The sequence below is a fragment of the Alosa pseudoharengus genome, unplaced genomic scaffold, assembly GCF_046254945.1.
Source record: "Alosa pseudoharengus isolate Yale_2024_CS ecotype anadromous, Long Island Sound unplaced genomic scaffold, YU_APseudo_1.1 YU_APseudo_1.1_scf_4, whole genome shotgun sequence".
Classification (NCBI taxonomy): domain Eukaryota; kingdom Metazoa; phylum Chordata; class Actinopteri; order Clupeiformes; family Clupeidae; genus Alosa; species Alosa pseudoharengus.
In genome coordinates, this window is record NW_027468774.1 from 41,653,075 (window position 1) to 41,775,952 (window position 122,878).

The window sequence follows — 122,878 nt, forward strand, 5'->3', positions numbered from 1 at the left end:
GTAAGTGATTATGATCCTAAATATTCAAATAGGCTTGGGCTACTGCTCCACTCCATATGAACACAAGTCTCAGAATGACGCTGTGCAGTAGTTAGATGTGGGAAACACAGTCACTGTAAAGCTTCTGCCTGTACACATGTGGAGATGCTGGTGATGGGTAATGTAGTTTGGCACATCAGGACCGCCATCTCCCCAGGCCATACGACGCTCCGTGACCAACATACTGTACCTGTCTTACAGCCCCGTCGCCACCAGAGGGAGATGTCCGCCATAATTAGGTCCATCAGGCATTTGCACCAGCCAGGGTCTCTCTGAAAAGGCGGTGTCCAAGCGTTTATGATTCAGCCAAGCTTTCCATTGTCCAAATGTAGTGCTGGCCAGATTTGATTTACAAAGGCTGCAGAGAAAATTGGTCATCATTTCAGAGTCTAAAGAACAAAAATATTTGCAAGTGTGACCACAGACAAGTGATTTAGAAAACAATTGTGTGTGGATGAGAAATTTAAGGCATGTCTAATATATAATTGTTTAATTTATTCCAAAACAAGACATGTTTGCCAGAATGTTCAATGTTTCATTAACAAAAAATCACCATTTTATTGGAGACTATTATAATAAATATATAAGTATATATCAATTTGGGATTTGAATTTGTATTTATGCATATGCAGTGCAGTAGCATGTCCTTTGTTAAGAAAGGGAGATTTTGCTCTTGCTCAAACCCCATCTGCAAGGCCAGGAAATGCATGCCCCTTTATGGTAAGTAACCTTCACTCCTCCTTTCTCCTTGCTTCCATTTCCTCCCTCTCCCTCCCTCCCTACTTCTGTCAGTGAAGTATGACCACACTGTGCTGCTTCCCCCACCCAACCCCACCTCTTCCCCACCCAACCCTAGTGCACAGGTCCTTTAATCTAGCACCAAGGAGAGCTGCAGCAGGTATGCTGCCGTACAGTGCACGCCATCACACACGTACACACAGCCAGCGTGTGTGTGTGTGTGTGTGTGAAAGAGAGAGATAGAGATAGAAAGAGTGTCTGTTTGTGTATGGGGACAAGGGCCTCCCCTATCCCATTCTCTTCTCTCCTCTCTTCTCAGAGGAGAGACAGCCCAGGGAGTTTTTCAGGTTTAGGTGGTGGGTGGGGGAGACTCTGGGTGACAATGACCGTGGAGTAGGGCTGGGGCTCTCTGCGCTGGCGGCTGAAGAGCGAGCGAGTGAGCAGACGTCCATCTTTACGGACGCATGTGGATCATACAGAGTGTGTCTCACACAGAGACTTTGGGCGTGGGGTAGGGACCGAGGGTAATGAAGACAAATGAGTCTCCCGTTCTCTCCCTTTTTCCCCCCTCTTTCACCCGTGCATGTCCCAATCTATTTATAAAGCCAAAATTCCAGCCACGTTCAGCAGTGTTTAAGCTCCTTTCTTTGACCACATGACTCTACCCTGCAATTAGCGTATTGAGTGTATACAGTGGTCATTACGATGATTGATACACGTGCTAGTTTCGAAGGCACAGGTGTATTAGTTATCCCAATCTGACACGTATATTAGTTATCGTGACTAATGAAAGATGGCCCTCTCTCCTTCGGTGTGAGGGGACCAATCTTCAGAGTTAATGAGCCATATTCCTGCAATTACATTAAGAGTATGGACCCTCCGCAATGCGTCAGAGTTGTGCACCGTTTCTTTGAGAAATGTTCGGTAATACCGTAAAGCAAAACACGAGCACATACCTAAAGCACATACCATGGTAGTATTTTGATACAGAACAGGATATTAGTGTCAGATTTGTCACATTAGATATGATTTGTAAAGCATTCAAAATGCATAATATGTAGCACTGTATTATGTTTAAATCAGCAGCATCCATGCAAAATCCATCTGTACCCCACCCACCCCCTTGCCACCTCATGTTTTCCTCTACTCCTCTCCTTTCCTCTCTCCCTCTCTCTTTCTGTGCTGAAGGCTTTCGATTCCTCGACCGGCACTATTGTTGGAGTGCCCCTCCCCCAGCATATGAGTGAGAGCGCACCCCACCCCACCACACCACACCACACACACACACACACACACACACACACTAGCAACATCCCCACCCCCACCCCACCTCGCTCTGTCCCTGCTGCATTACCAAAGAACAAAAGCGAGAGTGTCAGACACCACCCTCCAGATCTCTTTCACACCCCAGCCCCCTCCCCGCCTCCAGATGGGGGAGGTTTTTTTTCAGGGGCTCTCCGAACCCCAAGAGTCCTTGAAAATGGATGCCCCCCCCCTCCACCCCTTTCCCCTCTTCACCATCTCTCCACTTACCACCACTACCTCTTGCATCCCCAACCCCCACCCCCATCACCCGCCCCGTCGCCCCACTCCTCAGCTGCCCGTCATCCACCTGCTCAGCTGCCACGCGTCCATGCCCAGGGCACGCCCCCATCCTCCGCCACCCCACCCTGCCGGGAGAGAGTGGCACCACCATTAAAATCATTAACCACTTGCTTGCTTGCTTCCAGTGGACTGGATCCAGGACAGTACTTTAGCGGCCGTAAACACTTTTAACGACATGAACTCCTCTGAGCACATAAAAACAACACACACGCACACACAAACACACACACACACACACACACAACACACACACACACACGTTCAAAGTTGATTTCCATTTGCATAAGAAGCATCCCGTAATGAAAGAACAGACCACCAAGAAGAAGATAATGTAAACAAATACAGTAAACACTATAAAGGAAGTCAGAGCAGCTTTACCCAGAGAGACTACCCTGTGCCCTGGGATTCAAACAAAGACTTTGAAGCAAACCTTTGAGATGATGCAAAAACCTGACATGTAGACCTGTTTCCCCTTTTTACATTGTTGCTAACCATATTTATTTACCACATTTGCAAAACAGATGAAAGAGAGTGACAATAAATAAAACAACAACCACAACAGCAAAACAAGGGAGCAAAAGAGCAACAGATAACCACTTCTTGTGCATAGGCTGTTGTCTAGCAGATGCTCACTTGCCTCTTTCTTTTGAGGCCATCAACACATTGCATCTTCAGGAGATTGTTTGCTGTTAACCCCCCAACCCCAGGACAAAGCTGGGCCTTAGGGGAATAGGGGAGAGGTGTAGCACTGGGCCGCATCTGTCACCGGACAGCTGTTAGCCCGTTAATGGAATTTGTCCTGCCTTTGATGGACGTGGGGGGTGAGAGAGGGAGATCTAATGACTTCTAAATCAGTAAAAATCTGCTTAATTACACTAGAATACAGAGATCCATAGCCTGCTGGAGCTGTCCTCATCCTTTAAACACCAAATAAAGTCAAAGTGATCCTGTAATGGGTTAAACACACACACACACACACACACACACACACCATGCAGACAAGGACCATACATGTGGCACATAAAACATACACGCTTCTCTACAAACTACACGTCAGTTATGTTGAGAGAGAAGTAGGACTAGAAAAAAATCATATATGAGCTAACGGATGTATAGTTCACAAAGTATAGTATTCAATGATATGGCCTATGAATGAAAGCACATCAGTTCAACATACATTTGTTAGTAATATACATAGGGCACACTGATGTAGTTTTATTCATTTTAGATCTCCAACTGTACTGAGCAGAAATCAGTGAACTGAGATTTTTTTTTTCTCACTCTGCAGAAAATGACTAGCCAACCACCCTCCACCTCACTCAACCGTCTACCCAACCTCTCAACAACTCCCATCGAGCCTCCTAAAGTCCCTAAGGGTTCAAACACCCAAATCAATGGAAAGAAAGACAAGTGGGTTGAGGTCCTCCCTCTACATCTGCCAAGGAGACCCAGGGGGAGGGGGGGGCTCCCTCACGACAGGGGAAGGGAACAATATCGCTCCATCTGTCACAGACGGCCCAATCTCTGCTGAGATTAAATGTACCCCCTAGACGCATCACACCGTATATTACGTTGGTGCTTGTGCTTGTTATCGATGGGATGCCTGAGTCATAGAATACATCAAAGCTAACCACACCTTTTCTTTGCTTACTATGAAAACCCCACTCCCCCTAATCTCGACCATATTAAAGTGCTTCCTAATCCTCTAAAAGGCATACATCGCATCAATAATACCGCAACATCACTCATAAGTTGTATGTTACAGCAACAGTTTTAAAGACATAGCAGGTTTATGTAGCAGCTGTCTTAGGTGAAACAGTTGTATAGACATGATCATTTGGAGACCAGCAAAAGCAAGACATTGTCATCTGTTGAGCCCATCCAAAAAAAATACTTTCTTTTCTCACTCTCTTTTTCAGGGTAATTATCTGGCGAACAAACATTGCTAAATCTAATACAGTAGTCCACTGCCATACACTCTGTGCACCTATTGCTACCTACTTGAATTTCCCCTTGGGGATCAATAAAGTATCTATCTATCTATCTATCTATCTATCTATCTATATTTGTATGAGAGTGGGAATCTAGTGGTCTCTGAGCTGCTCTCGGCCTGTATATTTCAGATCCACTGTTCCAATCTCCACACAAAGCCCACTGCCACACACAACAGGCTGGGGGACCAGCACAATGGGCTGGGCTGCAGCTCGAGTGGAACAAACCAGACACCCCCCCCCTCCCCCCCGGGTCTCCATACAGCTCTGTCTTTAGTGGCAGGTAGCTGCAATCTCAGTCATTCATTTTTAATTCCTCCAGAGTTTCCGGCCAGACTAATGTGCTATTGATTGTGGGTCTCCTGTTACTGGTGTGGGGGTGAGGGGAGCAGGGGAAGGAAAGGAAGATGGAGAGAGGGAGAGAAGGAGAGAAAGAGAGAGAGGGAGAGAGAAAGAAAGAGAGAAAGTACAAGAAAGAAGGTGAGCCGAGATGCTGGAAAAGGAGGCAAAATATAAAAATGATCCGGAGAAATCCAGGAAAATATGCCCAGGCTAAGAAGCCAATTAGATGAGCCATGTTTTTAAAAAAGGGTCAGTTTCCGCTGGTTTTATTTGTGGATGCAGTTTAACCACTACATTTGGCCTTCAAATTTCAACCAAATTTCCAAAACACACACACACACACACACGTACATTAAGCAGGTCATGCATAACACATAAAAGCCTGCAAGTACATCTAAGTGTAATTAAAGATGGGAAAACTGAGTGCACGCAAAGTGCTCCACTCAAAAGCACACACTCCACACACTTATAGTCCATGTGTGGAGCGCATGGGCCTCAAGGCCCCACATGGCTGCATGGGCAAATGCAAGATGGCTGGGCGCAGGAGGGAAGGACAGAAGAGCAGGGGAGAGGAGATGAGGGGAGAGGGGAGGAGAGGAAAGGAGGGGAGAGGAGAGGAGGGGGAGGAGAGGAAAGGAGAGGAGGGGTAAGGAGATGAGAGGAGGGGAGAGGAGAGGAGGGGAGAGGGGAGGAGAGGAAAGGAGGGGAGAGGAGATGAGAGAAGGGGAGAGGAGAGGAGGGGAGAGGAGATGAGAGGAGAGAACAGGAGATGAGGAGAGAGGAGAGGAGAAAGGAGAGGAGATAAGGGGAGAGAAGAGGAGATGAAGAGAAAGGAGAGAGGAGAGGAGAAAGGAGAGGAGAAGAGATGAGATGAGAGGAGAGAAGAGGACAGGAGGAGAGGAGGCCAGGTCAGGGCGTCCCATTGTATTGTGTATTTAAGGTTTTCTCCCTGGATACCGACGCAGACGGATGTGGATGAAAGATTCATAAGCATGTCTCTATATTTAACTAGGTTGGGTGTAGAACATGTTCTTCACCAGGCCTGGTGGTCTCGCACCCTTATTTACGCTGGCATAGAATATGTATGAATGCAGACATATGGTGTTGGTAATGACGACATGCCTCACTGTCTGTCTCTGTCCATTACGTCTCACACTAGCACACACACACACACACACACACACACACACACACACACACACACACACACACACACACACAACAACAACAACAACAACAACAACAACAACAACAACAACAACACAAGCATGCACACAGAAGCCCAAATACTGAATTACTCCCAACCTCTGGCAAAAGCTTCGAAAGCAACATGAAATCAATAGTCAGAAAGGGAATAAGAAGCATGGAGTTGAGTCTTCCTCCCACAAAGCTGTCTATTTCACTAATAGCCCCAAGACAGCACAGAGACAGTGGCGAAGAGGCAAGCAACATGAGCCACAAAGAAATGCTGAAAAACATACTGTATGTATACACACACACACACACACACACACACACACACACAGATAACACACACACACAAACACAGAAGCACACAAACACAGAAAGCGCACACACACACACACACACACACGCTGAATCAGCCCAGGATCCATTACATCCATAACATCCTCTAAAAAGGGTAATCTAATTCTGGCACAGTCCTTAAAGTTGTACCCAATTTTCTGGTCTATGCTCCAGGCTTTGACACACGGCTCTGAGATTTTTCAACAAGGGACTGTGTGTCAATTACACAGTGCCTCTAAACTACACCCCAAATGATTAAATCACGTCTCCTATGTCTTCTAATAGTAAACATGCTGTTTACTGACCCACGCCCTCCACTCTCTCTGCAGAGCCACATCTCCATGCAGTCATGTCACCATCTCAGTACTGCACACATGTGCGTTCAGCATGCTGTATGACTTCTGTTCCATTGCCACAGCTGTGTTGTTAATTTGTTGCCACCATAAAGCAAAACCCAAAGAAATATACCTCATGATTTCCTCTTTTGTCTGTATTTTGAAGTGTGTTTTCTGATATAATGTGGGCCACTTTTAACCAGACACTTTTATGGTAGTGGGTTTTTCATGCCAGTCCACTAATAGCAGCGAGCAACATTTATCAGGAGGGTGCTAATGTGGCAGTGCATATTTTATCAGCCCCCACGAGCGGCAGAAAGCTTTTAGGAAAGTGAGGTGAGATTTTCCAGCGAAAAAGCCTCCATCTTGGCTTGCAAGAAGAACATTGTCTTCTCCCGTGTCTTCGGGTTGAGGCATGATATTTATGATTTCATCCTGCTGTTGTATAACAGCTGTGTATTACTGGGTCAATGACGAGTCTCAGGTCTCAGCGTTTGATATAGAGAAACCTCTCCACAGCGAGAGAGAGAGAGAGAGAGAGAGAGGCTTTCAGATGCAAGGACACAGGGGAAAATGGTGTGTTATAGCCTGAAAATCTGACTTGTTCACTCCAAAAAAAAAGTATGTACCCACGCAAGCTATGGCTGCCTGACAAATACATTTATGAACACTCACAGGAGGAAAAGCTGCGACAGTGGCAGACAGCAGAGCACAATTCCTCCTTGTCTCTAATACCTTAATGTGCCCTAGAACAAAAGCAACAGGGCGCTTAATCGTCCTCTTTGGAGGAGCTCCTAAAAATGTGAAATAATCACTGAAACGACGGAAAAAAGTCGGGGGCTTGAAGCGACAGCCATGCTTGATTCTCTGAATTAAACATGCTCAATGGGTGCTTCAGATGCCCTCTCTGCCATAGGCAGGATTCAGCTGCCCACTGCCATTGAGGGCCTCTAATGAGAGGGGCACAATTAAGGGCACAATTAGGCTTGTTTATTCACGCTAAGTGTGAACCGGGAGGCTGTCGTCCGCTAACAGACCTGGGCCTCTTTGTGCAATAAGTGCTGCTTTTATTTGACAGACAAAGCAGAAAACAACACCCGCACCTAATGGCTAAATTTGTCTCTCTCTCTCTCTCTCTCTCTCTCTCTCTCTCTCTCTCTCTCTCTCTCTCTCTCACACACACACACACATACATACATACATACATACATACATACAAACACACACACACACACACACGCACACACACACACACACACACGCACACACACACGCACACACACACTATCCTGTTTTACACTCACGCTCTTACTCTTTCTATCTCACAGACACACACACACAGAAACATAATCAACTCCTACAGGCTCATACAGTTTTCCTGTTTTTATCTGTTTTTCTCACATATAAAAACACAAACAAACTCTAAGATAGACACACATAGACGGAAAAACCCACTCTCATAGCCTACACTGTCTGACAGAGCGTCAATGCTTCACAGTAGCAAATGGGGGCGGGTTTAAGACAGATTGACAGCAGGGGCCCCCATCTCTATCCTCTTATTAACGCTTAACGAGTGCTTTCCTCATGCAATATTCATCCCCACTAATATCAGCCCTGCTCCGAGCTGAGCTGGCTACTTATGTAAGGCAATTATGTAAAATATCAGACAGGGCCCACATTCACAAAGTGACTCGGGGAGAAAGCTCCAGGACAGGACCAGGGAGAAGGAGGGAGAAGAGAGGAGAGGAGAGGAGAGGAGAGGAGAGGAGAGGGGGACAGTCGAGAGAGGCAGACCTGAGTGAGGACGAAAACAGTGAGACCGCTAACGAGAGAGATGAAGGGAGGGGCTAAGGAAGAGAGGGAAATGCTGTGTGTTTTTGGAGGAGATTAGCATCTATGACACTTTGCTGGAGCAGTAAATATGAGTTTTGCGCTCGCTCACCCCCAGTGTGGATCGCCTCGGCTCTCTTCCCACCAGCATCCTCACTTCACCTCAGTCTTCACCCGCTGGGGCAGAATGGCCTCACAGCACAGGGCAGCATGCAACATTACATACATTCATGCATACATAGTATGACAAAATATGAATATGTATCAAGTGTATGTGTATATGCATACTGACACTTACACTGTACACTCTTTACATTGTATATGTAAAATGTATACTCACTCAACAAAATAACAGCTGTGTAACGTGATCTATATAAATGTGTATAAGATGCCCTTTACATTTGACATTTTCAACTCTTCCTGTATTTGCTTATTATAAACTCGTGGTCGGACAGAGTTACTGAGGAACTGGCCTCACAAATGGCCTCACAAGTCCTTAGATGTCAATCAGATGGCTTTCCTCTATGCTACAATAGTACCATCAACCTTTACAGGAGAACAACAGAATTGTAGTAACATAAGAAATCTCTTGCATGCACCCTAGTGCCAAAACTCTGTAATCAATCTTTACAAGAGAAATAATAATATAATATAAGGCCAAACCAAATATATACTTTTGTATAAGGTCATGACCCAAATATAAATCTTTGTATAAGGTCATGACCCAAATATATATCTTTGTATAAGGTAATGACCCAAGGGCAGTGGTCCACTCCTGAAACTGGCAGATAGCAAAAGTCTTCAGTATCAAATAGATCAGTCATCTCCTCCTCCAATTTGAATAGAGTCAACGTACAGAAGTGAGGAAACAACTCTGGAGAGAGTCAATGGAGTTTAAAATAGTTTTTTCGGAGACACATCATCTCAGACTTGAAAAGCCTGCATTAAAGCAGTGATGTTGTCGTGCATTCTGAAAAGTCATGTGCTTAATAGGGTGGTGTATTGTTTAAAACATTGATTCAATTGTTGATATAAACAGGGGCATTTTCAATAATTGAGAAATGTATAAATATGCTGATGAAGGCCTTGAATTATTCAAAATTGTGTTGACTGTGCATTGTACAAACTGAATAAGCCGCACTCACATTGACACAGTTATGAAAAACCTATAAAATTCGACCAGGGAGTTTCACACCACTGAAGTTTAAATACTTAAATAAGCAGAATTTGGTGCTGTTTGCTTCCCTTTAAGAAAAGTGAAATTAATGAGACACAGCAGAAACACAGAACATTGGCATGATATTAAAGGTTGTATCAGCGATAGCGGGCATACGTCACTTCTGTTGATGTTCAAACGAAACAGAGAGCTTGCTCGCTACTCCGCCCCCCATCCCTCCCGTGCAATTAAAACTCTCCTAAACGTGCACCAGAAATATTTGTTGCTATTGATGTTGCTGTTGTTGTTGTTGTTGTGATTAAAATGGCTGCAATCATTCCAGTTTGGTTGGCATTACATAATTAGTACAAGTCACTGTATCCATTTTTATTATTTTATTTGATAGGGAGAGATACAGACACACAGAAAACAGCTATCTTGATGCTAGTATAGTGGTGTTTATAGCTAATGGTAATTTAGATCACTTGTCCACACTTATTTTGTTGTGGTTCACCTTTAAATCTTTGCAAAGACTATCACTTAATTCCTATGTATAGTAGTATTCTTAGATGTAAAATCAGACACCATGTTGCATCAACACTATGTTGCAAAACATTAAACGCAGACTAAGCTGTGGAATCAGAGAAACGCCTGTAATCTGCCTCATGCGTCTCGCGTCCTCGCTTAGCCATTCAGCATGCTAAAGTTTCATGAGAACTATATACCCTTTCAATCTGATCCTAGAGGGTTTCCGGTTGAAACATTCATAGCTAACGCAGATACGCAAATGAAAATGAATCGAACTTAAGCTTAATGTTCTTTAAAATGTACAATTTAAAACAAGTTATTTTTATTATTATTTTTTTAATATTTATTATTATTATTTTTGTTTGTCCCCAAGTTACCATTAGCTCAATGTTGTTTTCTGTGCCACTGGAAATGCCTTGGGAACACACACATGTTTATGCCGTGGAAAGGGTTTATACTGCAAAATATCCATTCTTCTTCATACGTTGGCAACAACAAATTAACATAGCAAAACCAATAAGCTACACGAGCAGACACACACACAAGCATTTGTCTTTAGGCAGGCTGGCTATGCATATGCACCAGGGCACAAGAGTTTTCGTGGTACATCTCTTCCCCTGACAAGCACAAGCACCCACCCCACACACACACACACACACACACACACTCCCCCGCTGAGGCCAGCTACCTGTGCCACGTTTATGAGCAATCATAATAATCACCGCCGTAATCACCGCAAACACACCGCCACCGCGGACTCCTCAAGGTCAGCCCGGGGCAGTGCTGCAGAGAGTTTGCCGAGAGACTAATACGCCCCACGCTCACCTATCTGCTAAGCACAGACACATACACTCGCTCACACACATGTACATACATACACACTACACTACAAAACTCACACATACTCTCTCACACACACACACACACACACTGACAAACAGTAACACAAACAGGCAAATACATAATCACACACTCCTTCACACACACTCCTTCACACACATACACGCACACACACACACACTCATTCACTCACTCACTCACTCACACTCTGATACACACATAAAATACATGAAACACACAAACATTATCCTGTTACTGTTCACTCACACGACCTAAGACACCCCCCCCCCCTCTCTACGTACACACTCACCCACTGCCATAAATATACCCAGTGCCCAACCACCCACCAACACCCCGCCCCCCGTCTCTACATACAAACTCACCCACTAGCATAAATATACACACAGTGCCCATAGTGCCCAACCACCCACCAACATCCTCTCTCTCTCCCTCTCACTCTCTACATACACACGCATGCACATGCACACAGGCAACATGCACATGTAAATGAGGGATGTGCCCACAAACACACACACACACACATAAACACACACACACACCCCCAGGTCAAGGCCCTGTGGGGGTCTGTGCAGAAATAGGTCATTTGTCACACATCATGTCCTGGGGCCTGAGATGCATTATAGATGAGACCAAACAGCCTGTCTCAGTGAGCACTCGCCACACTCAGAGCAGGAGTGAGAGAAGGAGCAGGGGAAGAGATGGAGGGGTGGAGGGATGGAGGGGTGGAGGGGATGACTGTAATCAGAGGATGAATGCATAATATGGCCACAGTAGTATCGCCTTAGTAAGGCCTTCATTTCCACTCGGCATCAGTGAGCTATTGTGTTTTCTCCTCTCAGCATTATTACAAACATTGTTCTCCTTCTTTTAAGCGGCTCACTGAATCTTTCTGTGTGTAACTTAGTTATATCCACCATGTGTTTCTTATACTATTACAATAGTAAAGACATTCCAGTAAACACATGATGGTGTAATCACTTATTCAAACATTGAGGACTTGTATGTTTTTTATGTATCTTTTTAGTAGAAGAGCACACTCGAGCTCTAAACAGAGAGTTGATAAAAAATTGGCTGTGTAATGAGATGCTTAACTACAGCACATTTCTGTTTCCATCATTTGCATAATAAAAGGACTGGTGGCTGGTTATCATTATGTGATTTGGTTCTGGGAAATTGCTTTTCTGAATTCCACCTAAAGAGGAAGAACTTTAGCAGCATAACATGGATGACGTTCAGTTTGAAATTTACTACAAATGTCAACATTTATTTATTTTATGACCTTTCATATTCCCTGTTTATTACTATATTGTATTGATATATAAAAATTATCTTTATAGCCGGTTATATTATGGGATGCAACAACACATTTTCATTGATGAGGAGCTAAGGTAGCCAGCTCATGAAATAAAAACCAGGTTTCACAAACTGAAAGTGCAATGATTACAACCCCAAAACCCTTCTGCAAAACAGTGGAAAGGGCATCCTCATTCATCAAATGATTCTGCCTGACATGCTCCCTTCCAGGAGGAACCCACTCTCAGTTCCTGATTTATTTGTTTATCTGACCGACGATTGGCTCCTTATCGTGGTAATATTCCTTCCTTAGCTAGGGGCTGGAGGACGGAAGTGCCAAATCAGAAACTGGCAGGAGGGCGTACACAACACACACAGTAAAGCGGATGACAAAAATGCAGCGAGAAAATACGAGAGACGGTGGTAAAGAAAAGGCAGAGAGTAGAGAGAAACAGGCAGAAAAGAGAAGGCTCCTGTCTTCTACCGCATCCATCTGTTCTGATGATGCAGGTGGAGCTCTATTCAGTCTGCCCTGCATGAGTGTGTGAGGGTGCGCGTGTGTGTGTGTGTGTGCGTGTGTGTGTATAAGGGTGTGGGGGGCAGGAAGAAAGGGAGGGGAGAGGGAAGGAGGGAGTGGAGAGATGGATGGGAGAGAATGTGTGTGTGTGTGTGTGTGTGAGAGGGGAGGAGGGGTGGTTGGGGGGGGGCTCATGGTGATCTTTTCCTGAAGGGGATAATGGTTGAGGAGCGCATAGCAATGGCTGCCATGTTTTACCCTCCCTGCACAATTAGCCAATCAGAGGCAAGCTCTGCCAGCCAGAAGGACACATAAAAGAAGAACATTGCAGCAGAGGCACAGAAGGAGACTGCGAGGAGCTAGGACATACATACACACACACACACACAGACGCAAACACACGCAGCAGCAGCAGCAGCCAAAGCAGAACCCCCTCCCTTGGACACACCCTACTGGGGATCACTGCTTCTCTTTTTTCTGTGCTATCGCCCACGCCGCTCGGAGAGAAATCACTCGCACATCATCATCATCCTGAAGAAAACCCCCTTTCTCCTCATTCTCCGTCGGCAGAGGAAACCTACAATCTCAAGGGCTGAGAATCCCTGGCGAAGATTTGTCCTTTTTTCCTTTTTTCTTTTTTTTTCTTTTCCTTTGGAAATTTGAGGCTGTCTTTTTTACCCAAAACGCCCCATCCAAAAGGCCACACTGTATTAATACTCAAAACGAATAATAATTGAAGCCTCCATCTCAAGACCTGCCAATCGAAGGACGTAGATCACTATCATCTTTGTGCATCAAGAATGGTTACTGTACGTACACCTCCTTCTTTTATTCTCTTGTGATAGAAGCTTTTGTGGCAGAATACTGGGTACAACTGTAAGCACACTGCAGTAGGGATGGAGAAATGTCTGCCAAAATGTGCTATGTGCTGTTTATTGTCTACATTGTCTATTGTTGTCATTCAAAGTCACAGATACGCACACACATCCACACACACAAACTCAGACATACATACACATACACACTCTCACTAGCTCTCTCTCTTTCTGACAGTAGAGATAAACATCATGTTTGTTTGTAATGACATTTGGAGAGATGCGATTCTCCCTTAGTGCTTGACTCTTGCATAGCTGACTGTGAGGAGTCAAGACGCCACTTTCTTCTGCCATTTTACAGTCAGATGGAAGACATTTGTATTGCTCCTACTTCTGTTTCATATCGTTTCTCTCATTCCAAAGCGCGGCTGATTCTCTGAGACATTTGTGTAAAATTGTGGCGCACAGGGTCGAGGAATTCCGTGGGAATAACGCCGGGTGCTGAAAAGACAGCGAGGGCGACAGGGGCAAAAGCTTACCGAGGCCGCGTGCTGCTTTAGCAGTGATGGGGGCGTACTGCCTTTCTCTGCTTGGCGCAGCAAATGATGCTCGAGACGGATTTCTGAGACAAAACATGATGCCTCGGAGGCTAAGAGCCCATCGAGAGCTAGGCAAAGAAAAGGGTCGAGTCACTCAGAGAGGGGGAGGGGAGCGGAGAGATATTACGCATCTATTGGTTTGGATTGAATCAGGCAAGTCGAAATTCCTAAGGGTTCTCGTTGCGATGCAACAGACCAAGTGAGCTGTAAATTTCAGGCCACGCGAGAGAGGATGGAGAGAGAGCGATGTCTTGATGAAAACTGTTTTAAACGCTCTTTTAAGCGTTCGTCGTATGAGTGTGTGTGGTAGATAAAGCTTTTCTAAATAGAAAAATGTCTTGGTGTAGAAACACACCCTGTTCATAGAAATGCACCACATAACAAATAGAGCCAAACGGACAAACGAATTGGGCGTGTCAACTGGTTCCGAAGACAAGGCGTTGGCATTCGCTAGCAACTTATCCTAGTCAAAACCTAGCACGAGGTATTTGTTAAACACCCGAGTAATTGTATTACACATTTAAAGGATGTGTTTTTAAAATTCGTTGCCTGAAAATTATATCCGATTAACAATTGACAATTTAAGGCATACAGGCCTCAACAGCAACTTAAACACTTAATATCCATAGGCCTACTGTTGAGTGAGTCAGTCATGAACATTGTGAAATGCATGTTTCTAGATTTCATGGCCAAAATGGCCAGAGGCTCATTGTCTATGACAAATAAAGGGGGAATAGTTTACAGAAATGAATGCACACATTAGCAGCAAGCGGCGAAACACAAAATCAAGCACCCATGCACGTGGCCTTTAACTGATGAGGTTGTTTCCAGTTCAGGCTTCTGGTATGCTGCTGTGTTATGTTGAAAAGCTATGTCAATATATTTCCCCATCTCCCGCGTAGTCATTATGTTTTCTATACTAAATTCTAAGCATTCTGTGCGTAAAATGTTAATGAACAATAAATGGAAACAAAGAAAACACCATCTGGTCGAAAAGCTAGGCCTGCTGCACAGCTGAACACATGAACTCAAAGGATACGTTCGGCCAATTATTGGCACTCTTGATTCATAACCGTTTGTGATTGAGCCAGGCTCCGAGAGAGGGCCTCTGGGCGTCATGCACAAAGCTATCTCCCCACCACATGTTCCGCAGTCCTCCGTGAGCGTGCTTGTACCGCAGTGCCAAGCGAATAAAACCGTTGAGTCAGATAACCTTCTCGAGGCGCTTACACAATTCAAGGACAAGGACATCACGAACAACGAACAAACTGAACACGTTGAGTAAATCGGTTAAACAAAAATAATATTAATGATGCATGGTCGTATGTATAGAAAAACATGTCAGATCAATAATTTTTCATGGAAGTGCTTCGTAAGCAAAGCAGGCCGCTGCTTTCTGGAAGGGTATGCATAGGTTCCGGTATGAAAAAACGCATCGTTGGTTGGCTGTAGCTTATACCTTGTCCATTGCCTTCATGTTTGTAGCCACATAGCCACGATATGGCCCATGCTGTATGCGAATGAGACCTCCATTTTTGGTTGGTTACGTAAGTAAATGTGTAGTTCATGAAGCCAACTAGATATCAACAAATTAAGTTAAGCTCAAAATAATATCGAACTATTTCCAATATTTTCGAAATAGAGATGTTTTTCCTTACCAAATATACAATTTGTTTGAAAATAAAGCCATATTATTATTATTATTATTATTATTATTATTATTATTATTATTATTATTATTCGCACAGAACAGTTTAGATCGTTATAATGTTCATTGTTCCCAGAGTCGCGAAGCCTCTGGCCTCTACACAAAGCGCCACTGTTTACATTAATATTCATGGTGCTGCCATAGTCTCTGCGCGAGAGAAGAGGAGGAACGGGTGGCTCTTTTGTTTGCTTGTGTCAATACGTTTATTCAGCAAAAAGGCGCAGGGATTTATGAATGCCTGCGGAGCACACATGTCCATGCTGGTTTGAAAAGGAGCATGGCTAAATAAAGCACTGAATTCGAGTAGATGACAGACCAAAAAGTAGATACAGTTAACAAAAATGTATTTTGAGGAACCAGAGCTCTGTAGTATGTTTGTGTGCCGTATTTTAAATGGTAAAAGGCGCAAGACCGATAGCTCTTAGCAGTTGCTAATGCTATCGTTCTCAGATGGAATTCCTGGTAGCCACTCCCTATTTCAGCACTCTGGATAGCGACCAAGCATGGTCTCACCCGGTTACTGCACAGCAGGCATGTCGCCACGATTGTTTAATATGGCGAAAGAGAGAATAATGTAAACTAATAATGAAATATAGGCTAGTATATGTCGTAGTGAAATCCTTGCCAAATTCACAAAAGTGCAGGCTACTGTCCATAGTAGTGTCCATCTGCAAACCATTCTGATAGTAATAACACTATTAAGACATGGACGATAAGGACATGGACTCATCCCCAAGGCTTGAGCTCTGACTTGTGTCCTGTTGTTTTACAGCTGCTACTATGATCCCTTAAGCTCCAGCAAGAGTATGGCTGAAGCCTTTTGTTTTGGATAATCCGGTAATCCGGTGTCAGTGAGAGGGCCTATTGGCAACCCCAGCTCTGTTCACATTTGATCTGGGATGGGCAGAAAAGTGCAACACTGAATTCTACAGTGTAAACAGGGAGAGAAGAGTGGAGATGAATGGCAATTAGACCCAGACCCATTCCCTTCCTTATTCGCTGTCATGTCACCGTCATCATTTCTATTCATAAGGGTAGGCTTGAAACAGATGAGATCTCATTTCCTTGTTAAGTTTATATTATCATCCAACTCTGTGTGTGTGTGTGTGTGTGTGTGTGTGTGTGTACATATAGGTGTGTGACATCATGTGTGCAAACTGTACATTCTTTAAAAAAAATATCCCATTCCACATGTGGTTGCGATGTGACCTGAACATGTTGCCTCAGCCGTAAAAGGAAGTGACCTCATAGGTGCCTAACAGGAAGCAAGAGCGTTGTCACGTGCTTAGCGATGAGATCATCACAAACTCTTTGTTCAGGAGGCTGCCAGACTGACTGATCAATGGGCGGTCTGCTTTTGAGCCCCCTGCAGTAAAGGTTGATTACATTTTATCGATATGGAGCAAAATTCAACATATCAGACAATTTTAGAAAAATTATCATTTAATCATTTAATCAGCCTCATACACTACAGTTGTGGGTACGGCTATAAGATATAGGATTTAATTAATTTCATTTATTTGGAAATGAAGGACGGTACTGAGCCTAATACTTCTTTGATGAACTCTCATATTTGACAATATACACACTACAGATGTTGCAATTTAAATGATCCATCATAATGTCTGACTACTTTTGATTACGTGCAAACTGCCGGTCGTTGGGTTCATCACATGCGGTGGGGCTGTGGTCTCCGGCTGTCGGAGCAGGCCTCTTGTTTGCGTGCGAGTCTAGGTCTATGTGTAGGCGATGATGATGCAGTGCATTAAATATTGAGGGAGATTTCTCTCCGGTCCCAGAAATAGAAGAGTACAGGCTGGGACACGAGGGCCCAGCCCATCCTCAACCTCATAGATCTGCTGGAGAGAGTCTTGCGCTCGCAGCACTAACACAAGCAGGAAGCCAGTCCCATGTTTGTCATTTTTGCAAGACGATTTAATTAATTCCTTGGCCCAGGGCTCATTTACAAGGAAGCATCCCCCATTGTCAGATTACTCTATTAATAACAGGATTTATGTGAAACGGGCAAGCGAGCCATCCATTTTTTCAGTCCCTACACGTTTATTTTATTCAGTGGCATAAAAAGAAAACAGTGCTCTGCTTTGAACGTATTGTTGGACATGCCAAAGCGATAAAAGCTTGGGACAGGCAAGGTTTTCTGCGCTTGTCAGTCGGTCTCAGAGGCCATCCAGGGCCCTTTCTGCCCATGACTTATATAATGCTTTACACTTGTCACTGTGGATGGGTGGCCTGCCATGGGCTGGTTCGTTTCAGTTGGCAGATCCTATCTTGTCACTTGGTGGAAGGGCTGATTTTTCTCTCTGAAATACAATTCAAGCAAATTTGTTGTCTATATCTTTAAATGTGCTTATTTTCTATTTGTGGGTGCAGATTGTTGCATTTAATTTATTTATATAAATTACAATTTGTTTATTTCGTATATTTGTAGAGATCTATTTGAACTTCTTTATCCTTGTATTATGTAATACACATCATAGGATCAAAACATATTTTCATATTTTTCATATAATATCATTTCTTTTATTATTGTCATCATAATGTCTATGCCAGATCAGGCTCTTCAAATTCCCCATGGATCACATTGTGAGCAGCACTGTTCTGACAGTACCTAGATAGAAACTCTGTGTTCCTTACGTCTGATTTTCTGTCCCTTGTCTTATATTCCTGTTTCCTCTAGTGTACACATTCTATAGCCTTCCTCTCAATCTCTATATCATTTGTTTTGTTTTACCTCCAAGACTCATGGCGATGACACTGTAGGAGAGAGAAAAAAAGAGCTTAAGAGTATACTAATAGATTTGGAGATGTTTTCCCTCTCGACACCTCTCACTTGCACACAAACACAGACTCTGTTAAAAGTCAAGAAGCCAGCTAATAGCAACAGTCGTCAAGCCACTGTTACCTGGGCAACCTGGTTGGAGGTAATGCCGAGGACGATAATAAGACACAGTACCACAGGAGGAGAAATCACATAGGCAAGAAAGACAAGAGAGAAGAAGACAGGCATAGAGGCGTCTGGATGGAAGAACACAGTTGGGAGCATTTGTCAGAAATATAGACTGCTGCTGTGGTACCTGCCCTATCTTGGGTTCAGCCATACATACTAGGATATTGGTTATAAAATCCCTGTAGGCCTATTTAAAATGTGATGTCAGATATGGTTTTGGAGTAATGGGGAACAAGTGCCAAGATGTAGGAAAATAGTCAGCGAACAGTTTCCTACATAAAAGGGCTGAGCAATTAAGCCCCCCTTACCCTGGGGTTTGTCTTTGGCTAGAGTCCTCACAGTCGTGCTTCTGAAGCCCACTAACCTTCTGATACAAATCAAACACTCAAGTCAATATGTGACTTAAAGGGAATAAGCACTCTTAAATGTAGACACCCGATACTTGTTAAGGGCAGAAATGATAGAAGGTGGAAAACATAAATAGATTTTGAATCTTAAATATCCTGAAGACACTGAAGTGTAGCGCTGGAAAATCAACATCGGCAGCGGCGGCTGGAAAAGAGCTTATGAGAGCCGGAGATGGTGAGCACGCCCTGCTAATGACAGAAAATGAGCTTTCGAGGCACATAAAGATTTGATGAGTAGAGGGCGGAAAGAGGAAAGAAAGGGAGAGACAGAGCGAGTGAGTGAGAGAGAGAGAAAGAAGGAAGGAGGATAAGAAGAGAGAATGAGAATGGAAGAAGTTTTATCGCTGACCTGCACACATCTGTTCCCAGAATATACCCCAAAGGCCAAATTAAGCAACACTGTGTAGTCCAGAGCAACACGGAAGAACCTGAATAAAAACAACACACGCACACATGTACACACACACATACACACACATACACACACAAGCACACATACACACACACACATACACACACTGTGTCACAAAAACACTAGGGTCACAAACAAGTGTCTTGACCATTTCACATTTGCCTCTTTTTTTAATCCTATATTCTTTGTCCGACACATATGGAGTGTCCTTGAGTGCAGCGAGCAGGACTGAGAGCCCCGTCCAGTCAGGATGTCACTTTATCTTTGTCTGTCCACCACCCCCTCAACCACCATCAGGGCTGTGCTGGCGTTGTGATGTAACAGGCGCTTGACCCTGGATAGAAACAGGGGGAGGGGAGGAGAGAGGCCCGTGACATCTGCATAGCCATGGGCACACAGAGGCAGCGCGACGGAGAGGGGGAGAGAGGGGGAGAGGCAGGAATGGAGAGAAGGGGTGATAGTGACAGTGACAGGAGGAAGAAAAGAGGATGGTGGTGGTGGTTGAAGCTTTCTTATATGTCTATGGTCGTAGCATTGTGTGTTCCAATCTCTTGACTGTTCACCGCCAAAAGGAGACAGAGGAGGGGAGTGAATGTGGATAGGGTTGGGTTCTTTTTAAGGACTGCGTTATTTCATAAAAAACACACACACACACACACACACACACACAGCTCTTCCCCCTTCCTACACACACACACAGGAGGACACACAAACAGGATATTAAACAAAATGGAACAAACACAAACAAATATACACACACACACACACACAAGGACTCTCACAGACATTCTCACTAAGTTATTTTTCTGATTGGCCCCAGCAGATAATCAGCACCATGGAAACTCAGGTGTCCAATGGTCCAAGTGGAACCAGCCTACCGAACGGCCCAGTCATCAGCACCAATGGTGCCACAGATGACAGCAAGACCAACCTGATCGTCAACTACCTGCCCCAGAACATGACGCAGGAGGAGTTCAAGAGCCTGTTCGGCAGCATCGGAGAGATTGAGTCCTGCAAACTAGTCCGAGACAAGATCACAGGTAAACCTAACACACCAAACAAATATATGAATGTTAAAATCAGCTAAGAATGACAGTTTGAAATAAAGCCTAGTTTAGTTTAGTTTATCAACAGGGGTGCCATATTTCTATATCTACTAATATGAATGTCTAAATTTGAAATGGGTGAGCAGAAATGCTTATCCTCTTCTTGGAGGATGGTGATGGTGATGATGGTGTTCTGTAATCACAGGCCAGAGTTTGGGTTATGGATTTGTGAACTATGCAGATCCCAACGACGCAGACAAAGCCATCAACACGCTCAACGGCCTCAAACTCCAGACAAAAACTATCAAGGTGAGGCCACCTCAACCGTCTGCGCCCCAAACACCCCTCTCTCAATAGAGAGGAAGTGGGGGAGAAAAGACCAGAAGAGAAAGAGAGAAAGAGAAAGAGAGAGGGAGAAAGAGAAACAGAGGGAGGTGTGGACAGCCCCAGACGTGACAGAGGGGGTGAAGGAGGGGGGGCGGGACCGAGAGGCGGTGGGTGGAGGGGGGGGGGAAAGGAGGGGTCGCCAGGAACAAAGGGAGCAAAGGATGGTGAGAGGGAGAGAGAGGGAGCGGAGGTCAGAAAGCAAGGGGGCCGTGTGTGGCGGCGATTGTGATGGAAATGTAATTAGGGAGGCGCACTGTGGGCCAGTGGGGTCAGAGCAGGCAGCCCCATCTGCCTCCAATCTTGGCTAATTAGGGGTCCCTTTGTCCCAAAGTCAGATGGAGGGATGGAGAAAGAAGAAGAGGGAGAGGGAGAGGGAGGGAGGAAGGCTTCAGTTGGGTATTAAAAAAAGGAGAGAAAAGGAGAGAGTAAAAGATTAAACACTGCCCAGACGGCTCCCACCCCATCCCATCAAAGCAGATCAAAGATTGGGACAAATTGCAGGCTGAGATAGATATGCTCAGCAAAGGCAATGTGGGCAGCCAAACAGGCCAAATCTGTCACTCACATCTGCTCATAGGAACAAAGACTCAATATAAACAGCAAACTAACAGTAAACAGTAAAAGGTAAAAGTACAATAAAGATACCGTAATTTCCGTATCGTTCCGTGATTATTGTGACATTTTTGTTCAACATGGTGTTAATGTGTCACATAACCTAAATGCTTACCATTTGGGTATTACTTAAATATGTCATAGTTTTAGATGAGCCTATGGTTAGCGCTCTAGATAAGCCTACCAAAACCATCGTTTATCCAACATTACTTTATATTTATTTTGAAAAAAAAAAATCCCATGTGTAGGTCACACCCTAGTATTTAATTGCAGGACAGCAAGAAGCTTACAAAATCAATGTATAAACCCTGAGAAATAGTATGGTATGATTTATATTATTGTATTCATGAAATAGCATAATCCAGAGATTTTTAAAAAAATAAATTGTTCAAATAAAGTCTTTTTATGATATACAGTAGTAGTTTATTAGACTTTCAAATTCATACTAGGTTTGTTTAAAACTGAAATCATTGGGAGGCACTGCATTGCATTCTGTATGCACCACTACCCATTTCTGGTTTTAGGCTTAGCAAATGTCATATCATCCGAGTCAGTACAGGCATTGTGAGAGAGCAGAAGACATGGCCAGGATGGGGGGTGTATGTGTGTGTGTGTGTACGTGTATGTATGTATGTGTGTGTGTGTGTGTGTTTGGGGGGGGGGGGGGTTGTCAGGAGCTAAGGAAGAAGGGGGTAGCATGGGGAGCAGAATGCCAATGACAGGATTAGAGGCCATATGGGCTGTAGGCACCATCTGTAGTGCGGGAGCGATAGGGAGAGGGTTAATTATAGGGCAGACTCCAGTCCCTCAGCACCCCCTCCCCAGCCCACAAAAGCACTGGCCAATCTCTGCCACGCACCCACACGCTCTACAATAATACCCTGCCTCAGCCCAGAACAATGCACCCCAGGCAGATGTATAGAATCAATACAGCTTGTGGAGATTGAGAGTGAGATATGGCCTCTATCTTTATTTGTGTCTTTTTATTCCAGTATGGTGGCCTACTGGCAGTACAAAGATGTCCTGTCAGTCTTTGTTGGAGGCCATTCAGTTTTGTGTAATTTTGTGTTCTGGGTCGGAAATCTTGCAAAAATGTTAGGGCAGCTTTTACTACCCAATGTCTAGCTATCCAGCTGTGGTGTTTGAAAAGCAAGTCTGTCATCTTTTCCCATGGTAGCTCTATAGTTGTAGACACAAACAATGTAGTTCATTTATGTGATATATAAGCATTGTATGTATTCAATACATACATACATATATTCATTATATTTGAGATGTTTTAAATATATGATATACACATATTGTATGTTTTGAGTGTCCAGGTTGCAGATTTGTGTGGGCGTTTTAGATGAAATCTGAAGTGTTTGTCAGTTGTCAGGGCAGCTAGATGTCTTGAGATCTGTTTATAAGGTTTGCTGGTTGCCAGAGAAGCCATTTCCCCCAGAGGAAGAAGACAAAGGGAGATGGAGGGAGGAATGGAGGGAGGCAGGGAGGGGAGGGGAGGAGTGATCTTTCTATCTCTGACAACATCCGCACTCTCCCCCTCCTCTCCCTTTCTCACTCACTCTCTATCTCTAGCTTTCTGTATTTATTTCCCTTTCTCTTTCACATAGACACACAATCAATAAAACTGATATTCCAAATCCATCACTTTAATTGCCATCCAGATAAACATTAAAGCTCAATCCCTAGAAACATTGGGGAGATTGTATACAGTTTATTTAATACTCATCTGTCTCGCGATACAAATATCGAAAAGGAATGCTCATACCTCACAAAAAGACTATAAAAAATATAATATATTGCTTCACTGACATTTATTTTTAAAACGTGGATAAAAGCAAATGGCATTGAATGGCATTGAATGGCCTTTAAAAAGAAACGGTTGCCTTGGATATTGGATTTTCCTTACAGTCTCATGCAAACCTGTGCCTTCGTGGAATATTTTCTCTCCAAGAGATTTGCTGCATGTTGTAGTTTGCATACATGGGGGCCGGGGAGGTGGTGTGTGTGTGTGTGGAAGAGCAGGTGTGCTCTTGTGGAGACAGGAGAGAGAGAATGCTGATGAGTGGACACTTGAGTGGCTAATAAGGGCACCAAGTGGGAAAGAGCAAGATGAAGTAGGGGAAAAGTGCGGTATTTGAAGACAAAACACACACACACTCACACAGGGAAGAATAGCACGGAGGAAGTGAGTGCATCTGGGGTGCATCCTCCTTTTTTTGCTAGTGTGAGAGTTTACAAGGCTGAGATGTTTAGTTGTTGATTGGTCATTTCTCACATGGTTTGGCACCACTCTCTTTCGCAGGTGTCATACGCAAGGCCTAGCTCGGCCTCCATTCGCGATGCCAACCTGTACGTGAGCGGCCTCCCCAAGACCATGAGCCAGAAAGACATGGAGCAGCTCTTCTCCCAGTACGGACGCATCATCACCTCACGCATCCTGGTAGACCAAGTCACAGGTAAAGACAGTTTGCCTCACCTTCACACAACAGACACCTTCCTGACACATCTTCCTATGGCAGCTCTATGCTGCTGATGCTATAGCTAACTCTTGTTAGCTCAGGTGCTAACTGTCATGCTGCCACATCTTCCTATGGCAGCTCTATGTTAGCTCAGGTGATAACTGACATCCTGCCACATATTCCTATGGCGGCTCTATGTTAGCTCAGGTGATAACTGACATCCTGCCACATATTCCTATGGCGGCTCTATGTTAGCTCAGGTGATAACTGACATCCTGCCACATCTTCCTATGGCAGCTCAATGCAGCTGATGCTATAGCTAACTCTTGTTAGCTCAGGTGCTAACTGTTATGTTGCCACATCTTCCTATGGCGGCTCTATATAGCTGATGCTATAGCTAACTCTTGTTAGCTCAGGTGGTAACTGTTATCCTGCCACATCTTCCTGTGGCAGCTCTAGGTAGCTGATACAAGTATAGCTTGCTCTTGTTAGCTCAGATGTTAACTGTTATCTTGCCACATCTTCCTATAGCAGCTCTAGCTGATGCTCTAGCTAGCGCAGGTGCTAACTGTTCTCCTGCTTGGTGCCCTTCCCTCCCCTGGAGCAGGCATCTCGCGAGGAGTGGGCTTCATCCGTTTTGACAAGCGGAACGAGGCCGAGGAAGCCATCAAGGGACTGAACGGCCAGAAGCCGCTGGGCGCCTCTGAGCCCATCACCGTCAAGTTCGCCAACAACCCCAGCCAGAAGACGGGCCAGGCGCTGCTCACCCAGCTCTACCAGACCGCCGCGCGCCGCTATACTGGACCCTTGCACCACCAGACCCAGCGCTTCAGGTACCGCCACCGCCTCCCTCCTCCTCCACCTCCTCCCGTATTCCTCCATCCCTCTCCTCCTCTCCAGCATCACTCTCTCGTGTCTTCTGCTCTCTATCTCTCCCTCTCTCTGTGTGAGCCTTCCTTTGTGAAGGCAGCAGCGCAGCCACTTAGCAGTGGGAAAACAGGAACTGGGAAACCAAATCCACCAAAAATAGCGTAGCGTGAAAACGAGAGCGGGCGATGAGGGAAAGGGATGAGGGAGGGAGGGAGGGAGGGGACAAAACAACTCAAGCAGAAGGCAGAGGCACATTAGATGGGCCTTCCACCATTTAACAAGGGATGGTTAAGCAACTGCGGAGATCGTGTGTGTGAATGAGAAAGCACAATGGCAGGCGCACACACACTCGCACGCATGCAGACCGTATATAGAGTACACCCATCATGTCGCCTGAGGGCCACGCGAGCACTGAACCACTGTGGTCGCTCAAGCCCCGCTCTCTGATTGGTGGATGCCAAGGAGCCATGGTCGAGCTGCAGTGCAGAGCGCCCTCTGCAGGAGGCTGTAGGAACTGCATGTCTAAAAAGCGCAGCCAAAAAGAACCGCCTCTCTCTCTTTCTCTTTTCTTTTCTTCTGTTTGGTCCGATCTCGCCACTAACGTCTCCACCTCCCTCATTTTCCCCTTTTGCATTGCAGACTCGACAATTTACTAAACGCCACCTACGGAGTCAAGAGGTAAATGCCAAAGGTGTCCTTTCCAACAAAGCATCCATGCCTAAACAACCTCAAACAAAGTGCCCGGAATACCACCTGCTGACTCAAACCTTAAGTTAGAGACAGAAATCAAAGTCAAATCCCCATAGATTTCACTGTTAGCGTGAAATAGTGGCAGTCCATAAATAGACCTTTATTTATGGATGCGAATTTGAGATTGAACAGCAGGACATTCTGGCATGGCTTTGTTTAACTGTTTTGTCTCTTTTTTTCCTTTGGTTTGGATTACTTGATTGAACTGATTTGTATGTATTTCTTTATGAAACTAACATTTTTATTTCAGTTTTCCGTTGCTTTAATGTCCTTTTTTTCCACCAGCATGGACATACCAGATTCCGTTTGCGTCTTCTTCTGTTTGCTCCAACTTTTCCTTTGATTTGTTTCTGATTTGCTTTCATTCCTCTCTAGGTTGTGTGTTTTTTGCTAAATATTGTGACTTTTCTTTCTGTTGGACATTGTGATTTCTGTGTCCTACTTCTGCAGAGCTTTCGGTCAACAGGGAATGTGATTAAAATACTGTGCAGGGGAATGTGGGTGATTGAGTTCTAAAGGAAAGGCTCGCTCCTTTATTTGTTTTGTTTTAGACGGAAACCCATAGTCTGTATGTATGTTTGTGCGTGTGTGTGTGTGTGTGTGTGTGTGTGTGTGTTGCCTGCAAATCCTCAGCGTCTACTTGTAGCAGAGATGATGGAGATGAGGTCCCTGTTCTTCCATACCCCAACCTCAAAAGCCACAGGCAATACAAAGCAAACAAAAAACAAACAAACAAACACATCAATCCAAAAGCTGCAGGAACCCGCATGTGCCCTGTCAGGCGGTGGTAAAGTGCAGCGAGCCGCCCCGAACTTCATTCTGACACCCATGGTAGTTCTCCTTCTCTCCTCCCCAGGTTCTCCCCGATCACCATCGACAGCATGACCAGCCTGGCGGGCGTCAACCTCACCGGGCCCACCGGAGCCGGCTGGTGCATCTTCGTCTACAACCTGTCGCCGGAGGCCGACGAGAGTGTGCTGTGGCAGCTGTTCGGACCGTTCGGTGCAGTCACCAACGTCAAGGTCATCCGCGACTTCACCACCAACAAATGCAAGGGCTTCGGCTTCGTCACCATGACCAACTACGACGAGGCGGCCATGGCCATCGCCAGTCTTAATGGCTACCGCCTGGGCGACCGCGTGCTGCAGGTCTCCTTCAAGACCAGCAAGCAGCATAAGGCCTAAAGGAGGGGAAGGAGGAGGAGGAGGAGGGTGTTAGGGGCCTCTCGACGCTCCGAAGCCTGGGGGGGGAGAGCTGTTGAGCTCCCCAAAAACGCTCATTCTACATGGGTCTGGACTGAGTCGCTCTCTCTTTCTCTGTTTCTCTCTCTGACACAAACACACTCACACATACATAGATTTACACAGACGTCCATACATAAAACTTCTGTACACTCATGTACATACATACACACACACACACAGATACACACACACCACAGACACATTTAGTCAGAGTTCTGAACAAAACCACAGGTAGAGTTTTTCTTTTGTCTTTACACAACATGCTAGTCCCTCCCTACTTTTGCCTGGATTGAATTAGCGGTGGTGCATAGGTGGTCTGGGAGGGGGATTGGGGGGTTTAGGGGGGGGGGGGATAGGATATGGGGGGAGGACGGTCAGGAGTCAGAAGAGGACAGTCTAATGAATGTGACAGAGAATGTGTGCTGAGTGCTTCGATTGAGTTCAGGCAAAGAACAAGACCTGATAGATGAAAAGACATACCGATCAAAAAAATGCTAAATGAACTAGAAAATATGTGCAATTTTACCCAAAACATCTTGCCCCACTAACTCTCCCAGGGCGCTGGAGAGAATGTAGTCACTTTTTTTACACTCGGGCATTTTGAATCAGCGATTTTTTTAGATCAAAGAAAAATAATTAAAAACAGTGTTCTCTTATATATATTATGATATAACTATATATTCAATATTTAAGGTGGTTATTATAGCCGAGTATGTAAGCATTTTCTAGAACTTTGATACGGTTTCCGGGCTCTGTTTTAGGTTGCAATCTAGCTTTAGGGCAGTTTCCCAACATGCTTGAGGTAAGACCTTATAGAGAAATGAACAAACCTAGACATCCTGGTCACAGAGATTTAAAAGATAAAAAGCCACGTCACACCAACGGAACAAAAGAACCTCACACGAGGTCTGACAGCCGACAGCCTCACCTTTCCACAGTAGTCATTGAAACACCTTTACACACACAAACACACACGTACGTACACAAAGTGCGTCCTCAGTCTAGGAGGGCAGTGAGAGTGAGAGTAGCGTATCATATCACTGGTCAATGCAAGTCCCCTGTATTTTTCTCCACTGCGGCTTTGTTTATCTCTAGCACATAGAAAGGATACCACTGCACACAGCTGCATGGCGACAGTGTTCCCATGATGATGATGGTGTTTGTGGGTAATTCTGTGAGAGGGCCAGGGATGAGGTGAGAGAGCAAAAGCCACGTCAGCCCATCTCCATGGGAACTGGCAGCAAAGCTAAATCTAAAAACTTTTTTTTTTTAATTCTAAATTGCCATGAGAACAAGGCTCCAAGTCTGCATGGTTCACGGGCAGGTTTTGTTTACAAGCACATGGTTACTGAAAACCATATGCTGAAAATAAAAACCAACAGCACCAGAGAATGGCTCCAGCTTTGAGTACTTCTGTAGCAGGAAAAAAGTTGACCATTCCCGCCCTTCCCTTCACTTTGCATGTTGACCCCCCTCCAGAATCACCAAACCCTGCTCACCACAAAAGTCTCCACTCCAGTTCATTCCAAATTCTCTCCCATTCATCCAATCTGGAAGTGCACCTCAAATGATTCGTTCTCCCGAGGAAAACCTCTAGCACGTACAAAACGTACATATGCCCCGCCCCTGCTCTCTGGCAGCAGTGTCACAGACCCACACCGTAGTTCAGTTCTCTTTTTGATCCGCACAGTACCACCACCACTTAATCGACGTATCAGATTTTATCATGAGTTCGCCAACCCCTCTTTGTGTATTGTCCAAAGTAATCATAACTGAAACGACCCTTGTAACTGAAATCACACATATGTTCCATAGGGAGAGACACTGTTGTGCAACTGAAAGACAAGCTCATACCATCAATTAAGGATTTTAAAAAATGGTGTTCAAATCAAAAACATTGTGTTGCTTTTCTAAATAACGCTGTGTTTAGCCAAAGAGGACAATGATCTCTTTGAAAGGATTAAGTTAGAGAATAATATATTTTTATACCTACAAAAGAAGAAGAAAAAAAACATAAGACCTTGTGCAGCATTTTTACAGATTCTTATACGTGGTCGTCCCCGGAGACACCGCGTGGCTTTATTTTCAGAGTTTTCCACTTTGAGGAGAGAGGGCCTGACCGTGCGGTGTAGGGGTGGGGGGTGGGGTGGGGTTGTAGAATGGGTGGGGGACTAAGTCATATATCTTGCGCATATCTAACAGTGCAACCATTACAATATCTTTTTAAAAAAACATGGAACAGAAGAGAAAAAGAGTCACAGCAATTGTAATTGAATCCATAGCTATGCCAGATGTATGCATTATGATAAAAAAAAAGACGAAAAAATAACAGGCTTGAAAAAAAAAAATCCTTTCCTCTGACGTTGCATAGAGTGTTGCTTTACAGGCGGTGCAGTGGACCTCGTCGATTGGGGTCCCACGTGAAAGGATAGCTTAGGATGGGGTGGGGTGGGATGAGATGACACAATGCGGAAGGACAGACTGTAAAGCTTGCTATCCTTCGTGTGTGAGGCCATCTCAGATAAAAGACTGCAGTGAGAGGGTGAGGCTTTCACCAGTTCCGAATCATCTCATCTCTGTTTCCGTTACTCCTTCAAGAAGGAATTTGTCAATGTAACCTTGTGCTTCTGCATCGTTGATGCACCAAAGAATCTGTTTTTAAAGTGACTGGCATAACACTATATCATGGCTGTGCTAAGCAGTGCAAATCCAACCAAACACTGTACATTTCACCCTCACACTTCATGCATCTTCTTCTTTAGTACACCGGATAGGGACTGTGGCACTATTGTCATTTCATTATCAAAACACTCTGTAGCCTTCGCCTGCTTTTGGATGCACCTGAATAGCCTAGTTTTTAAAGCCCATGTCAGACTGTATGCATATGTTTAATTGCCTGGACTGCCTACCACAATAGGACGATACTGTTTTTCACCACAGACATTCTTTCTGCTCCTTTGCACATTAGTACTCCCCAACAATTTCATGTTGAGGATCAAAGCTGGGTCTACAGTTAAGTCAGAGGTCCTAGCTTGTCCCACAGCAAAGAATGGTATCATAGCTCTGTGTGAGAACATGCATAATGACACCCTGCACATATCCAAGTCTCTCATCATTCAGAGTATAAAGTCATATCCTCCGAGCATATTACTAGTTCCTGCTTTATGAGATGTATTGCCGATAAATATTCAGCCGGCCTTTCCAGTCTTCATCAAGCTTAGGCATTCATACACATTTAAATACATATCCATCCGTTCAATCATATCCCTGTCCAAAATTCACAGCTAAAGTCGCTCAACCTCTGTCCAGTTTGTTCACTGGTGGTGTTCCGAAGACAAGATCAAATTGTAGTCAAAAGTCAAGCCCTTTTTTTTCCCCCTTACTTACTAAGATCAGGCCTCATGCAACTAACCGTAGGTGACAAGGGGAGGGATTAGAGCAGAGGTAAGGCAAGAGTGGGCCCAGTGTTAACCTAGTCATGAACAATAGAGAACCAACTGATCCTCGAGATACACACACAAGACAACACACCTACCATAGAGAGCCCAGGACAATGGCTGGAGACAAACATACTGCACCGCTAGAGCAACCATAATCATTTAAAAGACAAAAAAACTTTCCTATGGAACAGTAAGTGCAATGTGCTTCATTTTTATATTGACTGAGAACAAAAGATATATATATTTTTTAAAAAAGAAAATTAAACGTCACACAGAAATGGTTTGCGGAATAGTGAAAGGATCAAACAACGACAAGCAGATTAAAAAAATATATGTGTCAAACTAACCGATTCATTAAAGGAATCAAACAAGCACTGAGAGCTCTGGTCTCTGAAAAAGTCCATTATCCCTTCCTCAGCCCTCGATTTCTGCTCTGACCATGCAAGCTAAAAACAACCACAAACAGCTTCTTATGGTGAAGAAAAGAGCAATCATAAAAAAAGACCGTGAAAGGGATACTGTCTAATATATCATCACTTTTAGCCCATGTCAATTTCAAACTATCATTTTTCCTGTAATTTATTGATTTACTTTACATATCGGATTCACGTGTTAACTTAGCGTATCTTTGTGTTGTTGACGTTGCCATAGAGTACACATATGGGTCGAAGATTTTATTTGGTCGCTTTTATTGGGTACGATTCTTCTATTTTTTCCATTATTTAAACTTAGTTGCTGTTCTGACAGTGTATGCAGGTTTTAGAATTAGTTAGCTTTTTATTTCAATCAATATGTGTTCGATTGTGTTTGTAAAAGTCTGTGGTAGCTTTTGTTGCAACCTAAATAATTTAAACTGAAAAAAATTCAATATAGCGCCAACAAACTTGTATTATTTGGGCGACTTTAAGCTTGTAGTTTTAACTTATTGTTAACTTAAAAACTATTTATTATTATTGATTATTATTATTGCCTCGTATAAAGTATGTTTTGTGTATATTTATGGTTTTTTTCATTATATTTGCAAGTTTGAACGAATTTAATTTTGCCAAAATGTGGTTACACCTTTTTTTAATTTTCTTTCTTTTAAAAGGGAACAAATAGATTAAAAAACAGCTTTAGAATTACAATTTGGAAAAGTTCTCCATAGGCAAAGAATGCACTGCTATATAAAACTAAATGAGGTGTATAAACATAAATGCTGTGTGCTAGATGTTATGCCTTTACTGCCTGTGTTCTGTTTGTCTTGTTAAATGAAAACCTTTTGATTATTTACTCTAAATCACAGTCTTGTTTTTTCTGCCACTTTCTGAAGCCCGCTGTGAGTCGGAACCTGGGGTGAGGCCTAGGGCAAGGGTAGAGCCGGGGCCTGTGTCCACTTCTAGAACATTCTGGAGCAGTGACAAAGGCCCACAGGCTCCAAGTGCTCCCACAATGGCTTTCTTCCCACTGCACTCAGCACCCCGACATGGCCAACACATCGGCTTGTGAAAAACAAATAATGGCAGCCACCCCAAGAGCGGGGCGCTATTTATCATCAGAGGTCGGATAGCAGAAGGGCAGATGGAAGAGATGCATTGTGGGAGATGGAGTCACGGAGCTAGGAACGGGGTCAGCGGTTCCTGTTTCTCAACCAACTGTATTTGTGTCTATTTATTTAGAGGGGACACAGAGTTACTTAGAAATGTTCTTCTGACAACAATATCCAGGAATGGTACAATTATTAAGAAAACAAAATACTAGATCAAAACAAACTGATGTTAATGTCGGTGGGTTGAAGAAAATATCTAAATCTCATACTTCCAAACACGACCAAACGAACAAACGACAAAAAAATGTAACCAAGGGGAAAAAAAATAAACCTTTCAGTTTAGTTTAGGATATTTATTACTGGGATTTCAGCTGAAGATGCTTGAGGACTTTTTCATGGAATTGTTTAATTATTTGTACTTTACATGCCAGAAAAAAAATAAAAACTTAAAAGTTACAAATCTCGCTGGTCGGAGTTGTTTTTTCCCTTCCTGTTTCCCCCGCTGCCTGCAATTATGTGGGCAGTTCCCATCAGCCACCCAGACGATCTGACTCACAAGACTCTGACAATTAGGCCAGCCATTGACTGCACGGTGCTAGAACATGATGAAGCATTAGCTCCTGTGGTAGAGGTAGCTCCACGCACACACTCACTGACCCTACTTGTGGCAAGCCCTGCCACCACCAATGATGCTAAAGTAGCCACAGCTTATGCATGGAGTCCACAAATGGATTCCAGTCCACTGTGGCTGCGTGTTAGCTACCGCCAGTCAAACCATCTGATTTAAAACAGTAGTGGATTGGGAGGGAAGGGGTTGGAATAAAGAGAATGGCACAATTTGGGGCACATTAAAATGGACTTTTATTAGTTGATTCTAGCAGAAATGGAATGTAAAAAGCAGTGCGACAGTGATTGTGATTGTGGGCTGAACCGGAGGACAGAGTTGTGTAGAGGTGTAGAGTGGTGGAACACCTGAGTCCTGGAGCTCACGGGTGACAGCCCGGAGGGACAGGGAGGTCATGGAGATCTTGGATGAGTGCCTAAGTCCCCAATACATCAGTAACCTGAGGGGTGGGAGTAGGAAAGTCAGAGGGAGACTCAGACCACAGTCCAGAGACTACAAACGTAGGCCTCTATCATAATTTAAGATATAGTCATGAAGAAGCATACTATGTCAATAACCAATACATATGCTGTACACAGTCATAACAACATTCATACCAGAAATCCCAGCCAATGCAAGTAAACCTTACACACTGTCCTAATAAATAGCATTACATGTATATGAACAGAATGCAATCACACACACCTCACATTGAAAATGAGTAGTGTAACAATATTTAGGAATGTATGGTGTATGCCAAAAGAAATAGCACCAACAATCGTATGACTATGGAAGACATACAGTGCCGTTGGCTTAAGATGTCTTATTTCAATAGGACTGGAGGGTGTACTAGTGGAGCTGACCTCTAGGGGGAGTTGTGCGCTCTAGAGCTCTGTATGGGAACCAACGTCAGGGTTGACTGGCTCTGGCTCGTGGCACACGGCTGGGGTGGTGAACTCCATCTGGTACTCACAGCGACTGGGCTCAGAGGTGGAGATCACCACTGTCTCCTTCCCACAGATCAGCTTCACCTGAGACATACACACACACACACACACACACAAACACCACACACACACTTAATGAGTTGTGGCAAAATGCTGGCATATTAAATTAAATACATTATAATATCTTATGCTTTGCTTCAGTGGCTCCACCATGAAAACTTCAAACTTGGTAAATTAAAGCTTTTTTAGACATTCTCTCCCTCACACTTTGGTCCAGCACCTGGCTTCCTTACAACAGCAGAGTCAAATGACCATCAACAATGAAATTCGTTTTAGCCTGTTTAAAGGCACACTGTGCAGGTTTTTTAGCTTAATGATTTTGTTCGGCCTCTTTTTTTATCAAAGTTAATAAATTCCGAAAATAAATTCCTTCAGGGTCTGAATTTTGGTCTCATTTTCAGAGCACCCAAACACCAATTTGACTTGTCTTATGCAAATCTTTCTTTTTTATTTTCCACCCTGAATATGGGCAAAATGCACCATTGAGATCAATATGTTTTATATAGAGTTACCACAGTGCCACCTGTGGTTGTATAGAGTAACCTGTGGTAACTCTATACAAAACATATTGATCTCAATGGTGCATTTTGCCCATGTTCAGGGTTTTTGAGACTTAAGTGCGTGGGCCCTGGTTGAATTGACGTGGAACGACCCTAGAGGGTTCCCGGTTGAAACATTCAAAACCAACGCAGATACTTTGAAATAATGAATCAGACTTTAGAGTAATGCTCTAGAAAACGTTGACTATGTATATACACACACATATACATACATATACACACCGGTACATGTGGTCTTTCTATATGAGTGTTTGTAGTGAGTGACTCACAGTAGTGGAGCGGTTGGGCCCCTGCCAGCAGCCTGTTCCGTGTTCGTACTTCATCACCATGTACTTACTGTCCTCTGGACCGGCCCAGGAGCCCCACGACCTACAGGCAGAGGGAGCGAGGGAGGGAGAGACGACGAAAGATCAGAAACAGGATGCACTAAAGTCGTGAAGAATGAGTAGGACTTCATGCAAAACAAGCAAGTATGGATGCACCGATTCTGGGCCGATACCGATGTACGGACACACAAACACACACACACACACACACACACACACACACACACATCAACCCCCCCCCCCACCCACCATCCATCTACCTTTGAGCATAAGAAATTCCATTACTGACAAAATCCTTTTAGGAGTACATGACAAACTTGAACTTAAAAGGCAAATAGGAACTAGTTGAGTCTGCATAGACATTACAGACGTAGAGGTGATTGAGCTCTAGTCTTACCCAAGGTTGGTCTCAGATCCCCCGTATTTGGGTTTCTGTGAAACTCGGTTGAAGGGGCAGAGTCTGTAGATATATCTGAGAGAGAGAAGACAGCATATATATATATATATATATATATTGATTAGTCTTTCTTTCTTTTCTCCCTTATTGAATTGAGCTACCTCTTTTACCGCCAACATTGTTGTGTGGCAATAAAATATATTTTATCTTATCTTAAACCTCCAAGCAATGAACATGAGGGTGTGTGTGTGTATGGAGAAAACTTACTCGCTAGTGGTCAAATCGTAGCACTGACTGTAGAGGTAAGTGAACTCCCCAGAGGTACCAAAATCAAAGGACAGCTCCTTTTCGATGGACCTGTGAACACACACACACACACACACACACACACACTTCATGAATCTAGTGCCCTTGTACCTCAACTAATACTAACAACCACCAGGTGGGTCATGGGATCCATACAGATGACGATGCACGGCGTATCTGCACAGTGTGTTTTGGATGACCATTTCAAAGCTGAATGAAGAAGCGTTCAGTTTAATGAAGACATTTTGCCTTAGTGTACTTGCTTTACACAGAGAGAAAGGGCTGTGATTTTTGTGAAGAAAATGAAGCTAGAATAACCTTTAGAGGGGAGTGCTTTGGCACTTACTTGATTTGATCGTCCACTTCTCGTAGAGCCCTTTCGGCCTCATCAAAGTCGTCGCGGGTTTTCTGAGCAGCTGCACAACAGGGGAGAGAGCAAAGGCTGAGAGCTGACCTCAGAGAGACACACAAGGCATGCTAATGGCCATACCTACACACACAAACCCCAAACCCAGAGACACGCACACACACAAAGACCCAGAGACACGCACACACGCACAGACCCAGAGACACACACACACACAGACAGACCCAGAAAAGCGCACACACACACACACACACACACACACACACTATGAGCCAGCCATTATGGCACAGACAGATGACCTCAGTCTCTCTCACCATCGATGAGGGTTTGGGTCTCTGCGTCGTAGGGCGGCATGGCCTCCTCATCCTGCTCACTCTTCTCCGGGGTGTGCACAGAGGGTATGGGCTGCGAGAGAGGAAACACACACACACACAAAAAACACACGCACACACACAAACAAACACACACACGCACACACACACACACACACGCACGCACAAACACACACACGCACAAACACACACAAACACAAACACACACACACGCAGAAACACACACACACAAAGACACACACGCACAAACACACACACGCACAAACACACACACGCACAAACACACAAACACACACACAATTTACCTCGTCAGTTTATGTGTAATTTACATGCTGGAGAGATGCATTTATTTACATCACGTATCTACATAACTATGGCCTGTGAGGAAAGACCATGAACAGCAGATCACAAATGATATCACAAAAGAGAGGGAACCGTTGCTGCACCTTGTCACTATCCTCTTCAGGGTAATCATCATCCTCATCGTCATCTTCGTTCTCCTCGTCCTCGTCAACAGGCTCTTCGTCGTGGTACGGCTCATTGTCTGGGACAGGCGGACGGTTGTCCTCTACGGGGGGATCTACCGCAGCCGAGTCGGCCTGGGACTGAGATAGAGCCCGCAGAGGAGTGCGTCAGAGCAGGAGACTGGCCGCACACAACACACACACCCCAACACACTCCCACACAACACACACACCCCAACACACTCCCACACAACACACCCCCTACAACCCACACCAGCAGTAACAGTGGCAGAGGTGGTCAATTTCACCTCCATTATTTATTTATTTTTCAATTGTTTATTTATTAAGATTTTCTCAGTAACAGTTCACCTCCATTATTACAGCACAGGGTCCGTTTCCTACTAACACCTGTACTGCCAATGTGATCGACTCCTGTTTATTACTACTAACACCTGTACTGCCAATGTAATCGCCTCCTGACTCCTGTTTATTACTACTCACACCTGACTTGGAACCAGAGCATCTTGCAATGAAAATGAATTGTACTGACTGACGAGACAGAAGTATAACTGACTTTAACTACTCATGGAGAGGGAGTATGCAAAAACAATGCCTGGGATAAAGACGAGAGAGAGAGAGAGAGAGAGAGAGAGAGAGAGAGAGAGAGAGAGAGAGAGAGAGAGACAGAGAAAGAGAGAGACTTACCTCAGATATGTATTTGTCTTTTATGTTGTTCCATGCAGACTCAAATGATGAGGTGTCCACTTTGCCTGCCCCACCTAGTAGGCCCTGATGACACAAACCCACATCACAAACATATCACAAGAGCACTGACAAACTATAACCTCTGACTACAAATGCATGAGTGGGTCACTTATCCAGGCCCTAAAAAGATCACAAAGCAGAAGAGACAGAAAAAAGACAGACAGAAGAAAGAAAGAAAGAAAAAAGGAAAGAAAGAATACCTGTGCTTCAGCTTCTGTCAGAGCTCCATCAGAGTCTGGGTCGAGCTCAGTGTGGGACTGCAACTCTACTACAGACACACTACAACAAAGACACACACACACACACACACACACACACACACACACACACACACACACACACACACACACACACACACACACACACAAAACCGCATTAATCACTGGCCAAGACACACAAAGCAATCTGTCACACACACACTTACACACAGTTAGACTTACTAGCCATCTGCATCATCATCCAGTTCCAAAAATGCTTCCGCCATCTTGGTTTTGTCCTTCTCTGCACGAATGATAGCCTTTTGGTCTGGATTGAAGAGATGGCGATTTTCACAAGGTCAATTCCATTTCCATTATACTTCTTATTTAAGAGATCACAACAACTAAAGCTTAGCCTAACTCTCAACATCTATAACTACTAGATATGTATAATTTTATGTTTCTTTCCAGTGAAATATGCCTTGATCACATGGTATAATTTATATTTCATTTCAAATAATATCTTGTAACCACATAGATGAAACTTTACACCACTCACACAATAACATTAGGCAGACGCAAGACATCAAACGTGCTAAGCCTACAAAACACTGTGGCCCATTCGGTTAACTACAAGGCTGCACTTACCTTCCCAGGCCTTGAGGTGGCGCTCTTTGGCTTCCTTCTCAGGCTGCTCCGCCACTTCCTTCACTGTTCTCAACGCCTCCACTTTCTCCTCCATGGTCCTCCGGTTGGTCTGCATCTCTGTCATCTTGCCCTGTGCAGAGAAGAGCAGAGGACACATGTCAGCCTCCTATTTGCTGAGATACAGCCATCGGGCAGAGGATGAAACTGACATTCTTTCATGGATGGATCGATCTCACTCGGATTTCATGGATTTCACTTCACACTAATGACATTTTCTCTGTTATCTCTCTTGCTTTTATTTTGATACATTATAACACTTCACTAAAAAGATGACTAAAATGTTATCCCAAGAAATGTAATGGTATCTAAAGAACTCCTCTTAATAACAATAGTCCACAATGAGCTTGCATGATGACCAATATTTTGCACTAGATGCTCGTGGATGTTATATTTGTAGGTAATTGTAATTGTTATTAGCCTCTTGCTTTTGGTGTGTAGACATATCATAACATTGTTCAATTTTGAAAAAACTGCACACAACAGTTTGTACTGTTTCCGGGGCATTTGTCGAAAGGACAACAATATTCCAAGTAATGCATATCATTACACCAACAACACAATGTCAATGTCATGAACTTGTGCAATTCAGTGCCTAAGAAGTTTGATGTAATTGTATAAAAAATCTACTGTTTGAAAATGCACTTGAAAATGCATTTTATGTTTCCCATTCCAGTAAAATCAAGTGAGGGTATGTGGCAAAAATAAAACCCAACAGCATACCCTTACGGTCTGTTCATGCACACAGTGTCTACCCAGTGAGTGACCACACCCTCCCTCTGCTGGATGCAGGCACTTCCTCACCTGTTTCTCCTCACGCTGTTTCTTGGCCTCGTTGATTAGCTGTTGTTTGAGAAGGAAGCCCTCTTTGGCGATCTCGGCCTGCTTCTGGAGAGTCTCCCTCTCCTGACGGCCCAGCTCTCTACAGGCAAACAGCACAAACCCTTAGGCTTCACACATATGACGTTGAGTGCTTAGTGTGTGTGTGTGTTGGGGTGCTCAAACAGGCTTAGTGTTTAGAGTTCATTTGCAGTCAAACTGGTCTTTGGTCTTTGATCTCCTTGAGGGTTCCATGGGGGGCACCATGATGACCCAGAGTTTGAGGGCTGGTGCATCACCTAGGTTACCACAGTCACCCACCTCCCAGTCCTCCAAAAACGCTACAGGTGACTAGACAGCTGAGTCAGCTGGGCGCCAGAAGGCTTGACCAGGATTTGAACCCAGGCCATTGTGAGCTGGCAGCCTCTGGGCTAATGACGCAAGCCACTCAGCACCTCCCCACTACATTTACATTGCAAATCACTAGAGGAGTTGCATGACAGATCGTAATTACAGCTGAAGATCATGAGTCCGTCACACATCTGTATGTAATTGTAAATCCTACTCTACTCAAACTCTACTCCAGAGCTGTCATTGTTCATACTAGAAATAAAGCCTCTAGCTTAATACATCTAGGTATTTAAAATATTGTTTGAAGGTCCAGAACTCAAACAGCATATTTAATCAACTAAAGTTGAGTATCTATTCACTCAAATGTATTGAAATGGAAGCTTATCCTGTCTGCTTGCCTGTTTCTCTTCTGACCAAAATGTAGTGTTGCATACGTGGTGGTAGCTTTCTCTATGCCCAGGTAAAAAAGAATATTCCAACATCGCACAGATGACCTTGTAAGATTGTACAGTTTACCCTGTCTAAGAGCATCACATGCTACTTTATGTCCCACAAGGTGATCTTATCAACACAACGGTCCATGCTATGGCCTCACTTGGGGCCAGGAAGGAACCGAGGTGTGAGAACACTAACATTTGGGGAAACTGATATATCTGATAACCATCCCAGTCAAGGTGTTATCTACTCATTAACATTTAGAGTGTAAGAGGGACTTTTGAAACAGAATATATCCCAAGAGTTTGAGATACTCAATAGTTAGTTTTTACTCTTCAAGACTCATCAAGGGTCACTCTACAACATTGGTGCCCAGAAGTACGTCACATGTACTTCTGTGATTGCTTTTTATTGGAATAAAGATTGAAGCTGCATTAACCAAAGAAACATCCTTTTTTTCCCTTTGAACACCTTGTGTTTTTCTTACAACCTGAACACTGAGTCAACTAGCTCAAATCAAATAATCTAGTCAGAAACACTCACTCAGATGTAATGAATTAAAGCGCTTACTTGCAGGTGTTCTGACATGAGGCGCCACTGTTGTATTCGTCAGTTGTGTCACAGCAGTCTGTGGAAAAACACACATTTTAAGAAAGACTAAGGCAGAGGTTCCCAACCTTTTTTGGCCAGTGACCCTATTTTGATGTCACAAACGTAATCCCAATCATTCACATGTTGTGAGAGATAGCTCAACTCATCTCTAGTGTAACATCTAGAGGAGAGCGGTATTTTGATTTGCCCCAAATGGCCTGGTTGTTTTGCTACATTGTTTCGAACATTGATCTAGCATAATTCCGTCAATTAAACATCTCATGCGGGCTGTCTAAGTTTACTTAGCTATATTGTAATGAATGATCCATTACCTTGGATATCATGGGGGAATTTTTGTTTGTTTGTTTGATTTATGTATATTTTTATGTAATGTACTATTCAATTGTGAGAGACCCAGTATCTCAGCCAACCCCATTTGAATTTCAGGCGACCCCACATAAGGTCCTGACCCCAAGGTTGGGAAACGATGGATTAAGGTGACATACATATATGCATTTGCATCAGGTGAATACATAAATGTATCAAATAAACAGTCAAAACAAACAGGGTTTTTCATGGGGACAAGTATAAAAACCTTATTTTATCTACACTTCAATATTTCATGCGTGTCAGGATCAGAGTTTGGGACAAGTGCAACAACATCTCCTTACCACATATGCCATCATTAATACGAGATGATGGGATAAAAGTGGGTTTGTATCCTGCATTGGTGCAATGAAAACTACCATTGGGACAGGCAGCCGTGCCTATGGGAACAAACACACATATTTATTGAATTGAATTGATATTGAATCAGTGATAGTGGGCTCATGGTGTAAGCCTATGGTATGAAATATATTCTTCTGTTCTGTGCATTCCTATTTGTGTGCCACATACCTGGTTCATCCGATCCATCCTTGCAGTCACAGTAGTCGTCATTTACACGGTCGAATGGAATGGTTCGAGACCCATCCAGACAGGTGAATGGCTTGTTCTCCTCATAGAACTGCCGCTCTGTTAGAGGTAAGACCAAGACAGAAAAATACATGGAGGATACATGGGTGAACGTTGCTAGGTATTTATTTCGCTTGGTATTCTATAAATTCAACAGGAGGTCCAGTGAGTCACCATTAACTTACTAGACAGAGGAACTCCACGAGGCCGCTGAACTTCAACAGCATTAGCAAAGCTAACACAGAGACTTATGGCCAACAGTAGATACGCACAGAACATGATGCAGAGGGGATGCGAGACAAGACACTTAGGTTATTCACACCTAAAATGAAAAAATATTGATGTCAGGACGAACATCGAGCTGGCAATCATATCAGGAATTGTAATCATGAATAGCTGAGGGTAGCTCACAACAACAGTTTGCTAAATTGCATATTCCCATCAACCCTACGTTTTCTACGCTAGGTTTTAAAACGTTTTATGACTGTTTCAGGCCCCTAAACTAAAGGAAACTTCTAAACGGAAGTTTGAGTATTGCCTTATTTAATGCAGCGATCAACCAATGCTAGTTAACGTTACTTCAGCGATATAAGAAAGGTCTTTTTTAGCTTTCTGGCTAAAGCCATATCAGACAGCAAGGTTAACTTAGACCTGTTTACTGTCTAGCACTATGGGTTAAACAACCACGAGCTAACGCATGCTAATTCGAACAATCTCTTTATTAAACGAGATGGCATCAATGTGATTCCACAGTCGGGTTAACTTTCTGAAAAACATTTATCTCACCGTTTGTAGTAGTACGTTTGCGTATCTTACAATATAGCCCACAAAACCGTGCATTCAAGGAAACTGACATATAATTTAACCAGTTCTAGTAAATCAGCTAATTCTTCATTTACCTACTTCCGTAGCCGTTGCAGGGGAGGCGTCCAGCGTTTACAGACGCATAGTGTTGTTCTGATTTGATTGGTTTACAGCGAGGCCATTTTCTTCAATGCCTTGTGGGAAATGGTGGCTGGCACACCTGTTGGAAAATAATGAACACTAGGTAGACACTAGACTCTCTTGCACTAGACACCAGACCCCGTAATTTTGATCAATCGGTAACATTCAAGGAGAATAAGTCTCATAGTATTTTTTGACATACCACCCTAGAATGAGAAAATATGCGATAGCACTGCATTTGGGTTAGCTTTTTGTGTTTTTATCAGCCTGTTTATGTCCATTGTATGTCTACGGAGGGATGTCTTACAGGTGAATAGGCTAATAGCCCCACAGAACTTCCACAGCTGATCTACATTAAGTCAATAATTTCTTGTATTGCTTTTATCTGAAATTGTATGTATAGGACTAAATATGTAAATGAGCCATTTTCTACTGAAATGCAATACTTTGCATACATTTTAAGTAGGCCTAGGCTACAGAAACCTTAAGTCAGGTTAAAAAAAATATCTTTTTATTTTGGACAGCCATTAAAAAACATCTTTTCACAAACACATTTTCTCAAATCTCAACCAGAAATCTCTACTTCAATTACAAACACTAACGTTTCCAGTTATTCCGTTTCAGTTATTACTCCTATATATCGATTTCTATGCAACTTCACGAAAACATGCGTGCGCAACTAAGAGGCAGAAAGCAGCATAGAACAGTATAGAGCAATGTTCTCCATTAAAAGAATAAAATGAGTTTTTGTGCTGAAAACTGCACCAATTCGAAATCACGAAGGTTAGAGAATGTTAGGGGTGATATCAGGTAAAATGTAAGCCTGTTTGAGTTGTGATTCACTCGGATCTTTCACCCGTATCTTTAAATTAACCCATGAGTCGCGAGTCTCTAGTATCATTAACTCGGATCAGTTGAGTCCTACTACAATTCAATCTAAAACGATAAACAGCGCCACACACAAACCTCTTGCAACATTAGCTAGCCTCCTAGCCCTAGCCATTGTAGCTGCCAAAAATGTAACAATTTCGTAGGCAACCACAACTCCACAAATCAACTCAAGCGACTGAGTGAGCAGGCAGTCCGAGATAACTGGTTAACTTCCCGCAGAGCCGGAAACATTGCAGACTCACAGACCATGGGACTCAGATTGGAGCGGCTGAGTAGCAATCCGGGTTAGTCGGATCAGCCGGCCGGTTAGGCTACGTTGAGTACGAGTCAGTCGAATCAGCCGGCTACGTTGTCATGAGTGGATCTGCAAGAGCGAGTAGCTCCTCCTCGAGGTGAAAAGCAATTCCACAACAAAAGCCATTTCTTTCACTTCTGAAATAACACTCAATGTTCTGCATGTAGCCTAGACATAATTAGATTTGGTGTATAGATGTAGCATATTAAAATGCAATTAGGTCGTGCAGACAGTCCGAACTGCACGCTCATGGAGCTGCTTGAGTAGCCTATCTACCCGGGTCAGTCGAGTCAGCCGGGCGGGCCGGTTAGGTTGTTATGAGTGCGAGTCAGCCGAATCAGCCGGCTACGTTGTCATGAGTGGATCTTTAGAGTAACTCCTCGTCAAGGTGAAAAACAAATCCACAACAAAAGCCATGATTTCACTTCTGAAATAACATATGTTCTGCACGCATAGCCTACTTTAAAATGCAATTAGGTCGCGAAGACAGTCCGAAACATTGCAAGCTCTGGAGAGTAGCCAGTCGGATCAGCCAAGCGGGCCGGTTACGTTGTTGTTATGAGTGCGAGTCAGCCGAATCAGCCGGCTACGTTGTCATGAGTGGATCTTTAGAGGAGCGAGTAACTCCTCGTCAAGGTTAAAAGAAAATCCACAACAAAAGCCATGCTTTCACTTCTGAAATAACATATATTCTGCACGCATAGCCTACTTTAAAATGCAATTAGGTCGCGAAGACAGTCTGAAACATTGCAAGCTCTGTATGGAGAGTAGGCTAGTCGGATCAGCCAAGCGGGCCGGTTACGTTGTTGTTATGAGTGCGAGTCAGCCGAATCAGCCGGCTACGTTGTCATGAGTGGATCTTTAGAGGAGCGAGTACTCCTCGTCAAGGTTAAAAGAAAATCCACAACAAAAGCTATGCTTTCACTTCTGAAATAACATATATTCTGCACGTATAGCCTTCTTTAAAATGCAATTAGGTCGCGAAGAGAGTCCGAAACATTGCAAGCTCTGTATGGAGTTGCTTGAGTAGGCTAGCCTACCTGGGTCATTTGGATCAGTCGGGCGGACCGGTTACATTATGTTGTTATGAGTGCGAGTCAGTCGAATCAGCCGGCTACATTGTCATGAGTGGATCTGTAGACAGCAAGTAGCCTAGTTTCTATTCGTGTCAAGGTGATAATAATAATAGGCCTAATGAGAATAGTAGTGTAGTAGTAATAATAATAATAATAACAATAATAATAATTTATTCACTGCAGGGCATTTCTACTTCTATGTCTACATTGAAAGTCAATTGCAAAGGCTAGGTTAAGACAATAAATAAACAGTCTGGCTCAAACTGCTTTCTTTCCCGTGAGTGGGTGGAGGTTTTGATGCTATTATATTAGGCTATTTTATATTATATTATATTATATTATATTAGGCTACCTAACATGATATATATATATATATATATATATAGCTATGATTAATAGGCTAATAATATTAGTTGCCTAGTAATACCTATTAGAATAGATTCCTAGTAGCCTACTATTAGTATAGTAGTGGTAATAAACATTGTAGCAGAGTAGCATTAGACCTAGGCAAATTTTCTATTGTTAACAAAACAACAACAAATAATTAATTATTATATAGGCTACCCTCTCTGTCAATAAGATCAAAGTTTCTGAACATGAGCACCAAAAAGATGAACAATGTGTGGATGCACTTTGACCAGGAGAGCAAAACTCTTAGGCTAAATGCAAGTACTGCAAAAACCTGGTTTCAAATCATGGAGGATCCACATCCAACATGAGAAGGCACTTAACGAAATGAAGCACCCCACTGCACTGCTTGAACGTAGGACTGAATTTTTTTGCAATTTAGCAATACTGACTCAAGTGACTCAAGTGACTCGTTCAACCCGGATCAGTTTAGTGAGTGACTCAGAATAACCCGGATCCTTAAAAGGAATCGAGTTTGACAGGCCTAGTAAAATGGGCCATCAGCTAAAATGGGCCATTTAAGGTTTGGGAGTCCCAGCCCCTTTTGGAATTTAGAGCCAATGACTGCAAAGGATTTCAGACTGTTGTCATAACTGTGCTTGACAAGTAACAGGTGATTTGATTGGGTTATGGTTGCTATGGTGGGCGGGGCAATAGTTCAAATCAAGACTGCACCAGAAAGCTGCATGGTAAGTAGCCTGGCATATCAAATCTAACTAAACTATTATAAGGATGATAAATCTATAAAAAACAAACATGCACATAAAAAAAACTGTGCATAATATCTGTCTTGATGGCATCCACCAGAAATAATGCTGTTAGTTTGGTATATGAACTTATTTTTTGTAAAAGTGATGTTTTTCTTAGCGGCCCAATTTACCTTAACCCACTGAGGTAAAATGGGCCACATGGTTTCAGCTAAAATGGGCCATCCTCTGTGTCACTCACAAACACACATACACATGTGTGTGAGGGTGTGTGTGTGTGTGTGTGTGTGCACATACGCATTCACCCACACACTCGCACACCAACCAACGCGCACACATGCACGGACACAAACACACGTACGCCCCCCCCCCCAGTAATAATGGTGGTTGATATTTTATTTACAGTGAGTATAGCAAATGCGAATGAAGTGAGAGGAGAGGAGAGAGGGAGAAGGAAAGAGAGAGGAAATGAGAGGAGGAAGGATGAGAGAGGAGACAAGCAGAGAGGAGAATAATGATATCAATGTTTTAATTTTTAATATATCAGTTACCAGTTTTGTATGAATTTTTGTAATTTGCGCATTTCGTTCAAAATGTGTTGTTCACACACACACACAAACACTGATCTGTCACTGATCTATTCACTGATCTGTGCTGTTCCAAAATGGTCTTTTTTAATTGCAATATGTGAGTTTGCACCCAAAATGTGTTTTTTTTAATGGCACATATAAATATTGTGTTTTGAAATTAAAATTGATGATAAATTACCATTCCCTTTGCATTTTGACTGGCCGAATGCTTATCTGAAACAGCTGGCCCATTTTACCTTAGATGCTGGCCCATTTTACCTGAAACTGCTTATGCAAAAAAAGTTGGCACAGTTGATGTTTCAAGAACTGTAGGGCCTAAATAATTATATTTTATGACATAATTTCAACACAAAATGATCAAAAACAGTCATTAGTAATTATAAAAACACTTGGAAAAGGCATATATAGTATTATATTATTTTCCCAACTGATTTACCAAAAAGTGGCCCAATTTAGCTGATATCATATGAGGAATTGCATTTCACTCTAATATGTCACCAAAATGAAAAAGAAAAAGAAGAATTTGAACCTGACTTTGATCTAGTGTTAAGATTTCTGTACTTGAAATGTATGCAAATTAGCTCATTAGACTAGAAAATGACTCATTTGCATATTCACACATCATATTTCAGAAAACTTCCAATTGGGCCTACAAAAAAAATATCCCCAAGCATAGGCCTAGCCTCTCTCTCTCTCTCACTCACACACACACGCACAACCTGCTGCTTTGCACTGTTCAGGATACCAAATTGAACCACATTTATTTCAATTAGCCCATTTAATAGCCTATTTTAGAAAGAACCCTTGTTTAAAGATGATAACAGAGCTGCCTTAAACCTTACACAAGGTAGGCCTAAGTTCAATAGTTGCAGGCTATTTTACATCATGTAAGAATGACAATTTAAATTGCTATTATAAACTGTCTTGAGATTTAGTCACACTGTAAATATGTGCATCAGCCCTATTGCCAAAAAAACAAAACAGGAAATGACATATCCTACTTGCTATCCAGTTCCATGAAGAAAAACTGTGCCCTCATGTGTTTCAAAAACAAATGTTCAGAAACCATTATTGGCACAATTGTTGCCCCATGGAAAAAGCAGCCATCATTCCGAAAACCAGCTAACATGCAAAATGCAAAATTGGCTTGACAGATAGGTCCTGATAATTATCTAGCAAGTTGCTTCATTAAACTGTGAGAAAGCTAATATTGTCTCATGTCATGTCCTACTCCTTCATTAAACAATCATGCATCACAAACATTTTGTTGTCCTCATTCAAAAGTAATCTGTAGCTCTCAAAAATGTACAAATAACGGCAATATAATACACTTTGTGTGAGCTTTTTTATTCAAAAAATCCTCCTTTATTTGTAGGTTTGACACACTTTACAGTACTGAACAGTAAAATAAAAGAAAAATATACTGATGTGTATATATATATATATATATATATATATATATATATATATATATATATATATATATATATATATATATATATATATATATATATATATAGCAGTTTGCTTATTAAATGCATTTTATTCACAAAATGACACCTCAGTTCTCTCAAAAGAAAACCTCTCATAAAAATAATATAATATAAAATAACTTGAACACATTTACACATTACAGCAATATTTTTTTACAAATATTACAATCATTTTATGGTCTTTTCCATTTTTATTATTTTCATAATGTGTGAACAAGAAACACATCGGTTTAAGCCCAGAGAATTGTTCTAAAAAGGAATAAAGTGTAAAGAAAATCTAACCCAACAAAAAAGGGGGAAAACACACCTTGAATCCCTCCTATTTATGCGTACTCTAATCTGTCTTGAAACACAATCTTACGGGAGACATCACAATCATACATTTCTTCCCCACATCAAAGTAGTCATCTATTCCTCCCAGAGTAAGGGTGCAATGTACAGATTTGAAACCAGGCTCTGTGGTTCCTGCTAACACGCTCAGTTTCTCCCTTGTGCAATAGTGATGCTTACACACACACACACACACATACACGCTCTCTCTCTTATATATGCACATGCACGCATGGACGAATGCACTCACACAAACCCCAATCAAACTTTCCCCACAAAGTCTACCGCACGACCAATTAAAAATTAAAGTGCGCATACAGAAATATTTGTTATTTAAACAATTTAGACCATCTCAATTCATACAATTCAAATATATAGTACATAAATAAAGATAGCAAGAACTTCAGTAGAGTACTAGGAGAGAGAGAGAGAGAGAGAAAGAGAGATAGAGAGAGTGAGGATGAGGAGGATGATTTTGTAATTTGGAACTACATCTCAGTACAACTAAAATGAGGCTGATTGGTTCCTCAGGAGATTTCAAATTTACAATCCAACATTACAATATATACAAAACAAGCAGTGATAATGCTAATATTTATATTATACTGTATGTTGTTATAATTATTCAATTTCAAAACCATCAACCAGAATCATACAAAAATAAAAACTGTACACAAACTGTTCAAAGAAAACACTTGTGGTATTTAGTGTGTTTATATTCAAAAAAGAATGGCAGCAAGTTAATTAATTGAATAATTTCTTATTAAGAAACGATTGCTACAGTATCGTGTTAAAATGGCAAATAGCATATTTCTTTGCTTTTAAGAGCACACAACAAGAACAAAAAGCCACACGACAAAGAAACCGTCTCTAAGGTATGACACGCATATGACAATGTCCCTTATCGACACAAGCAGTGACCTCTAGCGCTCGTGTAACAGCACAGTTGCCATTGAGACCCTCTGATTTTAAACAGCACCTCAAACTGATGGCTTCCTGGCACTTCTGTTCCTCATTTCAAAGTCAGATCTCATGTTTCTCATGCCAAATGATGTGGGACTCTTTGTGTCTTAGATTGCTTTGAAGACGTGCAAGCTTTGTCCACACTGAGACGTCCAGTCACGGTGAAGGTAAGACACCTCCCAACGCACACGTGCCTCTCGCCCATTTCTTTAAGTGCTTTCTCACAGTTTTTATCAACGGGTATGCTCGCACAAGACAAAACAGCTAGAACCCTGGGCCTCAAACATCCAATTGCACATCAACAGTTATTCTAATTCCATTGTCAGTCCACAAGTTTAAGAGATTTTTAGGCAACACTATTCAACTCAACACAGGCCATTTATGCAGATTTTACCTCAGCTACGTCACTGTACCAGAGAGATCAAACTCCAACCACATCTGCAAACACTTCCATATGCAATGTAAACAGACACTTATAGACAGTGAGGCATACAGACGTGACCTACAGTAAGTATACTGGGATAGAGTATCTTAGAAATCTACATAGTGGCAGGCAGGAACCCTGCTATTGACATTAAGGCAAAATAAGCATCGAACGGAACAATGGTGGTGAGTGGCTTCCCTATATATCCCTCATAACTTATTCAAATTGTCTCTATACTCAGTCAGCTCTCTCTCTCTTTCTCTATTTCTCTCTTTTGTTGTCTTTCGCTGACCATATGGAAAGCTCCTCTGCTTGATCTGGCTTCCAACCAGTCCGTTTGGCAAGACATGACTGAGAATGTTTGGGCAAGACCGAGCGTTACATACAGTAAGTGATGGGTGGGTTGTGGGTGAGAGGCGGGGTGCGAAACTGTGCTGCTCTTGACATTACTCTGTTGCTTCCGCATTATTTGGCAGGACTACAATATTGTAAGTAGAATTTAGGCGAAACATATGTTAAAAAGCATCACATGGCTTATCCTCAGAAAGTGACTATCATTTTTTATATGACACACACACACACACACAACAAAATTAAATTCTCCTTGATGGTAATGAGGAACACAAAAGCAGTAAAAGGAAGACTTACAACATTCAAAAAATGCCAATGTCGATGTTTGACAAACAAAAATCTGAGATCAGTTAATATTGTATTATTATTATTTTCTTCCTTTAAAGCAAGTGACAATCAAAAAATGAAGACAAAAGCTGACACTCCTGTCCCACGATGCATTGCTTCGTGACAGCTCCAGTTTGGGGAGCTGCTGGTTCAGAAAGGCACGCAGCCATCTTGCTCCGGTAGCACTCCTGGTAAAGGGTAGACAGGAAGGGAATGGCAGTCCAGTCTCTGAGACCGAGATCCCCCCTGACGACAACGGCGACAACAACAACAACATCCTGTCCTCGTCGCCTTGCGCGACCTGCTAGCTCGCTCACAGGAACCAGCGTCCTGACGGATTCTTTCCGACAGAAATGGAAAAATAAGTCCCTCAGGGTCGTTTATCATAGGTAGTTCTGAGGAGGACAGAGTTCTACTGTAAAATGTTCACAAACACAGACTTGATACTCACCATTTAGTTATTCCATATAGAGATGGCTTATTCCAGAAAGATACACCTTCAGTCTAAATCCCCATCACAGCACATCACACACACATACATATATGCGTGCATATATTCTTATGCATGTTGTGATATTTGATATTTATCTTACTAGGTGTCTGCCTGTGTGTGTGTGTGTGTGTGTGTGTGTGTGTGTGTGTGTGTGTGTGTGTGTGTGATGGATCCAGGGTGCTACACTATCTCCAATAGCCCTACAACAAATGGCTCCCTTAGTTCCTCTCTCTCCACTCTAAATCTCAAACCCATATTTGACAACACTCCCAGTTTTCCCCTTCAGTTCTACAGTGGCTGTGTTATTTACGCATCAATCTGTATTGTTTGTGTTCCCTTTTTCAAAAAATAACATTGAATGTCTTATTGAGTTGTTACGTAAGTCCTACTTGTCTCTGGCTCGGCCACACATTGCCAGCAGGTGCCTCAGGAATGGGGGGGGGGGTGGGGGGTACTGAACAAGAATATTCCCATAGGATGTCCGATATCCCACAATCCCCGGCGGCGGCGCGCTGGGGACTGGGCGGAACTCATGTGTCGTCGGCGGGCGAGGACGACTCTTCTGCCGCCTCGTCATCCTCGGGCGGCTCCACGGGGCTGCCCTCATCCTCCTCCACCACCACCGACTGGACCTGCAGCCGTCGCCGGCCAGGCTGGCCGACGCGCTCCCCCCGTGCACCCTCCTCTTCCTCCTCCTCTTCCTCACCCTCCTCCATCTTCTCCTCCTCCTCCACACCCTTTCTCCCTCCTTTCTCCTCTCCTTCCTCCTCCTCCTCTTCCTCCCTGTAGCAGCAGGCCTCTCTGCGGTCCACGTGGTTCTGGCTGGGCTCGTCTCCCTGCTCCGCCTCCTGCTCACCTGCCTCCATCCCACCTCCACCGCCGCCCTCGCTGGACTCCTCCAGCGTCAGCTCGAACTGGAACTTGTCCACGCAGGCGTCCAGCTGGTTATGCGGGTGGTCGGCCGGCGGTGACGGGCTCTGGGGGATGGTGCTCTGGTACCAGTCCCTGTTGTCCTCCAGTGTGTCCAACATGTCCTGGGCATCTGGGTGCACCAGGTCACCCCACGTCTCCCACAGGGGGTGGACGATGTAGTCGATGAAGCCCACCTGCAGAGATTAGATATGTTACAAATAACATTGGGAGTGTGTGTGTGTGTGTGTGTGTGTGTGTGTGTGTGAGAGAGAATGCGCATCTATGAGGACATCTAAGTGTTAATGTGTGTCTGTGTGAAAGTTTCTGTGATTCTGTGTGTGTGTGTGTATGTGTGTGTGTGTGTGTGTGTGTGAGTGTACCTGACTCTTCTCCACTGAGGCGGTGTGTTTGTCACACATTGGGCTGATCTCCATGCCCCTCTCTCGCTCCTTGTCCCCCTGCCTGAAGAACTCCTCCATGATGCGCTCTGTCCACTGGCGGTACACAGCCAGAGGCTTGGTGGGGTTACTCAGGTCAGCGCAGTGCACCATGTTCCTCAACACCTAAGAATGTACACACATTAAGACAAACAGACCACACACATACATACACACACGTTGACCTTGATATTCTGTATGAGAAATTACTCAGGTAATTTTGTAAACAACAGCTAACTTCAGTTACTTTTGTTGTCAAAAAATTACAAATGCTTGAAATGATCAAGGAAACATGTAATGTGAAAAGCAGCATGAAGTATAAAGAGTGTTTCCTTGTAGGGTATTTCCACAATATTTACTCTTCTTTTTTTCCTGTTTTAGCCCAGGTGTATTTGTTTATATATTTCAAATTTCAAAGCATTTCAAATGATTTCATTTGTTTATATTTCACATCAAAGGGTGCCTTAGATGCCTGTGCCTACCTGGATGCGATCAGTGTAGTGGTCCAGCAGCAGCACTCCAGAGCTTGTCACTTTCTTTGTCTCCACCATCGTCTTCAAGTCGGCCAACAAGCTCATGTGTTTGGACATGTCCGTCGCCAACACCTTCACAAAAAAAGATAACGTAACGTTACCTCAGACGACCGTTCCCTCACATTAGGCAGCTTATACTAGTAACAACAACTGTTGGTAAGCAAAGTCTTATGCTAGTGTTTAATACATGGGAGAAATGAGAGGGGTTCCTGTAGCTGAATCAGTAGAGCAAGGTGTGAACAACACCAAGGTCACAGGGTCAGTAACCAGGAAATCCACACATACTGATGGTGGACAATGTACAGTATAGCTCTTTTGGATATTGGACATATTTGGACATTGATTTGGACACTGTACTATCTGGAAGAAGGGTAAAAAATGCCCTTAATAATAGTAATATCTGGGTGTAATACAATGTTCGAGGGTGTTGAGGGTCTCACCATGTCAATGACAAGCTTGCGGAGGCTCTGCCGTTGCCTCTTGCTCAGACTCTGGAAGATGTCGCAGTTCTCCTCGTGTAGGAGCTTGAAGCCCACGGCCAGGTGATGGTTCTCCAGGACTGACTCATCGTTGTACATCAGCGCCAGCTCTGAGTCTGGAACAGAGCGGAACCAGGTCAGAAACGCAGAACTAATGTTAACATGTGTGGGTCTCAAGCGGTGATTGTTACTACTGCATGGCTACTATCATTAACACAGTTTTGATGGTAATCATCATCATGTGTTTTTGTTAAAGCAACACCAAAGAGTTTTTTGTACCTTAAAATAATGTTTCCAAAATTGTTTCCGTGGTTCATCAACTCGTAACAGGGTGAACGGCACTTCTGCATTCGCTTCGCGGCCCTCTATCGGCTATAACCGCACTATGTAAGTTTGCCAGATCGGGTAGCGGGCTTGTAGTTCGATGGAATGAGACATAAGAAACTACACATTTGACTTACATGATGTCGCAATACATAATACTTTCATAAAATCATGCAACATATTCTACCTTGTCTATGGACATCGTTATTTGCAAAGCCGTTGCTGGATAAACAAATAGCGTGCGTGCAACAGAAGAAAAGTTCTTTGGTGTTGCTTTAAACTGTTTAACCAGAGTACAAAGTACGAGTGTCAGCCTTAGTGGTATTAACGAGAAACTGGTTGTGTGTGTGCAGGTCTTTGTGTGGGTGTCTTGGGCGTGGAGGGGAAATGTGTGCAAGAACAATACTTACAATACTTACCTGGTTGTGTGTTGGTGTCTTGGGCCTGGGGGGGGGGGGGGATGTGTAAGAACGACACTTACTAGTATTAATGAGGAACTGGTTGGAGACTCCAGGATGGTCCACATCATGAATGGCAGCAGCGAACAACGCTGCCAGAATTTCAAGGTCAGTGAACACAGCCTAATGGAAGAGTCAACATTCAGTTGTTTTCATAGAGTGACGGGTATACAGTATCTCACAAAATTGAGTACACCCCTCACATTTTTGTAAATATTTTGTTATATCAGTTTAACAGGACAGGTTCCACTCAGAACAGGCCTCGCCATGGTCAACCAAAGTTGAGTGCACATGCTCAACCTCATATCCAGAGGTTGTCTTTGCCAAATAGGCGTATCAGTGCTGCTGGCATTGCTGCAGAGGTTGAAGGGGTGGGGGGTGGATCAGCCTGTGAACAAATCTTGAACAAATCCCGCTCCTTTAGCACAACCAACAAGAACAAGGTCAGTGGTCCGGTCCCACTTTGTACCTAATGCTTAAATGACAGATATGTTATATAGGAAGGTCAGGTAAAGGGCCATGTGCTATAATGGGCCAGACAAGGTTGGAGATATTGGAATTTTCATGCCAAATTTATCTGACTTCACTCAGAGGTAATTTATTTACTGATTTACAAACCAAGTTTGGGACATCTGACCTGTTACAGGTTTAGGTATTACCTAGATTTTCAGGACCCTGGTCAGCAACCTTACCAAATATCCTGCCCATACTCTGCCCATACCAGATAGTACAGAAGGAAGCCTCTTCTAAAGATGATGCACAAGAAAGCCCACAAACAGTTTGCTGAAGACAATCAGACTAAGGACATGGATTACTGGAACCATGTCCTGTGGTCTGATTAGACCAAAATAAACGTATATGGTGTCAAGCGTATGTGGCAGCAACCAGCTGAGGAGTACAAAGACAAGTGTGTCTTGCCTACAGTCAAGCATGGTGTTGGGAGTGTCATGGTCTGGGGCTGCATGACTGCTGCTGGCACTTGGGAGCTACAGTTCATTGAGGGAACCATGAATGCCAACATGTACTGTGACATACTGAAGCAGAGCATGATGCCCTCTCCTTGTAAACTGGGCCGCAGGGCAGTATACCAACATGATAACAACCCCAAACACACCTCCAAGACGACCACTGCCTTGCTAAAGAAGATGATGGACTGGCTAAATGTCTCCAGACCTAAAGCCTATTGTGCATCTGTGGGGCATCCTCAAACGGAAGGTGGAGGAACGCAAGGTCTCGAACATCCACCAGCTCCGTGATGTCATCATGGAGGAGTGGAAGAGGATTCCAGTGGCAACCTGTGAAGCTCTGGTGAACTCCTTGCCCAAGAGGGTTAAGGCAGTGCTGGAAAATAATGGGGGCCACACAAAATATTGACACTTTGGGCCCAATTTGGACATTTTCACTTAGGTGTGTACTCACTTTTGTTGCCATTATACATTAATGGCTGTGTGTCGAGTTATTTTGAGGGGACAGCAAATTTACATTGTTATACAAGCTGTACACTCACTACTTTACATTGTATCAAAGTGTCATTTCTTCAGTGTTGTCCCGTGAAATGATATAATAAAATATTTGCAGAAATGTGAGGGGTGTACTCACTTTTGTGAGATACTGTATATTCAATAATCAGTTGAAACCTGCATTGTGTTCATAAGATGCAGGACTGCTGTGTACACCCTGTGTGAGACTCCGTCTGACTAGTTTTGCATAGTCAGACATATAAAGACATAAAGATATGTACATCTGCAGAGAACCGTGGTGAAATGTGGCCTAAATACACTACTCACAAAAAGTTAGGGATATCTGGCTTTTGGATGAAATTTAATGTTTCAGTACAGAAAGTACTGAAACATTGAACTGTTTTACATGCGCATTCAACATTTTAGAGGTCGTCACATTAAGGAGCTGGGCTAGCATGTAGTAGCCTGAAAAGTTGTGGGTTCAATTCCCGACTTCCACCGTTGTGCCCTTGTGCAAGGCACTTAACCCCGAGTTGTTCTAGGGACAGTGGCCCTTGTAATATAAATGACATATGTAAGTCGCTTTGGATAGAAGCATCTGCTCAATGTAAATGTAAATGATTTACCTCTAAGGTCCATCCCTATCTGCCTGCTGTGTAGTTTTAGCCTCCTTGCCCTCTTTTGATTCCTCCATTCAGGAGTGGGTTGGATTGGTTTAGAAGGTTCAAATGTCATTAACACTGTAAACATTTACATTCATACACTACCCACAAAAAGTTAGGGATATTCGGCTTTCGGGTGAAATTTCAGGATGAGCCTAAAATCCACTATAACCTTTACAGGTGAACTTAACCACTACTACCACCAACCCAAATCCATGGGTATAGGCTTGTATGCATTTGTATTCTATATCTTTCAAGGTCACTATTTCAGTGGGATGCCTCCAGATTCTAAGCAATCATCACAAACATCCAAACATGTGGACTTGCTGAGAGAGATCCTGGGAGGCGAGACTCACGTCCAGGGCAGGGGTGGAGAGCAGCACATGTGTGGACTGCGTGACATCGGCGGCATGCAGGCTGTTGTGGTAGGCCACGTTGGCATGGTAGTGGTCCTCCAGGGTCATCACGTAGGTCACAAACGTGTCCATGGGGATCCGAAACGTCTTGAACAAATCCCGCTCCTTTAGCACAACCAACAAGAACAAGGTCAGTGGTCCGGTCCTACTTTGTACCTATTGCTTAAATGACAGATATGCACATGTTATATAGGAAGGTCAGGTAAAGGGCCATCTGCTATAATGGGCCAGACAAGGTTGGAGATATTGGAATTTTCATGCCAAAAAGTGGCCCAATTTATCTGACTTCACTCATTACTCAACATGAGAGGTCAATTATTTACTGATTTACAAACCAAGTTTGGGACATCTGACCTGTTACAGGTTTAGGTATTACCTAGATTTTCAGGACCCTGGTCAGCAACCTTACCAAATATCCTGCCCATACTCTATATAAATCATAAAGGAAGGCATGCTCACGAAAATATGTGTACTGTAATAAGTCCTGTGAACACTGGAAGGTGCCAACTAAACATGACAAAGTCTCACACAAATAATGCATATGTTTGGTTATTGGAAGGATGAAAAAGGGCATTCTATGGTGAAATGAAAACGACTATGACATACTGCTGCCTCTGCTGCCTCCTTCACTTTGTGTTGCATAGACAATCAGACCAGATGTGTGTTCCGATAGGCATGACACTAAACGTGAACCATGAAAGTGCATTAGGTTAGAGATGGGCGCCTGGTACACACCTGGAAAATGGCGTACAGGATGCAGCTGAGTGGTCTGTTGTTGGAGTACTCCGCCACATGGAAGATATTAAGGCCCCACTTGTTCAAGTCATCCAGCTCCTGTGTAGCACAGCACACATGCATTATTCAAACTGCAAAACATGCTCTTGGCTACTGTACTTTCACCCATGCCAGCTCAGCTTGTATGCATTTACGCATGCACACATTTAATTGTGATCTGTGTAGGTACATGGACGTGTGTGTGTGTGGTGTGTTTTATAAAAAGCTTTTGTGTTTTCTTGTACAGGTACATATCTGTGTGTGCAGGGGTGTGTGAGTGTGCAGGTAAGTGTGTGTGTGTGTGTGTGTGTGTGTATGTGTGTGTGGGTGTGTGTGTGTGTGTTTTATCAAAAGCTTTTGTGTTTTCTTGTACAGGCACATATCTGTGTGTGCAGGGGTGTGTGAGTGTGCAGGTAAGTGCCTGTGTGTGTGTGTGTGTGTGTGTGTGTGTGTGTGTGTGTGTGTGTGTGTGTGTGTGTGTGTGTGTGTGTGTGTGTGTGTGTGTGTGTGTGTGTGTGTGTGTACCCTGGCCAGTGACTCCTCGTGCTCAGTCTTGACTCCGAAGCGGGGCATGGTGGCGTCGGTCAGGCTGGAGCTGGTCAGGCTGGTGCTGTGTGTGAGCTTCTTCACACCACTGATGCGGCACATGGGCTTCTCCCGCTCCGACAAGGTGGGCGATGGGATCTCCACATCATTCTGTTTGTCTGTGGGGTCACACACACACACACACACACACACACACACACACGCAGATGCACAAACCAACACATACGTACACACAGAGGCACAGAAAAACACACACAAATGCACACAAACAGACACACACACACACACAGGCACAGGAGCCAAGGTCAACAGAGACATGAGGAGACAGCTGTGGCTATGTGACGGTGTCTGAGTGACCGCTGATGTCCTGCCGTGCAGATGGAGGTCAGGGGAGTGGACTCACCCAGGAAAGTGGTGGAGATGTACTCAGACACCTGGTTCCCAGAGCGACTCATCTCCGACAGGTGGGAGAGCTCCCTGTTTAACATCCTCTTAAACTGGGCAGGAGACACACAAGAGAGAGACACACAGACAGACAGACACAGAGACATGTGCATCGTGTTACTATGGATGGTCTTCAGGCTTTTGTATCTTTTGTGTTGAATGACATCATAAAATGTCCCTTACATACTCTGTAGACATTGTATAGCTTGAACTAATCATGAGGTTTATTTCACTGGTTGTGTAGTATTTTGTTATATTGCTGTGAAGCCGTGCATGTGGCTGCAGATAAATCATTACAATGCAAGACAGAAACGGAAGAATAATTTGAAAGAAATTATCATCCCTGTCTGCTAATAGATATTCAGATTTCCCTCCACACACACACACACACACACACACACACACACACACACACACACACACACACACACACACACACACACACACACACACACACACACACACACACACACACACACACACACACACACACAATTTCAATGAACTGTGGTACCTACATCAAAACACAAGCATCAACACACACACACTCTTCCAAAAACACATGCAGACACAGGCAGTATACACTCAGAGCATTCTGGCCAATTCATCTGTCCTACTGACTGATCCTTCACACATTATCATCTCCATGGTAACAGTGAGGTTTCCCTAGCAACTGCCTCCTCCCAGTCCTCCCTGCAGCATGACGGGAGAGAGGTGACTGGCTGGGTGACACTCAGCCCGGAGTAAGCAGGTGTCTGCCATCGACCTTTCCCAAGGTCAACCCTCTCTCAGTCCATCCATCCATCCTTCTTTCCCTTGTCTCTGTCCCTTCTCTCTCTCTCTCTCTCTCTCTCTCTCTCTCTCTCTCTCTCTCTCTCGTCATTTCATCTGTAATCCATCTCTGTCTTGTGTCCGTCCTCCCTTCTCGTCTTTCTTTCTCTCCTTGTTTCTGTCTCTGTCTCTCTCTCTTTCTCTCTCACCCTCTCCACATCCTTTTTTTACCCCCCCCCCTCCCCCTATAATTCCTTGGCCTCCTAAATAATCTGTCATTTCCCCCCTTCGTTGTTCTCTCCTCCTCTCGGAAGCACGACCATGCATACAGTAAGTTGCACAATCAAGCATGAAGCCACGATTTGTTGGCAGAACTGGTGACAAAGTCAGGGCCATCAGGACATTCATATTTCATCTGCACGCCCCTAAATATAGAGGACAGCATGGCGGTTGCCTGGAAACATGGCGTCCAAGTAAACACGGAGCAGGACCATGCCAATTGTTGGTCCACAACTAATGTGAGCAACAGTCAGACGGTAGTGGCAATACGGTGACTCACACAATCTGTCTAACAGAGAGAGACAGCATGTGAAGATGGAGCAGAAACACGGAGGAGTCCAAAGCCATCTTCAAAACTCACTACACTCACTGAGCACTGACTGACTTTTGGAATGGAGTGGAATTGTGTTATATGGAATTATTTGACTTTTATCAATAAAATAAATCTACCAAACAACAAATAGAGAAATAACTGTTTGACTATATAATCTGAACAAGTAACCCAAGAACAGCACCAGGTTCAAAGACTCTAGACTAGGCTAGACACAGATACAGTATGTTTATGACACAGTTAAGACTGCAATCAGTGTTTCCCATACATTAACTTATTTGTGGCAGCCCACCACAATATCAACATTGACCACCACACAATGATTTTCCAGGTTGTACTAAATTGTGCTTAAATTTGGTTAGCATCATAACCACGCTGTGCTAATTTGTTAAAAACTGTTGTATTCAAGTTAATTCTGCAAACCAACCACCACAAATGGAATTCAATTCTGTGGGAAACACTGTGCAATGGTCACCATGGTCAAATGCAGCCAACTCCTGTGCCACATTATCAGATATATCACCTATCACCTATCACCTACATGCATCTGTGCAACATCTGTCTGAATAAATCATACATCCACAAAATGCACTTCTGCACACATCTGCTGATGTAGCTGTATGATATGACAAAGCCATTCATGGCTGTGTCATAATTGCGAACTCTCTGACAATGGCAAGTCACAAACACTGACACTGGTCATATCACACTCTCTTTTACAAATGCACAAAAAAGGCCCGTGTCCACTGTCAGGCTGCAGCTACTGTATAGAGTGTGACCTGCTTCTCATTGGGATTGCCATGTCTCTGTACAAGACTTGTATCCTCAGCCCAACTTCATGTTATGCCCAACATAGTGTGTTTTCAGCTGGAGGTTGCTTCAACTTCGCTGTGACAAGGACCATTATATTCCTGTTATAGACATTCCTGCCCGCTGCCATAACTATTTACAATAATTGTGCCGTAAGAGGAGAATCTTATGCTGAGAGACAATGCACAGTTTACAACCACTTTCTCAGAGACTCTATCTATCTAAAATGTATCTGTGGTGATGCTCTAATATGGTGGGTGAAGTCAGCTGAACATCAGTGACGTGGTGAATGTTGGCCTTGGTAGAGTACAGTTGTGCATGGTACCAGTGACGTGGTAAATGTTGTCCTTGGTAGAGTACAGGTGTGCATGGTACAAAACACGACATCCTCTATAATGTTAGGCCCTCTAGGAACTGATGGTTATTCTCTAGCATATGATTAGAGAATAACAACACAAGCAGGCTCATAAATAAATGTTTAAGGAGTTGTCTGGTGGTTGTCTGCACATTTCCCTGTCTGCTCTAGACAAGATACATATGAGATAAAAATGGCTCATGTCGGAGGGAGCTGCTCTGCTCTGTATTATCTGCAGAACAGTGGCCTGCTGCTCTCTCTCTCCCTTTTCCTCTCTTTCCCTCATTCTCTCTCTCATTCCCCCTCCTACTCTGTATCTTTTGTTTTTTCTCTCCCTGTCAGTTTCTCTTTCTGCCTTTACCTCCTCTCTGTCTCTTTTTCTCTCTTCCCACCTTGTCTCTCACCTTCATTATTGTTCTCCCCCTCTCCCTCCTTCCCTCCCTCTTTATTCTCTTTCTTTTTCTCGCCATGTCTCTCTCCTTCATTCTTCCTCCTCACTCTCTGCTCCTCTCCTCTGCAATTCTCTCTCTCTCCCTTTCTCTCTCTTTCTCCCTATCTCTCTCTCTCTCTCTCTTTCTCACTCTACCTCTCTGCCTCTACCTCAATCTCTCCCTCTCTCTGTCTCTCTCTCTCTCCCTTTCTCTCTATTTCTCTCCTATCTCTTTCTCGCTCTACCTCTCTCCCTCTGCCTCTATCTCTGTCTCTCTCTCTCTCTCTTTCTCTCTCTGTCTGTCTCTCTCTCCTGCCCTAGATCAGAGACAGCACCAGGGCTTGTCCTTCACTGCGTCTGGGCAGGGCCAGCTGGAGCCTGTATCCGGGCCAGCCTGGGCCAGGGGGGACGGAGGGAGCAGGTGTGGAGGAGACACACACACACACACACACACAGACAGACAGAGACTGACAACAGCCCACCACCAGGAGAGACTGAACACTCTGCAACTAGCTCCTGTCTCCTTTCCTCTCTCTTTCACACACACACACACACACACACACACTATATGTGCAAATCCATCCTGCTGTTGTTTTAGTTTCTTTCCCTTTTTTGTCTTGTTTACCTGTTTTACCTTATTTCCTCTTTAGAAAACTAATGTAAAAATGTCCCTTCTTTATCTCTTCCCATCCCCTTCTCTATACACCTCTCCCTAGAACTCCCTCTTTCCACCTTCCCCTGCTCTCTTCCTCTCTATCCTTCTTTCTTTTTCTTTCTCTCTCTTTCCCTCTTTCTTTCTCTTTCCATCTCTCCCTGTTGTCCTCCCTCCTTCCTCCTCTCTCGAGTTGGCTACCGCTCCGCTCAAAGGCCACCTGTCACTGTGGACTTCAGCAGCTGGCCAGGCTGTCAACAGGGGGAGAGCCGCAGGAGCCACTGAGCCAGCTCTGTCCAGACAGCCCCCCAGCCGCCATGCTGATCTCCCAACCCCACCATACGACAACACCTTTACACAGCCGTGTAGAATCAACCAGCCGCCAGTCGTCCGTCGCTCAGGAAACAGATCAAGTGCAAAAAAAGCATCAGGTTTTCAAACAGGCATCTCCCTGGGCAGCATGATGGAGTCCCTGCCTAGCTAACCTGCGGCATCTCGTTTGCTTTAATTAAGTTTATGTTAGCAGGTCTGGCTCGAACACACAGAGACCTTCATGGTCTTCATATTCATACTGGCAAGGAGGCACGTAAACAGTCCCAGACATATGCATCTGACTGGAGACGCATAATTGTAAACAATCAGACATTGATTTCTATGACAGATTGACCTGTCAGTATGCGGCTTCAGAAACAAGCAGCTAACAGCCAAACGTGCACATAAACAACCACACACACTCAATCTGCACAATCTTCAGAAAACGGCATCAAACTGGACACAGATACACTCAGCACCTCCGGAAAGCACCTGCCGCAGGTAATGCGCCTGCCGCATGGGCACATTCACATCCACATTCACATCCACCTTCACATGTATTCATTTAGCAGATACTTTCATCCAAAGCTCCTTACTTTGCACATATACATTTTCATCCGCAGCCTACGCATGCGCACTGGGAGTTGACCCCATGATTGACCCCTGCTGTTTACAACCCCACTCGCTCGGCAAGTTGCTTTACCAGTGGAGCAAACAGGAGCCTGCCAGCCCTACCTGGTCCCACCATCCGATGAGCCAAGGTTTGGAGCAGGTCTCGCAGAACAGGTCCACGAAGGGGGAGCGGCGCTCGGCGCCCGAGCCTCCCCCGTCCAGCATATCATCGGTGGCCGCCTCCAGCTCCAGCTTGGCGGCCGCCCTGCTCTGCAGGGAGCTGAGGCTGACGGAGGGGGGCAGCGCACCGCACCAGCCCGAGGTGGGCGAGGGGCAGGGCGAGGACGAGAGCGAGGGCTCCACGGCCTCCACCACCCCCATGCTGCTGAGCGAGGAGGACGCGGAGACGGGCTGGCAGAGGCCCGACGGCCGGCGGTTGCGGTGGTGGTAGTGGTGGTGGTGGTGCAGCGGGCACGGCGATGCTGCACGGGCGCTCCAGCGGCACGCGGGGGTACTCAGGGTCTGGGTGGAAAGGCCGCAGCCCGGCAAGCCAGGGCACTCCAGAGCGACGGGTGCCAGCAGCCGCCCTGCCTCGGCGAAAGGGGGTTGGGGGACCGCGGGTGGACCGACCAATAGATGGACAGACAGGCGGACGTCGGGGGGGGGTTAGGGGGGTGGGGGACTCACAGAGAGCCCCCCCGAAGGGCGACGGCCCCCGGACCGGACCGTCCGGCGGACATCAGAGCGGGCCGGCGGCCATCCACGAACGAGGGTCACCACCCCCTCCGGTCCCGCGCCAAGCTGACCAGGAGCCCCCCCTGGAAGCGGAGGCCGTGGGGACTACATCTCACCCCGCTGCCGAACGCGGCTGACCCAGATCGGGAAGGACGAGGGGGGGAGGAGGGCGACAGAGCCAAGATGGAGACAAACAAGCAAAAAAAATAAAACACAGAGAGAGAGAGAGAGCGAGGGAGGAAGAGAGACAGCGAGAGAGAGAGAGAGAGAGAGAGAGACTGACAGAGACAGGGGGAGATTCTGAAGGACACCACTTCAGCCAGTGGCCAGGAAGAAGGAAAAAAGGAAACAGCAGAGGAAAAGATGGAGGTGTGAGGTGCAGAGAGTGAGTGACAGACAGACGACGGAAGGAGGGAGCACAGGGAGAGAGGACAGACGGGAAGAGAGAGGGAGAGAAGGACAGATGGATGAAAGATAGAAAGGAGCTGGAAAGAGAGGAGAGGTTGCTAAGACACGGGGTGCAATGGAGGGATGGGGAGAGAGAGAAGAGAAAGGGGTAAACACAGAGGACAACGGACGGATGGATGGATAGAGCAGGACAGATGGACAGCAAGCAACAGACAGAGAGGAAGAGAGAGAGAAACAGATAGAAAGAGAAACAGGCAGTGACAGTGCAACAGACTCACAGATAAGAAGGAAAAGAAAGCCCCCCCCCGTCTTGTAGATGGTCAGATTACAGAACCACGGTACATATGGCAGTGGTCACAGGGGGGGGGGAGAAAAAACAAGGCTCTCTCCCTCTCTCTCTCCCTCCTCTCCTCGTCCCTGCACTCGCTCCCCTCGGCGCCCCTCCCCCCACAGCGCAGTTCCAGGAGCCGGGGCCCAAACTGCCCAAGAGCTCAGCCCGATTCCCAGCTGCCTGGTCCGGCCACGCGATCCAGGTCCCGGAGCCCCCGTCGGTCCAGGTCCAAGTCCAGTTGCTGCGTTCCTTTACGTCTTCTCTCCCGTACTCCCAGCTCAGTTCTCTCTCTCAGTACTCTCTCTCTCTCTCTCTCTCTCTCTCCGGTGTGAGCGGTGCAGGATGCTGGGGGGATGCAGAGTCACTGCTAGCTCTTGAGCCGCTGCTCTGCTCTGCTCTGCTCCGGCTGCCTCTGTGCTCCGTCTCCCTGGGTGCTGAGGACAGCTTGCGCAAGCTAATCAGGCACTGTGGCAGCATGCGCGTGCCTGGATGCTGTGTGTGTCTCTCTCTCCGTGTGTGTGTGTGTGTGTGTGTGTGTGTGTGTAAGTGCACACGCCTGCGCACTGAGCATGTGCGCATGTGCTTCAAATACCATGCAAGTGTGCACCAAAAGAGTGTGTGTGTGTATGTGTGTATGTGTGTGTAGCCGCAAGATGGAGCCTGACATCTGACGTGTGTAACATGTCTGTTGCTGCTTGACTAATTTTGTTTGTGTGTACAGTATGTCTGAAAGTGTGTGTGTGTGTGTGTGTGTGTGTGTGTGTGTGTGTGTGTGTGTGTGTGTATTTGCAGCCTGTCATATAGCACACATATTATCTTTCTCATCTCGCTCTTTCCATGTAACCACAAAACAGTCCGTCTGTTTATTCTTGTTCCTCTCCAAATTCACTCACTTGTGCATGTCACACACACACACACACACACACACACACACATGCACCAAATCATTGTTAACTGTACATGTGCGCACATATAACACAAACAACTAATGATGTCATAATAGTAAGAATTTACACCAAAATGTGATGCATTCACCCTCAGCAAAACAACAAAATTAAACAAATGACGCTGTCGCTTTAAGGGACCAATCTATTGAAAAGAGTATTGTTTTTTCATTGGACGTTGCCTCAACCACATGCCTTGTGGTCAGACGGGGCAGCCAATGGCAGTGGAGGAAGGGCAGACCTCGCTGCAGTTAGATAGCAACCAAGGTTACAGCAGAGACATCAGCCAACAGCCCTCCTTCCCATGTTGCCTTCTTGTCCTCCCCACCCACCCACAGACCATCTCTCTCTCTCTCTCTCTCTCTCTCTCTCTCTCTCTCTCTCTCTCTCTCTCTCTCTCTCTCTCTCTCTCTCTTTCTCTTTCTCTCTCTCTGTATCTTTCTCTGCCTTCCAAAACTGGAGCAATACCTCTGCCTAAGGAACAAATGGCCACAAAAAAAGCTGACTACATCCACTGACTCAAAATGAATTCCAGATATGCTTCTGATCTGACATGCAATATTTATCCACAATGAAAAAAACAGTATCCCTACAGAGTACCCATCACACACATACATCGATTGCGTAATAAAACACAGACCCGTCTTGGTCTGATGCTCTGAAGTAGTTAAGAGATGAATTCAACTATTATCCACAAATCCTCCTTGTATAAAATCATAACACCCAACCACATGTTAAAGATGCTTGCAAGGCACCATAATAACAAAGGTGGCAGTATATCCTTCCTCACAGGAAAAACAAACACTGGCAGAGGCCATAGTGGATGGAGGCAGAGTAGAGGGATCTTGCTGTTGGGGGTTAGGAGAGCACCATGTGATAAGGACATGGTGGACGGTCAGTGTGGGTGTAGCTGAGTTAGTGAAGGGTGGAGGAGGCACCTTGTTGGAGGCCATCTCGCTGACGGAGCGGTGCGTCTGAATGGTCTCCAGCTGGTCCAGACACCAGTCCAGCTCCTCCAGGGTCTCTCGGGCCATCTGCTGGTACGTCTCATCTGCACAGAGGAGCAGAGAGCACACAAGACACGCCAGGGTCAGTCATCGCATCTCACGTTGTTATCACATTTTAGATGCCAAGCTGGCAACCCCCAATGTAACATTAAACTGGGGTGCATACTTTATATACTATAACTAATCACTAACACAACATTGCCAAAGCCCCTGAGCATATTACTTGTTGATGCTCATGTTGTGATTACAAACATAGAATAACATTACATTATAGATGCTCATGTGGCCACCACCAACATAACATGACATAATGTGCTTCTCCTTGTGTCACATGGTCTCTCTGCGTGTGACTTGTAACCAGGGAAGAGGATTTCTCTGATGATGGCTCTTGGAATCATGAATAATGCAATAGCTCCACTTTGCATAAAGAACATCATACATCTCGTCCTAAATAATAGATAATAGATGCTGTTTGTGTTTTAACGAGTGAAAGCAATCAGAAATTCTAAGCAGAGTAAGCACAGTAACGTGTGAGGTCAAGTTCCCTTTTCTTGAATACTCTATACTTTTCTTTTCTTTAATTCACTTTTCTTGAATACTCTATATGGTTGGCCTAAACATGTCAAAATCCTTCAATCACTACCCATTACTCACATTATAACTTGAATACTCTATATGATCGGCATAAACATGTCAAAATCCTTCACTCACTCACTACCCATTACTCATACCACGTTCTATTATAACTTGTCATGACAGTGAGTGCTTGGTTGTATTGGCACAGTACAATGTTGCCATAATGCCATAATAATGGCATATTTTTTTGACGCTATGGCTGTTGTAATGAGTATGGTATGTTATGTGTCATGTCAATAATGGCAACAACACGCTGCTATATCATTGAACACCCTAATTAATTCCTATTAACCCTCTTAATTCAAAACTGGATACGATAACTGACTGTCATAACATATGGAAGTCTATAGTAAAGTGTTACCAATTTGTTTGTCATAATCGCCAACCATAGACAAAGAGTGAAGTCTATGACTCTGTAGTGTCTCTTTCATCCTACGGAGGATGCTTAAAAACACATTCCAAACAGAAAGTAACTAGCAGGCCTCGGAGGCCCAAGTCGGTGGTCAGCTGGCTTTTTGATCATTCTATTCTGCTCCGCTGCGCGTCGGGGTCCGGTTCGCCCTGTTGGGACTTATTTTCCCAATAATGACCGGCGTTCTATACATTATCCCTTACGTATTCTATATTCTATTCTATTCTGTTCTTAGGTGGTCAGCAAGCTGAGGGTGGCTGTTTTGTTGCACTTTTTTCCATGCATAAATTATTCACTGATAGAACCATATTAATTTATTCTGTTATAAAATCTAGTGACAGGGTACATGAAAACAATTGTAGCAGATAATGAGCAAAAAGCCAGCACCACCAACCGTCGTTGACATCAGCGGACTGCACTACAACAGGAAGGCATCCTAATGCTATCTGAGATGCTGGCGTCATCTCACATGACTAAGAATGAGTGACATATTAAGGCCTATAACAAATATTTTCTAATAATGCTCTGTCTTTACACTTGTCTAATCATGCTCTGTCATTAATACTTCTGCCTTTAGTATGGCCATTTACTGAAATTGATCTGCAATAGGCTATGTCAGTCGACCACACTTTCTGACACACATAGCCATAGGCTCATTCCATAGGCTCTTGCTATTTTGCAATTATAACTTTAAAAGGGTTGATTGGGGTGTTGTTTTGGCTTAATCTATGTCCCATAACCCAGCAGGGAAATGCTCAGAGAGCACTGGTGCCATGGGTTCAGAGGCCAGGGTGCACAGATTCATGAGGAATCTCTGAGGCCTATCCTGTACAGTAAGTCACTTTGGAGATGATGAATCTCTGAGGCCTATCCTGTACAGTAAGTCACTTTGGAGATGAGGAATCTCCATCTGTATTCTGCACAGTAAGTCACGTGGAGAAAAGTGTACTGTTTGACAATACAATGCAAAATGCAGAATGAGCAGTGAAGAGTCCGAGAGAGGATGACCTGGGATATCTCATTACTCATGGAATGCCTCTCGTCCAATCAGATAATAGCAAATCATTATACTAGACTAAACTGTTGTAAAATACTATTGTGTCACATACTCAGTATCTCCGACTCAACTGGTTAAGTGGGTAGGGTATTTGTCCTTTCTACCAACCAGAAATAGCTATAATCTTGTGTTTACAGCTCGCTTGTTGTATGCCAACTACTTTTGGAGTATGGCTATGGCTCCAGCCTCTAAATAGGCCTTCTACATGCAGTAGAATCCAAGGAATTTCAGAATGCATAGAATGAATCTAAAAAATTTAGAAAATAGGTTTGTCCTCCTGACCACAAATAAGACATTCAATAAATCTTACAGGATTAAAATGCTCATAGACCTATAATAATTAAGGGCCTACAGTAGTCATATGCAATCCTGCACTAGCCTTACTGTCAGTGATTCACTACACCAATAAGTGAACCACATGACGATGCCCTTCAACTGTAAAAAAAAGAGGTGTTAATATGCTGGCAAAGTGAGGCTGCATTCAGAACTGAAAGAGGATGTGTGAGACATTGTGTGGGAGAGTGCTAGTGTGGGATAACGTTCAAAAGTGACGAAGTAACAGCACACTAAACATACCAGAGAGCGTTGCCTTGGGAACAGTGGGTTGGCTTGTCACTGGTGACCTCCTGTGGATGAAAGAGGAAGTGCATGAAACGGAAGTGTGTGAGAGCGCCCTCTTCTGGCTCAAAATGCCAACAACTCCACTCAGTGAAAGGAGAGATTGTTTATTCCTCAGATAATAATTACATTGCACTGGTAGTGAGTGTGTGTGTGTGTGGGGGGGGGGGATTGTGGGTGGGGGAGGGGTCTGCAATTTACGAATGAAAATTCAAGAGCTGCTTGTCATAGAAATGTTTCCTCAAGTGCTCATTAAGACAACATGGAAATGAAATTTTGCTGTCACACAATAAACACGAACGCCATTAGCCATGCACGACCCCCCAGACACACAGACAACCAACCCTCCCCTCGTTCTGAGGAACCACTCAGTGTGCCACGTTTGACTCCGGCTGGACACGAACTCACCCAGGAGAGGTGTCACAGCCGGACGGGTTTCTGACAGGCTCCACGCTTGACGGGTCAGCATAACACACGCCGACGCATAGGGGCCTCTTCCTCAGAACGAGGGCTTGGTCAGACATGTACAGGCACTTCCCACATTTAGAGAGAGAGAGAGAGAGAGAGTGCAGAATGGGGGGTGTTGTGTGTTTTCACAGCCTGAGTGTACTCTCAGGGTGCCACAGAGGAGTGCAGAGGGAAGCACACTGATAGCAGCAGTAGTTCAGAACACAGACAGTAAGGTGCTGCAGGAAGGGAAGATGCGTAGCCTATTCGAAAGGGAAACTGACCCAAGAACAGACTCTGCCCTCATCAAGCTAATCCAGGCCAGATCAAATAGATGGATAGAGAGAGAGAGAGATAGAGAGAGAGAGAATAGATGAGAGACGATAGATAGATAAGGTAGGGTATTTTATTAAGGCTCAAAGGCAAAAAAGACATAAACTGGAGCTATTGGAATAAGCTCCCTCTTGCACAACATCATTTGGTATTGTCCAGGGGCCAAATCTGTCCCAAAATCAGCTACTTCTCAGAATAACATATCAGGGAAGATATCAGGCATGTTGCTAGAGTGAGGGCAGGCCAGGCATGTGTAGGCAATGGCTCAGAGCGAGAGAGAGTAAAGCGAGAGTGTGCGAGCAAGCTGTCTCAATACTGTCTCAGGACAAAGAATGAAAATGCATTCCATACGCGGTTATTGTAGAGAGGAATCTGGGGAGGATGGGCAGCCATGCAATCCCTCCCAGAGAGAAGCTGACCCTGAGACAGAGCCGGCGCGAATCTGGTGCAGGACTGGCACGGATCTGACGCTGAAGTGGAACAGTCTGGCACAGATCCTGACATTGGCACCAGATCAAGACCGGATCCGTAGCAGAGTCGGATACTCCAGGGGGGAGACATGAGGCGACCATCACACAGCACAGATGACACACTTATTCATGGTAACAGAAAAGACATACACAGCCAGCCACATACACACACATAAACACACACACACACACACACACACACACACACACACACACACACACACAAAAGGTGGCGCCGTCAGCACCATTGGTGGTGAGTTGCGGTGGGGAGAGAGGGAGACAGGGGTGAGGGACATGTTGGCTGCTGGCATACTGACTTGTTAGTAGTAGGTGAGGTGGTGACATTGGCGAGAATGGTGAAGTTGCTTCTTACAGTTCGGAGGCTGGCCAACACCTGGAAAATGAGAAACATGAACAAAGGTGGGCATGCTGTGCCCAAAGGGCCATAACACACATAGACACACACACACAGATGATACACACACACACACACACACGCTCACTCACTCACACACACACACACATACACACCTGTTGAGGAGAGAAAGGACTGTGTGGCTTACCTGAGCAAAAGGAGTAACTATGAGGTCCTCAGCATGGCTGGTGTGGGGGGTGAGAATTGAAGTGGGTCAGAGACAGTGAGTGAAAAGGGTAAAAAAGAGAGTGAGATAAAGAAGGAGAGAGATAGAGGGAAGAAAGGACACAGATGGAAGAGAGAGAGACCATTAGTGTCAAGCACCATTGCATCATGGGCATCTCATGAGAGTGCAACCCTCCTGACCAACAAGTTTACTACTGCCTCAGCAGTCTCCGTCCAACAAATTAGGAAAGCAGTGATGTAAGACACACACGGCCCGAGCACTTCTCCAGCGCCAGCATCTCCCACAGGTCATTATGTCTTCAGTTCAAACACTTCAGCACGATGGTGGTGGGCGCTAACGCTAACGCTAGCACTACTGCTACTGCCTGCTATACTGCTGGCCTGGGACAAGCCTTGGCAGCTGTTTGATGGGAGCTGCGTGGACAAAGGAAGACAGCCCACAGATGGCCTGGCCAGTGCTCACCACTCGCTGTTGATGGAGGAGTTGCGGGACATGGTCTTGGGCGACATGTCGTAGTCCGAGTCGGAGCGGTACAGGAAGGACTCCCGCCGCTGGCTCTGCGGGAAGGACGGGTGGAGCACCAGGCCTGGACTCGCCTGCGAATCCATGGGACTGCGGCCAGGAGATGGCCCATTCTCCCCATCGAAACTGGAGAGGGAGAGAGAGAGAGAGAACGAGGGATAAATGAGGGGATGGAGGGAGGGAGAGAGAGAGAAATAACAAAGGAAGGAATGAGAGATTGAGAGGGAGGAGAAAAGAAAGACAGAGGAAGAGAAGAGATAGATTTGGTGAAAGAAAAGAGGAAAGGGATAGGGGAAGAGCGGGGGATAGAGAGCGACAATGAGGAGGGAAAGATAAAAAGAGGAAGAGTTCAGAAAAATACAGTGGGGGACATAATGAGAAAAGAGAGATGAAGAGAGCATTGTTATCAGAATGCTCAGGGGACACTGCTAGACCAATACATTAGGACTCCCTGGCCGACAGAACATGAGCCCAAATCATCACCGGAGACGAGGCTGCCTCTACCCGTAACGCGCCAGGATATACAGGAATCTCCACCTTGCAGCTTGACCGCTGAGGCGAGCTGAAAGCAATGCAATGCGATATCTGCCTCAGGACAAGCACGGACAAAAACAAATTGATTTGATTCCTCATTATGTTGTGCTTGTTGCAGCGAAAATCATCTCAGGCAAACATTATTTTGACAGTTTCAGGGGGGAAGGCTCACCTAGTCACTTTCATTTTTGAATGGAATCCCCTCCTCGGCGGGTGTTATGGAAAATTGTGACGCCGAAGTACAGCAATTAACTCCATTTGGAGCAATTTGGTGAAATGAGCCCTTTCCGCACCGACATGAATATATTTAAGTCTGGGCTGTCCATGTTACTATGAAAAAGGCTGTTTTTACCAAAGTTATACAGATACAAGAGCTATCAGTGTGAAATGTGTGCATGATAGCTTGTGAATATGTAGGCTACTACTCTCTGTTTCTGCAACATTAAGTTGAGGTCAAAGTTTAATCTCATCATTTTGGGTTTAATTACTGGCTTACCCTGGCACAACATCATGATATAAATCAATTATAATAAGCTTAATTATTACATTTTCTAGCAATCTCAAGAACACAAAGTGAATCTCCACAAGGTCATGAAGTCAACCAGGCCTGACGGCTTAGCTGCAACACGTCACTGTGACGAGGTCACAGTGACACCTTGGGAAGCACATTAGTAAACTGGTGCCCTGAGGTTTCCTGTTGCGGCCTGTACGTTTTAGCGCATTCTCACCCCGTTAGAGCCCTTATCAGCGGCAAAAACCTACACAGGCACCTCTTTATCAGCCTGCAACACACGGAGCAATCCTGATAGTTTCATGATTCGTTTCACGATTAAACATGGTACTTAAAACATTTTTAAGTGCCATGTTTAATGAAATAAAACATATGTACAGAGACTCTACTTTAACACACCAACATGTGGAACCTCCTAGGGACACCGCTGGTCTGCAGCATAGCCTATACATAGCACCTTTCACATTTATTGGAAGCCCTGGTAAAGTTGAGTGAAAAGAGGTATACAATTTTGGTGATTTATCTGAGTCCAACAATAAATACAACAATAAAAAAAATCCAAATTTATTGTGAGAAAAAATGATGCACCCTAAAGCGAAAAAAAAGAGGGTGCCAATGGGTGTGGAGGGCGCTGTACCTGAAACCCCGGTGGAGCGAGCGTCTGCGCTCCTGAATGCTGCGGTTGAGCCTCATGCGTCTGAAGAGGGCATTCCCACAGCTGCTGCGACCTGGTTCAGAGATCGGCGGGGAGCTGACCGGTGAGGACGGGGCAAATTCCCCGGACACGAGGTCGTCAGCCTCACTCTCCTCCACTCCAATCTGCCACATCAGTTTCTTCTGTGCCATCACAGCGCAGACAGGCTGTGCGTGTGTGTGAGAGAGAGAGAGAGTCTGTCTGGGGTAAGTGGTATCCTGTCAACTTAGTTTGTATCGCTTTTCGCACCGTGAGCTGCTCACCCACTCCAGCACTTTTGGTTAAACGCTTGCTCTGCCGTCACTCGGGCCTTCCGTCGGGGCCTCCACTGAGGAAATCTCCTGTGTCCCACCTCCCCAGGGAGTCTGAAACCGCCAGTGCCTGTGTCTTCCTGTCCCAGACAGCAGCGGTCCAGTCGCCCTGGTCCCTATCCACACCTCCCACTCTGGTCCCTCCAGCCCCGAGGTCTCCTTCTCAACTGGCCCTTAATCCTGCAGCCAGAGTGCCACTGCTTCTTTGACGTCTCTGCGACAGACGAGTTCTTATCGTCGTTTAGATCATGACCATGCAGCTCCCACGGCAGTTTGGTGCTGTTTGTCCGTTGCTCTTGTAAAGGCTGGCAGGGGTGTATCTGGCTGTGTGTGTGTGTGTCATGGGTATGTGTGTGTGTCGTGCGTGTGTGTGTGTATAGAGGCCGTCTTTGACTACACACACACACACACACATATGAACACACAGGGACGTCCCACAACCAGCAGCTTCTCCTTTTCCTCAGAGCCTCACGTACACACAAGTCTGTTCCTGTGTTTCTGTTCACAACTTTTGGACAGTCAACTGTGAACCCTTAGGCATGCCTCTCTCTCCCCCTCCCCCTCTCCCTCTCTCTCTCTCTCTTGTTTTCAGTGTGCTTCTTTCTCTTACTGTTCTTTGCTTCTGAGCAGGTCCTTTTTCTGGTCTTCTTACGGAAGAAAAAAGTTGTTTACGGTTTTCCTCTGCAATACGCAAGTTCCTCTCTCGCGCGGGCTCGCTCTCTTGCAGACTCAAGTCTCCGTGTCTTGGTTTCCACACAACTTTTGGTGTCACACATATAAAGTTCTTCAACAGTCAAGTTCTTCTCTCCCTCTGTCTCTCTCTTTCTCTGCAGCTTTCTCTCTCTCTCCTTCTTTCTATCCCTGTCTCTCTCTCCCCCTCTTATCTAAGTACTGACAGAGCTCCTCTCGTGGCAACAGGAAGACTGATCGACTCAAGCAAAAGACCAAAGGCGGTTGCGCAATATGGGTAAGAATGCAGAGAATCGGAGCAGGCGGGCGAGCGAGTGCAGAGAAAAAGAGGGTGAAAGAGGAGAGAGGTAGAGCATGGAAATTGGAAAGAGGAGTGGAGGGACGGAGTGACTCACCTCCTATCTAAATGTTTATATTTCCTGAGCGCCTGTAGCACGCCGTGTTTCATAGCCAAACAGTTCGTGTTTGCCCAAAAACAATTCCTGCGGAGGGCCGTGGGCATAACAGTGCATCATAACTGACCATAAATATAGCCTAAACATGCTGACCATAAATATAGCCTAAACATGCTGACCATGCAACTTATCCGTCATTCTGATCTCATGCTTCAGAATAATGGTTTTGTTATTATGAGGAACGCATTTGAACTCACTTTGCGTGGTGTGTGTGTGTGCATGCCGGACTGTATTTTGTTTGTACTGTATGTGCAGCATATCTGGACAACCAGAGAGAGAAGGAGAGGGTAAGAGGGAGAAGACAAGAGAGACCGAGGAAGTAAGAGAGGGAAAGAGAAGAAGAGAGAGAGAGAGTGTCATTTTGAAGGGGGCGAAAAGAAAGCTGCTGCATAAATTGCAGGCAACACCCCGCAGCAACCAGCAGCTCAAAGACTGCACAGAGCAACAAACAATGGGAATAAGATGCCATGTCAACCAGTCTTTTCTCCCCATCCTTTCCCTGTTATACTCTCTCTTTTTCTCTCTCCCCTCTCTCCATCCCCCCCTTTCTCCATCTCTGTATCTCTCTTTGTCACTGTTCTGTCTCTTCCCAGATTCTCTGCCTCTTTCCTTGTAATTTGTGTCTGTGAGAGTGACTCAGCCTAGAAGAAAGGCAGAGCAGAATGCACGCTGGTGTACTCAGCCTCTCGCTTGCTTATGGGGCAGTGAAGACCCCCTCTCTCTCTCTCTCTCTTTCTTTCTCTCTCTCTCTGTGCACACACTCCGAGGCGACAAAACGCCACAGCGCCAGGACCCACTATCTCACAGCGAGGAGGAGGAGAGATGTGCTGTGAGACACAGCTGGCAGGCTTCAGAAGATTTTTGGGGGCTTTTTAAAAATACAAATGCGGAGAGACAGATTTAATTTGCATGGCTGATATAGCGCAATGGAAAATAAATAAATAAATAAATAAAATAAAAACACACATCACTAATGCACCTCGAAACGAGGCAATTATTTTGCTTAAATAATTAATGAAGAAAAACAGACTTAGATTTTGCAGGGGACAAGCACCACACACACACACACACACACACACACATACACATACCACACAAACACACACACACACACACACACACACACACACACACACAGCCAGACATTCAGACACACACACTCTCTTGGATGCAACACAAATGCACACACACATGCACAAACGCACACAGACATGCTCACATACATACCAATACGCACACACAGTCTTTCCTCCACAGACCCCCAACCCCCAAACACACACACACACACACACAGTCTATTGCAAGCATGCACACACACACAAAGAGAGAGTCTATTGCACACACACACACACACAGACTTGCACACATGTGCGCGCATACACACACACATACACGAAAACACATGATGATTACAGGATATGTGACTGCTCACTCTTTTGCTGGAGCGATAACAGAGCCCCTGGAGGGAAGCGGGAGGGACAATGAGCTGATGATCAGAGCTGTCTCTGGGGGGGCTTAGGCGTCGGGTGCCTGCCAAGAGCCCCTCTCCTTGCTAAGAGAGAGAGGGATGACACACTCACATCAGAACCCTCACAACCTGGTGGAAAAAACACACACACACACACACACACACACACACACACACACACACACACACACACACACACACACAACTCTCTCTCAGATACACAACCCTAACAATCACCTACAATATAAACACAAATACACACACATACACACACACACAAATGAGGTAGCTCTCTTTCCCTTTCTCACACACACACACACACATTCATCTACTGCAAATACAAGCACACACACACACACACAGACATTCATCTACTGCAAATACAAGCACACACACACACATTCATCTACTGCAAATACAAGCACACACACACACACACATTCCCTTACATTTCCCTCACAGGATCAAAAGAGTATATATACTTATATACTTATTCATCTACTGCAAATACAAGCACACACACACACACATACATACAAACCATTGTTTGGTCTGGTTAAGTGCATTCTGTATCCACTCCATCACTCCAGAAGTAAATGCCAAATCTTGGAGAGGTGCTGTCGGCAAACTGCACCTAACGAGCAGGAGCTGAAGCACCGACCCATGACATTACTGAGGGCCACCTGAGCAGACCCACTGCTCTGCCATGCTATCATTAAATGAATCAGAACGGTCTCAAACTACCGCACAATACACACACACACACACACACACACTTACAAAAACAGACATTGTGCTACGATGGCTTCCCCTCAATGAGATATGTAACACAGCACCTCATCACACAACAACACAACCCATTGCGTAAGCTGAGCCGGAGTATCAATTATCTATTGTGTGTAGCGGCAACATGCACCATCAATTAACTTAATATGGCATCTACTTTTAGCTTTGCACGGTAATAGGACTGCCTATTCTCCTGCGGGCATCAAACAAGGCGTGGGTACTGGCTTACAGGCAATCACCCCCCCCCCCCCCCCACCCATTCCCCTACACTCCCCTGACCAGCACAGGGGTTTGGTCAGTATGCAAGAGCTTTTGAACGCAGGTCATTGTGCCTTACAATCCCAGGCCTCTCAGTGGTGGTGGTCGTGGTGAGAAAGCATAAAGCCGTCTCTAATTGAAGAGCGGATGAATAAGTGGTGGATGAAAGGCAGATATGAGAGGGGGAGTATTGAGGTTGAGACCCGAGACACTAGGGAGCGAGAGGGCGGGGGGCAGTGCGGGTATGAAGCCGTGTGGAGAAGGCCGGAGCTGTGGAGAGTGGCGTGGAGAGGTGGGGAGGAGTGGACAGTGGCATGGGGCGGTGGGGAGGAGTGGACAGTGGCATGGGGCGGTGGGGAGGGGCACTAAGTGGAGCACCTGCCTCTTTAAAGACAATTTGAGTATACAGTTTGTGATTCAGATTAGATTACATTAGAGTACATTGCATGACTGAGAAAGACAATATGAGCACAGCACAATGAAACACACAAGCACAATGAAATGCATGGCATATTATAAGCACACAGACAGACATGCACATACACACACACACACACACACACACACACACACACAGTAGATACACAATACACCTATGCACAAGAAAAACACATGGTATACAGTATGAACACAAACAAATTTAAAGACATCTGTATCTACAAACAGTGAACTTTTGGCCGTTTGTTGATATTAAAACTCCTCAAAGATCTCCTTGGTTACGATGCATACACCATTCATCACTGTAACAATTTTACTTGTGCTTTTTTATTTATATAACTTGACTAACCCTCCCAGACAGACACACATGCACACACACAGATACACACACACACACCAACGGAAACGCGCGCACGCGCGCACACACACACACACACACACACACACACACACACACACACACACACACACACACACACACACACACACACACACACACACACACCGCTCATACAGCAAAAGCAATGAATTTGATTATGTTCCATTAATACCCAGGGTTTTAAAGGCCTTTGAAGTCTGAGTCAATGGCTTGATTGGATTCATTGGATTTATTAAAGTCAACGGTCTATAAGGGACGGTGCAGAGGATTTATTGACCAGGAGCGAGTCCCCTCCTGCTGACCTCTCCGACTGGTCACTGCCCATTAACACACTGGGCCTGCTGCGGTCCCCCTGGTCTTGGAGGGCCAGATGGGCTCCCATCAGCCCTGACGGATCCCTGATTCCCCCAGCAGGCTGCAGCCAGCAGCAGTGCTGTCATGGCCTGCCTCTCTATCACTCTATCAGCCCAGCCAGCAGCACTCTCAGTCATCAAGTGGAACAGCTCATTCTGAGAGCAGCAGCAGAGAGAGAGGGGGGGGAGAAATGAAGATAGAGAGATAGTGGAAAAGAGACAGAGAGATGGAGAGAGAGAGAGGGAGGTGAAGGGAGAGAGAGAGAAGAGAGAGGGAGAGAGAGGGGTGGGAGAGAAAGATTGAGAGAGAGGGAGGTGAAGGGAGAGATAGAGAGAGAGTAGAGAGAGGAAGAGATAGGGAAGGAGGAGGAAAGTATGGAGAGACCGGGGAAAAGAGAAGGACTCACAGCATGCGGGAAAGAGAGAAAGGGCCACTGTAAAAAAAAGCGTCCCCTCTCCCCACAAGTTCATGATTAACCTCTCCTCCACCCCCCTCCTCCCCCCTCCAGCCGGAGCTGCAGTCTGAATACAGACTGACAGTTATATCCTGCCCCCGCTTCCGTGGCTGGCAAGCGCAGATGCTCATTTCCACGTGCTCTCTCTACATCTCCTCTCCTCCTCTCTCTCTACATCTCCTCATCTCCTCTCCTCCTCCCTCTCTCTCTACATCTCCTCTCCTCCTCTCTCTCTACATCTCCTCATCTCCTCTCCTCCTCCCTCTCTCTCTACATCTCCTTTTCTTCTTTCTCTTTCCCATCTCCTCTCCTCCTCCCTCTCTCTCTACATCTCATCACCTCCTCCCTCTCTCTATGTCTCCTCTCTTCCTCTTTCTCTCTCTCTACATCTCATCTTTTTCTCTCTCTCCCATCTCCTCTCTTCCTCTCTCTCTACATCTCCTCTCCTCCCTCTCTCTCTCTCTCTCTCTCTCTCTACATCTCCTCTCCTCTCTCTATATATATCTCCTCTCCTCCTCCCCTCTCTCTACATCTCCTCTCCTCCTCTCTCTACATCTCCTCTCCTCCTCTCTCTCTACATCTCCTCATCTCCTCTCCTCCTCCCTCTCTCTCTACATCTCCTCTCCTCCTCTCTCTCTACATCTCCTCATCTCCTCTCCTCCTCCCTCTCTCTCTACATCTCCTCTCCTCCTCCCTGTCTCTCTACATCTCCTCTCCTCCTCCCTCTCTTTCTACATCTCCTCTCCTCCTCTCTCTCTCTCTCCCATCTCATCTTCTCCTCCCTCTCTCTCTACATCTCCTCTCCTCCTCCCTCTCTCTTTACATCTCCTCTCCTCCTCTCTCTCTCTACATCTCCTCTCCTCCTCCCTCTCTCTCTCCCATCTCCTCTCCTCCTCCCTCTCTCTCTACATCTCCTTTTCTTCTTTCTCTTTCCCATCTCCTCTCCTCCTCCCTCTCTCTCTATATCTCCTCTCTTCCTCTCTCTACATCTCATCACCTCCTCCCTCTCTCTATGTCTCCTCTCTTCCTCTTTCTCTCTCTCTACATCTCATCTTTTTCTCTCTCTCCCATCTCCTCTCTTCCTCTCTCTCTACATCTCCTCTCCTCCCTCTCTCTCTCTCTCTCTCTCTCTCTCTCTACATCTCCTCTCCTCTCTCTATATATATATATCTCCTCTCCTCCTCCCCTCTCTCTACATCTCCTCTCCTCCTCTCTCTACATCTCTTCTCCTCCTCCCTCTCTCTCTACATCTCCTCTCCTCCTCTCTCTCTCTCTACATCTTCTATTCTCTCTACATCTCCTCTCCTCCTCTCTATATATATCTCCTCTCCTCCTCCCTTCTCTCTACATCTCCTTTTCTCCCCAAATCTATGTACATATCTCCCTTATTGCATCATTGCTTTTCATGTTTCTCTCTTCCTGTCTCTGGTTCTTTCTTATCCTCTCTGCTGCATCCTCTCTGTCTCCCTGTCTCTTCTTTAATCTTTGGTTCTTCATTTCTCTATTTCTATACCTCTTTTTCTCTCATCCAGTTTCTAGTTCTCTATCACTTGTTCCATCTCTGTCTACCTGCCTGTCTTTATTCCTCTGGCTCTCTATATCTTCTCCTGTCGTTCCCCAGTGTTTTGCAGCTCTCCTCTCAAACTGTCTCTCTACACCTTTAACTCCTCTGCCTATACATCCTCCATTCCATTTCTCTCCATCCCCCTCTATCTTTATTTTTGTCCCTCTCTCTCCTTCTCTTTTCCTCTCCCTCATCCAGTTCTCTCCTGTAAGCAGCTCATTTCGTCTGGGCATTTACCACCTGGCTGATTGCTATGCGTGGGGGTGGTGCTGGCTGTGGAGGGGGAATGAAGAGAGAGACAGAGAGAGAGAGAGAGAAACAGACAGACAAACAGACGGAGAGCAGGAAGAGGAGGAGGCAGGAGGAGGAGAGAGAGAGAGAGGGAACAAGGGAGAAGAGCTTGAGAGAGAGAGCGCGAGAGAGCTTGAGAGAGAAAGAGCAGATTTCCACACAAATGCTGTAAAAAAAAAAAAAAGAAAAAAATTGTGTCTGAGGTTTTGATGCTGCGGCTTGAATTCCCCTCTCTTAAATGGACCAAGGGGTCCGTCTGGAGCGTCCATCTCTAATCCTACTGCCCAACCCCTACCGTGCAGCCTTGCCACAGCCTTGCCACATCCAGCACCCACGATGCCCACGGCACTCAACGCTGCCCTCCAGCCACCAGCTCCAGCCACCCATCCCCCCACACAGGCAGAGCGCCAGGCAGGCAGGTTGGCACAGTCCCCTCCGCGTGCACACTTAATCCCTCACATTCGCTCTCAGATGAGTGACCAGGCCTAGGAGGGTGCCACCTGGGCACTGTGCCCTGTCCTGCGTGGGACCCTGGGTGAGACTAAGACTCTGGCCCCGGCACAAGGGAACTCTTGGAGGAGTGCGGCAGAGCTGTCCAGTGGAAGCCCACTGAACAGTGCGGTGGAAAGAGAGCGCGGCACTGGGAGATTTGGGGTGGTCGGGTGGGCGGTGTGGTTTTCCTCCACTGTCCCCTGCGACGCTGTGGTCAGATAGATGGCACTCTCAGGGATTATGGCAGATTATCCTGCAAACAGTGCCAGAGACTCCATTCACGGGGTCCGGGAACACAAACGCACAACTATTCATACACACATACACACAAGTACATGCACAAATACAGTACATAAAACACACACACACATATTTATACACACATACACACATACACACACACACACATACTCGCCTCCCCCCCCCTCCCCACACACACACACACACACATACACAGGATCCCTAGTGTCTGCCTTTCAGGATGAGGCTTAGCAGGGACACTCAGTACACCACAGAAATCTGCACACAATCATCTGAGTCAGAAGCCCATGGGGAGCAGCGCGGCTTTATATGAGTGCCATAGCCTATTAGGCTCGCCCACTCCTCCATCATCCCCTCTGCTGGGGAAAGTTACGCAGAGGGGGACCTGGAGCAAGACGCCATCCGTATGCCTACAGCTGAACCATTAAGCCAGGCAGGTATGCAGTACGTGCCTCGGTGCCAGGAGCAGCTGGTCGTGTGGACGTGCTCGGGGAGGGCGTCCAGTCAGCACACATCTGTCGGCTGGCCCTGGGAGAGGGCGGGGGCGGTGGGTCTCAGTGTAGCTCTTGGGGCCTTTCCTCCTTCTGGCTCTGCACTCTGCAGGCTTTTCCATTTTCCATCTGACTGCGTGACACACCTGCCTGGGTTTGGTAATGGCAGTCGTAGCTCGTAACGGAGGTTAGCATTGAGCTAATCAAGTGCAGTTAATTAGCTGTGCTTTTACACAGGGAGGACGGACGCAGATGATGTGCACGGAGAGAGGGACAGATGTTGTGCCGCAACCATTTCAAAGCCACTCTCCCCCTCTCTCTCTCATTTTTTTTCTCTCTGTCTCTCTCTCTCTCTCTCTCTCTCTCTCTCTCTTCTTCAGCCTCGGTGCGTCTTGCTGTGCTGGATCAAGGAAGCAGGATTGGGAGGAGAAAGGGACGTGGTTTGTCAGGCACTCTCAGTGCTTCTCTTGTCTCCAACACGACACTCCCCGCTGTATTGTAAATCTTCTATCGATCCCTCTTCCAAACCACCCGATTGATGTCAGTGTAATTACCAAAGGCCTTGATGAACTAATGAACTACATCAGGTGTGTTAAACCGGAACACAAGCTCTGCTGATGAGTTTGGCCAAGGATGCAGTACAGGGAATGATGATAACATGCAGAACGTGGATTGAAGACTGAGTGTCCCTGGGCTACGCCATTCTGATTTGGTGGAGAAACCGGTTTCGTCCAACTAAGTATCTGACAGCTTAGAAGAACATTCCGGAAATTCACATAGAACTCTTGGTTCAAGGGCTGGCCCTTAGCCTATCTGGGCCTCCTGGGCTGAGTTTGAGCAGAGAAATAGTATTTTTGGTCCCAGGTGATTAATCCTACGTATTTCACTGTGTTCCTCCGCGCGTTTGCACAGACCCACTAGGGACAGACTTCAGCTTGCATTACTCTTACATTTCCCCAGCCTTGTCTCCACACAAGAATTCTTCCCCGTGCGTTGCTATAAATACGATCTGTCATTTTTTATTTACTCGCACGCCGTTCGCCCTCAAATACCACGTCACGAATCGGCTTCAGACAGACGACATGTTTATGCCAGTCGATGGGTGAGTGGAACCTCGGAGGGGTTTTCTCTCTCCAGACATCTCTAATGGCTGCCCTGGCCCCTGACAGGAGCCATATGCTCAGTCCTCAATGCTGAACCTCATCCATCATCACACAGCCATTCACTCTTTCTCTCTCTCGCTCGCTAGCTCTTGCTCTGTTTCTCTTTCTCTCTCTTTTTGAGCCTTTCACTTAGTGCTACTAGCTGGGCTGGATCAGTGTGTCAGTGAGTATCGATTTACCACTGCAACCTGTATAATTATCTGTCAGCACACACAACACAGCTCAACACACACGCACACACACACATACACGCGCACACACACACACACAGGCCATCCTAGAGAAGAGGGTACCTCTAGGGTGCCCTTAGGTACCTGCCAAATACACCCACACCTATTCCCCCCCTCCTCCCACACACACACACACACACACACACCACCTCAACACTCCACCACCAATCACACACAAACCACCTCAACACTCCACCCATGGAAATTACCCTGCCACAACCAGGGAGACACTTCACACTGGGGAGAAAAAAATACACACAAAGAAAATATGACCAAAGACATAAATAAGAGTTGTTTAAAGAGGCGTTTCCTGTGAGTGCACAGTGTTAACACGCTTTGGTGCATCGGGGTGTCAGGGGGAGCTCCCGCACAAGTGTTTGTTTTTAATGAGCAGCGGTGCCTTCCCTCGCAGACACGCACAACCCCTCTCGGAGCTACCGCTCCCTTAGACACCGAAAGGAGGAGGAGGAGGACGAGGAGGAAGATGTCACTCTTTTCTTCATTTGTTTATATCAGTAGTTTTAATTTGCCCCTTGTTCTGTTTAGTGAAGCTTTAGGACCTTAACACATCTCTGTGTATGTGAAGAATGCACATTTTGGGAGTGTCTGTTTATCAGGGTATTTTACGCCCCTTATTTAACATAAGGGATTGACATGAGGGGATTTGGAGGGGCTTTTGGGGGTCTCTACCATCTTTTCTCCTTTGCCAATGTAGATGGCCAGGACTCCCTGGCAGAAGATATATTGTATCCTGGATAAATAAATAGATAAATGAAAATAAAATGTTTGATATAACAGGAGCTTTTTAGCTCCTGTTTTGCAGGAGAGGAGCTGTGGGAGCCGGAGAGATGGGAGAGAGAGAGAGATGCAGACAAACAGACAAACAGAAAGACAAAATACGAGAAAGTGAAAGAGAGGGGAGAGAGAGAGGGGGAGAGGTGCGGTGGCCCAGATGGATGGACTGATACGGGAGTCGCCTCAGTGGGCAGACAGATGGGGCGACACACGATGCCTCCATCAGAGATCGTCTTCGTCTCCTCCAGTGGTGCAGCAGCAGACGTGCAGCAGTCGGAGCGCTTCCAAAAAGTAACGGCTGAATTGCCATGAGCTCTGTATTGACTGAGCAGTGATCTGAAAGTACATGTCGGAGCTTGCTGAGAAATTCCATTTAGTAATGCAATAGGGCTATATTGACCTGTTAATAAAAATCAATTGAACTTCATTTCCCACCCTGATTTCTAGGCACTCTAATAGGCATTTGAGAGCTAAGTATACACAAAGGAAAGCAGAAACACGCATCCTGGAGACATTTATAAGTGGTATGCATGAATGCTCCAAGTATAACCTTGGACTACACACACACACAGGCAAGTTTCGCAAGGACGCATGTGGAGCGTGGTGACGCAAATGTCTTCCCCCTTCATCGTTTTGGTGTGACGTCGGCGTTCCTGCAAACGGGCGAACAGAAGTCAGGGAGGCTGACGTGCTGCTCACGCTCTTCTCTCTCTCTCTCCATTTTGATCTCTCCGCTCCACACCTGCTCGGCATGTGCTTGCAGAAGCCGGCGCGCACGTACATCAGCGGAGGCTCTTTTAATGTTGTGCACCACGCTGCAGCCCTGGCCCAATCCACTGTGCGCAGCCCACACAAGAACCAGTATTTTTAGCCGCGCGCCCTGTCTCTTAGATGGAAAGCGTAACTCCCTCTCTGCAGACTGAGGCTGCCAAAGCTCTGTTATTTTAATCCAGACTGGGGAAAGAGAGAGAGAGAGAGAGAGAGAGAGAAAGAGAGAGAGGAAGAGAGAAAGAGATAGGGAACGAGAGTGAGTCATCAAGAGCTACCTTTGTGTCACTGTAGCCCTCTGCCATCTATCTATCTATCTATCTATCTATCTATCTAACTAGCTTTCTATGTATCTATCTATCTATCTCTACCCTCCTACCTATCTATCTGTCTATCTGGATGAATAGACAGGTTGATACATATCTGTGTCTCCTCTCATTTCTGTATTATATAATGCTATGTACATTATATTTCTAGCATACGCAAAGTTTCAAATCTAATCTATCTCCTCTATTTTCCTTAGTACAGCTTCATTAGCCAGTTAACAAATGATATAAATTCATAAATGAATGCCGTCAGCAATCAATTAGCCACACCAAATGTGTGAGATGCGCAGATACGAATGGCAGAAACATTATGCACACATTACAGACGCTAAACTGTATCCATTCAGATGAAGACAGCAGGTAGGATACCAGGGAAGCTCAGGCAGAATGCAATTGTGCTTCTCTTTCTGAGAGATGACAGACCTCAACAATGCAGCCCTAAATCCTTTCATCCAACACACCCTGTTCAGGCTATAAAAAAAACAAAACATTTTATTGCAAGTTATGTTTTTGCAAGAGGTCTGGAAGCTAATAAGCAGGGTTGCTAAGCACAGGGTTGATACAGGATGATGGGCTCTGAGATTAAGAGTGGGCTCACAAATAACTGAAAAGGTATTACAAGGTGTTCACAGAGGACTAGCAGATTAATAAGGGAACAATAGCTGAAGAGTGGGGTGATTATCCTAGCAGATAATACAAGCAAAAGTAGCAATTAGCTGGGAAAAGGAGTATAGATTATGTGTGCGGGTTCTTTCATCCCTATGGTGAATGAAGCTCAGTCCCCCAACCCCTAACCCTTGAGGGCTTTAAAACAGAGCTGATTGTGTCATTATCTGTTCTGTCCATCATAATCTTCATAAAGGATAAATTACATTAAACTCTACATGCCTCACTGCCTTGATATCCATGTCGTGTTACAGACTGGCTACAAGCGCTTGAGGCCTCTGCTGTGGAGCTTGGGGACTTGTTAGCCTTTTTTTTCTCCGTTGCTGTACAGAAACCTGCTGCTTGGCCCGTTTTCTAAGGCAGCGCTTTTACACAGCCAGGAGTTTAGTAGTCTCATGAGCATGTGACATCATGGCAAGAGAGCAATGTTTGTGGACAACTGGACTGAATTTTAGTCAATGTAGGCTAAACTGACTCTCCTCCTTAAAGCCACCACAACTTTAGGCATCTTTATCAGTCTAAATAGACCTCAACAGTCCCGCCCACAGCTGATTCCGAAAGTAAGAATTCAATACAATTTCTCCCTTAACAGTTGGAGTATAAGCCGTAAAATCGTAACAGTCCATAATAGACTTAAAACCAGCTATGACATGACTAAGCGATTGTATGCTCATATAGACGCCAAAAGTTAATGGGGCATGAACCTTGTTTTGAGGAAAAAAGGTTTTATTCACGATTGAACAGAAAAGTATTACACTACCCAAAATCCTAATGTGCAAAAGCGGCTGTTGGCTCGTTGCTCGCTGGAATCAAGATGGCTACCGAGGCTGTCACAACCAATGTGTGGCCGTTCGAAAAAGTTGAAAGTTGAATTTACTCAATGGAAACAGAAGGAATTTAGTCATCTTCTTGTTTGAGATTAAAATAGAAACATGTTAAGCTATTGTTAGGCTGCCAATGTTCGAATGTTGTAAGAAATAAAATGTTTGTAAGAAATACAATGTTTGAAAATATGTAGCACACAGTCTTGTACCTTTGACTATTTTTATTTTATTTTTGTTTTTTTACTCGAAATTATATGTTAAGGCATGGTCAAAAACTCTTATACAATTTTTTCCAGATGTCGATTGGATAAATGAAAGAGAAGCTTTCTTCCAGAAACGAAGCTTTCTCGGAGGAGGGGTGGGACTATTGAGGTCTTTGGCACTGCCACTTTGAACTTCAACTTCATGAGGTCTTCTATTGGTGTTTTGAATGTTTTTCACCATTGAAACACATGAAGAATGCTAATCCATCTCATGCCACACATACCACAACCTCCATGGTTGTCTCCAGACACAGTACAGTATGTTGTGATATCTGTTTCTGTATGTTTTTTGTATTCAGAAGTGGTTGCTGTTCAGAGACTAGCCTTTCAAATGTACCACATGGATCAAGTGTCTTTGTCGATTTTGCTCTGCTTTTCGAGGCCTTCAAGCATTTTTTCCCTGGGAGCCAACAGGCAGCTCTGAGCAAGGCTAGAAATTCTCCAAGAATCATCTGCATCGGCCATTAGCTCTGCGTATTATTTCAGAGGTTTAGCTCCTGGGTTAGCACTACCATGGGGACTGCTCTGGTAATTCCGCAACAAAACTGATATTATCTCATGCCGAGACTTGGTATCCATTTTCACTGGTGTGGCATCCGTCTCTGCAGTGTTCGGAAGCTGATATTCATACACACACATACACACTAACACACACACACATTGTTGTGATTTTCTGCTCGTTACCAGGTGGATGGATCTATGATGAAGCCCAGTCGTGTGCAACATTAATGCTGACAGATGTCATATTTCAAAGAGGCACCATTGGCAGGAAGGCAGTCAGGCACAACATTAGCAAGAGATGAACTATATCTGGAGAACCAGGAGTGGTATGATAGGGTAAGAAAGTGGCACGTGAAGGGCCGTGAGGTGTGTGTGTGTGTGTGGTGGGGGGGGGGGGCGTTGTTTAAAAGCAGGGCTTCTAGTAACGGGCTTGAACACCTCACAGGAGCCACTGCGGAGAGAGCCTATGAATCAGCAGTGTGGCAAAACAGACTGGATGTCTCCCACTCTGTGTCCCTGGTCTCATGCAGATTTTGCAATAACGCTCACACATTACGAGGACATGCTCACACACACATACGCTCGCAACCGAGCAACGAGCCAATGCCAAACCCTGCCGAGGGTATCAGTTGGCAGCTTGTAATTTAGAGAAAGCAAAAAGCCCGGTCACGTGGTGCCACCCCTCACCCAGTGCCAAAGAACGGGTACCCCCACCACCCCCCACCCCCCGCGCCTCTTTCCTTCCTCTCCTTTCTCCCCATGATCCCCAATGACAAATTCAAATGCACTGTTATCGTAAACGATAGGTACAGTCGGTAAACAAACTGTTCCGGTGACAAGTTCCAGTTTCTCAGTTCCAGTTTCTCTGAATGTACATGCACTCTCTCTATCCCTCACATACGCACACACACACACAAACACACACACACACACACACACACACACACACACACACACACACACACACACACACACACACACACACACACACACACACACACATCATCATCATCAGCCTATGACAGTAGTGCCTGAAGGGGTGCAAAACAGCATAACATGGATCCAGCAGTGGGGAGGAAATAAACAATTCTGCATAATTCAGACTTATATAGACACACAGACATATCTGCACATGCACACGTGTCAAAATACACACGCACACACACACATAAACACAACCCTGCATACACATAGATACACACAAACACAGCCCCGCATACACATACTGTAGATACACACAAACACATCGAACACACACGTACACATGCACAAAGATGCACACAAAACACACATCAGTACACAAACACGTCTAAAGATGCACACATGGCTTTGCATGCAACCACAAGGGCCAGGCTCTATCTCTCTCCATCTTTCTCTCTCTCTGTCTCTCTCCATCTCTCTCTCTTGCACTGCACCCTGGGAAGCGGAGGGAGGAAGGCGAGGAGAGGAAGCGCTCCCTGCACACACACTGGAAGCCGAGTGCCGCTCGGGTTTAATCTCATTACAGTCAGCGCCTCGGGCCTCTTCGCCGCCTATTTATAGCACGCGGGCTGAGCGCAGGGCTGGCCCACACGTACGCTCCAGTGCCTGGCACCGCTGACACGGCCGCGGACACCACCGCCGCAGCTGGCCCACCGTGAGTGACAGGACGCCGCGGCCAATGGTGGCGGGCACAGGAGTGGTGGGCGGGCGAGGGGGGGGGGGGTAGGTTTGACCACGAACGTGAGGTTGTTGGTCCACTGGCCCGAGGGGTAGCCGCGCTGCGCCATGCCATGTCCTCTGAGCACGACGTGTGCTGGGAGTGCCATGCCAAATACACTCACTCCCCTTGCCCTCTATTCCTCTCTCTCTCTCTCTCTCTCTCTCAATCTCTCTTTTCTCTCTTTCGCTCTCTCTGTTTTGTGGGTTCCCCTCTTTACCTCCTTCTCTCACCTCGGCTGTCCTCGAGCCACCTGTCTGCCCTTACAAAGGGGCCGTGGCTGGAGCCCCAGCTTCCGAGTGGAGCAGACAGGGTCTTAACACAGACGACGACAAGTGCCCTCATCTGTCACCGGCGATAAGCATCTCAGCAGCAGAAGGAGAGGGGGCGGGGTGAGCAATAGAGGGCGAGAGAGAGGGTGATAGAGAGAAAGAGAGATAGAGAAGAGAGAGAGAGAAGAGGGAGTGGAAAAAGAGGGAGAGATGGAGGGAAGATGGGAGATGAGGAAGAGAAAGAATGAAAGCTGCCTGTCAACATCACATTTCATGACAATAATGCCACTAGTTTACAAAGGGTTGTTTATTTTGTTTGTTTCGTGCAACAACTATGTAAGCAATGTCAAAATGCAAATGGAGACTGGCTGCATGTGCACGCAATAACAGAACGACTGCAATGGCTGTATAACTTGCGATCAGACCCACAAGTAATACAGACCGACGATAAGGATCAGACAAACTCAGTATTGCCGTTGATAAATGAGCTACAGACTGCAGCAGACTGTGTGTATCTGTGCACATTATCTGAGGCCGCTCTCCTCCGCAGTACAGATGACTGCTGCCTTTTTGCAGATGACCGGCTTCAGCTGTCACTCAAAGTGCACCGGAGCGTTGCACACTGCTGGTGAAAGCAGCCAGAGATGGGCCGAGGTTAGTCACGATACTCCAGGAGAGAGGCAGAGAGAGAGAGAGAGAGAGAAGAGGGGGAAGAGAGGGAGAGACAGAAATAGAGAGGAAAAAGGAGACAGAGAATCGAGAGAGGGAAAGAGTATGAGAGTAAAAAGGAGATAGGGTTTTTTTCATATCCTTAAAACAGCACGGCTGATGGCCGTGACATGCCCATGTTACTGGCATGAGCCGCTCACAAAGATCAAAGGAGACGGGCTTTGTTCTCACTTCGATCCGGTGGAGGTCAAAAGCTCAATAAATGGCTTAGTTTCCCAATGGGCCAGCCAGCAGTATCCATTACTGGTAACACGCTCCATCCCTGCATGCCCTTTATCAGGTGGCCATACGTCAGGGGCTACAAAAGCACCTCATCCATAATGTAAACACTCTTAAGTGCCCTGGCTGCTGGTCCTGGGGCTGTTTATTCTCCTGTTCGTGTGTCAGAAAATATAAATGGGGGGGGGGTGCTATCAGTACAAGTGTCAGAAAAATGTCCTGTGGTTCATGAAGATGCAAGCGCAGGACCCAAAGGCGTCCCTCAGCAATTCCTGGTACCATCGCTGAGTCTATTTTTTTCGCTCAACAAATTGCTGTTTGTCTGCTGGTTACGTAATTCGAGTGAGTCAGAGGCAGCGGTTTCCAGTCCAGTTCGTCCAACCAGACCATGGTCAATCCCGGGAGAGCCACTCTCTGTCTCTCTGTCTCTCTCTCTCTCTCTCTCTCTCTCTCTCTATCTCTCTCTCACACACACACACACACACACACACACACACACTCACACTTACATGAGCAACATACACCCATCAAAATTCCTTCCTTTTGCTCTCCCTTGATCTTATAAGCATGGACACACACACACACACACACACACACAACACAGATGCACACGCACACGCACACAAACACACACACATTATGAAATGATGAAGATTAAGTCTGTGAGATGCAAGTGGGAAATCTAAATTATATTGACACTGCAATAAAAGTGAGGGCCTCACATGACGCTCTGTTTTTGCCAGCCATGGCTCTGAGAGAGGCAGAGAGGGACAATCAAATGGCGGTTAAAGTAAAATATGGGACATGAGAATGATGAAAGCAAATTAAAGACAGAGGAATTAAAATGGGCAGAGTGTGTTTGTGTGAGTGTGTGTGTATGTGCGTGCGCATGCGTGTGTGTGTGTGCACGCGTGTATGAGTGTGTGCGTGTGCGTGCGCATGCGTGTGTGTGTGTGTGCGCACGTGTGAGTGTGTGTGTGTGCGTGTGTGTGAGTGTGCGTGCGCATGCGTGTGTACCACGGCATGGCAGGGTGCGTGTGTGTGTGTGTGTGTGTGTGCGCGCGTGTAAGTGTACATGTGTGAGTGTGCGTGCACATGCGTGTGTGTGAGTGTGTGTGTACCGCGGCATGGCAGGGTGCGTGTGTGTGTGTGAGTGTGTGTGTACCGCGGCATGGCAGGGTGCGTGTGTGGGTGTGTGTGTGTGTGTGTGTGTGTACCGCGGCATGGCAGGGTGCGTGGCGTGGTGAGTGCTGAGCAGGCGCCGTATGCCGCCCGGCGCCACATTCTGCTGATATTATAGCCATCTGTCCTTCCCCTGTCAACAGGGCCGCCTCTCTCGCATAATTATCCAGTGGGCTGCAGGTCTGGGCCTCAGCCAGGGGTTTGGAGGAGAGCTGCTGGTGGGGGTGGGGGGAGGGGTGGTGGGGATGGTGTTGGCGGTGTAATCCCAAGGGGAGGTTATATTTCATGCCGGACGGCTGGAAATGCTGCCTCATATACAACACTAGCATAGGCGGCCAGCATTTTTTGACAAGCAATGAGGTTTTCGTGGCGGATATCTATCTCGATCAGCAAGAGGGAGCACCTCCCCCCCCGCCCCCAGCCCCCTCTATCTCTCTACTATCTAGCACTTCCAGATCTGTTTATTCCTCTGCTTCTTTCCTCCTCTCTCTCTCTCTCTCCCTCTCTGTCCTTCTTCGCCTAAATGCCCTGTGCTGTCTCCCCTCTCAGTCTCTCTCCCAGGGAGCCGTCCCCAAGGTGTCGCCCCAGGTGCTGGCCGCGCCGTGAGTTCGGTGGCTCTGCGAGGAGCCGTGTTGACATCTGTCCCGCGTCCCTCTCGTGTCCAAGTGGAGAACCAATCACGTGGGATTGTTTTGCCGCCATTTTTTTTCCTTTGTTTAACCCATACAAAAGTATCTAAACTGCAATGTTTGACTAAGACTAAGATTAGAAGGATGGAGAACTGAAGAGAGGGAGAGGTTGGCTACAGGCCTAGGCTACATAGACCATAGACCATTTTTTTGTACCCTCTCTGCTTGTAACAGAATAAACCTGATTCCTGAGTTTTTTCCTGAAGTTTGCCAGTCTAAGATTAATATTAAGTAATTATTCACCACAATTACTTTCAGATCTCACCTCGGAGCTCGTCATCTCCAGGTGAGAATGGAATCATCGGGCTAGTGTTCGTATCAGAGGGGATGCATGGGGGGGGGGGCTAGTGCAGGGATGACACATGCACGCACACACACACACACACACACACACACACACACACCATGTCTTTTCTCTCTGTTGCCACAGCAGGAGCAGCAGAGCTATTCACGCCTCTGCAAGGCCTCCTCTGCGGGCCTGGGGTTTCAGACACACACACACATACACACACTCTCACACACTCTCACACACACACACACACACACAATACACACACACTCACACACACACACATACACACACTCTCACACACACACACACACACACAATACACACACACTCACACACACAATGCACACACACAGCGCATACACACATACACACACATAACTGGCATCCTGCGAGTATCATAGACACATCCTCAATTGGCGATAGTTTGGAGAGACATCGATCGGCATCAGTTGATGGTCCTCCAGAGTCATTACAGTCATTTACGAGTCCCAAAAAAGAATGGCTCCAGCAATGGCTCATCAGCCATGTTTAATAGCCTGCTGATACTGGGAAACAGCCTCACTGATCACTGACAATGGCCCACCACAGTGAGGCCCTGGCACCTGGCCCTCCCAGGGCCACATAGTGCCACCTCGCTCCGTCCGCACCGGCAGGATGGCCCAAATTAATTACCTTCTGCCAATTTTTCACGCCAGCTTACGACCGTTTTTTTTTTTTTTTTCCTTCTCTTGCATTTCGCTAAACCGCATTGTCCGCAGGTTCCGCTCTCTGGAAAAGAAGTTCTTCCGCACGAAGCAGCCAACCTCCTCTCCTCTCTCTCGGCTGAGTCAGTCACCTTTCCTGGCTGTGCCCGCGAATGCCACTTCACAATGCGGCAGGTCTGGAATGACCTTGTTTATTAAGCTTAGCCGTAGCATGTGTGAGCTTGAGTGAGAATATCTCAACAAGAGGGGGCCAGGCTCTCGGTGGCGGTGACTTATCAGCTAGTGTACCTTCCTAAGCCACTGAGCAGTGGAGGGATGGGGACAGAGGGGGTGGGAAAGAGAGAGGCATTGTGGGAGGCAGCTGTATAATTTATAGAGGTGTGCCTTCAGGGGGCCAGGAGAAGTAATAAGCGACTGCACAATGTTTAACGGTGGGCAGTTCACCAAGACGGGAGGGGAGATTGAGAAGGGAGGGTGAGGGGTAGCGGGGGTATTGAGATTCATGAATGTGAGATAGCGTGAGAGAGGAAGAGAGAGAGAGAGAGATGAAGATGGGGGGAAGGATGATCTCAGAGGACAAGAGTGTGAGAGTGGGAAGAAATGATAGATCCAGCCATGTGATTAACACAGCGGTAAGTACGAGCAGAAATATCTGAGAGAATCCGAGAGGCTTCAGGGACCGGGGTGAAAAAACAGGCCCACACAATGGAGAGCGAGAGGTAGCAGGAGAGTCAGAGAGAGAGAAAGAGAGAGAGAGAGAGAGAGAGGACAGTGGAGAGGAAAGAGGTACACAGTCAATAGGCAAGAGAGAGAAGAAAAACTGAAGATAACGCACCAGCAGGAAGATTGAGAATTGTCAAGATCGAAGTTAGTAATTACTGTGGACAAAGCATCAAATGGACTTTGTTATTACTAGAGAGAGACCGAATAGGGAGAGAGAGTGAGAGCGAGAGAGAGAGAGAGAGAGAGAGAGCGAGAGGCTTGTCAGAGAGTGACTGTGTATCAAATCGAGACGCGGAGTGACACTGATGTCTGGAAATGGGCGAGAAGACAGAATCACAAGCAATGTGATTGAGTGCTAGATAAAGCCTGGGGTTTATTGCAAAATAGCTATAGATCTTTTTTTTCCACATTGGGGATGAGAGAGACTAAGGAATCAGTCAAACTGACACACGCAGCATGTGATCATAATAATACAGTATGTCCATGGACTGAATACGGAGAAGGCAAAGGATGTTCAAGAGAGACACAAGGAAACAGGTAGATGGGAGCGTATGAGAAAGCCAACGCTGAGCATGTGCAGCTACGTGTTGCTTCAGCCAGCCACCATTTCCCAAGGCCAAATCAGAAGTGAAAAAGCATCACAGTGCTCAACATTGTCAGACAAGGCATTTAACTAGCACTTACTACTGAAACCTCAGTGGAAACACATAATATAATGTAACATAAAAGATCTCACCAGTTTCTCTTGAGCCCCCTTACATTGGACTTAGGTTCTCAGCCGAGAAATAGCCCTGCTCATGTCTCTGCCCAAGTCCAATTTAAGCGCAATTTATTATCTCAATTACCCTTTTGTCTTTTCAATCTATTCGTATTGCTCCTTATTTCTCTTATGGGGATTTAGGAAAAATAGGTTAGATCTAATTCTGAATTGTGCTTTTCTGTGGGAACAAAATCATACAAATAAACATACATATACAAACCTCTTTAAAACAAAGCAATACATACAAAAAGTGGTTTAAACCAATTAAACATGTTCTGTTATGAGGGCCTCTAAGATAACACATTTAATCTGGTTCCCACCCTGTAAACTGCAAGAGTGTCTATAAATGTGCGTATAGTTTGATACACTGAACCTCCCTCATTACTCTGCTACTCCCTTTTACCCTGCATTTCAATTATATTTTTCAACATTATTCTGTCAGCGTAAAAGCATGAGGGTGCGAGAAGTCATCAAACACCATGGAAATGTAGACAGCCTTTTGTGGCGTTGCAGGACCTGAAAATGTCCAATACAATAACAGGCGTACATACCAGCATGGCACAAAGGTATGGTGAAATGAAGGCATCTGGGAAGAAACAACAGACTTTTTTTTCCCTCTTTGTATTTCAGCATGCTCTGAATTCCCAAGTGTGGATTGTGAGTGGATTTGTGAAGTATGTACCCACCCTGCAGTATGCACACTACAGTAAGTGTGAACCACATGGTGCAGCTGTTAAGGTAATTAATGACAGGTTCTAATTACCAGCTTAACGAGCCTGGCAGCCAGCAAATCAGTGGCCAAAAGAGCTCCCCAGTCTTTATCCATGTGGAAAGGCAGAACGTAGAGAAGTAGGCGTGAGAGAGGGAGGGAAAAAAGTAGAAGTAGGATAAGACAGCTCCAGAGAGAGAGTGAGAGAGCGAAGAGGAGAAACCTTGATCTCTGTTTGAAGAGAAAGACACAACCTGATTTCTGCAAACACAAAAAGAACAAACGGCAACTCACTCATTACTGTGGTGGCGTTAGACAAGCACTGGCAAATCAGCCCTGATGGAAAACAACAAATATGTTTACTGGTACATATTCAATCAACACACCACACATCAGGGAGCCAGACTTCCCTTTGCCTTTTTGGGCAAAATGTATCTACTTTACACATCCACAAAACAAGTAACCATAGCAACAGAACTGCAGGCTGAGCTGTTATTCTGTTCAGCGGTCATTCTTTCCTTAGTGGAAAGCTCCCAGAGTGCAATGGGCCATGGGACGTGATAACATTCATACAAACTCACCGTATAATTTGCTGGGGGAGTGGGCTACCATCAACATGTCAGACAAGCACCAAAATAAGTATGAGGATAGCTCTTTTTTTAAATGATATTTACCAACCAGATGCTGCTACAAAAGTTAGTCGTGCTAGTCTGAGCCTGTGCAGATATGTCAACAACAACACCAGCCAGTGCAGTCATAACATAGTCATACATCACAATGGCCTTGAATTTAAGGATCGGAGATAGTTTTTGGAAGATTAATATTCTAACCATACATTTTCAAATCTTTTTCTATACGTTTTTGAATGGCACAGTTGCACATTTCCACAAAGCTTGCTTGATGGCAAGCCACAACCTCAGAGGAAGTTTCTACATCCCCATCTGCAGCAACACTGGGGCGGTTTGAGAAACCAAGGCCAGTGGCCTGGGCGCAGCCAGAAAAAAAGAGAGAGAAAAATAGATTTCTTATCTTCTTCCGTGTGGAAGGTGTTCCTATACCACCCAGCCTCTAGTAAACAGGGCATTTGCCATTAATTTTTTATCGAACAAGTATCTCAAACCGCCTACTTGCACACTTACTTAGTTTAACACAGTTAGTTAGTTAGTTAGTTAGATACACGATGACGCCCTAATAATGGTCAAAAAGTTCAGTGTGGAACAATGGACTTGCACTAAACGGGACAGCAGATGACACAGGAAAAGCAGCAGCAGGCTCCACAGCAGTTACTGAAATAGCCAGAGCAGAGGAGAGAAAAGGAGAGAAGAGAAGACCAATAGAGAGGAAAGGAAAGTAAAGGAGATGAGAGCACAGAAGAGAAAAAGAAGAGAAGAGATGAGAGGAGATGAGAGGAGGGAGGAAGAGAGGAGAGGATAGGGGAAGAGAGGAGAGGAGAAGAGAGGGGAAGAGGAGGGGGGAAGAGAGGAGAGGAGAATAGAGGGGAAGAGAGGGAAGAGGAGAGGGGAAGAAGAGAGGAGAGAAGATGAGGAGAGGGGAAGAGAGGAAAGCAGTGCAGGGGCTGGGCTGTAGCTTCACTCTTCCTCTTTCTTTAGCTGTCAGCGTGGAGCTGGCAGAACATCGCCCTAACAAATGAAACGGATAGAAATAACACTTGCGCAACTGTGTAAGACCACAGTCTGCCCCTCCTCTTCCTCTATTACAAATTCACATATACACACACACACACACACACACACTCTTTCTCACACACATACACACTCTCTCTCTCCCCCCACACGAGCCTACAGGAGCAAAGAGGAATGTAGTAGAGTTGGATATAGTATTAGATTAATTTAACTTAAAGGTGTAGGTAGGCTATAGCATTCAGACTGGACTCCTACTCACCGAATGCATCCTAAATAAATTATTTCAGTGGTATTGCTATTAATTCATTATAGTCTGTCTGTAATATTTAATATTTCTTACTCTTTATGGAGATTAGGCCATTCTTTCATACTGACTTCTACTCTAAGCGATGTTACGCGGTTTCTAAGCTAAACCTTTTTTTGTCACATACTGCAAATATCACCTCACCATCCGCTAGCTGCCTGTGCCCTGAATACACTGTAACACGGTCTCTGTGGACAGCCCAGGCTCCAAGGCAACAAAAACAACCTGGTCCAGCCTGGGCCCACATCCCCGAAAGCATCTTAAGCCTAAGAGCGTCGTAAAGTCCCTCTTACGAACGTCTTAAGATTTGCTGACTGTTTCCCGAAACCATCGTAGCTTAAAGGACAATTCCGGCGCAAAATGAACCTAGGGGTTAATAACACATGTGTACCGAGTTCGACTGTTCGCTGGGATTTGTTTTCATGCTAGTCGAAAGTGACCAGTTTTATTGCAAACCGCTTACTAGCGTTTAACGCTAGCCTTCGGGGCACACGTACAGTAGAAAGAAATCGCTATTTCTATACCACTAACAAGGCTCAAAATAGCACCACACTTACACAGTAGCATAATGAGGGTCTCTACATGTAAACCGAAGCATTGAGAACTTTGTAAGTGTACAGGCAGTTTATTAAAAAGAAACACATTACCGTTGACGTCTGGTTCACATCGCCTGCCTGTATATGTGAACCAGACGTGAACGGTAATGTGTTTCTTTTTAATAAACTGCCTGTAACGTTACACTTACAAAGTTCTTAATGCTTCGGTTCACATGTAGAGACCCTCATTATGCTACTGTGTAAGTGTGGTGCTATTTTGAGCCTTGTTAGTGGTATAGAAATAGCGATTTCTTTCTACTGTACGTGTGCCCCGAAGGCTAGCGTTAAACGCTAATAAGCGGTTTGCAATAAAACTGGTCACATTCGACTAGCATGAAAACAAATCCCAGTGAACGGTCGAACTCGGTACACATGTGTTATTAACCCCTAGGTTCATTTTGCGCCGGAATTGTCCTTTAAGAGCGTCGTGAAAACACTCGTAGATCTACGAGTGCTCCAGAGTACTCGTTACCGGCTAAGAACGTCTTAACAGTACTTCTCACTGAGGTCACCAACAGGACATACAGAGGAATTACAACTTAGAATACATAATCCAATTTACGTTCCCATTCTTGATTGTGTTTACCTGTGATGAATCAGATTTTAGCGTGCAAAATAGCCTACATTTAATGGTCATAATAATGTGATGAAAAGCAGACAAAAATGCAATCAAGTTATGAAACGAGACGTTGCCAGAATAGTTTGACATTATCTTTGCTAAGTTAATATTTTATTAGGCCTATGAGATAAAAAGCAGAGAAAGCAACATGTGGTTTAGTCTGTAGCCTACTGCATCAAAATCTAAGCCTACACATTTCCTTTCTTTCTTACTCGACTTCTTTCTTATCTTCAAACGTGTTCTTAAGTGACACCGCGAAAAATTATTGCATGGTGCAACAATCTAATCTTAAAATAATTACAATTATTTATGTCTCTGTGTGGTATATAACCTACTTGGGATGCTTACATGCAGATGTCAAAGTGTTTCTATTTTCGTATTGATGTGAATTAATGTGTTGATCCGAAGTTTAAATGGTAGGCCTAGCTGTGACGTGCAGTCACCTGACATCACCGTCAAATCAGAGGATATTTCAGAACTATTAACGTGGACAGCTCCCCTTAAGAGCATCTTAAGAGCAGTGCACGCGCGTTCACGCTACGAGCATGTTCGGGAAACAGTCGGAAAAACCAAACGAACGATCGTAAGATGAATCGTAGAAAACCCTCTTAAGAGCGTGTCTCCGTCGTTATCGGGGAAGTGGGCCCTGGACCATAAAAACAACAAACCGTTAAAGCCAATCACAGACGAGATGCACATTTAGGAGAGTTTCAGTTGCACAGGAGGGAGGGGGAGGGAGTAGCGAGCTAGCTTTCTGTTTTGTTTGAACGTCAACAGAAGTGACGTTACCCAACATCGCTTAGAGCACCTTTAAAAAAAATCTCTCTTTATTGTGATTTAAAAAATTCAACCATAATTATTCCTTCTGGAGTATTTTTAACAATGAACTTAGATTAATGTAGTAATTGAATAGTGATTGTGCGGCCTATGAGGGACCACCCAGTGATACCCTTGGTACACTTGGTAACCTATATCAACGAGGTCCGGATACACATTAGAACCCGATATGAGATTTTTGACCAATTGCGACTTTGATATTTGAGGATTTCAAAAACCGACAAACGATAAATTGGCCAATAATTTGGGGGATTGTTTTTCATTCAGCGCCCATGTTAATAGGTTACAGCAGCCATACTGCCTCCATCATATCCATGCCTCAGGCAAGGCTCAAACCACACTGCAACCGCGAACCAGCTAGATAATTATAGAAGGACGCCTATTTTAACTTAATAACTTAACTTAACTTATTCTCCCATGACTTGTTTTCATTTTGCTGCTCTGCCGCAAATCTTTGGCCCATTCACTCAACCTGGCTCTAATACATATACGCCAGTATGCCGTGGTCCACCTTACCAGTGACCGTATTGTGGTCCGCTCACAGAATTTATTGCTTACCCACCTCTTTTTTACCACTACACCTGATTAAATAAGGTAAGTTCACTTGGACACTGGGGCAGTCCTATTCACAGACTATCAAGCTAATATTCAAGCTAACTTCAAGCTAATGTTGACAAATAAATTATCTATCTTGTCTCAAAGTGCCATTGTTTTGATAATCTTATTTCGTTTTAGGCTAACTTATTTAAGTATTGATTATCCAAGAAATATTATCCTGAAGCGTTTTGCTTAAAAAAATTATTGCAAATGCATATTTTTCTCTTGATATATCTGACAAATGGAAAAACTGTAGGTCTAGTTTCTTTGCACTGCTAAGCTCCCGAGCAGAACAATTTGACAAACGTTCATTACATTTCCTTATAATAATTCTATTTCAAAGTTAATGCATGGATGACGCATGATCAAGTTCCAATGGTAGCCTTTATTATGGTTTTGCACATCACATTATCTCATTGTTGACACATCCCCCCCCCCACACACAGCCCCCACCCCACACACACACACACACCCAAAACAAAAACGTACACCCCCCCTGTTTGGTCCCCACTATGTCAAACACTAAACATCCTCCGCCTCTGTACACACATATCTCTCCCCAAGCCTCCTCCTCACTCCTCTCCTTCCCTGCTTTCTGAGCAGGGTTGCAACAAACCTTATTATCATCTCGAGCCCACTCGAACTCACTACCCCGGAGCCACAGAAACACACTATGAGCAAGTACACGAGCACACATTTACCAAACACACACACACACACACACACACACACACACACACACACACACATGAACACTTCACATATAAGACATATAGAAGAAAGATGTGAGAAATCTGAAAGTAAATGGTTGAATCAACACACATAGAGAGACCTACACCGCCTGCGGACTGGGAACACTAATGATAGCATCTTTGCGGAGAGAATGAGGGAGGGAGAAAAAAGGGAGAGAGTGAGGGGAATCAGCGGAGAGGATTGACTAATTGCACATTATACCATTACACTGCCACTTCTTTCCACTCATCACAAACACACTCATATTTACAAGCACACACCACATACACACACAAACATACACTCACACATACACACACATGCGATTAGGACACCCTCTCTTTCACACACACACACACACACACACACATATATGAAAACACTGAAACACGCGTGCACTTGCTCACGCTCACGCTCACACACACACACACACACACACACACACACACACACACACACACACACACACACACACACACACACACACACTACATCTCCCCTTTGAGCCTCTATATGTTCTCAGTGGGAGCACAGAAGCCAGAGTCGGTGCCGTAGCACTAATGCACGGACTGGCTGGGAGCGTGTCCGGAGGACTAGAATACAAATCAGACTCCTGAATCCCATCAGCCCCGAGCTGGCCGAGCTCCCAGGAGCCTGCCGCGCGGCCCGTCTGTGGCCCCGGTGCACACCAGGAAAAAGCCCTGACAGGACACAAGCCAAGCCCGGGCATCCAGCCTCCCCAGAGACCAATTGCACTCACAGGACTCGCTTGTTACAGTAATAATCATCCTGTTTGCCACAGCTATGCACACACACATGCACATGCACACACACACACACACACACACACACACACACACACACAGATTTGTATCTCTTTTCCACGGCAGCAGCAGTGGTGGCAGCAATAGTGGCAGCGACAGCAGCTTTAGTGCCGCAGTATAAATGAGAGGAGACGTGCACTGTGATTTACCACTGTCTTTTCCATAAATCTGTTTTGAACATGACCTGGCTTTAAAAAAAGACAATACAGTCTACTGCTGTGTGTGGATAAAGCATAACTCTGTTTTCTCAGTGGCACATAAAGTGACATGCAGTGTTAGAAGGTCTTTCAAGTTTGACTATATGTGAGATGTTACTTGTTATTTCTTATTCAAAGCACAAAGGTGTGCTTACAGTGACATGGTCGATGGAAAAATGAGTACTTTACTTTTCATTACCAAAGGCTTAGAATGTGGTAAATTTTTCCAGCGTCATAAAATAAGCCTTCGGTGAGATACACATGATCTCACTGGTTTCATAAAGCCGTAGGAAATGATCAGTTGTAGGACCTGAAACACGCACATCAAACATTATGCCAGAGACGCTCACGCACCAAAGCACCCACTAGACCTTTGAAACCATTTTAAGCTTGCAGACTACATTATCTTGCTTTTATCAACGCTATTTGTTCAACGTTGACAGAAAAATGGCGTTGAACACTATATTTGTATTTATTGCTGCTTGAGAGTGGGTGGTAAGATAAGCTACTTGTCAGACTTTAAGCGCTTCGGAGTCATCCACGCTGCAATGTCCAAACACGGCGAGCAGTTACGCATAACGCATCATCACCAAGAAACCCACGCGTCCCGCCTCACTAAACAAAGCACTTCACAGCTGTTAACCCTTACCACCGAAATCATAGATTTTCCAAACAGTTTGGGCCTGCTTTCAGATTACCTTTGTTTAATTACAACACACCACGGTCAACGGGAAGTGTCACATAACTTTCTACTTTACCGTTTATTTCCCACGCAATTTCCGATGGAGGTGCTTGTAGTACCGTGGAAAGACGAGGGCCAGGACATTCGAGACTTCTTAAGCCCCGGTCGATCGCTCGTGTCCATTGCATTGGAGCGCTCAATTTGCCGGTGGTGATGCCGGTCAGTGTCGGAGTATCCACGGTGTTTAATTTTGATGGGGGTCCGTGGCTGCCTCCAGAGATGTTGCGGGGGCTTGAGGGTTGCCTGTCCCTCGCGAGGTACTGGTAGTGACAGAGACAAGCTCTTCTTCGAGCAATGTGGTGGTTCCATCATAGTGCAAATCAAAAGATCCCTTTAACTAAAACAGTGAGTGTATTGACTATAGTCAAAGGGTGCAATATGGCTGTGTGTTCGTTATTCTGAAAAAAATAATTTCTCTGTCCATAACTGTCTTTGTCCTCGACTAAGTAACACATCTGAACATGGCAATCTTGTGCAGTCCAACATATGTATTTGTTGTAACGACGAAAATAAATGACTTTTAAACTGATCACAGTGTACAAATGTCCGTCAACGGTCTGCGCTCTAGCTTGTGTTTCATTGTGCTCTGGTGACCATTAAAAGTTATATTATTGAAAAAATAAGAAAAGAATATCATCTGTGGACCTCGCGAATCACTGAAATATTCTCATGCCATTTAATGAGAGACTCTCACCAGCGCAGAACCTCCTGAAGTTTTTCGCCTCGTCGTCCATGGCGCATTGATTCACTTCTTTTCAGCACAGTTTATTGCTTTAATCAATCCCTTATTGCAGATTCCCAGATCGCTAGCTCTGGTCCTTGTGCGACGCGGAGTATTATTGCTGCTCCCAACGGCACATGTCTGTCAAACCTCGCTTATAATCACCCCGTTACCAACCGGAGCCATACAACTCTCCAATTTGGCCGCGATCGTGCATATGGAACTACAGCGACAGAAACTCGCGTTCGGTGACCAGGGATTCACCTTGCGCCTCCATCAGTAGTCCACTTAAGTCTGGTATCAACATATGGAGAAATGTATCCAAGAGAACATCTTGCCCCTGGTTTCGTTGTTGATCCAGCTTCGTAAAACCGCACGACTCTTCCTCTTGCCCCTCTCTTTTGGGTTTCTTGGATTGAAGCTCCAATACATTCCTAACACGAAGCAGTTACTGAAAAATCGCTCCACTTATCATTCGAACAAGCCGTCCTTCTTTTTCCAACTGAGGTTGTGGCACTAGAAATAAAAACCCCTCTCTCTTTCTCTCTCTCTCTCTCTCTCTGATTCTCTCTCTTTCCTCTTCTAGCTCTCTTTTTCTCTCCCACGTATTAAGTGCAGGTTCACACACTCTCACTGGACCCCAACGAACTGAACCCTGTGGTATGCTTCTTATCTTTAAAGTAAGCACTGTCTCGGTAGCCTTTCAACGTACACCCTAACTGTTGGCCACGGCTTAAGGTTAATGCAAAAAATAAATAGAAAATCGAGCGTACTGTTATTAGCTAACCAAACACATTAACATATGCTTAAGCATGCTTAAACGTATACATCTCCTCTCACTAAGACTGGATCCGAAATAAAGTCAGTGGTAAAAAGACAAATCTTAATGCAATTCAAAGAACCGACTTTTGTTGTCCAAGGTCCCTTCTAGTTGCCGCAGTATTTTCTCCTGATGTGCGCTGTCACTTTGATTTTCCTTAGCGCTTTCATCATTAATTGGATATTACAGAATTTGGGTTGAAAACCTGTCAAGTATTTTAGAGACTGACGATTAAAAAAAAAAAGGAATTTATGATTACAAACCTATCAGAGAGTTATAGAAAAGACAGTTCAATTCTATATTGGTGAATGATATTAAACTGGCGGGGAGATTTTGGTAGTGGGCTCATTTAGGCTACCAGACAGTGGTGCATCGATGCAACTTATAGGATTGCATCTCTGTCCATAGCTGTTAGACAGCTATGAAGTCACAGGTTTACCCATTTATTTACCTTCAAATATTATTCCTGTATACTGCAGAGATGTTACCATGTATTACCAAATGTTGGTAAGTCTGTCATGAAAGTTTGAGTGTATGACACATTTGAGATCATGTGTAGCCTATTTCTTACCAAAGGCAAATGTAGATTATGACAGACAGTAGGCTACATCTTCAAAAGGTCAGGTGGGGTCAAGGTGAAACAAGACTGTTAAGTGTAGAGCTATGCTTCGTCAGTTTCAGAATATCTATCTACTGAAACTTCCTGCGACCTGGTCCTGGTGTGATCTATCTTAACGGGAGGGTATTATCAGTACTGGATGGTTACACTGACCTCAGTCGAGGCCAGGCATTAGTTAATAAATGATCTATGAAAAGGTGAGTACGCGGCCAAATATTTCCACATTTTTGCTGCGAGTCAGTTCTCGGACGAGGGGACTTTTCGACACATGTCTTTACGACATTGCACTGGTTTGTTCATTCTGACATTGATTAATCCCCCATTACTTTTCTATTCAAGCGGGCGCCTATCATCTGCTTCCAGCAAATCGTGACAATACAGTCCACGGCGATCCTTCTGTAAAAAAGGAAAAGGGGGGCTTGGCTTCACCCAAAGCCTGCTCTAAAACAGCATCAATCCACGTTTGTGTCAAGCGGAGTTACCTTCACAGCACACAGGACCGGGCAGGCGATCTGAAAAGCCCGGTGATTCATGTATGTGAATGCATAAAACAAGATGCGTGGGGGCGCGCGCACGCGTATTTCAACTTGAGTGTGTGTGCGCAGTGTACATGTGTGTGTTTATGCATGTGCGTGTGAGTAAGTGAGTGGCTGTGGTTCTGTGTGTGTGTGTGTGTGTGTGTGTGTGTGTGTGTGTGTGTGTGTGAGAGAGAGAGAGAGAGAGAGAGGGAGAGAGAGAGAGAGAGAGAGACTTCAAAGTGGGTCGCAAATATTGAATGCCTTGTTCGTGAGTCTTCTGCTTTTAGTTAATTTAATTGGAGTCAGAATTAATCAAACAAACTCAAACAAACGTGTCCACATATGTCCATCCATTTTCTGAACATTCTCTGAATTCTCACTCAAAAGAGAACTGTTCAGATATATGTAGTATATTAGACAATTCCCTGTTCATAGCATATCCCTCCACAGACACACATACATACACACTGGCTGAGTGATTGTGAAAATCTTTACAGAAATTTTCTGTTAAATTCCCTGTTCATCAATACCCATAAATACCTGCAGGTCTAAACATGAAAGGGTGTTCCATGCAAACCCATCATTTCAACAAATGTCCTTAGGGTTGCACTATTGTCTTTGTCTAAACTGGAGTGTGTTACCCTTAAATGCACCACACTGGATGCTTCCATCCTTTATTGGGCAGCGGTATAAAATATTTATCAGCCCATTTCAAATGAGGTAAAAAATTTAGCCTGACCCCTCTATCTGTCTTGAAAGTAAATGTATGTGTGTATGTGTGTGTGTGTGTGTGTGTGTGTGTGTGTGTGAGAGAGAGAGAGAGAGAGAGAGAGAGCGCGCATTTTCATTTTCTGTACAGACGCTTGGTCTGTATGTCTACTTCACGGAACAGGGGAATGTGGCATGCATTGGGTGTATGAATACAGGCCAGTATTAATAGTTTCTGGGCAGACTATGCAGTGTCTCATTATTTCTTGACTTTAAAAGTGTCCCTAGAATTGCCCGTGTCTGAAAGGGATGTTTCTTTCGTGCAGTGCTGCTACTGAAAGTGCGATTCTCCACGAGTCTCATTCGGCGTGTGTGTGTGTGTGGGTGTGTGTGTGCGCGCAACGCGCGTGAGAGCGGTGGTGAATGTGGTGTCATCACTAACTTTGAGTTTGTGTAACTTGAGAAGAAGGATGTGGTTGACTATGAGAGGGTGCAGTGGAGTTTCACTGTTTTCTGATTGGATTGAGTGAACGCGTTGAGCACTGAATGTCATGCCGAAAGGCCGTTAGCCTAATATTGGGCCGCAGAAGGGGAGTTAAGTGCCATCTTCACCATGCACCGCATGGTCAGGAAACTTCCCCGCCGCAGCCTTTTCTCGGCAGCATCAGTTACAAATGCATTTACCAATGACAGCATCAGCATTTATCTTGTTAAGAGTCAACCATGGCCACTCCGCTGAAATGTCTGTCTTCGAGTGAGAGTTAATGTGATCTCCTTTGCGCCTCTAAACTTTCGTGTAGGTCTGTCAGGAGATACGTTACCGTAAAAGGATTATATCGTCGCAAAACGTTATCGTCTTATTGCTTTAAGGAAGTACTGTGCATCATCGGGGCTATTGTCTCCCTCTGCTCTGTATTTTGTGGGGGAAAATGGCAGGTTTCTGCAGAGTAGTCAACACCAACATTGCAGGAGGACTGTGTGGGTGGATATATGAAAGGCAGAAATCTAAATGTGTCTGACACACGGTCCACCGTGCAGCTACCGCTCCCTCAAAACACACGCAATGAGACAGGCGGCGGAGCTTCTAGGTCCGAGACCCCTCAGAGACATGAATAGAAATGGAAATCAGAGTGGCGAGAGCAAGCATGTCTGGATGTAGCCTGGCTAATGATAGGGTTCAGACGTGTAAATGCGCTTCAGAGGCCCAGGCTGTCTTTAACTGTTACCGAGTGCGTGCTTCACTCGGCGGGGGGAGCAGGTGGATGAGAGTGTTTAAAATGTTCCCATGTATTTGATCCAGCGTTTAAGGCTCAAGCGCATTATTGATATTGTGTAGGCCTAGCTGCCTCTGTGAGAATTAGCCACTTTCTTATGAGTTCACTGATAAGACATACACGCCATATTGGATTGGCAGTATGTCTACAGATTCTCTCTGGCCCAAACCCCAGAATGATATTAGCCTATATGATGTAGTGTATAAATAGGCTAATATAAAATATCTCCAAATATGATGTTGGCCTACATGTGATTAGAATTTATGTTTCAATAGGGTAGCCTAGAGACATGAAAGCTGGTTGAGAGTAGGTCTAAAACAGTTCACACATGCAACATCATTGCTTGCAGCAAAAGTGCATTCAGATTCTAAATCTGATCGCTTGCGGTCTATGTATCAAGGGGCCAGGACTCAGAGGTTGAAAACCACTATCTGTTAAGCAAACAGTATTACTTTTTAACTGTCTGCGAGCCTAAATTAATAATGCAAACCTAATCCACAATGTAAATGTGCAACATAATATAAATCAGAAAAAGTGTTGGCATGAGTTTGTTAATATAATGGGACCACATTATCTTGCGTGGTGGATAGAATTTGGTCACATGCTATACATTTTTACACATTTTTACATTAATAAATAAACATTTGGTGGACCTCCAGTTGAATATCACTGCACTAGATAGCTATTTTATTTGGGCTATGAGGACTTGGGTTAAAGGTGCGAAATCCATTATAGGACAGACCATGGCATATTGGCTGTGTGGTTTAGCACCACAAAGAGGACATGGCCCAACAAACTATTTCCCTTCCGAAGGGCTTGACATTTGTTATTGGATGTGAATGTGTAGTCAGCCATAGCTAAGCTGACCAGACGTTGCTTTTAAGATATGTTCATTAGCAGCATCGCCACATAAAAGATTGAACTTGGGATCAGTGCAATATTAGCTTTTGATTGGCCTGGTCTGCAGTCAGGCCAGAGCTGATATGGTGACCTCAGTCTGACATTGCCTGTAGGCTATGTCAACCACTACATTGTAAATCCAGACTTGTTGGCAAGTGTTGGGAGGATAGTTGTGCTGGAGTTGGTGGACAGGTTTATTCAAGGTTACATTCATGTTATGAAGATTATGTTGCATGTAGTGAGAGTATCCAGGACATCTTATATGGGGAGGACCTATCTTCTTTTACCCATGATCTCAAAGGCCTATTCTCTGGAACATTTTTATATGGATTTGCTGTTTCCCCCTGAGTCTTTGGTAATAGAATCCCTTTCTTTACAAAAAAAAAAAGTCCTTCGTTGTTCAGTTTGTCACTTCTTCCTAGCAAATAGTCCATCACTTGGCCTTGGCCATGCGGCAAGTGTTGGGAGGATAGTTGTGCTGGAGTTGGTGGACAGGTTTATTCAAGGTTACATTCATGTTATGAAGATTATGTTGCATGTAGTGAGAGTATCCAGGACATCTTATATGGGGAGGACCTATCTTCTTTTACCCATGATCTCAAAGGCCTATTCTCTGGAACATTTTTATATGGATTTGCTGTTTCCCCCTGAGTCTTTGGTAATAGAATCCCTTTCTTTACAAAAAAAAAAAGTCCTTCGTTGTTCAGTTTGTCACTTCTTCCTAGCAAATAGTCCATCACTTGGCCTTGGCCATGCAGCTGCAGACTTAATGACGGTCAACCAATCATCTGCCACCTCTCAGCCTAATTGCGGAGGCGAAACACTCTGGAGTGCCCACTCTGAAGTGCCCTCGACCCTTGTCCTCCCTGCACCTGAGGGGCGGCCAAGGTGAAGGGCAAGGTGGATATGTGAGGTCTGGAGTCACTTCCCCCACTGGCCCCTTCCAGCCAGGTGGTGCGGGAGGGTTCCTGTCCATGGCCTCAGCCCATGTTTATTCACACAGGCATGGCGAGAGCTCGCAGTCACGATCCCGACACCTCCACGTAATCTTCCACTGGGAGGGCTGCTGAAATTAAAAGAGGCACGAGGAAGAGAATTGCTTGGCATTTACCCCCCCCCCCCCCTTTTTTTCTGAAAGCGATATATCAGGAGCGTCTCTTTTGTTGTCTTCTTCTCCCCTTTTCTGCCACTCTCCCTCCTGTGGCCATTCTTATTTTCTTCCACCTTTCAGCCCGAATGCCATATTGACATTCCTCGGTTCCCTGTGGAGATATAAACCGCAGTGGGGTTGTATTTATTGGCAAATGAACTGGGCCCGTAGAATGTTAAGGTTAAAAGTAGCTGGGCAATTCCATGCAAAGGTCATCCTTACCATGGAAAAAAAAGTTGTGCATACGCAAATAGAACTGTTGTTAAAATCTTCATTTAGGTCTATATTTTATTGTTTGTAACTGATCTGATTGAATTTGATGGAGAATTACACTCTTTTTACATCATAAATATGGTGTGCAACCATACAGAAACAACATTTTCACATGGTAATATTATACATATTTAAAAAGTGGATAAATGGACCCAAGGTTCAAACAAATTGTGTCATTTGACAAATTCCAGATTGACAAGGGAATGGTAGAGCAATGTCTATGCTCAGCTTGCCTAAGAGCACAACTCCTTACATTTGTAAGGCTTTTGTTTTTAAGTCAGCAAGTTCCATGGCCATGTCACATCCATAACGTTTTATAGGAAAGTTTATGCTACACAGTGTTGATGCGACAATGTCCATAGTGTCTGTGCAAAGCTGATTTAAATCAATGTAAAGTGTGATGACCAAATTGTGCCCCCTTCTTACTTTTAAAACCTTTAATGGTGCGTTATGGATGTGACGTTATGGATGTTACATAATGTGAATTTACAAGACTGGAGACTTTATTATACCTCAAAGCCGATAAAACGTCATACTGGTGGCATGTCAGTTTCAACGGATTTCACCTTAGTGTTTACAATTGACATTTCAAAGATTATTAGGTTGATCAAAACTACAGGGAGGCCTTGCCTAACCATAAGCAAAACAAACATAATATTAAAATACCTCCAGTGATTAGCCTAGCCATAGCATATTTTCAAGTGGCCTAATAACGAAAATCTGAGCGTTTATCTTCCTGTAACTTTACTGTTGTTGTACAGTAACTGGATTATCGTATCGTGTTAGCTGGTGAAGATGGCTGACTTTGCAGCTGGAGTTAACATAGCAACCTTTGCAGATCTGTTCAGCCTGCCGTTCACGTCTGCTTAACACAGTTTAATTTTAAATGTGACGCGATATGCCAGCATTTGTAGCTAATACCCACAGAGTAACATAAGTAACGGTAGCAATAAACTAGATGTACCGCATAGCGGTACAAAATATGACCGCCTCTCAGAACTGCATATTCTCTTCGCAAAAATAAATCACGCTTGTCAATTGCAAAAACTGCAAACTGCAAAAGGACATTTTGCAGTTTCCTTCAAAATTCACAGAGTTTGTAGAAAACCTGTAATCTCTCACAAAAGTGTGACCATTTCATGTCACATCCATAAGATAAAATGCCTTGATTAAATTTGATTAAAATGCCTTGATGAAATTGATTATATGAAAGTTGAGGATTTCTCAGTATTCGGAGGACAGAGGTTACATTAAAAGTTATGCAAATTAATTCACTGATACTAATTTTGCCCCCACTCTAAGGCACTTTGTTTACCAATATGAGTCCAATTGTCACATCCATAACGCTGGAACTGCCCAGCTCCTAACTGGCAAATTTAGGAGAAACTCCTAAAAACTATGTATATAGGCCTACAGTAGTTTACTAGACAAACTAAAAATATGACCGCCGCTCAGTCTTGTACATCCGTTCCACAAACATAAATTACACTAATCAATTTGTATCCATCTTCTACTCCACCCCCACTCTTGAAACTCTTGTGTATGCTTGTTTGGCATGTGTGTGTGTGTGTGCGGGCCGCACAGCAAGTAGCCTACTGGCGCTGCAAAGGTAAATAGATTTGTGGCACTAGCCAAAAAATTTGTAGCATTGTTGTTATAAAACCTTTAAAATCTCTAAACAATCACAAGTAGGGCAGTTCATCACAGTTCATCCATTGCACCTGGACTGATTAAAGGTCATGTACACCTGTAGGCTACATTGTATTTGGGGAAAGCAGAAGGTATCAGTTTTACATTTATTTATTTATTAACAAACAAAACAATCCCTGTCATTTCCATGCAGTTTTCAACAGCTATCAAGAAGAGAGGTCATGCCATGGATTTTTGTGAATGTTTCTTCTACATAATTTTAGTCATCTTTAGTTCATATGATATTCAACTTTATTGTCAATGCACAAATTAAATACCAATCCTTTTTTGCATATTTTGCAAATTTGCAAATTTTCACAATCCATCCTTAGTGTTTTTTTCTGTATGTTTTAAAATAAGCGATTATATCTATTCCGAAAAGTGATTTTCACATTTTCTTCAAATTTTTTGACAATTAATTCCACTTTTTGCTAGCCCGGCGAGCAAGACCCACATTAACATGTCGGGTCTGGACACTCACCGTTCGCAGTGCTCAGTCCGAGGGGCGGGATAATCAGTTGTCTTTCAAATTCCCTCTGCACGCAATAGGACAGCGGCAGCGCTATGAGTCCCATGCCTTTCCCACCAGCGGAGCTAGTTGGCTAGTTCAAACGTTTGCCAATTTAATAAAAGCTTAACTCGTGTCACACTGTTCGCCAACAGCAACATCCATCTTATTATGACCGCCGCCAGCGAAGCGGCGGTCATAATAAGATGGATGTTTTTGCTTAGTCAGATTTTTTTTCTTTTTTTTTTTCTCGCATGTCCAAATTTCCGTCAATGATTCCCGGGACACTGAAAGACCGGGGTAGACGAAACTTGGTGGGCATGTAACCCCATATGGATAGCATGGAACCATCGTTTTTCGATCTGTAGCCCCCGCTGGACTGCACCCCCCGAAAGGAGGGTAGGGCAGACACAGTTTTCTGTGAATATCTCGAGAACCGTAAGGTTTAGGAGGACCATTTTTTTTTTGTATGTTGATCTCAAGGGGCCATGTCAACCCATTCCATAACCACTCATTTCATGTATAGCGCCACCTAGTTAAACACAAAAAAGTAAAAAATTAGGTGTTTTCATCACAATATCTCTGGCTGACATGGTCATAACTGCACAAAATTGAAAGTGTAGGATCATTATGACACTCTCCGAATGCATGCCAAGTTTTGTGTACTTTCGTTCATGGGGGGCCTTACAATAAAACAATTTATGTGTACATTTAGTGACATACACCAACAAAGATTCCCGGGACACTGAAAGACCGGGGTACACAAAACTTGGTGGGCATGTACCCCCACATGGATAGCATGGAACTGTCATTTTTCGTTTTGATCTGTAGCCCCCCCGCTGGACTGGACCCCCCGAAAGGAGGGTAGACCAGACACAGTTCTCTGTGAATATCTTGAGAACTGTAGGGCCTAGGATGACCATTTTTTCCGTATATTTGCCTCCAGGGGTCATGTTAACCCAGTTCATGTGCACACATGTGCACAAACAGATACACACACACACACACATTCACAGTAATCATACGTATGACCAGGGCCGGCCCGAGGCATAAGCGAACTAAGCGGCTGCTTGGGGCCTCCTGGCCACCAGGGGGCCCCCAATCGAGTTTCTTTTTTTTTTTTTTTACATAATAAATAACGTAAACAAGTATAAATAAAGAAGAAGAATAAATGAAACAATTATCATTCAAATCAAGAAAATTATGATTTCATGATCAATATGCCTGCCTACTGCTACTGTGTCTGCCAGCCTTTGAGTCACGCGCATAAAGTAGACACCTCGGTGGATAGACAATTCGTGCAGACACTGCAACAAGTTCAACAATCGGAAGAGACGGTAATGTTAAGACAAGTCACAAAAAAGGACGTATCCCTCTGGTGCCGAAAACAGAACGAAGAAAATGACAGAGGAGGAGAAAAACGAGCAAGATACAGGTATGTTTTGCATGATTATTTACAGTATGTTTTGTGCTTGAGGTAGCTAGCTAGCTGTCATGATCGATCTAATATAAGCCATCACCAGAGCTAAATCTCCGCCATCAACAGAGAAATGTCTCCCATTAATATATATTTATCTAGATGTATTTCAGATGTCAAGGATATTGGGATTGTTTTGGATGTTCAATCAAGCATGTATCCTAGCTCTAGGTGGGCTTATTATGTCGTAAATTAAAGTTAGCTAGCTGACTGAAGTGGACATTAGCACTACAGTAGCTACATGAAAACGTAGCTGAAGGCAAATTTACCACAGAGGGATTGTTTCTGCTTTCGCACCTGAAAGTGTTGATAGTTTATTACTGCTCTATAATATGTGACATAGTGGTAAGTCTGATAGCAACAACAGACTTAGCCCAGGCTCCCAGTCCCAACCCAACCCACTGACTAGCGCGACTCTGGGCATCGGTAACGTTCCAGCTTCATAGGCAAAGATGGAACAGCAGTGCGCTCTGCTCTAAGATCTTTGGAGAGATATGGTAGTGTTTGAAAAAAATATACCATGTTGGGTGGGGAGACTTCTGTGATGAAAATAAACTTACATTTGATTAAGATAGTGGCAAGTGATGTAGCGGTGCTACCCTAATATTTAGGCTGCAGTAGATCACCATGTTAAGCGTTCACCATACTGCAATTAAGTATACTCTTTTGATTATGCCTCATTTGCCAATAGAATATGAATTGTTACATGTGGAATTGCTTGTTATTTGAGTGTAAGTAATGATAGCAAAATAAACTCATTATGCTCGATCAACTATGCACTTATGCAATATTTTTTTTTTTCAGAGACACTGTTGAAGTCCTTTGGAGCACATCTCTACCTCTACCTAACTCTACCTACCAGAAGGTGAGGTTTTCTTGATGGCAAATGGTTACATAGCCTGTTAATATGACACGACACATTTAACATTGTTTTTTTTTACATTTTATTTATGTATTTATTTAATCATTGCAGGTTCGTCCACTGCAGAGTTGCAGATGCCTAAAAACCAGGAACGAAGTAGGAATAATTATGTATTTTTTGGGACATTTTATTTTTGATTATTAATGTTTGTCTATTTTGTTTTTATTTTGTAGTTGAAAATTGCTCATTTAATGCACATTTGCGGATTTGTTCAGCAAATCTGTTGAAAAACAAGTCATTAAACTGATATACTTGTTTACAACAAATACAAATGCTGTTGTATTTTGTTATTTGTCAATACAACTTCAGTAAACCACCCTTAGTGCTTCACTTTGAATATGAATGTTTCAAATAAATCTGTGATTTTAGTACCCTCTAAGATTAAAAGGTGACAGGGTTGGTGTAAATAACAACTATATTAATACATTGGTTTACCAAGCACATGGGGCCAGAAGTCTAGATTGGAGCCCCAAAACATTTTTGGCATGTGAGCAAGGATGGATTACTGAATGAGCCTACCGAGCCCAAGAGGTCAAGGGACCCTGAACCCCAAGTAGTTGTGTGAATTCACTACCAATAAGTCAAAAAGCAAAAGGCTATGAATCTGAACAAATTTAGGTACTGCCCTTCTCCAGCTGACCATCCCAAAAATGCACCAGAATACAGGAAATCACATCTAACCCCCCCCCCCACACACACACACACACGTTTGTACCCACATTTGCACAAACAGGGTAGGGGGAGAGGGTCCTTATGCATCTGTGTCCAGGGGGACAGTAGTTCATAATCAGTCGCTGTATTAATACATAACCTCACTGTATTAATTTATAATATGACATTATAGTGTGAAGTTGTCAATTATCGCCAAGCACAGGTGACTGCGTTGTGGGAGGGGGCCCCCAAATCAAATTCTGCTTAGGGCCCCCAAAAGGCTTGGACCGGCACTGCGTATGACACATACTCACACAGTAGACATATGTACGCTTCCATGCACAGGCACATACGCAGGCACGCACACACACACACACACACACACACACACACACTCACACACACACACACACCTACACACATAACATAAACATAACACAAACAATCAAGAATTCTCATAATTATGAACAGGCAAGATGGAGGTGGGGTTGTATAAAATGAATTTTACATGTGAAATCTATGAACTAATCATGTTTTGGTACTTGTTGTCTAGCAGATACCAGTGAGAATTGATTGTGGATAATGCAATTTAGTGAGACAGTTAGAATCATATAGGCCTTTCAGCGTGATTTCTTTTTGTGGAAAAAATGTGCTGGACTGGGCGGCGGTCATATTTTGTACCGCTCTGCGGTACATCTAGTTTGTTTTCAAGTAGCAGGGAATTCAAGCCAAACCGTTGCAACTCTGCCATCAATCATTATGTTAAGCTCACCTAACGACTTTACACGATTTCATTGGCCCGGAGAAGTTTCGATATCTGGAGCTCACAAGCCAACGAGAGTTGCTAGACTAGCCCTGCAGCAAATGTAATTTGCTGCCGCTAGGGGCGCGTCTAGATTTCTAGGCTAACTTTTTGCACACAAAACCCCCAGATAATGTAGAAAGGTTGTTGGTTCTAAAACAATATCCATAGTTTTCAAACTTTGAGTGTCTGAAAAGTGTAAAAACAAAACAGACTGTGGGAGGTGGAAGGGGTTTTGCCCACTAGAAAAAGACTAGAGTGCCAGGTGGTAATATGGGTACAGTGGCAGGACAGCACACTGCAATCTCCCAGAAGAACTACATTTATTGAGTTAAAAACATAATGCAACGTTTCGACCCACCAGGGTCTTCATCAGGCCTGATGATGACCCTGGTGGGTCGAAACGTTGCGTTATGTGTTATGATTGTAGTGTGCGGACAACTACTCTTCTTTCCTTGATAAGCTTTTTTTGTCCTGCACCTGGCCTCAGTGAGGTGGGATGTGCATACAACCACTTTGAAGAGGACTACATTGTTTTGACCACCATGCCTACGATATGCCGCAGCCTCTTCTAAGTGTCTCCTAGCACTAGCATAGACAGAAGTCAGGTACTCTTGATGTTGCACCACCCAATCAGTCGGTGGACTGTCCCTGTGGTCACCTCCAGTATTTCCAAGTAGGTGGTCGACTGGTAACTGTGGCTTCTGACCGAACATCAGCTTGTATGGGGAGTGATGTGTGGACTGGTACACGGTGGTATTATAGGCGAACAGGAACTGAGGGAGCAACTGGGGCCCTTTACACTTCTTTTCAGGAGGTAAGGTCCTGAGCAAGTCATGAAGTGTCCTGTTGAAACGTTCACATTGACCATTCCCCTCTGGATGATAAGTGGTGGTTCTAGTCTTTGTTATGATGTAGGTGTCACACAGGTGCTTCAACAGCTCCCCCTCAAAGCTGCGCCCCTGATCAGAGTGGATTCTCCTTGGCACGCCATACACATAGAACCATCACTCAGTTAGAAACTTTGAGAAAACATTTGTGACTACCAGAACATTCTCTTGTCCTGTGCTAGCCCAATCCAAGAGAGTAAAGTCAATGGAGATTATCTACAAAGGCTTAGTGACTAACATATTTCCCAAGAAGGTTCTGGCTTGGGTTGTCTTGCTTTAGCAACCACACAGTGCTCACACTAAGAACACCACTTTTGCACCTCATGCCACATGTGGGGCCAGTAGCACCTCTGTCATATCAAATCTGTGGTCCTGTCCACCCCCAGATGGCCGTTGTTGTTGTGTAGGCTAGTGAGCACTTCGACTCGCAACACCTTTGGCAGTAAAAGCTGCAGCACTGGATCCCTGGAAGGAGGAGCCTGGATCGCTCGGTACAAGGTCCCATCCACTTCCTGTATCTGGGAACACTGCTTTATCAACTGCGGCATTCCCTTGGTTCACTCAACTTCACGGGTATGTGGTCGTTCCCTGTCACCAAAACCAAAGGTATCTAGAAATACAGGGATCAGTCCCTTGCAGGACTTTCAGGTCTTTTTTGGTTCAACCAGGGATGGTGTCCACCATACATACATTCTGTTATCCAAGAGTCTTGGATACGTGCACTCGAGGCTTGCATGTTAGCTATGGCAAGCGGCAGGGGGACGTCCAGGCCGTGTGACACAGATCGCAAATTGTTAGTGGGGCTTGTGGGAAGCCTAGAAAGGGTATCGGCATTGCAATTAGCTGTCCCAGGACAATATTTGATGTTGTAATAAAGAGGGCAAGCTGAGAAACCCAGCATGTTCCAGAGTGCCCAGTTTCGCTGACTGCAGGTATTGGAAGGGATTGTTGTCAGTGTACACGGTGAACGTGTTGCCCTGGAGATACTTGCCATTTTGATTGTGATTGCCCACTTGACTGCAAGGAGTTTGAGTTTCATGGCACTATAATTTGACATGTTCCTCTCACTTGGTCGCAAGCCCCGGCTAGCAAAGGCTATTGGTCGCTGTAACCCATCCTTCTCCTGTGACAGAACTGCCCCCAATCCTGCATGGCATGCATCCGTCTCTAAGATAAAGGGACAACTGAAATCGGCATAACTTAGGACTGGTGCTTGAACAAGCCATTCTTTTAAGGCTCTGAATCCAGAAAAAGATCTGAAGGCAAACCTGAACGTGACTACATTCAATGTTAACTATCCAATTTTCAAATGTCTGTAATTGAAATGTATGCAAATTAGTGCATAATTAATGAGATATTGTTAAATTACCTGCATAAACATATATTTTCTGAAAACTTGTAATGCAAACAAATATTGTCTCTACATAAATAATCAACTAGTGGAGTTTCATAAGAATATCAAGGAGTTACATTTTTTACCCTATTCACCCGTTCTATGTTGCCTATGGAGGCCAGTTTTAGGCCGCAAATGCTAATTAGAAGGTTTAAAACTAAAAAATCAGCTAAGTAAATATGATATTCAGAATCAGCACCCAAAAATTAGGCAGAATACCCGCTTTGCCAGTGTTTTCTCACATTTGACCCCCAAGTGATAGTAGTCCCAGTCTTAATTATGCATTATATAAATGATGATGTCATCTAAGTGTGAAAATGGATTGTGAAAATTTGAAGACAAAAAAAATCTTGTTCCTTAGACTCTATACTTGCAAAATATGCAAAAAAATAATTTTTTACAAGAAAATCCAGCGGAATTACACAAGACACGTACTAATGGATGAAATTCTACAAAACTTGGCATACCCCCAGAGAATGCCAGGTTAATCATACACATAACATTTGGTGCATTTCTGAACATCTTAACTGAAGAAAGGGGCGATTAAAGCAGAATATTGCATTTTCATTTTTTACCGGGTGTGGGGGGGGGGGGGGGTTGGGTAAGGTTGATGTGGGCCCTTGAGACCAAACATTTCTTAATCCTCAGTGCCACAGATCAGGTAGTTATTTAGGAAAAACTGCATGCGGGGGGGGGGGGGGTTGGGGGAGTGCATGGGGATGCAATAACGCTACCAACCAAAACTACTCATTATCAACATTTACATTAAATGTAACGTTTCATTGTGGATGAAATTAAAATGTTCTCCTCTTTGCAAACGTAGGCATATGACAGATTAATTTAATAATGTTGCAAAGATACTGCATCAATCCGTATGTTTCATTAGGCTACTAGGCTTGGCCTATTTGTTTTGCCTTTTTATTCATTTAGGCTATTATTCAGTTATTCATCATCTTCCGTCCATCGCAGTGTAGCGCACGCATTCTCAGACTGGTCACATCGTAGGGGAGGCGTTTGAGACTCCGCCTTAACAATCTTTGTCTGAAGTTCGCCTACAAAAAGGAACCAAAGCTGCCATCTTTGCCCATACAAGGAGATCCGGGTATTAATTGAAGCTAACTAGCCTACCTATGGTGAATTGCATTGCAAGTTAGCTCTGGGGTAGCACAAATTAAAGCTTGCCGTCTTGACTTGGGGCATACCAAAGATCATAGTATCCACTCGAAGGCAGGGGACAAAAGTGTGCAGGGCAAAACGTCTGCATTTCCGATTCCCTTGTCCTCGCAAGAGTTAAGAGATTTTGGATTATCGCACCTGTTTATTTTACCATAGGGGAAAAAATAAATAAATAAATAAATAAATAAATAAATAAATAAATAAATAAATAAATAAATAAATAAATAAATAAAAATCGCAAGATATTCCATCAACCTCGCTAATGAAGGCGGCGCTTAACAGAAATAGCCTGGCTTGAACTAGCGTAGACTTCCACTTGGGGCTGAAGCCGTTCCATTAACTCAAGTTAGCGGCATCTTGGTCTCGTTTATTCAAGCGAGGTTAAAGTCAGCTTCATCTCTGCTCGTGCACGAGGTAGAACAGTAGACCAAAACAGTAGATTGACGAAAAGAGGATATATGTCGTAAAATTAAGACAATACTAGACGATTTCTGTTCGATTTGGCAAGTGCCATCTACAGGATTTTCATCGAAAGTCATCAAATTTAACATCGAGAGAAAAAAATAGATTGCCTACAGAAATGGGAGAATAATGAAAGCATACATTTAAAACAACAATGCTAATGGTTTTGAAATGAATTGCAAGTTTGATTGGCTTCACTCTTGAACACATAGGTCTACAGTCTATGCTTGAACAAAACGAGTGCATGAATAAATAGTATAAACTCAAAAACAACTTATGGATATAGATATTCAAAACAATCTATAGCCTAGCTTACGTTCTTAGATTAAAAGATTTCATTCACTCCAAATTAGCCCTTTCATGCACACATTATGAAAAAAATTGTCTAGATTTTTTTAATATTGATTTTATTACTCTATATGAGCCTAAAACTGAAAATCATTTTGAATTTTTAAAAAATATGATTTTATATAGAAGTTATTTTACTGTCCACGTATGTGGACAGTGCGCAACTATGGGGTAAAAAATAATAAAGAGTAATGACAGAAAATATGGACCATTATGTGACTTTAATGCAAAAAACCAACAGTTTTTTCAAGTACATCATAACAGTAATGATTTTAATGACACAGAAGGATATTCTGAAGATGTTATGCAACATTACAAAGAGTTAATTTTTTTTAAAAGAGTTATTTATAACAGTTTTTGATCAATTTTTGAAATTTTTTTTAACAGATAACATATACATTATTAAAAAAATATTTGTCCAGTTATAAAAAGTAGATTTTACAATCATATCATGTTGGTTATGTTGTTAACTGCTGAAAAATATTTTTTACTATGTCATTTAGAAGATAATATTTACAAACATCTCAAAATAATTAAAAAAATGTTTTAAGTTTCAACAACTGATTCATTTTACAATAATGTCTGTAATGTTATGAACAGCATATTACTTTTTTAGCATGTAACATATTTTTAAACAGATTTGTGTGTGTGTGTGTGTGTGTATGTACTGTATGTGTGTGTGTGTGTACTGTATGCGTGTGTGTACTATGTGTGTGTGTGTACTGTATGTGTGTGTTTGTGTGTGTGTGTGTGTACTGTGTGTGTGTGTGTGTGTGTGTACTGTATGTACAGTATGTGTGTGTGTGTGTGTGTGTGTACTGTATGTGTGTGTGTACTGTATGTGTGTGTGTGTGTGTACTGTATGTGTGTGTGTTTGTGTGTACTGTGTGTGTGTGTGTGTTTGTGTGTACTGTGTGTGTGTGTGTGTGTGTGTGTGTGTGTATGTGTGTGTGTGTGTGTACCGTATGTGTGTGAGTGTGTGTGTGTGTAATGAGTGTGCGTGTGTGTGTGTATTGTATGTGTGTGTGTGTATTGTATGTGTGTGTGTGTACACCACTTAGTCACTACCTAATGTCTTAATATATTACTCTTTGCAAATATGCACACCATTCATTGGTATCTATATATTTCTGTAATGTTGTCATAAATAGGCAGTTCACATAATGTATAACATGTAGTTAGGTCATTATTTATGTTTACCAAATGTTTGTTTCTTTGTAATTTAAAGTAGTTAAATTCATATTTGAACAATACAAATAAAAAAACTTCCTAGTTACAAAATCAGATTTTTGGTAATTTAACTCCTCTGTTGCGCGACGTCCACATACGTGGACAGTTGTTTTTTAGCGTCTACAAACTATATTTTACATCAAATTTCATTTCTAACCTCATAGAGTTGTTCAACACACTCTCCTGTACACCATAATATTTTTTTTTACCTGGTTTTGCCTTCTTGAGTAGAAACTTTTTACAGATATGCCTGGAGCATTCAGCACATGGCCATTACTATCAGCCATGTTGAATTGATGATGTCATCAAGCAGTCAATATTCCAAATATAAGATGATACATATTGTTAATATATTGCAATGGATCTATTAAAACTGCCCTCAAGTGGATTGGAGTATATCAACATGATAAACAAATAGAAATCAGAGTAAAAGTTACTGTCCACAGATGTGGACATTACGCATGAAAGGGCTAGGTATAGGTGGTCATAAAATAAATTAGTATCAACATAATAGGCTATTGTCTCCCATAAGTCCCAAAGTGTTTTGAAATAAAATTATCTGAAATGCAATGGCTTTCAATTCAATTTATGCCTAATATTTAATCTGTGTAGCACACAGTTGATTTGACATTCATGAACAATCGTCGACACATGAAGCAGTTTTAATTATTAGCTGCCTATAGGCTACAGAATAATTATCCTTTGGCTTGCATCAGATATAATAGGCTATAGCCCACTGGCAAAGCTGTCACTGAACAGCCTACCAAATGTGCATGACCCTTTATCAGCAGTAGACATATGTCTTTCATCAAAGATTATAACTAAAAATGTCATTATCAAGGTGATAAACAATGTAGCCTTAATACTTCGTTTGGGAAGCGAACCTGCGAACACGCAGGAATGTAATTCCTTTCCTAGGCAGTCTCGCTGCACGTTACACCACCACCGAACGTAAGTGATGCAGAGTAGCACGATTCCTAGAACCACACGCATGTGAAGTTAAAACATTTTTAATTGTATAATCTTCATACATTCTTTGGAGCTAGTGAATGTGTAAATCCATGCTTGGTGCACTGTCGGAAAAAACATTTCTATAGGCCTACTTCTATTTTTGAAGTTGTAGGCTACAGGTGACGAGAGCACAGGTTGACGGAACCATCTTTTTGGACTCGTTTTCCGACTGATTGGTTTTTTTGCAACACAGCTTAATTTAGCTTGAAAGTTAACCTGCTACGGAGCAGGTTAGTTCTGTGGCATAAATTCCCATGGTTACCAAACTGGGATTCACGTTAACCTCCTTAATAGAACGGAATTCTCACTAAAATTAGCGAGACTTATCGAAATAAGCCAGGTTTGGCCTTTAGCGAGGTTGATGGAATATCCCCCAGATCTCCTTATATGGGCAAACATGGCAGCTTTTTTGTAGGCAAACTTCAATCAGCCAATCAGGTGGTCACTTCAGTCAAGCTTGTGCATGAGTAATGACATCATCCATAGCAACGAAGACTCGCTCTTAGTTTAGAAGTTGTCATTTTTCCTTACTAAGAGTACTCGTAGGTCTGAAAGGCTTTGTGAATAAAACTCCAAGCTAAAATCTTCTAGTGCGATTTAGGAGTACTCCTAGTGGTAAGATCAAATGCTTTGTGAATACGTGCCCTGATCTTTAAGCCTCAACCTTTGGTGTTGACTGTGTGAAGGCTTGCACTTTTTAAGGGCTGTTAGGTCAGACTGTCACAATGGCCATGCTGTTCATCACACCATGTCTTCACAATATAAACCCTCCATGGAGTGTTATCCCTTTGGAATTTTGTGAGAAGACTAAAATGGCAAACATCAAAACATACAGCCTTTTGCCCCATGACAATCATGCAATGTTTACAAGTAAGCATATTCTGAATGCAGGGTTTTTTACAATTCCGAAGAGAGATGTTTCACTGTAGAACAAGAAGCCTAGGCCTAGTCCAAATTCAAGAGAACCTTCCACACAGGTGGGGGAGTCTAGCAGCAGAGCAGCCGTTTAACCCAGGGGTTCCACAACTTTTCCATGACAAGGCCCCCCAAATACCACTAGGTTCTGGCCAAGGACCCCTTTGATGTGTTATTAAACCCATCGACAACACTACGGCAAAAACACATTAAGCTAATCCTAATAATTATTTTAGCCACAAGCACTTCGCAATGGAGCATACAGTGTGAAAAAACTGCATTTGGGGCTTTCTGCTATATGAGAGCTATCACTCTACTATTATTCTCAGTCATGATCATGGAAAATATAATGTTCAAATATGCGAGACATTATTATAATG

At 44.5% G+C, this 122,878-nt stretch overlaps 3 protein-coding genes across 13 annotated transcripts; 1 reads left to right on the top strand and 2 right to left on the bottom strand.

Annotated features, from left to right (window-relative positions):
- The first annotated feature begins 13,562 nt into the window (after window positions 1-13,562).
- On the top strand, window positions 13,563-26,985 carry elavl3 (ELAV like neuron-specific RNA binding protein 3). Of its 6 annotated transcripts, none has more exons than XM_076267160.1 (7): window positions 13,563-13,571; window positions 20,492-20,711; window positions 20,923-21,026; window positions 24,025-24,178; window positions 24,789-25,014; window positions 25,691-25,729; window positions 26,637-26,985. In XM_076267160.1, the coding sequence occupies exons 1-7, from the start codon at window positions 13,563-13,565 to the stop codon at window positions 26,983-26,985; spliced, it is 1,101 nt and encodes a 366-aa protein (XP_076123275.1). The 6 variants fall into 6 exon arrangements, with proteins under 6 accessions (XP_076123275.1, XP_076123278.1, XP_076123276.1 ...); XM_076267163.1 differs by having other exon boundaries at window positions 26,658-26,985; XM_076267161.1 differs by having other exon boundaries at window positions 20,495-20,711; window positions 24,786-25,014.
- Window positions 26,986-32,856: 5,871 nt separating this feature from the next.
- On the bottom strand, window positions 32,857-42,185 carry prkcsh (PRKCSH beta subunit of glucosidase II). Of its 3 annotated transcripts, none has more exons than XM_076266357.1 (18): window positions 42,093-42,185; window positions 41,379-41,515; window positions 41,137-41,253; window positions 40,911-41,006; window positions 40,219-40,276; window positions 38,848-38,965; window positions 37,987-38,116; window positions 37,582-37,666; window positions 37,342-37,420; window positions 37,082-37,165; window positions 36,359-36,517; window positions 35,895-35,985; window positions 35,560-35,629; window positions 35,175-35,264; window positions 34,908-34,982; window positions 34,454-34,553; window positions 33,481-33,648; window positions 32,857-33,077 (listed from the first exon to the last, which is right to left on the bottom strand). In XM_076266357.1, exons 2-17 carry the CDS (start codon window positions 41,470-41,472, stop codon window positions 33,502-33,504), a joined length of 1,593 nt encoding a protein of 530 aa, XP_076122472.1. In that variant the 5' UTR covers window positions 41,473-41,515; window positions 42,093-42,185; the 3' UTR covers window positions 32,857-33,077; window positions 33,481-33,501. The 3 variants fall into 3 exon arrangements, with proteins under 3 accessions (XP_076122472.1, XP_076122473.1, XP_076122471.1); XM_076266358.1 differs by having other exon boundaries at window positions 42,097-42,123; XM_076266356.1 differs by having other exon boundaries at window positions 41,980-42,101.
- Window positions 42,186-47,605: 5,420 nt separating this feature from the next.
- pde4a (phosphodiesterase 4A, cAMP-specific) lies at window positions 47,606-102,468 on the bottom strand. Of its 4 annotated transcripts, XM_076266361.1 has the most exons (16): window positions 73,008-74,047; window positions 72,688-72,911; window positions 70,946-71,131; window positions 70,445-70,481; window positions 70,199-70,275; window positions 68,590-68,639; window positions 65,840-65,952; window positions 57,891-57,984; window positions 57,467-57,645; window positions 56,903-57,001; window positions 56,108-56,272; window positions 53,653-53,752; window positions 52,809-52,963; window positions 52,318-52,440; window positions 51,779-51,961; window positions 47,606-51,592 (listed from the first exon to the last, which is right to left on the bottom strand). In XM_076266361.1, the coding sequence occupies exons 2-16, from the start codon at window positions 72,894-72,896 to the stop codon at window positions 51,017-51,019; spliced, it is 2,346 nt and encodes a 781-aa protein (XP_076122476.1). In that variant the 5' UTR covers window positions 72,897-72,911; window positions 73,008-74,047; the 3' UTR covers window positions 47,606-51,016. The 4 variants fall into 4 exon arrangements, with proteins under 4 accessions (XP_076122476.1, XP_076122474.1, XP_076122475.1 ...); XM_076266359.1 differs by lacking the exons at window positions 72,688-72,911; window positions 73,008-74,047 and adding an exon at window positions 102,058-102,468; XM_076266360.1 differs by having other exon boundaries at window positions 72,688-74,047.
- Window positions 102,469-122,878: the final 20,410 nt, after the last annotated feature.

Bases quoted from the DNA above. Each gene is read 5' to 3' on its own strand.
- elavl3 (XM_076267160.1), top strand. The intron at 20,712-20,922 runs GTAAACCTAACA...CTGTAATCACAG, and splicing joins AGTCCGAGACAAGATCACAG to GCCAGAGTTTGGGTTATGGA. The intron at 25,730-26,636 runs GTAAATGCCAAA...CACCCATGGTAG, and splicing joins GCCACCTACGGAGTCAAGAG to TTCTCCTTCTCTCCTCCCCA.
- prkcsh (XM_076266357.1), bottom strand. From the start codon at position 41,472: ATGTTCTGTGCGTATCTACTGTTGGCCATAAGTCTCTGTGTTAGCTTT. The intron at 40,277-40,910 runs GTAAGGAGATGT...GTTTTTCCACAG, and splicing joins TATTAATGATGGCATATGTG to ACTGCTGTGACACAACTGAC. The intron at 34,983-35,174 runs GTAAGTTTTCTC...TCTCTCTCTCAG, and splicing joins TACGATTTGACCACTAGCGA to ATATATCTACAGACTCTGCC.
- pde4a (XM_076266359.1), bottom strand. From the start codon at position 102,353: ATGATGGAACCACCACATTGCTCGAAGAAGAGCTTGTCTCTGTCACTA. The intron at 70,482-70,945 runs GTGAGCACTGGC...CCCCCACACCAG, and splicing joins TCCTCCATCAACAGCGAGTG to CCATGCTGAGGACCTCATAG. The intron at 51,593-51,778 runs GTACACTCACAC...TAATCTCTGCAG, and splicing joins CCTCAGTGGAGAAGAGTCAG to GTGGGCTTCATCGACTACAT.